Raw genomic sequence first — 109,614 nt, 5'->3', positions numbered from 1 at the left:
AGGCTCCGATTAGTCAATTACCTGGGAAAACTCTTTCGTGCCGGCGGGGACTTCAGAAGGGGCGGAAGGGGGGGGCGTGCAGCCCACCCCCCCCCACCTAGAGTCCGGAGCAAAGCGCCTCTAGGGGGAGGCTTTTCGGACCGGCTCCGGTTCGGGCGCAGGATTTTGAGAGGGGTTGACCGAGCAGAGCCGTGTCAGTTTCAAAGGCAGCTTTACAAAGAGAGGCGCGTCTCTTCTCTGCTGGAAGCGCTTGGAGGGAAGGAGGGGGGGTCTTTTTCTCATCCGATCCTCAACCCCTTCTTGCTCTGTCAGGGCTAAGGTGTGTGTGTGTGTGGGGGGGGTTCTTCCCAACCTCGCAGAAAGAGGCACTCTCCTCTTTTAGAGATCTGTCGTCTGAATGGGGAGGGGGTGTGGGGTGCTGGCATTCTGGATAGAGCGAACTCTCCGATCTCGGCGAGCAAGAATTCAGGTCCAACAGCACCTTAAAGAGAGTCAACTGACTCTGGGAAGCTCACACGTTGGAAATTTAGTTGGCCCTTGAGATGCTATTGGACCCGGACTACAGATCGACAGGGCTACCCCCGCTCGATCGTATCTCGATTGTTTTCAGTAAGCATGGGATGGTGTGCTCTGCCCCGGGGTGCATGCAGATTTTCAAGTGCAGGGAGCAGGCGCTTAAGGAGTCCACTCCTCCCCCCGCATTAAAATGTCTGTGTTTTGCAGAGCGCCTCGCCTCTCCCCCCACCCCTTCATCAAGGTGTTCTAACGAGGGAAGTCTCCATTTGCACACCCGCCGCTGGAGGGATTTCCTGGCTGCCCGCCAAGGACCTGTGCAAGCCATGAAGGACTCCTGGCCTGCTCGCCTCTCTTGAGCGCCCCCTTCTGGATGCAGTTGCAGCGCCATGGCCGCCCAGTGACCCCTGGCCTTCGCCCACTCCCAGCCGACCACCTCCGGCCACCAGCATGGAGAAGACCTACTCCCTGACCGCTCATTATGACGAGTTCCAGGAGGTCAAGTACGTGAGTAAATACAGCAGCGGCGGCACTTTGCCCAACGGTTTCAACCTGCAGCTGGGCACCCCCGGGCCCAAGAAGCAGCGGTGTGGCCTGCCCCGCTGGAGCCGGCGCGAGATCTGCCTGCTCTCCGGGCTGGTCTTTGCCGCCGGGCTTTGCGTCATTTTGGGGTGTATCCTGGTGCTGAAGTACCTGGCCATGGAGCACGACGCCTACTGCCTGGAGGGCTGCCAGGAGCGGAAAGCCTACATCAAGGCGTCCCGTTTTATCGCCAGCAATATTGATCCCACCATCGACCCCTGCAAGGACTTCTACTCCTTCGCCTGTGGCGGGTGGCTGCGGCGGCATGCCATACCCGAGGACAAGCTCATCTACGGCATTATCGCCGCCATCGGGGAGCAGAACGAGGAAAAGCTCCAGCGGCTGCTCATGCAGCCCGTGCGGCGAGGCTACCGGGCCTCGGCCGAGCGCAAAGTCAAGGATTTCTTCCGTGCGTGCCTGGACATGGCCGAAATCGACCGGCAGGGTGCTCGACCCATGTTGGAGGTCATTGAAGACTGCGGGGGGTGGGACATGGCCTTAACGGGCAGGCAGGCCCGCTGGGACTTCAACGAGCTCTTGTACAAGACACAAGGGGTCTACAGCACGGCGGTCTTCTTCTCGCTCACCGTCAACTTGGACGACAAGAACTCCTCGCGCTACGTCATCCGGGTAAGTTCCTAAGAGGACAGCAGAGGCGCCGACTCTAAGATGTCCTTTGCCTCAGAGCAAATCCTTGGGGGGGGGGGGGTTAAGCCACTGTGAAGACCAGTCACCTCACACAGGGCAACATGCAAACTGAGCACCGGTCAGCAAAGGCTGTGTATGCCGAGACCCACAGCTGTGAGGGTGGAGTATGTGAATCCTACCAGCTTCAAGTCTCCTATGAGTCTTTACTATAAGTGTTTTATTCCTCTTTCAGTCTTGGAGTGATTCCGCACACATTGGATAATGCACTTCCAATCCTCTTCATAGATCATTTGGAACAGATTTTTTTGTGTGCAGAACAAAAAATCCACCTCAAATGTTTGATAAAGTGCATTGAAAGTGCATTATCCAACGTGTGTGGAATCAGCCTTGGTCTCTGTTCCCATGATCCAGAATGCCCATGTACACACTCACATATACATAGATGCAGTGCGTTTTTTTATAAAAGAAAAAAGTGCCAGTACTTTTATAAGGTTTTATTTTATTTATTTTGTGGTTGTGCCAATTCCTATCAATTCCCCGTCAGGATTTGAGAGAGCTAGCTCCAAAACATGCCGGAAATCAACACGATGCCCTGACCTGGATAGCCCAAGTGAGCCAGATCTCATCAGATCTCAGAAGCTAAGCAGGGTCGGCCTTGGTTAGCAATTGGATGGGAGACCTCCAACGAAGACCAGGGTTGCAGAGGCAGGCAATGGCAAACCACCTCTGTTAGTCGCTTGCCATGAAAACCCCACCAGGGGTTGCCATAAGTCAGCGCTGGCTTGAAGGCACGCTCTGCCACCCTCACACTGGCTTTGTGGAGCTGTCTTTATATGGTCAGACGATCAATCCAGCAAGTTCAAGTGGACCTATTCTGATTGACAGCTGCTCTTCTCTAGCGCAGCACAGCAAGCCACCTCTGATAGTCTCTCGCCTTGAAAACCTCCACGGGGTCACCGTAAGTCAGCTATGACGTTATAGCACTTTCCAGCACCACCACCACTCAATACTGTGATGTGCACTACTATACTTTAGGTCAGTCATGCATTCTCTCTCTCTCTCTCTGCTTAGCCTACCTTACAGGGTTGTTGTGAGGAAACTGTGAAGAACTAGCAATTCAAGGGTGCCACAGTAAGTTCCTGGAAGAAAGGGTATAGAGCCACTTCCCACATCTTTGTAGGGTGCTTCTCATTGAAAGCATCTCTCATTCTTGCCTGGGTCAGTGTCAGATCAGAGATATTATCAGAGAGAGAAAGAGTCCAGTAGCACCTATGAGGCTAACAAAATTAGTGGTAGGGTGTGAGCTTTCATGAGCCACAGCTCACTTCTTCAGATACAGCTAGAGTGTGAGTCCATCTGTCCTTATATCTTGGAGAACTGAGTGATTGCAGAAGCCGAATGATAATAGCTGGTGAATGACAATAGCAGGTGTGATTGGACAGAGTGAGGTATGCAGAGGGGTAGTGAGGGTGGAGAAATCAGCATTGGTAATGAGACAGGAAGTCAATGTCTCAATTCAGTCCAGGTGGATGCATTGTCTAGAGCTTTGTTATCAGTTGAAATTCAGAGGGCTCTCTTCCTAATCTCCCTTTTGGTATAGCGGGGAAGTGCTGGACTGGGGAGATCTCCGTTCCAATCCCCTCAGCCATGAAGCGAGGACCTTCAGCCAGTCACTTTCGTTCAGCCTAACCTACCTTACAGGGTTATTGTGAAGATAAAAATGGAGGAGGAAGAGTAACATAGACTATCTTGGAGGAAAGCTGGAGTACAAATGCATTCAGTACAGATAAAATCCTTTGAAAGCGAAAGTGCAGCACAGCCCAAGAGCACCTTCCGCTGCCACAATTGTGCCGGGGCTATTTGGATTGGTCCTGGCTTGCTTTTGCCCTGGGGTAGCACAAGCCCCACTTGGTTCATGGGTCGCGTATGCAGTTTCAGAGCACTCCAGCAGGGAAGCAAATCTCCAGGGAAGGTTTTGGGCGGAGGTAACTGATCGCCGGACTTATAAAACAGGTTTTAAACACAAAGGTAGATTGAGATGCGCTATCCTGTCCTGATCCAAATTGCATCAGTATTAAGCAGACTGTGATTCTGCACATTTACGCCATGTTACTAGAAGCAGGGTATAAGTGTGTGACTTGGTGTGTGTGTCACTAGAGTGTGTCCCAGACCCTTCCCGAGGAAAGAAAGTGGCATTTCCCTCCACCACCAGTTACGGAAACTCCATTAATAAAGGAGCTTCTAACTGATTCAAGGAATTATTACGGTGGGTTGGATCCAGCCAGTTTTATCAAACCATCTCACCGATTTCTCCTCCTTACTAGAGCCCCCAACCCATGTGCCTTCTGTCGGTCCCATGGACCTCGGCGCAGCCTTCTTTGGTGGTCAAAAGGGATCCTTTCTTCTCTTTTCATCAGTGGAAATACTGGCTGGCTCCAACCAATATCTTGTATTTTACAAAGATACCCCAAAATCTTAACTTCAGGGTATAAATCTCAAGATGCTCTGAGATGGTTGATCATGGTCTTTTCTGTCTACTCAATGGGGCAGATTCTCCAGCCAGGGTGCCCGAATGACATCTTGGGGCGGCACAACGAGGGCACCAAAACACAGGAGGAGCTCAGTTTGTTCCTGGCACAGGTGGGGACGGGCAATCCCTTTCTGAGCCCGCACTGCCACGGGCTTGGATCTGTCTTGGACTAGAAGGGGGTGGGTATACCTCGCTTGGAAGAGCAAAGTACTTTGTATCCTCCCTGCTCCGAGCATTTTTTCACAGGGGCCTCTTCCCATTCAGAAATTCAGATTTTTGAACCTGTGATGAATGAATGCATCAGCAAACGGATCGATGCTTTCCAGACCTAATTAGTAACATGTATTAGCAAATGAGGTTGTGAGTCGTTGGCTGGTTTGCAGGCGGAATGAGATCTCTATACACAGAGCAGAACAATTCCCTGGCCCATTGATAGATGAGCTGATATCATACGAATCTTTTTTCAAGTCGGATCCTTCAAATATCTAGCCCCCGTCGCCAATTCTGATGGACAGTGGCTCTCCGAGGTCTCGGGCAGCGATCGTCCCCAGCCTTGCTGAGAGACATTTAATTGGCGACGGAACTTCTCCATGCGACGCAGCTGCTCTGTGATCAATTTCTCCGTCCTTTTATGCAGAAATGTTTTGTTTGCTTTTGAAGACCTGGGCGTGCTACTGAAGGCCGGTGACTTCACCATGCAGCCCTGTGACGTCCCCTCGCCAAACAACGTGCATCTCGGCAATGCACTGGTTTGAACATGGCTAGCAGGTGCTAAACGCAGCACAGGGCATTTGTTCCAAAACAGGCCAGCGAGGTCAACCTGCACCCAAGCACCCCTGCAGGGCTCAAATGCTTTGTAACAAAAGTGTCCCATCTCACATGACTCCCTTGTCCAAGGAGCCCCTCACTGCTGATCCCGGGGGGGGGGGCAGGGTCTACAGAGGTCCTTAGCAGAGGCGGGCCAGGTGCCATGCCGATCCTTGACGGACACTTCACGCGCAATTCTACTGTACCATAGACGACGTTCTCTATTATGTCCGCAAGAAAGCAAGCATTGCTTCACTGGGTCAGGCCAGTGTGGAGTAGCGGTTACAGTGTCAGACTCCAGGTTTAACTCCCGACTCGGTCACTGGGTGTCCATGCGCCAGTCACTCTCGTTCAGTCTCGCCTACCTCATAAGGCTGTTGTGAAGGCAGAACAGAGAAAGGGAGAATTCTGTGTCCTCTGCTCCTTGGAGGAAGGATGGAATAAATATGCAATAAATGGATAGGCATCGGGCTTATCCCATATTCTAGTTTCCAAAAGCAGCTGACTCAGTGCTTTCCAGGGATCACAAGCGAGGTTTGGCGGTCTTCTCCAGGTTGTCACCATTGTCTTGCGTGGCTCAGTGGTAGAGCCCCTGTTTGGCATACAGAAGGACGCAGGTTCAGTCCACATTATGTCCAGTTAAAAGGAGATAGGTGACATGAGAGACCTCTGCCTGAGATTCCACAGAGCGGCTGCCAGCCAGAGTAGACAATGCTAACTTTGATGGACAAGTGGTCTGACTTAGTAAGAGGCATCTGTAGGAACTCTTTATTTGCTTAGCAGAATCTTGGAGATCCTCCCCCACCCAGGAGAAGCCAACCAGGTTCGAGGAATAGTCAGCTGGGGTGGCAGGCAGGAACCAATCGGACGAGAAGGATATAAGGTCCGTTCACATGTATTGCTCAACATGACTTGAAGATGGCAGCTTCAGGTGGTAACTGGTTTGTGTGAGTGAGCCATCTACAAGTCAGACTTGCATATCGTGTCAATGCAACAATTTCAGGGTCGACCTACCAAAGAAATCATTATCTGCTCTTAACGGGAAAGGGTGCTTTGGTAGGAGCAAAGGCCAGACCTAGAGGCCAGAAACTGCCGGGGCGATGCCTTTTCTTGCCCACGACTCCTTGGCTCTCACGTGCTAACCTTCCCAAACAGCTTTTCCTGTTAAAAAAAAGTGCTGCCCTTTTATGTGCTCGGGTTTTACATCTAGTCTGACCCTCAGTGGACTCGTTTCAGACATATGCCCAGGAAGTGTCAAGGTCTGAGCAATCAATTTATATGCATGCATGTGTGTGAACCGGTTCAGCCCTGTTAGATCGGGGAGACAGGGAGCAAGACAGTCCCAACTTCTTGTGCGCTTGGCTCTGACTGGCAGCTGTTTTGCTTTGCATTGCTTGACCCACTTGGGAGCTGGCAGGATCCTATGTGCATTGCTTGCTGCAGGTCCCGGGTTCGAAAGCCGGTGCTCTCAGAGAAATGGATCTGGGGTGCAGGGCTGAAAAATGCCCTTTGCTGCCTGAAAAGTTGGGACGGAGGGGGGAAATGCCCGGCTTTGTAGACAGCACTAACCTAGATGGGCCAAAAATCTCTCTCAAGGCCAGTTTGTATGAATAAGGGGCTGCCCCTTGTCTGCTTCACATAATGGGTCCTAGACTTGTGGAACTCACTGCCACAAGATGTAGTGATGGGAATGGGATCTCCAGCTTTAGATGCAGAAAGACCGCCCATGATCAGATGCGGGGGTCATGGGTACTGGGGTAGTGCTGCCACAGGTGGGGTCTTGCCAGTGACCCCCACTTGCGGGTTTCCCTTTGGCTGGTTTTGGTTATAAAGAAAGCACTGGATTAGATGGACCATTTTCTGACCCAGCATTTCCTTGGGGCGCCCTACCACAGGCAGAATGGTAAAGAGTCCAGTAGCACCCTTAAGACTAACCAACTTTATCGTAGCATAAGCTTTCGAGAACTACAGCTCTCTTCATCAAATGTATGACGAAGAGAGCTGTGGTTCTCAAAAGCTTATGCTACAATAAAGTCGGTTAGTCTTAAGGGGGCTACTGGACTCTTTACCATTTTGCAACTACGGACTAGCACGGCTAACTCCTCTGGATCTACCACAGGCAGGACTCAGGGTGAGGTTTGGAAGTGGATGACAGGTTGCAAGCTGTTAGCTGGTGCTGCGTGAGAATGCAAGAACAAGTGTCCACTGTAGGGCTGCCAAACACCGATCTTCTGGAATTACAACTGGTCTCCAGACTAGCGAGATGAGTTCCCCTGGAGAAAATAGTAAAGAGTCCAGTAGCACCTTTAAGACTAACCAACTGTATTGTAGCACAAGCTTTCGAGAGCCACAGCTCTCTTTGTCAGATGCTCTTGCATGGCTAACTCCTCTGGACCTGTAGAAAATGGCTGCTTTGAAGGGTGGTAGAGTTGCCAGGCTCCAGGTGGGGCCTGGAGATCTAGAATTACAACTGATTTCCAGGCGACGGAGATCACTTTCCCTGGAGAAAATGGCAGCCTTGGTTGGTAGACTGTATAGCATTATACCCCACTGAGCTCCCTCCTCTCCGCAAAGCCTGCTTTCCCTAGGTTCCACCTCCTAAATCTCCAGGAATTTCCCAACCCAGCGTTGGCAACCCTAGAGGGTAGATTCTACCGCATCATACCCCGCTGAGGACGCACCCCTCCCCAAACCCTGCCCTCCCCAGGCTCCACCGCTAAATCTCCCGGAAGTTCCCGACCCAGAGTTGGCAACCGTAATCCACCGCGGAGAGCGTTTCCCATCAGTTGAGCGTCTCGGCGTGAGTCCCCCAAAGACGCAGCCGGCCTGCTGCGGGGAGAAATAATATAAAAATAAATAACTTTCCGGGCCGTTAACGACGCCCGCGCGAATCGATCGCTTGGCAAAGCGAGGGCGGTGGCGCGGCCGGGGACCCCCTCGCCGCCGCCGGGAACTCGGGCTCGGCCCAGGACGGAGCCCGTGCGCGGAACGCGCTGCAGCCCCGAGCATGCATGCTGCATATTGCATGCTGCACCTTGTATATTGCTGCATATTGCATGCTGCATGCGCGGCTGCTTCCCATTACGCCCGCCGTCGGCTCCCCTTGCAGCAGGCTCGGGAGGGCGGTTTGCAGCCGGCGGCGCGGGGAGGCTCGTGCGTCGGGCGCCCCCGGCTCCGGAATTAGCCCGGAGGCCGATGCGCTTGCTCGCGAGTCGGCGCTAATTGCGCTGGCGGGACGCGAGCCTGCATTTGCATGGCGAACGGCGGCGGTGCAGGCGCCGGCTTTTATCCCCGAATTAATAGGACTTAGTCGGGGAGGGAAACTTCGCCAGGCAATTTCCCTCCTGGTAATTGCGGTGTTTAGCACAAGCAGCGCGCCAGGCAATTTTCCAGCCTAGCGGTGGCTGCGCATACAGAGGAGGGGGGTGCTGGGGGGGAGACACGTGTGTAGAGAAGGAGAAACTGTGTGTGTTGGAGGAAGGGGGGGACTGTATGGCGCCTTAACCCAAGGATCGGGGACTCGGGCAGGTGCATTCATTCACACAAGTGCTGGAATGACCTAGGGTTGCCAAATCTGGGTTGGGGGAATTCCTGGAGATCTGGGGGAGAGGTTTGGGGAGGGGAGGGGAGGGACTGCAGAGGGCGATAATGCCATGCAGCTCGGCCTCCAAAGCAGCCGCTTTCTTCAGGTCAAGTCGTCTCTGTGCTCTGGAGCTCAGTTGTAATTGTGGGAGGTTTCCAGGCCTGGCCTGGAGGTTGGCAAGCATAGAGGATCTAGCAAAAGGTTTTTTTGCACTCGGGCACTGAAACTTTAGGATGTGAAGATCCTGGGGGCAGAAGTAGAGCCCCCTCACCCTTCTGCATTCCTGGGAAAGAGCTGGTTTAACCGGAGGTTCACCTCTTAGGCCATCCTTTGATATTAGTTCTGGATCGCCTGGAGACAGGGTTGGAATATCCACAAGGAAGGATATTTTCTGGAGAAGCATTAAGCACCCCACTCTTACTTTCTGGTTCTCTCCTGATAATGACCCCCACTTAGGGTTGCCAAATTCCAGACTTGGGGGGTGAGTCCTGGAGAGAGTTTGGGGAGGGGAGTGGTCTTAGCAGAGTACAGAGCCAAAGCAGTTGTTTTCTCCAGAGGAACTCACCTCTGTGGCCTGGAGACCTGTTGTAATTTCGGGAGACCGCCAGGCCTCACCAGGAAATTGGCACCCCCCTGGTTGTGCCTATTGGACCCTCACTGGTAATCCCATAGCTGCATCGGTGCCCAGCTGTCCCTGCCTTGGTTCTCCTTTTCTTTCCTCCCTCCCTCTCTGCTGTTTCCCCACTGTGCAAGTGCAAATTGTAAGCCCCTTGGGGCAGGGTCTTGGTTTTCTGGCGGGTGTTTTGTAATTGGGTGCCACTGCTGCCTGTGTGTCGCCAGGGTTAGGGCTGGTGCCTGACAGCATAGGGTGCCGTGTACTACAGGCCCTTAGAGCAGAAGTGCTAGATCAGAAGAATGGTCCAGCATCCCATTTCACACAACGGGATTTGAGTCCAGTGGTACCGTACAGGCCAACACGACTTTTAGTGTATAAGCTTTCAAGCGTCAAAGCTCCCTTCTTCCGACACCTGCTGTTCTACTGCAAATCCTACTGTTCTACTGCAGACCAACACAGCTACATAACTGAAACCGTTTCACACCGTGGCCATTGAGGGGCCCCGCCCCGCAAGGTCTCTACAAGCAACACACAGAGGCCAAGTCCTTCCTTTGTCATTGTCCTCCAGCATTGCCGTTCAGACAGTTCCTGCCTCTGAACATGGAGGTTCTATTTAATCATTGTGACTAATGGACCACTCTTCCAGTCCTGTTTTAAAGTCCCCTAAGGGAATGAATGTGGTTATATCCAGTGGCAGTGAGTTCCAAAAGGTAAGCATACATGTGAAGTACGTTTGGTTTCTCCTTGAATATATATGTTCATTAACTTCATTGGTCGCTCCAATTTCTAGTATTGCAAGAGAAGAAGCTGGCTCTATCCACTTTCTCTACCCCCTGCATAATTCTATGAACCTAATCATGTATCAGTTCTCTAAACTGAAAAGCCCCAAAGTCCTTCGCTTTTTGCCGTAGAGAACGTGCTCCAAACCCCTGATAATTTTTGGTTGCTCCTTCGTGCACCTTTCCAGATCTGCAGTATCTGTTTCGAGACAGAACTCGAACTATATCCAGTATTTCAAACGCAGCTGCCACATACATCTTTACAAGGTCATTGTGAGCTGTTGTGTGTGCTACTAAATTTTCCATTCCTAATAATCACCAGCATAACATTTGCCTTTTTACCACTGCCACGCATTCAGTCAATATTTTCATTGAAGTGTCCACCATCCACCATGACCCCAAGATCCCAATTCCTGGACTGTTACTACTTGTTCAAAGCCCATCAGCGCATGCTTAAAATTAAGATTTTTTTTCTCTCTCTCCAGTGTGTCTTACCAAACACCTACAATGAACCTCATTTGCCTCATTTTTACTCAGCTTCTAGAGATCACAATCTTCACCATCCTGAATAATCGGCCATCATCTGCAAATGTGGCCATTTCACCTCGCAACCCCATGTCCGGATTATTTATGAAGAAATTAAATATGCATATTCATAATTAAATATTAAAGCCTGTCATATAACCAGTTTCTCACCCACGAGAAAATCCATCCTTTTATCCCAAGACTGCTAAATTTACTCGGGAGCCTTCGATGACGGACTCCAAAGCTTTTTTGAAATCCGAGTATGTGATGTCTACCGAATCGCCCTTATACACATACTTGTTAACAACTCCAAACGGTCGATTAGGCAGGACTTTCCTTGACAGAAGTCCGGCGGATTCTCCCTCGGTAGCGCTTTTCCCTCTGTGCACTTGATAATTTTATCTTTAACAGTTTCCACCAGTTTACTCAAAACCAAGTTACAAGATAACTGCCCTGTGATTTCCCCGAACTCCATTGGATCAGTTTTTAAAAATCACTGCTATATTTGCTCCTCCGGAAGGGAGGTCAGTTTTAATGTCAATTGGCCTGTGTTTGTTAAGATCAGCAATTTCACACAAGTGATCTTTAAACACCTCAGTGTCGTCTGAACCTGGCCAGCATGTTGATTTTTAACTGGTCAATTAGCCATAGAACTTCACCTCTCATCATCTTTGTTTGGCTTAGTTCTTTAGACCTACCCTTCTGGAAAACTGCATTTCTAGTTTGTAACTGCCCTCGTATCTTCCACAGCGAAGGCAGATGTAAAGAATTCCTTTCTCTGCAATCTCCCAGTATTGATTTTGCATTGTTCCTGCTCCTTCGTTGGCCAAGCCCCCGCCTCTCTGGCCTGTTTCTTGCTTCTCATCAGATATTGCAAGAAGCACATGTTGTATGTCTTAATATCTTTTGCAATCTGCTCCTTATATGCTCTTTTCGCCCGTTTTGTGCCGATCCTCTTTTTTGATTCAGCCTGCCAGAAAAAGACATCTGCCTTTTAAAAGAAATCTTGTTGCCTTTAATGGCTCCCTTGACTTTGGCGTCATCTTAGATTTGGAGTACCTTTCCTCATCTGAAGTATACATTCTACTTAAGGTTCAATAATTGTGGACATAAGTAAGTAACTTCCAAGTGGAGCCTGAAGGGATTTCAGCCACTTTAATCTGCCTTTCAGCTTCCTTGTGGTTTTTGAGACGTTTCCTGAAATCAAATGGGGTTTTGTTGGACTCTTGAAGCAACCTTCCGTTCCCATTCACGCTGAACTTCATAGCACTTGGATCGCTGTTCCCAATTAATGCAATGCTTAGCTCACACACCAGGTCTTGTGTATCACTCAGAATCAAGTTCAGAGTTGCCACCCTTCTAATCGGATCTATAACTAACAATCCAAGTTACTTATGGCAGGAGTCCCCAACCTTTTAGAGCCTTTTTGAGCACGGAGTGCTAGGTGCTACCACAAAATGGCAGCTGCTGGAGGCGGAACTAGAGAGCCCATTCCCCTGGTGGGGGCAGAGGATCCCCCACTCCCACTATCTGCCCCCCGCTGCCACTTATCTGGCTGGCAGGGAGGAAGGCCTCCTGGGCACGCTCCTAGCATGGCACAATGACATCACTTCCCAGGAGTGTCATCACGCCACCCCCAAAAGCACTCCTGCGCTTTTCAAGGGACCGATTTGAGCTTCAAATGGGCTGAATCAGGACCGTTTGGGGTCCAAATCAGCCGCTGAGAAGCACGCATTTGTTCCCCACGCGTGCACAATAACGACGCTTCCCGGAAGTGATGTCATCACACAGGCACGAGGAACACACCGGAAGCAATGAGAGCAACGAGAAGGTGAGTGTTGGGTCCCATTCCCCCCTCCCCCACTCTGGAAGGGTAAGGGGATCTGGCAACTCTAGGTGGAACCAATCACAAAATGGTTGCCATAGGAGACGGAACCAGCCACAAAATATTAGGGAGTGAAGTTATGCATAACTCTAATAGTAACACTTCAACTGATTTTTCACTTCCCTGTGGTACGACTGGAGTTCCTTTCTGAACTTAAGATCTTTCTCGTGCATATAAATGTAACAAACTTTGTTCTAGTTGAGATCGAGCTGATCAGATTGGATTCTGGGCATCCGTCTGACTTTGGTAACATCTCTTTCTAGGATGTACAGCAAGAACATACCTGAGAAAAACCTGTTTGCAAATATAAAACTAAAGCAATTGTTAAGCCTGCTTGCTTTGTTTAATCAATACCTTATTGTTAGACAGTCTGTGGCAAATCCTTGTTCCATTCCCGGTGACCTTTTCCTGGACCTTTAACTTTAACTTTAATTGAATTTTTATACCGCCCATCTCCCAAAGGACTCAGGGCGGTGTACAGCCAAAATAAAACATACAAATATAAAACAGTAAGGATATAAAATATAAACATATTGGATAATTTAACTCAGAACAGGACAACTCAATTAAAACACATTTAGGCCAGCCCCGCTTGTTGGAATAATAGTGTCTTAAGGGCACGGCGAAAGGTGTGTAGGTCAGGGACCATACGTATCTCCGGGGGCAATTCATTCCAGAGGGCAGGGGCCCCGACAGAGAAGGCTCTCCCCCCGGGGGTCACCAGCCGACATTGTTTGACCGACGGCACCCTGAGGAGGCCCTCTCTGTGGGAGCATACCGGCCTGTGGGAGGTAGCAGCAAGCGGTCTCGTAGATACCAAGGCCCTAAGCCATGGAACGCTCTGAAGATGGTAACCAGCACCTTGAAGCGCACCCGGAAGACCACTGGAAGCCAGTGTAGCTCGTGCAGGAGGGGTGTTACATGGGCGCGCCGTGTCGCTCCCATAATCACCCGCGTGGCCGCATTCTGCACTAATTTCAGCCTCCGGGAGGTCCTCAAGGGGAGCCCCATGTAGAGAGCGTTACAGTAGTCCAGACGGGAGGAAACGAGGGCATGGGTGACTGTGCGCAAGGCGTCCCGATCCAGAAAGGGACGCAACTGGTGAACTAGGCGAACCTGATAAAAAGCCCCCCTGGCCATGGCCGACACATGATCTTCTAACGACAGCCGTGCATCCAGGAGGACACCCAAGTTGTGAGCCCTCTCTGTGGGGGCCAAAATCTCGCCCCCAATAATCAGCGATGGAACCAGCTGGCTATAACGGAGCACCAGAAACCACAGCCACTTGGTCTTGGAAGGGTTGAGTCTGAGCCTGCTTCTCCCCATCAAGATCCGTACGGCCTCCAGGCACCGGGACATCAGGTTAAGGACATCACGTTAATTCCCTTGCTGCGTGGTGCTCTGGGGATAAGGGACTGAGCATATAGTTTTCATGCAGCAGGTTCTGGGTTCAAGTCCGCTTAAAGGATCTCAGCAAGCAGCTGGAAAAGATGTCCTGTGCCTGAGACCCCCAAGAGCTGCTCAGAGTAGACAGTAGGGCAGGCCCATTTTCTGACTTGGTATAAGGCAGCTTTTTCTGACAGCATCTTGGAGGGTGCATGATGAGATCGCTGAAGTTTGTGACCCAAGTGGCCATAAATCCCAGGATTTATGGGAACAACCATCGAGGTTGCTCTGCCTTCTACTCCTTGTCCTCTCGCGCCCATGTCAGCATATTATACTGCTCCATTCCACCCAGCCCGGAGGGACCAGAATTGGTTTTACATGAGAGCAGGAGATCTCTTGGATTTATTAGCTATCGCAAGATTTTTTAAATGGTGCTTAAATCACTGTCGTTATGATACCCGCCTTTGGAGTGAGCAGCTCTCGTGTGCGCGAGCTGTGTGCACGTGAGCAAAGTTTGCCAGCCCAAAATTGAATCTGTAAAGGGGCTTTACCGACTTGTTGATCCCATTCTAGGTGATGAACCGTGCTTTGCATGCCCACTGTTATGTACCACCAGGGTTATGTACCAACCCAGTGTTATGTACCACCAGGGCTTTTTTTTCTGGGAAAAGAGGTGGTGGAACTCAGTGATGGACCACACAATGATGTTACTTTCGGTCAGCTGGAACAAGGGAGGAGTTTTTTAGAGTTTAAATCACCCTCGGTTAAAATAGTCACATGGCTGGTGGCCCCGCCCCCTGATCTCCAGACAGAGGGGAGTTTAGATTGCCCTCCACACCACTGCGCAGAGGGCAATCTAAACTCCCCTCTGTCTGGAGATAAGGGGGCGGGGCCACCGGCCATGTGACCACTTTCAAGAGGTGCTGGAACTCTGTTCCACTGTGTTCCTGCTGAAAAAAGCCCTGTGTACCACCAATATGTTCTTTATATGGTACGTGGGCCAAACAAAGTGAAGGGGCGGGGTACTGCTCAGTGGCAGAGCATCTGCTTGGCATGCAAGGAGGTCCCAGTGGAAAAGAGCAAGAGTCCAGTTGCACCTATAAGACTAACAAAATTAGTGGTAGGGTATGAGCTTTCATGAGCCACAGCTCACTTCTTCAGATACAGTTAGAATCTGAGTCCATCTGTCCTTATATCTTGGAGAGTGGAGTGATTACAGAAGCTCAATGATAATAGCCAGCAATTGACAAAGGCAGGCATGATTGAATAGGGTGGGATATGCAGAGGGATGGTAGGTGTGGAGAAATCCACATTGGTAATGAGACAGGAAGCCTTGGTCTTGATTCAGCCCAGGTGGATGCATTGTCTTGAGCTTCGTTATCAGTTGCAATTCAGCAGTCTCGCTTTCTAATCTCCCTTTGAAATTCCTCTGCAGGAGGTCCCAGGTTCGACCCCTGGCATCTCCGGTTAAAAGAGACTTGGCAATAGGTGATGTATTGTTGTAGAGTTTATTGTTATGCTACCTGTTTTTAACTTTTATATTGTGCTTACTGATGTGATCTGCTCTGAGCCTGTTCACAAGGAGAGCAGACTATAAATATAATTAAGTAAATAAAGTGAAAGACCTCTGCTCGAGATCTCAGGGAGCTGTGGCTGGTTCGAGTAGACAATACTGACCTTGATGGGCTGATTTGGTACAAGATCGTTTCATGTGTGTTCAAGCGGAAGAATCCACCGGAGACGCTTAGATACTGTCTGAGATTTCTCAGATGAAAAGAGGGACACTTCTGCACATGGGTGGGTGGGGCTAGAGCTGGAGACCGACAGCATAGCAACATGATCTGGCACATAGCGGTGCAGCTGAAGCAGTACGAACTCCGATGTGCTACAAGCAGAAAGCAAGAACGAAAGCCGCATGAAGAAATACCAAGTAGCCACGTTGGTCCAGAAAAAAAAATAAAATCAAAATGCATGTAATATTTTATTAAGAACCGGGGTCTTTACCAGCAGAGGAACATTTGGAACGGCTCTGATACAGTGCGTTGCGGTGACATGGAGTTAACTCCAACCCTTCTCCATGGCGGCAGCGTAACCCAGGAGATTCCAGAAGTATTGGGAGTCCGTAAATGAGGCTTGTGTTAGAGAGTTGGGCAGGCTTAGGAAGTTCTGTGGTGCAAAGCGGAGTTCGGGTCTGGTACCCTTGACATTGTAGGTGGCTCCAGGTGACATAAGCAGCAAGACAAGTCAGATATGTATGGCAGATAGATAAAAAATATGCATCACGCAGCTGCCATATAAAGGACGCTGGTCCCTTTTTACAATTAAGGAATGTCAAGTCACAGAAAGAAGTGGCTTCACCAACATCGACGGGACAGACTTCTTAAGCAGAAATCAAAGCTAAAGTGCCTCTGAGCATATGCAGAGTACTTTATCCTCACGTAAGAAGCAGGACTTACATACAGCCACTTTGTCGTGGTGGTGAGAAGTCAGGCTGAGCTTTGGCAGACTTGGGTTCGAATGGTTTTTCATCCAGGATGCTAAGTGCACGACCTCCGACCAGCCATGCTCTCAGCCTAACCTACCTCACAGGATTGTTGTGAGTATAAAATAGTGAAGAACATGGTATATCAACTTTGTGTCCTCAGACATTTAACCCCCCCCCCCGCCCCCCTTTTCCCCAATCAGGAGCCAAACTGGATTACTGCATTCTACCCTCCTCCATTTTATTCTTACAACAACCTTGTGAGGTAGGTTAGGCTGAGAGCATGTGACTGGCCCAAGTCACCCAGCAAGCTTTCATGGCAGAGCGGAATTCGAACCTGGGACTCCCAGATCCCAGTCCAACATTATAATCACCACAACACAATGGCTCTCTGGGCTTGATAAAAATGTCACAGATAGAGATACCTCCCACACTGGTTAAAGCATCCCCGTTCAGAAATTCAGCACTGACCCCACCAGGAACTACCTTCTGTCTCCTCCTTGTTAGAATGCACTCCTTGTGTTTCCACTCCATCTTTAGAAAAAAAAATCCCCCAAGGGCTTTTGTGTGTGTGTGTTTTTCCATACGTCACAAGTACTTCATTTGTGTCGAGGCATCCTTAGGGCTTTGTTTTCAACGCTAGAACTGAATCCTGACACCTCAGAGCATGCGCAGAGTTCCTTTCCCTCACCCCTACGTGACTGCAGCTTCCTCCCTTCACACACACATGTGATGTCGTGGCAGGCTTCCTGTGACAGAAGGTAGGCAAGTCTTTCCAGTATAATGGCTGAATTCTTAATCTTATTCCGGGCCAAGCTACAAGTGATGAATGACACTTGAACGGCAAGTGAACAGACTCACGTGTATTCCTCCCTTTTCACTTGCGCTCCACTTGCAATCAAGGGGAGCGCAAGTGAACAGGGAGGAATACTCGTGAGTCTGTTCACTTGCCGTTCAAGTGTCATTCGTCACTTGTAGCTTGGCCCCTAGTCCCCTACTCTTGAGTGGTCTGGTGACGGAAGTAGGCCATAGCAAACATCTAATTTACATTTAGCCTTGATGCTTGGAGGAGGAAAAAAATCAGAGGGGGAAAAAAGGGCCAGCAAACTTGTTTGAAATAATATATTTTATGCCACTTCCTTTACATGCTTCAGTAACTTATATAATTAGGTGATCAACAATTACAATTTTTTTTCAGGTGTCACCATAACCTTTCATATCAAAATACATGCGCATATGCACCACATTGGGACAGCGTTTATTTGTGATGGTAGTTCTGGACTTTAGCATTAATAAAAATTGGAACAAAAGGGCAGGGGGCTCCGTTATTTTACAATCGGGGCATTTGGAGGCTGCGTTTTTCCGGCTGAAAATAAATCCCTTTTTTGCACAGTCCAAGATGGCTTTGCTCTTTTTAAAAAATTTCTTATTACTCGTGGTCTGAATAACTTGCGACCTACAGAGTGCTGAGGGCTGTCAGCCTGCCATTTATACCGCACTTTTCTGCTATTCAAATAGAATTCAAGGAAGCTTGCAGTAAAGAATTAAAAACGACGAACAGAATAAAAGTATTATGATGCAAAGCTTTTTAAAAAATTCAGCTGACAACATCATAAAAAAGGACACAATAAGAACAGGGGAGCAATTAAAAGTTCCCCTCACTCCATGGGCTTTTTCCCCACTGGAAAATTTTGAGAAGCACTAAGGGGAAAAGGCCTATGCGATATTTCCTGTTTTGGAATAAGTGACATGCTTTTTGAGATGAGGTTTTACTCGTCCAAAATGCATAGCATAAATTTTTTGAGTAAGACAATGCACCATTAGAAAACAATTATTTTAACTGTATGTGACTGTTTCTGTCCAAATCATAAACTTTTTTTACTACAAAATTTGTTTTCTAATTAAAATATTTATTTTTATCACCTCTCAGATGGCCAAAATTAATATGTGTGTAAGCTAGCATAGAATGAGGTTTGCGACTCTCTCTCTCACACACACACACATACACACACACTAGGAATATTTACAACTTTGCTTGTAGAAAACAAAGGCTTTATTCCTCTACATTCCAAATATGCCAAATAGTTCAGACAATTCAGTTATAAAATTTGTGTCCTTAATGTTTTCAAGTAAGTCTAGGTTCGATAGGAAAGTAAGTATTGCATAAATTTCAATTTTTCCCAAAATATGTTCGTCTCTCAGAAAACCCATCCCAGTTTCTATTTCCCTGTGGTTTCAATTTTTTTGGAAATTTCACACTACGATCAGGGGACAGAAACATCAAAAAGCCCTCCTGAACGAAGTCGTTTTTTCTAGCCTCGGGAAGGCCAGGAATAGGGGGACTTGATGGGAATCTTCAGGCAGGGAGTTCCACAGGCCTCATGTTAGAAAGCTGTATACATGCCTATTTCACCTGCATTAGTGCAGGCATACGTTGTAATGAACCAATCGCCAATCTTGGGCTCGTGTGGGTAGAGGTGGTCTAGAGGTGGTCTTTTTCGTAGAAAAAGAGCGGGAGGGACTCATTAGCATAACTCATTAGCATATGCCATGCCCCTTGACATCACCAGAAGTGTGTCATTAGCATGACTGATTTGCATATGCCACACCCCCTGACATCACCTATCCTGGCTGCTTTGGGCACAATCCTGGCCCTTCAGGGCCAAAATTGGGCCCAAAATGGCAAAAAGGGGCTAAAAATGGCTGAAAAGGGGCCCAAAATGGTCAGGATCAGGCCACTGCTGAGCGGGAGAGTGATCCACCACCTGTCAGAGGCCCAATCCAGGCTGAAACGGGCCCAAAATGGCCGAGAGTCAGGGGGGAGGGGCCACCTGTCATGTGACCTCTTTGGGGAACTGCCGGAACTGCGTTCCAGCGCGTTCCCCCGTGAAATGAGCCCTGCTTATACCCAACCCTTCCTGTGAGCGGGCTCAGGGCGGCTTCCAACAATATTTCAATAAAAATACAATAAAACCACTGAATCCAGATAACATGTTAAAAAGATTCAGGATTCCTCTTGGAACTTGTTCAAAGGGATTTGAGAGGCCCTTTCCAGGCCTAAATGGTAGAAAGGCGGGATATAAACCTTCAAATTCGCTGGTGAATTTTTATCCGGTCCTTTTTCCAAGGAGCTGAAAGTGGTATCGAGGGGGCTCCTTCCCGCATTTCATCCTCACAGCACCCCTGCGAGGTAGGTGAAGCTGAGAGTGGCAGGCTCAAGTCAACAATCCCCACCAATCGTGGGAATATGGACCTCTCTCAGAATTAATCCGATGCTCACAAACAAAATTATTTTGTTTATTGACATCATTTGTACCCCCCTTTTCCCCTTATGGCACCTAAAAGAGCTCATGTTGTTCTCCTTGCTTCCATTTTATCTTCACAGCAACCCTGTGAGGTAGGTTAGGATGAGTCTGTGTGACTCACCCAAGGTCACCCAGCAAGCTTCCATGGCAGAGTGGAGATCCGAACCTGTAGCTCCCAGATTCTAGTCTGATACTAGCTACTACCACGACATCATGAGGCAGATTGGGGCAGATATATCTTGTAGGACATTGCAACAGCAATACAGACATACAGGCACAGGGTGAAAATCCATGATTAAAATAACTGAATTCTGCCCCAATCTGCCCCATGATATATATAAATGCGCGCACACACCTGTCTCTCCCAAATAAACTCACTTTTCCAGAACTCTCCTTTGAGGATCCCAGGCGAATGGCAGCTTCCCGGCTGCCTAGATCTGAGCGTCTTTTGCAGTGACAGTGAGCAAAAGCCGGTGCGCTTTTCAACGACGGTCTCAGCCGTGGTTGAAATGACATAATAGCCTTATGTCAAGATTAATTGACTCGAATTCACAGAACAGGAAAAGGGAGTCTTTTGTTCGGGCTGATAATGGACAAACATGCGCCTTCGCTGTGTTTCACCAGCTCGTTTCTCACTGCCGCTCGCCGAGTTCCCTAACCTTGAAATTGTGACTCACTTTTCCAGTCCTGGGGCAGCTGATGGAGAGTTGTGGCCACAGAGTGAGCGGTGGATCAGGAAGCCCCTGGTTCGAATCTCACTGTGCCACATACTCACTTGGTGGCCTGAGGCAAGCCATTTTCTCTGCCTCAGCCTTCTGCAATATGACAGTACTCATATTAAGCTACCTTGCAGGGTGGGTGCAAAGATGGCAAGATCATGTATTCAAAGTGCTTGGAACAGTCCAAATCCCTCCAGAAATGCTAGTCATTATAATTGGGATTTCTTTTAGCATTGGGCAAGGGCACCGAGTCTATCAGTGGCAGAACTGCTTTGCAACTCGTCTCTCTACAATAGACGCCTTGGCGTGTGTTTGTCAAGTGTAGGGAGACGCAATGTTAGCTGGGAAGGGTAGTTTAGAAAGACGGAGCCGGCAGAGATCGCTCATCAGAAGGTTTGTAAATTTCATCTTCGTCTCCGGAAGGCTTTGTCAATTTCACCTCTCTAGACTAAAACTGTGTGGGATGGCAACCAGAGGGCAGCGAGGAATGCAAATGGGCTGGAGCTGCCTTCCAGAACCGGGCTTGGAGCTGGAGAGGTTCTAATGGGCTGAAGTTTTCCTTCTGGCGTTTCACAGCCCCTTCACACAGCTCCAGTGTATCGCAAAGCCTTTGCCCTGCCACTGGCTCTGTCTTTTTAAACTACATTTCCCAGCTAACATTGCATCTCCTGAGACATGTTCTTCATGTGTTAGCTGTCTCGTGTAGACATCTGATTGATGCTTGCTAATCCTGGAGTAGGTGTCCGTGTGTGTGTGAGTGTGCAACACTCCAGCAGGTGCAAATGGCTTTCACAGGCAGAGAGCCTCAAGCCCCCAGGCCAGAAATATACACCAGTGCAACAGACCGCAGCAGGCATGTTCTTCCACACCCTTCCAGCTCCTTTTATCTGATTCCATCCACATTTTCATGCGCCTTAACCTCCACTCCATGGCCGGCCACTGCATTTCCAGAAGGCCCATCTCAGAAGCCGTCCTCCTTCCGAAGGATCCTTCCTCCCGTGGAAAGCATCTTTGCCTGAAATACGCTTGCCAACCTCCAGTTGGGGACTGGAGATCTCCCAGAATTATAACAGCTCTCCAGATGACAGAGATCAGTTCCCCTAGAGAAAATGGCTGCTTTGGAGGGTGGAATCTATATGGCATAATGCCCCACTGTGGTCTCTCCCCTCCCCTAAGCCTGCACTCCCCAACTCTGCTCCAAAATCTCCAGGAATCTCCCAACCCAGAGCTGGCAAACCTAGCCTGGATGAAGGCTGCAAACATGGCTAAGCTGCATGGCTGGATACCAGCTTCTCTGTTCACCTAACCCAAGGCCAAAGGGCTTGGCTGAACAGCAGGCAACAGAGGACTGCCAGGTCCCTATACCCTCCCAGCAGCCCGGGAGTGACATCGTTGCACCGGGTCCCCTGGGAGTGTGCGGGCCACATGTGTTTCTGGGGTGTTTATCAGTGGCAGGCAACCTCTGGAGGCTTGCTACCTACTGCTGATCGCTAGTGGATCAAAAACAAGGGGGAAAGGGGCTCTTCCAGATCCAGAAATTATCTAATAACCAATAAGATCCCAGACGTATGAAGAATTTATACAATCATGAATAGTTTTTTTATATTATTTATCTGTGAAAAGTGCTAAGTGCTATGTTTATAAATAACAATAAATATCGCATTGAAAACCACAATAAATATCATACAAAAGTTTCCTATAAATTGATCATATTATGTACAAAAATCCAACTGGTACAGAGTTGCCACAAAAGAAATCTGCTAGATAATCATAATTTCCAAGGAATGTAGTCCTTGTTGGTTTGCTCCGTTTGTATCTTTTGCAATTCCGTCTATAGGAATCTATATCACCTGAAAAAGATACAACCGGAACAAAGCAATTTATTGTTATTTATAAACACAGCATTTTGGCACTTAGCACTTTTCATAGATAAATAATATAAAAAACTATTTATTCATGACTGTATAAATTCTTCATACCTCGCCGGGGGGTTGGATTTTAGATGATCGCTGGTGGATTGGCAGGCAAGGGGGCAACTTCTGGGAGTTTGCCTACCACCGGTGGGCACCTGGGAACCATAGCGCCAAGTTAGACGGCACGAGTCTTTATTGCAGCGTGGCTTCCCTCAGAAGCGGTAGAGCCAAAAGAGAGGCAGCCCCGCAAACCAAATTGCAACTACCAAAGGGAACCACCCCTGCTGAGCTAAGAAACCATTGCCGTACTACACCTTCACAAGGATTATCTATAACAATTAGTCTACCAACAATAAATATAATAAATATTTTTAATATGTTTTTATAAATTTTTAAATATTCATTCCTAAGGTGCAACGTGCTCAAAGTGCTTTTATATTTTCCTATGCAATAAACAACATTATATTCAAAAGCATCATTCCATCATAATAGAAAAATTAAGAACATTATTAACAGTCCAATTCGGCCGTAAAGAGTCCCTCAAGTAGAGATTTCCCCTTCGTGCGTTACTTGTCACGTGGAGACGTTAAAGATAACTCCTTTATGTTGTACCAATCTACTTTATTAAATGAATCTTCATAAGATTATTATGAATCCATGGTGGGTAAAAGCCTGAGTAGTTCTGCATGTTTAAACCCATCAGCAGTGCCCCGTGGATTTGAAACGTTAAATAATGGATAATGGTCCGTTTCCTTTGTTTCCTTGTATGCAAGACCGGTTCCTCAAAATGTCCTGAGCACAGATAGTTTTTAAGAGGTCTAGTTCGAAAGGGGGAAAGCCCTGGGTACGCCATCTACTTTTTGTGCAGCTGATTTAATTTTCCCTTTAAGACAAAAACAACAGCCCGTCTCCCCTGGTAAGCCTTGGCAAACATCTGTGCTTTTCATCCCCTCTTTTGCCTTGCAGGAGTGTAGGGTTGCCAGCCTCCAGGTACAGCAATGCTGTACCTTCCAGCCTCCAGGTACAGATCATGAGAGGGAAGGCAGGAAGGGTTACATCAGAGCTTCATTCTCGTGGCCTCTTCTTACGTGTACAGGGTAATGCCGAACACCACTTCGGAGTCAGGAAGCAATTCTTCCCCAGGCCAGTCTGGCTAGAGATCCTGATGGTGTTTTGCCATCTTCTGGGCACGGAGTAAGGGCCACTGAGTGCATGTGCGGGGGGAGGTAGTTGTGAATTTCCTGCACTGTGCAGGGGGTTGGACTAGATGACCCTGCCAACCCTATGCCTCTATGATTCTATATCCCAGAATTACAACTGATCTCCAAGTAACAGAGACCCATTCCCTGGAGAAAATGGCTGCTTTGGAGGTTGGACTCTAGAGCATTATACCCTGCTGAGGCCTTCCCCTCCCCAAACCTCACCCTCCCCAAGCTCCCCCCCTCCCCCCAATCTCCAGGAATTTCCTGTCCTGGAGCTGGCAACCATAATTTGCAAGCAGCGGGATCCATTTGCCACTGGCACTTTTGTTTTCTCCAGACTGTGTACCTCAAAGCCCTGAATTGCTCTGTGTCTCTGGGGTAATTCTAGCTTAATCGAGGCTTATAATATGCACCCCCCTCTCACACACACTTTCTCTCCAAAAACTTCTACACTTTGAGCAAGATCCAAGTCATATCCTTCAGACTGCGCTTACAGGCTCATTTCCTACCTGGTGATGTCAGCTGCGGTTGTGTCGGTGACCTTGCGCTGTGAATTCAGCTTTTTACAATAGCCCTGTGAATCAAACCATCCGTTACACGCACGCAACAGCAGGGTTGTGTGACAGCCCGATGCTCAAGCAGCGGCGAGGCAGCCGGATCCTTCTCATTGGGTGACACCGGCTGGCCAACTTAAGAGCTTTCATGGTCCTGAACAATAACAGCAAAAGTTACCCACCAGATTTTAATTAAGAAACAGTCGAAGGGTTTGCCTGAAGTTTAACCAGCAATAAAAAGAAATACCATTAAATTTCTCATCGGTGGATTACACAGCGCAAGTCAATATGATCAGCGGCTGGGACTTTTCCTGCATTTGCATTCGATATGTAAACAGCAGCGGTTAGAGTTAGATTCTCCGGAAAAGTCAGTAAGGCTAGGAAAAGTGGAAGGCAGTAGGCAAAGAGGGAGACCCAAAACGAGATGGCTTGACTCAATAAAAGAAGCCACGTCCTCCTGTTTGCAGGATCTGGGCAAGTCTGTTAATGATAGGAAGTTTTGGAGGTCATTCATAGGGTCGCTATAGGTTGGTGGCGACTTGACGGTACATAAGCTCGATTAGCTTTGATCCGCGGATAAATGTTTACTGGTGGTCCCCGGCCCTAAGGAAGCCTGCCTCGCTTCAATCAGGGCCAGGGCCTTTTCAGTCCTGGCCCCAGCCTGGTGGAACACTCTGTCAATGGAGACCTGGTCCCAGCGGGACATATTATCGTTCCGCCAGGCCTGTAAGACAGAGCTGTTCCGCCAGGCGTTTGGTGGTTGAAGAGGGCGGTGCCATGTCGGCCTCCCACCTTTGGGGTGGGGGGTTCTCCCCACCATTGCACCTTAATGTATTTGGTTAATTTATTTTATTGTTGCTTATTGTATGTTGATTTTAGAATTATTGTTTTCTTGTTTTTATTGATTTTAACTGTTGTTCACTGCCCAGAGCCCCTGAGGATGGGCAGTTTATAAATCGCAATAACAACAACAACAACAACACATGGTGGTTAAAGCGATAGACTAGGATTTGGCGATTCAGGTTCAAATCCCCACTCTGCCTTGAAAGATTGCTGGGTAACCTTAGAGCAATCACACACTCTCCGCCTAAACCCCCTCACAAGGTTGTTGTGAGGATAAAATGGAGGAAGGGAGAATTTTGTAAGTTACTGTATGTCCCCATTGGGAAGACGTGGGATAAAGATAAGGTTAAGTAAATTGCTAATTAACTAAAGCAAAACAACTGGAAAAGTCATCTTCACTGAAAAGAGATTCCATACCGCCTTCTGATATCTCTTTTTCCATATAATCCTACAACAACGCTTGTGATGTTCCTCTAAGGGCTACGGCATGCAGAAGGTCGCAGGTTCAGTCCTAAGTAGAGATGGGCACGAACCGGGGGGGAAATGAACCACGTGGTTCAAGCTTCATCAAATTTCACGAACCACAAACCACGAACTTTCACGAACCTGCCACTGGTTCGTGAACTGGTTCATTTGGTTCGTGAAAACATCACATCCAGGTCAGAAAATCATCACGTCCGAGTCAGCAGATGGTCTGCAGGAAGTCCATCCCCTGTTGCCTAGGAAACTGATTGATTGGCACCAGGCTGTCTGCAGTGACGAACCAAAAAAACGAACCTAACGAACCAGCCTAAAGTTCGTGGTGGTTCGTCAGAAATGGGCTCTGATGAACCGCTGGTTCGCAAACTACAAAGCGGCCTGGTTCGTCACAAATTTTGGTTTATATTTTGGTTTGTGCCCATCTCTAGTCCTAAGCACTTCCTTCTTTAAAAGGATCAGGTAGTACTAGCTGATGTGAAAGACAGGAGAGCAGCTGCCAGCTACGGCAAAAAGGATGGAGGTTGATGGGCCGCTTGCTGGTTCAGGACAAGGCAGCTTTACGTGTGCTCACAATTCTGAACTTCTCATTGCCACAGGGTGTAACGGCCTTGGCTGTATGATACGAGATCAGAACACTGGAACCCTCCGTCACCAGTATGGAACACGCCTCTCTATGAAATAACTGGAACATTGCACACAAAATCCAAAAACATGTGCAAATTCATAGTGAGAACTATTTCCTGCCACACAAAAAGCTGCCAGTTAAAATCTGCTGGCAGGATCAGGGGCTGGATTTCATGGCTCCACAGGCCAGCTGGATCTCAAAGGCTGCTTGTTTGCAATCCGCAGATTATTTATTCATTTTCTTTATTGTCCACCTCTCTCACTAAGATCCAAGGCAGGTTACACAGTGCAAGTGAAATACAATATAATCAACAGGTAGCACATTCACCGAGCAAATACAATAACGAACAACGGTTCGGACATTTGGTGAAACAGATACAATAGGGCACAGTAGCAGAAAATTTGAAAATAAGCATCAAGTTGAGCATAGAGATGAAATCTTTCTGAAACTCATAACTAATTTACATGGCCACTTTGGTGCAGTGGTTAAGAGTGGCAGGACTCTAATCTGGAGAGCCAGGTTTGATTCTCCACTCCAGCTGGGTCAAGTCAAAGAGGAGCACATGGTTTGAGAAGCAGGTAAATGCAAGGAAACCTTGTCAGAATTCTTAACATTTAGGCCGAGACTGGAACCAATGGCAAAGGAGAGTATCTAATATCTAACTGAGAGCCAGTTTGGCGGAGTGGTGAAGAGCGGCAGGACTCTAATCTGGAGAGCCAGGTTTGATTCCCCACTTCTCTTCAGCTTGAAGCCAGCTGGGTGACCTTGGGTCAGTCACAGCTCTCTCAGAGCTCTCTCGGCCCCACCTACCTCACAGGGTGTTTGTTGGGGGGATAATAATGGCATACTTTGTTAACCACTCTCAGTGGATGTTAAGTTGTCCTGAAGGGCGGTATATACATTGAATATTGTTGTTATATGTTAAGCAATGTGGAAACTCTCTAGTGGCACATATCTGATCAGCATACAGTATCCAATAGCATAGCATACAGTCCATGTCCCTACCAAAGCATCTCTCTATTTCTTATGATACCGCCCTATAATCTGGGTAGAAAGCACTCATGAATAATGTAGTTTTGCATAGTTTGAGGAAAGCCAGAAGAGCGGGAGCTTTCCTGACCTCCTCAGGCAGGCCATTCCGTATGAGGGGGGCCACCACAGAGAAAGCACTGTGCAGGCAGCTGTTGATTTTGCCCAACTGCAGGGTGGTCTCTGCAGAAGGCCCTGTTCAGATGAGCGAAGCTGCCATGGCAGGACATAGGGTGAGAGGCAGTCGTGCAGATATGAAAGGCCAAGGCCATGAAGGGCTTTCAATGTGATAGTCATGACACTGAATTGAGGCTGGTAACTGATGGGAAGCATTAGTTTGCAGTGAGTTCTGCTAAGAGGCAAACCAAAGACGTGCATTAAGGAAATCCCTGGTGAGCACACATGCAATGTAAGAGACTTTTCATCAACTCGGAAAATCCCTTCTTCAGTTTCAAATCGTGCCACTCACATGACCTCACCAGGTGGTCTTATAATAACAATAATAATAACATTCAATTTATATACCGCACTTCAGGATGACTTAACACCCACTCAGAGCGGTTTACAAAGTGTGTTATCATTATCCTCATGACGATCACCTTGTGAGGCGGGTGGGGCTGAGAGAGCTCTGAGAGAGCTGTGACTGACCCAAGGTCACCCAGCTGGCTTCAAGCGGAGGAGCGGGGAATCAAACCCGGCTCTCCAGATTAGAGTCCTGCCATTCTTAAGTGACTGCCCCAAGGTCACCCAGCTGGCTTCAAGTGGAGGAGTGAGGAATCAAACCTGGCTCTCCAGATTAGAGTCCTGCTGCTCTTAAGTGACTGGCCCAAGGTCACCCAGCTGGCTTCAAGTGGAGGAGTGGGGAATCAAACCTGGCTCTCCAGATTAGAGTCCTGTTGCTCTTAAATGACTGGCCCAAGGTCACCCAGCTGGCTTCAAGCGGAGGAGTGGGGAATCAAACCTGGCTCTCCAGATTAGAGTCCTGCTGCTCTTAAGTGACTGGCCCAAGGTCACCCAGCTGGCTTCAAGCGGAGGAGCGGGGAATCAAACCCGGCTCTCCAGATTAGAGTCCTGCCATTCTTAAGTGACTGCCCCAAGGTCACCCAGCTGGCTTCAAGTGGAGGAGTGAGGAATCAAACCTGGCTCTCCAGATTAGAGTCCTGCTGCTCTTAAGTGACTGGCCCAAGGTCACCCAGCTGGCTTCAAGCGGAGGAGTGGGGAATCAAACCTGGCTCTCCAGATTAGAGTCCTGCTGCTCTTAAGTGACTGGCCCAAGGTCACCCAGCTGGCTGCAAGTGGAGGAGTGGGGAATCAAACCCGGCTCTCCAGATTAGAGTCCTGCCATTCTTAAGTGACTGCCCCAAGGTCACCCAGCTGGCTTCAAGTGGAGGAGTGGGGAATCAAACCCGGCTCTCCAGATTAGAGTCCTGCTGTTCTTAAGTGACTGGCCCAAGGTCACCCAGCTGGCTGCAAGTGGAGGAGTGGGGAATCAAACCCGGCTCTCCAGATTAGAGTCCTGCCATTCTTAAGTGACTGACCCAAGGTCACCCAGCTGGCTGCAAGTGGAGGAGTGGGGAATCAAACCTGGCTCTCCAGATTAGAGTCCTGACGCTCTTAAGTGACTGGCCCAAGGTCACCCAGCTGGCTTCAAGTGGAGGAGTGGGGAATCAAACCCGGCTCTCCAGATTAGAGTCCCGCTCTCTTAACCACTACACCAAACTTATGCAAGCCACAATCTTACAGTTAAACCCCGCCCTCATCCAACAACATGAAGCTTGTGGTGTCTTACTGCATTTTTCAGTATTCGGCGTCATGGCAACTTCGTAGAACTTTTGCTGCATTGTGAGTAAGCTAGAAAGACGCTGCTTTCCAGAGTAGCCAGTTGCTGCTTTTCATCAAAAGGATACAGGAAGAGACAGGCTCCAAAGACAAGCTGGAATCAGATAACGATTTCTTGGCATGCATTTGCTTTATTTATTACCTGCCGTTCAACTCAAGAAGTCCCTACGGTGGCAAACAATATAAAAATCAATTAAAAACCACACACGGAATCGGTGAAATGCATTTTAAAAACCCCCACAAAACCCTGGAGACAAATTCCAGTTGCGAAGCCGTGAAAGTCCGTTTAGCCAAAATGACAGTCTCGTGGCACTTTTAAAGACTAGCGGATTTATTGGGGCAGAAGCTTTCACGGGAGAGCTTCATCAGAGGAATGAAGTCGTGTCCTCCATGGATAGGTGCATTTATCAGGAACGTAAAGCGAAAAACGTGGGATGGGGGGGGGGCTTAAAATGTAAAATCAAAAGCCTAAGACATTATTGTGTTGAGCCCAAGAAATAGATCAAGATGGGTAGCTGTGTTAGTTTGCCTGTAGCGGTAGAAAAGCGCAAGAGTCCAGTGGTACCTATGAGATGAACAAAATTTGTGGCAGGTGTGAGCTTTCGTGAGTCACAGCTCACTTCTTCAGATACTGCTAGAACGAGCCCAAGAGAAACAGTCGTCCTGTCCAAAAGGAACGGGATCTAACCAGCGCTGGTGCGACCCATTCCCAAGTGAGCCTAAATTGACAATATAGACGCATCTGGATTAGATCTCATTCAAATTTTTCTCTTGCGTTTAGAGCTCTGAATCAACTCGATCGTGCTTTTTCAGAACAACCAATCCTCCGGTTTGCTTAATTCCTAAATTTGGGACAGATCGCTGTTCATGTGTTGTTTGCCTCGACTTCCTGTCTTTTCTCTTTCTCTGTGTCTTTCCCCCCTCCTCGGTGCCACCAGTGGGTTCATGTACGTTAACAAAACGATGCAACAAAGTGATTTTGGTGCGCTTGCATGTATAAGTGTATCAGGACCAACTCCAGGGCTCATTTTGAGGGGGAACGCACAGGGACACAGTTCCAGCAGTTCCCCAAAGAGGTCACATGTCAGGTGGCCCCGCCCACATGACTCTCTGCCATTTGGGGCCCGTTTCAGCCTGGATTGGGATCAAAACGGCCCAGATCAGGCCTCTGATGGGTGGTGGGTCACTCTGCCGCTCAGCAGTAGCCCGATCCTGACCATTTTGGGCCCCTTTTTGCCCATTTTTAACCCCTTTTTGCCATTTTGGGCCCAATTTTGGCCCTGAATGGCCAGGATTGGGTCCAAAACAGCCAGGATAGGTGATGTCAGGGGGTGTGGCATATGCAAATCACTTATACTAATGACGCACTTCTGGTGGCAAGGGGCGTGGCATATGCAAATTGGTTATGCTAATGAGTTATGCTAATGAGTTCCTCCAACTCTTTTTCTACGAAATGACCCCTGACCAACTCTATTTATGGAGGGGCTGTGGCTCAGTGGAAGAGCCTCCGCTTTGCGTGCAGAAGGTCCCAGTTTCAATCCTCGGCATATCCAGTGAAAAGGACCAAGCTGTAGGTGATATGAAAGGCCTTTCTCTGAGAGGCCGCAGAACTCCTGCCAGTCTGAATAAACAATACCAACCTTGATAGATCAACCATCTGATTCAATTTAAGGCAGCATCATGGGCATTCAAGATTATGTTTGCTTCAGGTCACACCAATGCGCAGGAGCACATTTGCACATCAGTGGTGCTTGTTGCGGTGATTTAAAGGTGGATATCAGCAACAGATACAAATGAACAGAAAGAACCAAGAGCTGCAGCGAATGATGCATACTTATTTTTATTGTTATTGTTGTTTTGTTGTTGTTGCTGTTGCTGTTGCTGTTGCTGTTGCTATTATTATTATTATTATTATTATTATCATTATTACTATTACTACTACTACTACTACTACTACTACTACATTTCTAGACCGTCCTCCCTGTCGGATAGGCTCAGGGTGGTGTAACAACATACAATTTATGACATACAGTTTAAAACAATAAAAACATTATAAATAAACATTTTAAAAAATTATTCCACGTGCAATAAAATTTCTCAAATGGCGAGTATAAATATTAAAATTCAGCATTTTAGGCGCAGGGCTTGGCTCTTACATAATGACCTGCGTCACACTTTATGAGCTCCTGCATGGGGGGTGGACGGTCTTCAGTGGTATGACCAGCAAGAGGACAGCCTAGCCCCCACCAAATGCCTGGTGGAACTTCCTCAGACAGAGAGTTCCACCAGGTCGGAGCCAGGACCGAAAAGGCCCTGGCTCTGGTAGAGGCCAGACGGACCTCCCTGGGGCCAGGGGCCATCAACAACTGCTTATTAGCTGATCGAAGCTAATTCTTCAGTTCTGGAGTTCATTTTAGAAATTCTAGTTAAACACAAATGAAGAGCAGAGAGCAGAGAGCAAAATTCTGGAACAACAGAACTGGGGAAATCTGATCATCTTGCCTTGACACAGTAAGACAAATCCTGTATGACTCGTCCATGAGGGAGGATTGTTCCCTTATTGTTTTCTAGAAGCCTGTGTGTGATGCGCGCCATCAAGTTGCCCCCAACCTATTGCGACCCTATGAATGAAAGACCTCCAAAACGTCCTATCATTAACCAACTTGTTCAGATCCTGCAAACTGGAGGACGTGGCTTCTTTTGTTAAGTCCAGCCATCTCGCTTTAGGTCTTCCTCTTTTTCCTACTGCCTTCCACTTTTCCTAGCATTATTGTCTTTTGCAGCCCTGACCTGGATAGCCCAGGAGAGCCTGATCTCATCATATCTCAGAAGCTAAGCATTGCCGGCCTTGGTTTAGTAATCGGATGGGGGACCTCCAACAAAGACCAGGGTTGCAGAGGCAGGCAATGGCAAACCACCTCTGTTAGTCTCTTGCCATGAAAATCCCACCAGAGGTCGCCCTAAACCAACTATGACTTGAGGGTAGGATTTCATTCCATTGGCTTTTCCAGAGAAACATGTCTTCTCATGATGAGACCAAATCTAGAAGCCTAAAAAAAACCTTTTAAAAAGATGGGAGAAAATCCAGGAAGCCCCAACCCCCCAACTTCTCTCAAAGGCCAGGTAGAAGAAAATGGCCTTTGTCCATTTCTGAAATATTAAAAAAGATAAAGCCAAACAAGCCTTACAGGTGAGGGAATCCTTTCAAATGGGGCCACCTTTGAAAAGGCCCTCTGGCTTCCAACATGTGGCAAGGCCCAGATGTTGTATCCAGAAGAGCAGGGACCAGTGGTGCTGTCACAGCTGGAGTCTGGGGTAGAAATCCAAGTCCTCTGTTCATAGGCTCAGCAGGGGACTCTCAAAGAAGGCTGTAGCTTGGTATTTGAAGTATACCATCTAAAAGCCCCCTTGTAAGTCCAGAATCTCAAATGACCTAACTGCATCACTTCCGGACACTTTCCCCCCCCCCACCCTTCTGTTTTGTAGTCTTCCTGTGGGCTGAGGCTATTTATTCCTACTTCATCACTTGTTTTGTAACCAGAAGACAAGAAGTGAAGCACCCACACTGTGACACTGAGAGATCTCTGTCTTTTGGTGCTGCACCTCTGAAGATGCCAGCCACAGCTGTTGGCGAAACGTCAGGAACTACAATGCCAAGACCACGGCTATACAGCCCGGAAAACCCACAACAACCATCGTTCTCCGGACGTGAAAGCCTTCGACAATATACCCACATTATGGTTGTTGATTCTGGGTTGGAGATCCAGAGGAGTTAGCCGTGTTAGTCTGCAGTAGCAAAATAGAAAAGAGTCCAGTAGCACCTTTAAGACTAACCAACTTTACTGTAGCATACGCTTTCAAGAACCACAGTTCTTTTTGTCAGATGCATCTGACAAAGAGAATTGTGGCTCTCAAAAGCTTATGCTGCAGTAAAGTTGGTTAAAGGTTCTACTGGACTCTTTTCGATTCTGGCTTGGGAAATTCCTGAAAAACTAGGGGTTGCAACGTGGAGAGGACAGAATTTAGGGAGCCCGGCAGGAATGTGACGCCATAGCGTCCAACCTCCAAAACTGCCATTTCCTCCAGAGGAACTGATCTCCGTAGTCTGGAGATCCAGTGGTAATTCTGGGAGAGTGCCAGGTTCCACCTGGAGGTTGGCAACCCTAAGGCCTGGCATAGCATAATGCAAAAAGTGGATTACGAGGACAGAAGACAATGTAGTAAAGGGATGTGCAACTTGCAACAAGTGTTCGTACATGCCCAGGGTAATGCCGATCACCCCCTTGGGGCCAGGCAGCAATTTTCCATAGGCCAGTTTGGCTACGGATCCTGGAGGTCACTGGGGCAGTTGAGGGGGTAGTTGTGAATTTCCTGCATTGTTCAGGAGGTTGGACTAGATGACCCTAGAGGTCCCTTCCAACCCTATGATTCTACAATTGCAATAGACTACAAGCCTGTTCTTTTATAAATGCAACCTTTTGTGCTGTTAAAAGAAAGAGTCCATCAGGGACCTGCCGCGGACTGTGTAATCTGGCCCACATTGTTTCGAAAGAATATAGTTCCAGCCCGCATATTAAAGAAACAAACACACACATGCAGGCACATGGGTAAATCTTCACTTCTAGTAAGGAACTCAAACGGAAATGTGTGTTTTGGGAATTTGTGTGTGCATGCGTGGGGGGAAAAAATCTGCAGCTGAACGTTTCTTAGGAATAGACAGATCCCCGCAGGGCTGCCTCCCCCTCGGCCTCCTCCGGCCCCCTTCCCCACTGCTGGAGGCCATTCAAAGAAAAGTCTCTCCCGTCAAGAAACAATCAGCTAATGGTGGTGGCCTGCTGCCACCGTTGCCAAGGAGGAATCAATCAGAGGCCCAGTCCGATGCTCTGGAATAATTGATTCATTCGGATCGCTTGGGCCACCCGTGCTTTCATCTGGCAAGTGCTGGGAAGGAGGCCCTGGGGGGTTGAAAAGGGGCCCAGAAGACGCCTCCAGAGGGAGGAGGCCGGCGGCTGCACCTTCCCAGCTGTCAGCAGGGCGGTGGTGCTTCTGTCGTGGCGCCACGAAAGCGCAGAAAACAGGGAGCAGAATACAGCCTCCTGAGAATGTGAGGGGTCATGTATCACTTGTAACCGACGCATTATGTCATTCGGACTCTTATTTTGACATGCAGAACATATTTTGAATGTTTACCATTTGTGCACAGTTTGGTGCGCGTTAGTATTACACAACTCCCTTGACAGATCCTATGTTCTTATTTTTGGTTGTCATTTAGATCTCATAAGCAAGCATCTAGTCCTTATGGATATTCAGATGAAAGAAGTGGTGCCTAGCAAGGCTGGCTTTAGCAATATGCAGGAGATGTTTGCTTGAGGTGGCAAATTCGAGGATGCGTTTGGTCCTTAAGTCAGGGAATATTCATCTAGGTTTTCTGCCACTGGCTCCAAAAGGTCTTTGGACATCTCTGGTGCAGTTATCATCATCATCATCATCATCAGGGCTTTTTTTCTGGGAAAAGAGGTGGTGGAACTCAGGACCGCACAATGACGTCACTTTGGGTCAGCTGGAACAAGGGGAGTTTTATAAAGTTTAAATCGCCCTCGGTGAAAATGGTCACATGGCCGGTGGCCCCGCCCCCTGATCTCCAGACAGAGGGGAGTTTAGATTGCCCTCAGTGCGGAGGGCAATCTCAACTCCCCTCTGTCTGGAGATCAGGGGGCGGGGCCACCGGCCATGTGACCATTTTCAAGAGGTGCCGGAACTCCGTTCCATCGCGTTCCAGCTGAAAAAAAGCCCTGGTTATTATTACATTACATTTCTAGACCGCCCTCCTCGTCAGACGGGCTCAGGGCGGTGTAACAACCAACAATTTACAATTTGCAGTGGTTGTGTGGTTACTCAGTTCCAAAGTCAAAGCCACTATTTCATACTGCCCCAAGTTAATAAGGGAGCAATCCTAAATTGGTCTACTCAAAAATAAGTCTTATGTTATTCAGTGAGGCTTTCTCCCATTAAAGTGCCCATAGGATTGCAGTATGAGCAGGTGTTCATCCATCCTGGGAGTTATAGTGAAGTGAGGATTAAAGGAAATTCTAGAAGCAAGTTAGGTTTGCTGTTGCCCTAACTCTCTGTTGAGGTTGCCATCTCCGAGTTGGAAAATTCCTGGAGATTTGGGGGGTTGGAGCCTGGGGAAGGTAGAGTTCGGGGAGGCGTGGGATTAGAGTTGCCAGCTCCAGTTGGGAAATTCCTGGAGATTGGGGGGGGGGGGCTTGGGGAAGGGAGAGACCTCATCATGGTATAATGCCATAGAGTTCACCCTCTAAAGCCACCATTTTCTCCAGGGGAACTTATCTCAGTGGCCTGGAGATCATTTATAATTCTGGGAGGTCTCCAGCTTTCACCTGGAGGATGGCAACTCTGTGTGGGAGCTCAGTGGGGTATAATGCCATAGAGTTCACCTTACAAAACAGCCAGTTTTTCCAGGGAAACTGATCTCTGTCACCCAGAGATCAGCTGTGATTCAGGGATATTTTCAGCCATAACAAGGTTGGCAAGAAGTTCCCTATTAAGCATTACAGCCTATTTAAACTTGTTCTGTCTCTGGATAGGTGTTAGAGAAAATAGCAGGAGCAAATGGCTGCTTTGGAGGGTGGGCTCTAAGGTTTCATACCTGGTGAGGACCTCCCCTCCCCAAACTCGACCCTCCCAAAGCTCCACCTCCAACTCTCCAGGAATTTCCAAACCCAGAGTTCGTAACCGCGTGCCTAAGACTGGTTTTTGCTTGCATTTTTGGTTTTCATTGTTTTGAGTCCTGCAGCATTGTTCATTGGAAGACCCTGCTGTCCGACCAAGTTGCTCTTGAAATTTTGTAATCTGCTGAGAGTCTCAGCAAAAAAGACGGGCTATAAAGGAAGTAAATAAGAATAAAAATCATGGAGAGGTGCAATTTGGAGTCAGAACTGTAATGCAGGGGAAAGATTTTTTAAAAAAACCTCTTCTCCTTTATACTTTGTGTGCCATTTCCCATGCAGATGTGACCCCTTGGGCTTCTATTTGCTGAAGCAGGGAAGGAAAAAGACACAACAGAGGTGTGCGTTGGGGAAGTGTGTGTTTTTTTTTTAAAACCCTTCCATCCAGGGGTTATTTCTTAGAAAAAGAGCTGGAGGAACTTATTAGCATAACTCATTAGCATATGCCACACCCCTTGACATCACCAGAAGTGTGCCATTAGCATGACTGATTTGCATATGCCACACCCCCGGACATCACTTATCCTGGCTGCTTTGGACCCAATCCTGGCCATTCAGGGCCGAAATTGGGCTCAAAATGGCAAAAAGGGGCCCTAAATGACCAAAAAGTGGCCATTTTGGGCCCTTTGGGGCCTGGTTTGGGGTCGAAACGGCCCAGATCGGGTCAGTGCTGGGCAGGGGAGGGTTCCCCCACCTGGCACTGATCCAATCCAGGCTGTTTCGGCCCCAATCCAGGCCGAAATGGGCCCCAAATGGCAGAAAGTCAGGTGAGCGTGGCCACCTGCCGTGACCTCTTTGGAGAACTGCTGGAACTGTGTTCCTGTGCGTCCCCCCTCGAAATAAGCCCTGCTCCCATCAAATCACAGATCTCCATGTAATATTTCCAGCACACGGAAAGACTAAAAAACTGGTGAGAGAGTTTCCAACTGTGGTATTGTTAGCTAATTTCAGATTGCCCCAAATTATACCAGAAAGATATCTTCGTAGCCTGGTTTATTTTTAAAACAGCCGCACCATTTTCATTTATTAATTTAGAAAATGTATACTCCACCTCCGGAGAACTATTCGATGCGGCTCGCAAGGTTGAAAAAAAAAATACAGTCACATCCTTTTGCGAGACCTAAAAATGATCAATATCAAAGCAGGCCATAAAACCAACCAGAAACCTCTCAGGGGCATAAAAACAGCACAAAAAATGTCCAGCTTCCTAAAACAGTGTCCATAAAAAAGCCCTTTTGCTAGAAGCAGACCATAAAAAAAGCTATGAGAGATGGGACCCTCAGTAAAAACCCAACATAAAAAGGAATGTTTTGGCCAGGCGGGGGAAGGACAGTTGGCACCAGGTGAGCCCCGTGGGAAAGGGCATTCCAGAGGTGAGGTACCACCACTAACAAAGCTCTGTTGCCACGTGCTTCACCTGTGCAGGTAGGGGAACAGACAGCTGGGCCAGGGGAAAGGTTCATAAATGGTGAGCTAGAACTGGTAATCCCTGAGCATGTACAGAGTGCCTTGCCTTATGCACTGAACAGTTGCAAACTGTGTACAAAGCCAGTTTGCCATTTGCTTTCTTGTCTCTGGATGCTATTTTAAAGTCAGCAGCTAAGGGTGGGCAAAATCCCACCCTCCATTTCCCCCATCCGGTTAATATAAAGGTCACCAAGCGATTTTTTTCTCTTATTATTAACTTGAACCCTTTGGTGGATGGAATGGACTAGTAACCTGAGAGCTAAGTGGTTGGGTTGTGAATCAGCACTCCGCTGGTTCGACTCCCACGACTGCCATGAACTCTGCAGGCCTCAGGTAAGCTGCTCCTCTCAGCCCCAGCTAACCAGCTGTATTGTGGGGATAATAATACTAACTTTGCTGCTCCAAGTGTGTCAATAATCTATCCAGAAGGGCTATATATAAGCACACTGTTACTATTATTATTAACAGTTAGCTAACTATTTAAGTAGAAAAGAGCAAGAGTCCAGGAGCACCTATAAGACTGGCACAATTTGTGGTAGGGTAGGAGCTTTCGTGGGTCACAGCTCACTTCTTCAGATACAACTATAATGCGAGTCCATCTGTCCTTATATGTTGGAGAGTGGAGTGATTTCAGATGCTGAATGACAATAGCCAGTAAATGTCAATAGCAGGCATGATTAGATATGGTGGGGTGTGCAAAGGGGTGGTAGGTGTGAATAAATCAGCATTGGTAATGAGACAGGAAACCTAGGTCTCAATTCAATCCAGGTGGATGCAATTGCAATTCAGTTGCAATTCAGACTGCTGAATTGTAATTGATAATGAAGCTCAAGACAATACATCCACCTGGATTGAACTGAGGGCTAGACTTCCTGTCTCATTACCAATGCTGAAATCACTCCACTCACCAAGATATATGGACAGATGGACACACATTCTAGCTGTATCTGAAGAAGTGAGCTGTGACTCACAAAAGCTCATGCCTTACCACAAATGTTTTTAGTCTTATAGGTGCTACTGGACTCTTGCTCTTTTCTAGTGCTACAGTGGTAGGGTATGAGCTTTCGTGAGTCACAGCTCACTTCTTTAGATACCCTCATCTGAAGAAGTGAGCTATGGATTCTGAAGAAATGAGCTTGCTCCTTTCTACTGCTACAGACAGACTAAGACATCTACCCATCTTGATCTAACTATTTAAATCAGGGATTTGGATGCAAGCTGGACTAATGGCTTCTCCGCCCAGTTGGGGTTCAGCACCCCCTTTAAAAACAAGCTGAGCTTCAGCACCGGAGAGACCCACCAACAACAACTCTGTTATAGAAAACTATATCTGGCAACACCGCATTCCTGGTACAGCTGTCCCATCTGCATCACTCACATCTCAACGGAGACGCAAGCGGCGTTTCGGTCTCCCACAATCAGCAGAGAGGAAGAGAGAGATTGGAGCGCAGGAAATGAAAAGATCTTGGAGACAAGAAGGGGGCAAAGGGCACAAAGAGAGGCGGGAAAGACTGTGATGTGATGGAAGGACCGGAGGAAGAACGGATTGTACTTAGGCCTGCGCGTGTTGCTTCCACTCCGAATCAGTAAGAAGCCCACCATCCCAGCTCCATCTTCCAGTGTTAGTACCTTAGTTAGTACCTTAGTTTCCTTGTGCAGAATAGAACCGCAACACAAAATCCTACTTTCCTCTTTGCTCTAAGTTAGCTGGCCAGCAGATTCTTCTATAAGCTATTTCTGGACCAGATTTGGCATTCAGAGAATCTCAGCGGTTATTTCTAGAAGTAAGTTTCTAGCCCTCGTGGAGGAAGGGCTAGTATGGCATCTCATTCTACACCCCCCCCCCCCATTCATCTCTGTAATTTTTCCTGCACATTGGGCTTTTCAAAAGGGGATCGTACCGTGGCAAAGATAGGACTGCTACTTTTTAATTGTTTGATCTTGTTCTTCTTACCTTTAATAGCTGCACAATAGGAAGTTCAGCAAGTGCAGCCCCTCCCCCCCCCCGGTCTCAAAGCTGAGGAAAGCTGCGCTTGGAGAATTTGTTGTGTGCTTCCCTTAAAGGCACAAAAACAATCCGGGGGGGGGGGGGAATCAACTCAGAGCATCGTTCCATGGAAAGGATGTAATGGTGCGGTGGAGTAGGATTTGGGAGACCTGAGTTCGAATCTCCAAAGGCCATGAAGCTCGCCGGGTAATCTTGGCTAGTGATATACTCTAAACCTAACCTACCTCACAGGGCAGTTGAAAGATAAAGATAAAGATAAAGATAAAGATGATGGACGGGCGGGCGGGCGGGCAGGCGGGCAGATAGATAGATAGATAGATAGATAGATAGATAGATAGATAGATAGATAGATAGATAGATAGATAGATAGATAGATAGATAGATAGATAGATAGATAGATAGATAGATAGATAGATAGCCTGCAGGGAATTCACACCTTTGCATGTAGCAGTTTGGGAGAAAGGAGAAGCAGAGAGATTTGTAAATGTAGGCAGGGGCTGACGGGTCCTTTAACATCCTGGGAAAGTTCTGGGCTGGCTGTTACTTTGGACCATTGCCAATGGCTAAGATCAAGCCGAGCTGAGCCTCAGTGGTGCCTGCGGCAATCCAGGGACCATTCGGCTGGGCTCCAGCCAGTAGCTGCAGTGATGGATGTAGGCTCACCTCTTGTCTCTTCCTGCACCGCTGCCCGCTGAGTTTGAGCCTGTGGCATGGAAGGAGGTGACGAACAAGCCTACGCTTATCATCACCACGGTCTGCATCCAAGCCAAGCAGCCTTCACAGGACTGCCAGCACCACTGGGGTTCGGCTTTCTCCTGGGCCATTTTAGCATTTCTGTCTTCCCCTGGAGGAGGCGGGCAAGTTTTCCCGCCTCACTTCATTGTCAGTGTATTGCTCTAAGCGACAGGTGAGCTCACACATGCACGGAGGGGATGCATTTGTATGCAAAAAAGCAGTACAGATTAGATGCCTCAGGGCTTTCCCCCCCCCCCGCCCCCGGCACCTCTACACAGTACTTTTCTATGGAGGTACTTTGCATACTGAGCTGCGAATCCTGGGGTGAGAAGTTAGAACCTGCTGTGAAACTGAGAGCGACGGGAATCGGCTTCTCTCCTCTACTGTCCAGAGCGTGCATCTCAATTCTGTAACTTCTGAGGGCCAAACTACAAGTGACAAATGACACAGGTTGGATACTTGTCAGCTTCCCTCAAGTTTTGATGGGAAATGTAGGCAGCTTGGCGGAATGTTGGACAAGTGACAGTTGAAAAGGCCATTGGACAGCAGTCGGAGAACCAAGCTGCATGACCAGGACGCCTACATTTCCCATCAAAACTTGAGGGAAGCTGACAAGTGTCCAACCTGTGGCATTCGTCACTTGTAGCTTGGCCCTTAGTGTTGTTGGCTTGTGTGACTCGATGGTGCCCTCTATGGTGTTACAACTATTGATGAAACCAGAGACTTGTCCACTGTGATTTTTCGGCAACCTGTTGCATCCCTTTCCCCTGCTAGCTGTGCAGCGCAGTTGGGATCCTGGTGTAGCAAGAAGGATGGAGGAGGAGGAGGTTAAAGGACCGGGGAATACCTCACAGGGTTGTTGTGAACAGGGTTCCACAAGACGCAATCTTATCCTCCATGTTATTCAACCCCTATCTAAAGGCTTTAGGCGAAATAATTCATAGCTATGGAATTGGATGTCATCACTACACAGGTCATACCCACTGCTCTATGGCTGATTCCGCACATGTTGGATAATGCACTTTCAATGTGCTTCAGCTACCGTTTGGAAGTGGATTTTTTGTTTCACACTAGAAAAATTCAGTTCCAAATGATCTCTAAAGAGGATTGGAAGTGCATTATCGTGTGCGGAATCAGCCAATATCTCGCTATCCAAATATCCCAGTGATGCAGTCAAGGTCCTGAGTTGCTGCCTGGCAGCTGAAAATAGCTGAAAGCAAACAAATGGAAACTGAACCCAGACAAGACGGAAGTGACGCTGGTTGGGAAGGAGGAGATCTTGAAGGGCATTGTGTTTCCTGCTTGCAATGGGTTCAGTTGACTCTTGCAGACTCAGTTAAGAGCCTAGTGGTTATGCAGGATCCAGAGCTACTGCAAACGCAGCTGCAAAATGCAGCTACAAAAACAGGCTCTCTCTCAATTCGGACTAGCCTGGAAGATGAACCCCTACCTTGGCCACTTGGACTCACAACATGGGAACATCAAGATTAGACCAGGGCTGTATTAACCCACGGTGAGGCCCCTAGGCTTTCAGGTATTTCAGGCCCCCTCCGGCACTTCAGTCTTTCACCCCACTACAGCTGACAGCCTGACCCTGGTACGGTAGGTAGTAGACCACAGTGCATAGCTCTGTATCTATTTTGAGGGTCTCCTGAAGAATTCTATTCACAATTTTTAAAAATATTTTTATTGCACGAGTAGAACTCTTCAGGACAGCACATTTTGGGGTATAATTGTTCAATACCGTAATATTTTGAAGTGAATAAAATTTTTATTATTTATTAAAATAATACAAAAGACTATTTGTTTCTTTTCAATAAGGAAGCAGTTAATTATCTTATTAATAGAAGTTATATAAGAGGATCAATTAATTGTAATTTATGAGGGAGTGCGCCTCAGTAAAAAAAAAACTGACGGGCCCCTAGTCCCTGTGAGGCCCCTAGGCTTTGGCCTAGTCAGCCTTATGACTAATACGACCCTGACCTAGGCTTCAGCCTAGTTGGCCTTATGAATAATACAGCCCAGACCTAGATTTCGGCCTAGTCGGCCTTATGAATAATACAGCCCTGACCTAGGCTTCGGTCTAGTCAGCCTTTTGAATAATACAGTCCGGTCCTAGGTTTCAGCCTAGTCGGCCTTATGAATAATATGGCCCTGACCTAGGCTTCGGCCTAGTCGGCCTTATGAATAATACGGCCCTGACCTAGGCTTCAGCCTAGTCGGCCTTATGAATAATACAGCCCTGACCTAGGCTTCGGTCTAGTCAGCCTTTTGAATAATACAGTCCGGTCCTAGGTTTCAGCCTAGTCGGCCTTATGAATAATACGGCCCTGACCTAGGCTTCGGCCTAGTTGGCCTTATGAATAATACAGCCCAAACCTAGATTTCGGCCTAGTCGGCCTTATGAATAATACAGCCCTGACCTAGGCTTCGGTCTAGTCAGCCTTTTGAATAATACAGTCCGGTCCTAGGTTTCGGCCTAGTCGGCCTTAAGAATAATACGGCCCTGACCTAGGCTTCGGCCTAGTCGGCCTTATGAATAATACAGCCCTGACCTAGGCTTCGGTCTAGTCAGCCTTTTAATAATACAGTCCGGTCCTAGGTTTCGGCCTAGTCGGCCTTATGAATAATACAGCCCTGACCTAGGCTTCGGTCTAGTCAGCCTTTTGAATAATACAGTCCGGTCCTAGGTTTCAGCCTAGTCGGCCTTATGAATAATACGGCCCTGACCTAGGCTTCGGCCTAGTTGGCCTTATGAATAATACAGCCCAGACCTAGATTTCGGCTTAGTCGGCCTTATGAATAATACAGCCCTGACCTAGGCTTCGGTCTAGTCAGCCTTTTGAATAATACAGTCCGGTCCTAGGTTTCGGCCTAGTCGGCCTTATGAATAATACGGCCCTGACCTAGGCTTCGGCCTAGTCGGCCTTATGAATAATACAGCCCTGACCTAGGCTTCGGTCTAGTCAGCCTTTTAATAATACAGTCCGGTCCTAGGTTTCGGCCTAGTCGGCCTTATGAATAATACGGCCCTGACCTAGGCTTCGGCCTAGTTGGCCTTATGAATAATACAGCCCGGACCTAGATTTCGGCCTAGTCGGCCATATGAATAATACAGCTCTGACCTAGGCTTCGGCCTAGTCGGCCTTATGAATATTACAGCCCTGGAGTAGATTAGGGTTGCCAGCATCCAGGTAGTGGCTGGAGATCTCCTGGAATTACAACTGGTCTCCAGGCCACAGAGAACAGTTCAGCTGGAGAAAATGGCTACTTGGGGGAGTAGATTCTACGGAATTATGCCATGCCAAGGTCCTTTCCCTCTCCAAAACCCACTTTCTCCAAGTTTCTCCAGATTTCACCCCCCAGATCTCCAGGAATTTCCCAACTTGGAGCTGGCAACCATAGATTAGACTAATGTAATGCACTCTACATTGGTCTTTCTTCCAAGTCAATTTGGAGTCTCCTGCTGGTATAGAAGCCAAAGCCCAATTCTTGTCAGGAGCTAGGAGGAACCTGCATATTTGTCCCATTTTTGTAATCACTTTACTCATCTGTTACCAGGCTATCCAGTTACCAGAGGGTACTGGATCAAATCAAGCCTGAATTCTCCCTAGAAGCTAAAATGACAAGACTAAAGCTATCATACTTTAATTACATCAGGAGACGACAAGATTCTCTGGAAAAGTCAACAATGTGAGGAAAAGTAGAAGGCAGTAGGAAAAGAGGAAGACCTAAAACGAGGTGGCTGGACTCAATAAAAGAGGCCATGTTCTTCAGTTTGTAGGATCTGAGCAAGTGTGTTAATGACAGGACATTTTGGCGGTCTTTCATTCATAGGGTCGCCATAGGTCAGAGGTGACTTGACAGCACATAACACACACACAGTTACCAGGCTCAATTCAAAGTATTGGTAAACCCCTTCATGGCCTTTCCCTCTCATATCTATGCAACCGCATCTATCCCTGTGTTCAGCCATGGCAGCTTTGCTCATCTGAACAGGGCCTTCTGCAGATACCACCCTGCAAATGGGCAAATTCGACACCTGCCTGTTCACTCATTTTCTTGTTGTGGCCCCTACCTGATGGAATCGCCTACCTGAAGAGGTCAGGTGAGCTCTCACTCTCTTGACTTTCCACAAACTATGCAAAACTGGATTATTCAGGAGGGCCTCAGGAAATTTCCTGTACAAAATTGATCAAACAGATGTCTCGGTAAAGGGACAGGGGCTGTAGACTATACTACTAGGTACTATCTTTGTGTATATGCTCCTACTGAAAGATTTTGTGTCATTTAATATGTTCATGTCAAATTACTTATGTATTATTTCTGCAATGTTTCATATCTGTATTCAGTTCTATTCTTGTTTTCAAATTTCTGCAACATTGAATTGATCGTTGAATGTTCTAACTGTTGGTTGTACTGACTTACACTGGGTAATCCACCTTGAGTCTCAATAAGACTTGAACTAAACAGTTAATTTTTTCTTTGCCTCTGCTTTCGCAGATCGATCAAGACGGATTGACGCTGTCTGAGCGAACTCTCTACCTGGGACAGGATGAGGAAAGCGAAAAGGTAAGAAGGAAACGTGTATTCATAGCTCTATATACCCAGATGTGGAATTCTCCCCTTCCAATGTCACAAATATGAAAGGGTTGGTATAGCATTGTGGGTAACCCATGAGCTACTACGATCTAGGAGGCTCCTGGTTAAAATCTCACCCTCTGCCATGGACTCACTAGATGGTGGTGGAGAGTGCCCTCAAGTCATAGCTGACTTATGGCAACCCCGGTGGGGGTTTTCATGGCAAGAGACTGAGGTGGTTCGCCATTGCTTGCCTCTGCAACCCTGGTCTTTGCTGGAGGTCTCCCATCCAAGTACTAACCAAGGCCGACTCTGCTTGGCTTCTGAGATCTGACACGAGCAGGCTATCCAGGTCAGGGTGGACTCACTAGGTACCCTTAAGGAAACCACTGTGTCGCATCCCCACACACCCACTCAGTTCTGCAAGGAGGAAAAAAATAATACTGGCCTATACTTATACGGCTGTTATGGAACACTGAAAGAGCTATATAAATGTGAAATGCTCGTACCTTTTAGGAACATACCTGATGAAGGTAGCTTGACTCTCGAAAGCTTACACCCTGGAAATCTTGCTGGTCTTTAGGATGCCACTGGACTCAAATCTTGTTGTTATAACTCTTAGGGTTTTTTATTGGATGGGTCAATACAATCAAATTAAAATACATGTACAATTCATTTAATTTCCCACAGCTATATTTCCTCACCCCTCCCCTCCCCCTTTTCCATGTTGACTTCCAACAGCACTCCAACCCCCCATTATTATTATCACATTATTTCTATACTATAGTTGTTCTTGTCTCGTTATTGGTAAAGATCTTAACTATATCTTATCTTACTTAATATCTTTAAAACCCACCATAATTGTCCCTTAATATCCCATCTCTTTTCCATATATTTTTTTAGTTTTTTCCAATCTTCCAAAAACCTTTTCGGATCTTGATCTTCCAAATTTCTTGTTAACTTGTCCATTTCATCCATGTACAACAATTTCCTTGTCCATTCTTCAATTTCAGGTATTTCTTCTTTCTTCCAGTATTGAGCTGTTGTTATAACTCTTAGGAGGGACTGGTTCTAAAAGTAACGGGGCAAAGAGGGGAATTTTGATGCAATGTTGTCCTTGCCAAGTCCAGCTTGCCCTCAGCTATGTGTGTTCTCAAGGGAGGTGGACCGCAAAGTATCTGCGTTCACATTCCTACAACCACTTGGCAAGAATCTGAGCATGAGAAAGACTGGTTATGCAGGTGCTGCCATAGGGGCTCTGCCTTCTTTCTGGGTATCTTGATAACGTCCTTCTCCCTCCGCAGATCTTGGCTGCTTACCGGGTGTTCATGGAGCGGCTGTTGAGCCTGTTGGGGGCAGAGCACGTGGAGCAGAAAGCCAGCGAGATCTTGCGGCTGGAACAGAGGTTGGCCAACGTGAGTTCCTTGGGGCAGTGGCCTCGCCATTCTTGATCACAGCCCAGTCCTTATTGCTGGTGTAAGGAAGACCTGCAAAGACTGGGAATGGGCGTGGTGTTGACCCTGCGCCAGAGGAGACCGATCATTACCATGACGACCCATGTCCTAGCAGTGGGCTTCTGGTGGAACTTCATCAGCATGAAGTTCCCCGGGCTCACAATCTAGATGTTATGCTTACTAAACATCAAGTGAGGCCTGGAGAGCTCCTGGAATGAGAACTGATCTCCAGACTGCAGTTCCCCTGGAGGAAATGGCTGTTTTGGAAGGCAGACTCTGTGGTATACCATAGAACTGAGGAGAAATGGAGGTCCTAGAATGACATCACATTCCCTAATTTCTGCCTTGCCCAGGCACCACCTCCAAATTTCCAGGAATTCCCAAGCTGGCAAACTTAACAGATGCCCATTCTGTCTGTGCACGCTTGCCACATAGCATTCTTCCTGCTCTGTAGTAAGTACTTGGAGGAAGGAGAGTAAAATATTCTTTGACATTCAGAAACATTCAGGTTTGAAGCTAGTGCATGGAAATCCTCAGATTTGCGAAATTGCTGCAAAAATTGCAGTTGAGTGGGAAATTCTGAGCACACGTGGGCGAGGGTTGCTCTAGGAACAGGGTAATAAAATTCTGTTTTTGCGAGCCTGCAGGCATATCCACAGTGTAGGCTCAGGTCTATTTTAAAAGGCATGCTGATTTCAGAACGATTCCTAGGAATCGTTTCAGGTGATTCTGGACTCTAATCTCACTGTTCTAATGCACACCAACACAGCTATCCACCTGAAACTGGCAGTCCTAGTTTAACGAGGAGGGGCTAGCAGCATCTGTCTGTCTGTTTGTCTGTCTGAACTTATAGTCTTCTCTCCCTGCAAGCGGGTTCAGAGCAGATAACAACGATAAACAATACACGTACAAGATAAAATCAGCAATAGTATCATACAAATAAAATGATCAGTCTTTCAAATTTGACATCACGGCATCTGCTAGAAGCGCTAATATTGCACAACCCCAATCTCAAATCCTGTGGGATGGGTGGGGGGGCGGGGGCTAACTGTTAAGTGGACAACAAAACCAGGAGCGGATGCAGCTCCCCACTCAGCAGGAGGCCGGTTGGATCGTTCACCCACCTGAACCTCCATAAGCTTGGTGGAACATCTCCATCTTACAGGCCCGACGGAACAATAGCAAGTCCCGCTGGGCCTGAGTCTCCAGACACAGAGAGTTCCGCCAGGCTGGTGCCAGGGCTGAAAAAGCCCTGGATCTCATTGGCACAAACAATGTAGCCGTCACCTACTAACTAATATAACACTAAAAGATACTTGACACAGTTCTATGCAAAAATACAAAATTTACTAGTACATAAAGTGAACTCTAAGTGGGCAATAAAGCAAATTCTGTTTAAACAAACATGGTAGAACGTATATCACACCCTCACCTCAACAAAAAACAAATTTGAATATGTTTATTACCATTTTCAAATCGAATTCTTATTGACCAGCGATTCTGGCGACATACGTGTGTATTCTGTACAAAGTATACTGATACTTGGATGAATTTTTGTAGAGGCTTTTCAGCCCTATTATAATTGTATTGGCTCTGTAGATATCGGGGATTGGTTTGAATGTCCCCCCCCCTTTTTTTGTTGAGGTGAGGGTGTGATATACGTTCTACCATGTTTGTTTAAACAGAATTTGCTTTATTGCCCACTTAGAGTTCACTTTATGTACTAGTAAATTTTGTATTTTTGCATAGAACTGTGTCAAGTATCTTTTAGTGTTATATTAGTTAGTAGGTGACGGCTACATTGTTTGTGTTGGTGGTTTATTCCGTTACTCTCTCTACTTGGAATTTTGCTGGATCTCATTGGGGCAATGAGAACCTCCTTGGGTACAGGGATCACCAGGAGATATTTATCTGCTGAACAGAGCACCCTCTGGGGAACATAAGGTGAGAGGTGGTCCCGCAGGTCTGTCGGTCCCAGTCCACTAAGGGCCTTAAAGGTTAAAACCTCTAGTAAGAGATCCAATCACTTCTGTAAGTTAAGTTGGCTAAGATTTTACTATGAAGCCTCTCCTGTCCTAAAGGGTGCTTTGAATTTAAGCACCAGAAGGATCCTGCAGTTAACTTCCTTGTGGCCGGGGGCCATTTTGTAGTAAAAGAGCTGCTGGAACTCATTAGCATAACTCATCAGCATAACTGATTTGCATATGCCACACCCCTTGACATCACCAGAAGTGTGTCATTAGCACAACTGATTTGCATATGCCACACCCCTTGACATCACCAGAAGTGTCATTAGCACAACTGATTTGCATATTCCACACCCCTTGACAGCACCAGAAGTGTGTCATTAGCACAACTGATTTGCATATGCCACACCCCCTGACATCATCTATCCTGGCTGTTTTGGACCCAATTCTGGCCATTCAGGGCTGAAATTGGGCCCAAAATGGCAAAAAGGGGTTGAAAATGGCAGAAAATGGCTGTTTGGGGCCCATTTGGACCCGGATTGGGACTGAAATGGCTGGGACCCGGGTCGGTGCCAGGTAGGAGAAGGTTTTCCCACCCGGCACCGACCCAATCTGGGCTGTTTCAGCCCCAATCCAGGCCGTTTAGTCCCCAATCCAGGCCACGACGGGCCTAAAATGCCAAAAATCAGGTGAGCAGGGCCACTTGACATGTGACCTCTTTGGAGAACTACCAGAACTGCGTTCCTGCACGTTCCCCCTCAAATTGACCCCTGCTTGTGGCTAGTAGTCAAATAGTCTGTACAGAAATAAGGTTGCCAACTCCACTTTGAGGTATTCCTGAAGATTTGTGAGCGATGCTGGGGACAGTGGAGTTTGAGAAGGGCAGTGGAGTCTTAGGGAATCAGATGCCCCAGAGCTTGCCCTCGGAAGCTGCCATTCCTTCCAGGAGAACTGATCTCTGGAGATCAGTTGCAATTCCAGGAAAACTCCAGGCCCCTCCTTGAGGTTGGTCGTCCCACATAGAAATGAATTCCGATTCCGACATATTTCCCAAAGCCCTGAAATTCACAAGGGTATATTGGCTTCCCCACCCAACCCTGAAAGCATTGGCCCACAGCGTTGTGGAACCAGTGGTTTCCTGGTTTGTCACCAGTGATTTCTGTAGGTCAGGGACTGATACATTTTCAACCCGAGGGCCATTTCTGGGTCTCTGCCAACTTATGAAGGCTTCAAGTTGGACACCAGCCCTGTTCTAAAGTGGATGGAGACCCAGATGTGACCTGCTGTCTCTACTGCTTAAGGCAGGTGGGCCAATGCTCCCACCAATTTTTAAGCAGTTGCTGGATGACAGGATCCCACGGTAGGGTTGCCAAGTCCCCTAACCCTCCCAGCGGAAGTGGGGACCCGGCACTTATCTCATGCTGTCTCCATGTCTGCTTTTGTGTGTATGCTTTCCATTTGTGCTCCCAACACACATGTGATGATGTCATTTCCTGGAAGTGACATCATCATGCTGGCTGTAGATGTGCTCCTGCACTTTGCGTGAAGCTAATTCTGGACCATGCGCAAAAATGTCATTTCAGGAAGTGACATCGTTGCCCCTCCGCGTCCTGGGAGCGACCACGCTGCATATGTTCCCAGGGTGACTGCTGGTGGTGGGCAACCTCTGGAGGGCTTGCCACTTCCCGCTGATCACTGGCAGATTGGTGGGCAATGGTGCAAACTGCCACCTCTGACCTAGACTCAGGCAGGGCCAAGCATCCTTAAGTCCATTTTCTCTATATCCTGCCTGCCCCCCCCCCCATCTCTTCGCAGATCACAGTTTCTGAATACGACGACCTCCGTAGGGACATCAATTCCATGTACAACAAAGTGACCTTGGGAGAACTGCAGCGCATCGTGCCAAATGTAAGTTCTGCGGGGCTTGGAAATTCTCAGTACTTCTGGGATGCAAAGTGAGACAAAGCCGGAGGTTTACTAAATCTGCCGTGGATTCGCTGTGCATGGCTGATGTGCAGACTCAGTGAGTGATAAACATGATGAGAGCCACTGTGGTGCAGTGGTTAGAGTGTCAGACTAGGACCAGGGCCGGCCTGGCAGCCGCCTCAGGGTGCTAAGGCGCCGGAGGGGCACGGGCCCAGGGGCAGGGGTGTGCGCCACGGAGCTGCCGCCACCGCCACCGGCCAGGAGCACGTGCTGGCGGCGGCAGCGTCGGGCAGCTGAGCAGGCAGCCTCCCGTTCAGTTGCTCTGCGGGCCAGGCACAGCCTGCTACAGCCTGCTACTGCCAGGGTGTCTGGCTGCGCCTGGCCTGCAGAACAACGGATCGGGAGAGTCTGAACGGACCTGAGAGTCTGTGGTTTGAAAGGCCTCTATACCATGGAAACTTGCTTGGTGGCCTTGGGCCAGTCACGCATTCTCAACTTAATGTGCTTTGCAAGACTGATGTGAGGATTAAATGGAGGAGGGGAGAATTATATTTGTCATGCTGAACCTGGAAGAAGGGCCAGGTAAAAAGGAACAGATGGGAAGTCATCCGGGGCTGACCTATGGCTGGGCCAGAGAAGGGTCTGCTTCCAGCATAGCTGAAGCTCTCAGTATTGCTTGGAGGCCTGCTCAGAAAGCCTTTATATATGCTGGCATAGCTCCGCCCACCGATCAAGAGATCAGGCTTGCCTGGGTCCTAGCTTCCACCTCACTTAGATTGGATCTGGCTTCCCAAGAAGAAGACAGTTGCTGGCTACGCAAGGAACAACAAACATCCACAACTAGGCACACGTGAGAGGTATGCATTTCAGAAGGGTGGCAGTCAGAAGGGCTCTGTGCATAACAATGAGGGTCTTCTTTCAATGTCCCCCAGCTGAAATGGAAGCGGCTCCTCGACCGAATATTCCACGACAGTTTTTCGGAAGATGAGGAAGTGGTGCTGCTGGCCACTGATTACATGCAGCGGGTGTCCGAGCTCATCCATTCCACCCCAATCAGGTCAGGACCATCAACGGGGTGGGAGTGGGGGGCAGCCATGAAGCCAGAAGCAGGAGTGGGCCTAGGCTTGCCCCAGAAGGAGAAATATCACCATCTCCTGTACTGGCGATAGATTGGTGTGGGCACACCGTGTCGAGGGCCACTGCGCCAAGGACACCAACCTTACCCATGAAGTTCATTCTCCCGTCCCCAAGTAGCAGGCTGCACTCAGCAGCCTTTTTATTATTTATTTATTTATTTATTTATTTATTTATTTATTTATTTATGCATTTGTTTGTTTGTTTGTTTGTTTGTTTGTACATTCTCTTCCTTTCTCACTGAGATGCAAGGCAGATTACACAGTGCAAGAGAGAGGTCAAGATGGGTAGCCATGTTAGTCTGTCTGCAGCAGTAGAAAAAAGTAAGAGTCCAGTAGCACCAAGAAGACTCAAAATTTGTGGTAGCGTATGAGCGTTTATGAGTTGCAGCTCACTTCTTCAGATACGGCTAGAATGTAAGTCCATCTGTCCTTATATCTTGGTAAGTGGAGTGATTTCAGATGCTGAATGACAATAGCCAGTAAATGTCAAAAGCAGGCATGATTGGATACAGTGGGGTATGCAGAGGGGTGGTAAGTGTGGAGAAATCAGCATTGGTAATGAGGCCGGAAACCTAGGTCTCAGTTCAATCCAGGTGGATGCAATTGCAATTCAGATGCAATTCAGACTGCTGAATTGCAATTGATAATGAAGCTCAAGACAATACATCTACCTGGATTGAATCAAGATCTAGGCTTCCTGTCTCATTACCAATGTTGAAATCACTCCACTCACCAAGATATATGGGCAGATGGACTCACATTCTAGCTGTATCCAAAGAAGTGAGCTGTGACTCATAAAAGCTCATTCCTTACCACAAATGTTTTTAGTCTTAAAGGTGCTACTGGACTCCTGCTCTTTTTCAGTGCTATAGTGCAAGTGAAAATACAATATAATCAACAGGACAGTCACTGAGCAAAGGGCACTGAGCAAAGGATAAAGGACAGCTCTTTGATCAATTTGAATAAGATGCTTAGAAGGGATGTCTCTTCCTTAGCATCACCAGTTCTACTGCAGTAGCACCTATAAGACTAACAAAATATCATGCCTGCCATTGTTATTTGCCAGCTATTATCATTCGGCTTCTGTAATAGCTCCACCTGGATTGAATCAAGACCTAGATTTCCTGTCTCATTACCAATGCTGAAATCACACCACTCACCACGATATAAGGACTCACATTTTAGCTGTATCTGAAAAAGTGAGCTTTGGCTCATGAAAGCTCATACCCTACCACAAATGTTGGTAGTCTTACAGGTGCTACTGGATTCTTGCTTGTTTCTACTGCTACAGACAGACTAACACAGCTACCCATCTTGATCCAGTTCTACTGATTGGCTTGAATTCTGCGAAAGAGCTCTGTGTATGCTAGACAGTCTCTGTCATGCAGCATGTTTTCTCTTCTGCTAAAGCTTCCATTTGGACAAGAGATCAATGGTTTGCAACATGCTCTTCTGCAAACAGAAATGCTAGAGGAAGAGGAAGTATGCTTCTCAGCAGAGACTATCTAGCATGCACGGAACTCCTTCGTTGGCTCCAAGCTTTCCCCTGCTGTATGCTCTCATGTCCTGATTATATATGCTGATGAAGCAAGCCATAAAGAATTCCCTAGACTGTGCCCCTTTAGTCTCTTACATAGGGCAACGTGCTTACATGCTCCTCGCTAAGCAGAGACTCCCTGGAATAGAAAAATAGCACTCTGGGGAGGAGGCCCATCTCCCTATCATGTTAACTTTCTGCATGTAGGGAATTTTTGTTTCTAGAGGGCATTCCACTGGACAAGCTTTGCACGTGCAGTTTAAAGTCAAGAAGGTAGGAAGAGCTGGCCATATAAGCAGGACCCCAGGGATAGGGAAACGGGCGATGCTGACCTCTGCACCACACCCAGTATTTATTTATTATTTATTTTATGTATTTATGTCATTTATAGTCCGCCTTTCTCACTGAGACTCAAGGCGGATTACACAGTGAGAAATTAGTACAGTCAGTATCAAGGACATTTCTGTAAACAATGCCACAGGGTAAATAAATGCAAGTTTACAAAGACATAGCGTTAGCAGGAATCCAATACAGAGTTGAAGAAATGCTGGAACAGAACATAAGCAATTCTAGGGCTGACATTAGACCACATGAAGCACAAGCAGCTCATAGGAGCACGTATTTAAGACAACAGGTAGTACGTAAGGCAACATAGTGGTGACGTCTACGGTCCTTTACTCATTAGCGAAGCATCTGAGAGCCCCTCCCTACAATACAAAAGCCTTTTCGAATAATTCGGTTTTGCATCGTTTGCGGAAAGCTAGGAGAGCAGCATTTAATCGCTCTGCTAAGCTCTCCACCTTGCACTCATCCTGCTGCAGGATCCTCCATAACTACATGCTGTGGCGCATCGCAGTGGTGCTAAGCGAGCATCTCTCGACCCCCTTCCGGGATGCCATCCATGAGCTTGCCAAAGAGATGGAGGGTGCTGAGAAGCCGCAGGAGCTGGGCAAAGTGTGCCTTAGCCAGGCCAACAAACACTTTGGCATGGCCCTGGGAGCTCTCTTCGTGGAAGAGTATTTCTCCTCGGCCAGCAAGGCCAAGGTAGGTGCCAGCGCGAGATTACGGGGGCAGGGGCGGGTGCCAGGGAAGCGAGGAGCTGACGAGGGTCACTCTGTACCAGCTGGAAGGCCCTCCAGCAAAACCAGAAGCAGGGGTCATTCTGTAGAAAAAGAGCTGCAGGAACTCATTAGCAGAACTCATTAGCATATGCCACACCCCCTGCCATTACCGGAAGTGTGTTATTAGCATAACTGATTTGCATTTGCCACGCCCCCTGACTTCACCTATCCTGGCTGTTTTGGACCTAATCCTGGCCATTCAGGGCCGAAATTGGGCCCCAAATGGCAAAAAAGGGCTGAGAATGGCTGAAAAGGGGCCCAAAATGGTCAGAACTGGGCCGCTGCTGAGTGGGAGAGTGATCCACCGCCCGTCAGAGGCCTGATCCTGGCCATTTTGGGACCAATCCTGGCTGTTTTAGGCCCAATCCTGGCCATTTTGGGCCCAAAATGGCCAAAAATCTGGTGGGTAGGGCCACCTGACATGTGACCTCTTTGGAGAACTACTGGAACTGCGTTCCTGCGCGTTCCCCCTCAAAATGAGCCCTGACTAGAAGGAACATGATCTGCTTCTGAGGTTAAGACAATAGGAGGGCTTAAAAGACAGCAACACAATCCTCTTTGATCAGTGCTGACCATGTGCTGTGGGCTAAATAAAATAAAACTATGGAAGCAGATGAAACCCTTAGCCCACAGCTCACAGCCTGAGCCCTGTGGTAGCCAGCCTGGACCGGCCCAGAATTTCTTTTTCTTTGTTTGTCAACTATTTAAATGATTTTGTAATTAAAACTCCCCCTCCTTCTTCTTTTTTTGTAATATACTTTGGGACCCTCTGGGGAGAAAAATAGTAGAGTCCAGTAGCACCTTTAAGACTAACCAGCTTTAGTGTACAATAAAGTTATTGGTTAGTCTTAAAGGTGCTACTGGACTCGTTACTATTTTGCAACTACAGACTAACACGGCTAACTCCTTTGGATCTGGGGAGAAAAGCATCCTAAAAAATGATTAAATAAATAATAAATAAAATAAAATACGATTTTCCTCTCTCGATCACCCACAGCACGGATGGCTACCACTCGTGATGCCTGCTTGGCATCACAAAAGCAAGGGAAGCCACTTTTCCATCCTTATTGGCTAATAGAAAATGAGGCTTTGCGTGAGTTGGTTGTCCTGTAAGTGCTGTGATATCCCAGGGCCCTCGGGGGTGACTTCCTATTCTCTAATCCCAAGTTGCCTTGGCAAGAACACGTTCCCCCTCGCTTCTGACATGTGCCACCTTGCAAATTCTTTTGCAAAGGAATAATAATAATAATAATAATAATAATAATAATAATAATAATAATAAGAGTGAAAATATTCAGAAAACATACCCCCCACCCCCACACACACTAGCTGAATGCAAGGCTGCTGCTAGCCTAACTTAGTTACAAAAAGCATGTACTGCAGTCTATCTAGGGGGGTCCTGGTTCGAATCTCACCTGCCATGAACTATGAGGCAACCTCAAAGCAGTCAGCCTTGTCTCTCCCATCTGTTAAAGCAGGATAATAATCCCATCTGTAAAATGGGGGTAATAATATTAGAGCAAAGTTATATATGCAAAGTGCTTTGAACGCAGAAGGTGCAACATAAATGCTAAGTAATTACTGTGTCTTTTCCTAGGACTTTAAAATAAGGTGTGTGTGGGGGTGGGGGGGTAGAAGTTCTCTAATTGAAGGTCAAATCCCCTGGAAAGAAAGGACTTCCCACATGCTATGAATCAGGAGATGGGACCATGGTCACGTTCATGAGCCGCTGCCAAAATATCAGAGAGTCCTGCGGCCTCTTAAAGACAAATTTATTGTGGCAAAAGCTTTTGTGAGTCACTGGTGTTCTGACTCACAAAAAATGTTTGCCGCAGTAAACTTGTTTGTCTTTCAGAGGCCCCAAAGACCTTGTCTACATCGTTGAGGGTAAATGCCCAAAAAACCACCTATTGAAAGGATAAATGGAGGGGGGCAAGTTTTCAAAATTAAAGATTATGAAATGATCTCCTGATCAAAAGGCCTTGAGAGGTTGTCCGTCTTTCCGCTTCATTCAAAGAGGCGTTGCGCAAGTGTATAAACTGCCTTCCTGGACTTGGATAAGATGGGTGTGTGACCACCTGGCAAGTGAGAAGGGCTTTGCATTCTTTTCTCTGGGTTACTTGGGAGAGAGGTTCACACACACAACCTTTGACTTCCGGATGCTCTCTTTGGATCAGGTGCAGCAGTTAGTAGAAGACATCAAACATATCTTGGACAGACGACTGGAAGAGCTGGACTGGATGGACGATGCCACACGGCGGGCAGCGAGAGCTAAGGTGGGGAGACCAGAGAATTCTGTGCCACAGACCAAGAATTTGGGATACCCATATGATGCCCATCTATCCTTTCGGGTTCAGAATCCTTATCCTCTTTCGTCATAGACAGCGGGCACCCTTTCAACACCACCTGCGTGGGAGATGTTTTTCCATAAGTGGGTGCTTTGTGGCTGTAATCTATTCCAGGGCCCACATGGCAGGCAACTGCCTCCCGCCACAACCCACTGCCTAGCAGATGTAAATCTGGCAGTGGGAAGAAAAATAGGGGGTGAACCTGGCATGAAAGATCATTTCCAACCTAAAAACTGGAGGCGATAAAGATGCATCATGGCGACGCTCTAGGAACCCCACAGATCTCTATGGTTTCTCCATAGATATTTGTGGGATTCCTAGAGCTACCCTGAAGTTATGAAGGGTAGCTCACTGGAAACTCTATGGTTTTTCCTGTCCCCAGCCCTTCTGCTGGTTGCAAGGCTCAGCCTACAAGTGGCAACCCCACCCCGTGGTGAGATTGCTATATAGGAAGCAGAGCGGGAAAAATGGTTTGAAGAGAAGGCTTAACTGACTGAAAAGTTCACTTATGCTTAAAAGGCATGTTGGCTGCAAATTAAGGGTCCTACAGCCATTGCGTAAGCCAGAGTAGGCAAATTTCTCAGCTTGGGGTGGGGGTGGGGAATCACATCTCCGCCTCCACCAGTTTTTGAGCTCTCTGAGTTGGATGCCCACTCTTTCTGCCTCCAGCAATGTGTCCCTCCCTCCCACTTGGCTGCTCTTAGTAGCTTGTAATGGCACTTAGCTCTCAAGCTGTTTAACAGCTTTCCCAGAGCCTGAGCCCATTAGCCAGTGACGGCTGGCCTGATGGAGGGACAGGCAGATTTCACTGGATTTTGTCAGCTGAATTAAAAATCTCTGTAGGTCACAAAATGGGTTAGAGGAAGGAAGGAACATAAGAACATAAGAACATAAGAGAAGCCATGTTGGATCAGGCCAATGGCTCATCCAGTCCAACACTCTGTGTCACACAGTGGCCAAAAAACCAGGTGTCATCAGGTGGTCTGCCAGTGGGGAAGGGACACTGGAAGGAAGGGAGGGAGGGAGGGAGGGAGGGAGGAAGGAAGGAAGCTTAAAATTGGAAGCATAGGTTGTTTCAAGGATGCCAAAAAGCACAGGGCATTTTGCAGAAGGTGAGGTTTGGGCCAAATAGGTTACATGGGATGCCAAAAAAGAAGGGATATTTTGCAGAAGGCAAAGTGTGGGTCAGATATGGTTATGCAGCACCCAAATCGAAGGGACAGACTGCAGCTGATGTGATGATAGTAAAGTCACCGGCATCCCCCAATCCTTGGGGCCCCCAACCTCTGAGAATGGTTTATACAATCAAGATTCAGAGAGTTTTGTTCCAAGGTTATAGAAAAGGGTCCAGCAGCACCTTTAAGACTAACCCACTTTACTGTAGCATAAGCTTTCGAGAACCACAGCTTTCTTCGTCAGTCTTACAGGTGCTACTGGACTCTTTTCTGTTTTGCTACTACAGATGAACACGGCTCACTCCTCTGGATCTAGTTCCAAGGTGATGCTGATCATGGAACTCCAGATGGCTATACTTGCATTCTCTTGCTACCTTTCCTGGGTCATTCACAGGTCGCTTTCTTTCGCTGTAGAATCTCAAATCCTGATCTTTCTCTTTTGAGCCTGCAAACTCGCAACCTGCCAAACTGAATTGAGCCCCTGTATTGTGACCAGCGGGGGTCATTTCGGAGAAAAAGAGCTGGAGGAACTCATCAGCATAACTCATCAGCATAATTCATTAGCATATGCCACGCCCCTTGCCATCACCAGAAGTGTGTCGTTAGCATAACTAATTTGCATATGCCACACCCCCTGACATCACCTACGCTGGCTGTTTTGGACCCAATCCTGGCCATTCAGGGCTGAAATTGGGCTCAAAATGGCAAAAGGGGGCTGAAAATGGCCAAAAAGGGGCCCAAAATGGTCAGGATCGGGCCGCTGCTGAGTGGGAGAGTGATCCACCACCCATCCGAGGCCCGATCCGTGCCATTTCGGCTCCAATCCAGGCTGAAATGGGCCCAAAATGGCCGAGAGTCAGGTGGGCGGGGCCACCTGACATGTGACCTCTTTGGGGAACTGCCGGAACTGCGTTCCTGCGCGTTCCCCCTCGAAATGAGCCCTGGTGGCCGGTGACATATTCAGCAACACCCTTCCCTCCTCCAGATTTGGCTGTCACAGGCAGGCAGCAAACAGGTGCCTTCCCCAAGCCCTTGATAGGCTACCATGCAGGGCTGCTTCGTTGCACTTGGCTCAGTGGGGCGCAAATTGCGCAGCACTGTGCTGTTGCTTGCTTGTGTATGTGTGGGGGGTGTTTTCCCAAAGGTCAGAGACCTTGCCTAGTGATTCTCCTACAACTCCTTTTAATCCAGTCCTTGAACGTATAAACACTTGGGGGGCCAGAATAAGTCTGTGGAGGGTTACCCCAGGGTTAGTGACCGAGTAAGCAGGTCTGAGGGTTGTTTTGTGGGGGGGGGCGCTCACGGGGTATCTGAGCCCTCTTCCTCTTGCAGCTCCAGCATATGATGGTGATGATCGGCTACCCGGATTTTCTGCTCAACCCAGAAGCTATCGACAAGGAATACGAGGCAAGACTCCGTGGGTCCTCCCTGTCCCCCCTTTCCCGGGATATCTCCCCAGAGATGAGCAAGGGCAAAGAGTAATTGGTGGGGCTGTCAATCAGCCGCAAAAATAATGGATTAATCAACCTGCCTATCGACTGATTAACCTGCTAATTAACGAACCAATTACATGGAAATAAAAATGGGCACACGCGACCTAGATGGCTGCCTGAGGTATTGAAGGAAGGGCGAGGAAAACTGTGATTTACAGAGAAGGAACTGCTTCACAGGGCTGGGAAGAGAGGCGGCTTTGTATGTTTTATTTCTTATTCCCTAACACAGCAAAACCAAAACAGTGTCAATAATAATAATAACAACATTCGATTTATATATTGCCCTTCAGGACAACTTAACGCCCACTCAGAGCAGTTTACAAAGTATGTCATTTTATCCCCACAACAATCACCCTGTGGGGCTGAGAGAGCTCTGAGAGAGCTGTGACTGACCTAAGGTCACCCAGCTGGCTTCAAGTAGTGGAGTGGGGAATCAAACCTGGCTCTCCAGATTAGAGTCCTGCCTCTCAAATCTACACACTTATCCTTAACTACCCAGCATCAGTGAGATGTAGTGGTTGGAGCGACAGGCTAGGATCTGGGAGAACCAGGTCTGAATCTCTGCTGTGCCATGGAAGCCTGCTGGGTGACCTTGGGCCAGTCACCTACTTTCACCCAAGCCTACCTCACCGGGTTGCTGTGAGAGTAAAATGCAGGAGGGGAGAATGTTGAGTTCCAACTGGGGAGAAAAGCAGAGTCTAACTGAAGTAAAATTAAAATAAAATTTGCTCAGAATCTTCACTCACTAATTAAAATTGGCCCATGAGTTAATCAACTAAAGCTTCTGTTGATGAATCTGCAGATAGAAACAAGCAGCCGTAATAATTCAACTCCCTCTGTAACCAGCGACTTGCATCTTTTGCTCAGGTTATCTGTAGCGACATGCCTTATGCATCCTATAGCTGGCACATCAAATGAGGTCATAAATAAGAGTCTTTGCCCTGTATGTGGCTAGTTTCTGATATAAGGTGTGTGGCCATGAAGGTTTCTCTGTAGTGGCGCGCCAACTTTCTAACTCCTCATTCTGCAGCCACATACTGAGTTTCAGGTTTTGGCACCAGAAAAAGACATTTCCATTTATGCTTTTTGTCCATTTTTATCTGCTTCTCTTTTCTGTGTTACAATGTTTGCACAGCTCTGCTCTGCTTGTGTACCATCAGTCTTTAGCAATTTCTCTAAATCATTCAATTTCTATTACTGTTTTAATGGTCCTTTTAATTATCCCGTTCTGCTTCTGGTTTGTTATTCCAAGTTGTCATCTGGCTATATTTGTTTCGATTTTGTTATCATCAATACTAGCTTTCATATATGTTTTCATTGTTGCTTTACGGCTTAATTCTGTTGCCTCGGGAGCTGAACAGCTCAGAGTAAAGCATATAAATATGTCAAATGCATGTGTATGTTTTCGCAAGGGGGTGGATATCATCTCAGATCTTCGATCCAAGCAAGTTTTCCACCCCCTCATAAGAAAGCTTCCATCTTCTTCTCTGTTTAGTTGCACGCCTAGGTAGTAAGTAACGTTTCATCGCTGTTTGATTCCAACATGTTTGCTCAGATGTTGCACAACTTCTTTACTGTCATTTGGATTCTCACATGCTAGAATCAAATAATCAAGTTAGGTCAATACGTAAGTCCATTTGCCATCTTTCTGTTCAGTGCATTGACAAAGATCGTTTCCGGAGTCTAATTTCGGTTGTTCCCTTCTGCAGTTTGAAGTCCATGAGAAAACCTACTTCAAGAACATCCTTAATAGCATCAAATTCAGCATTAAGCTTTCGGTGAAGAAAATCCGTCAGGAGGTGGACAAGTCAGCGTAAGTCTCTCGCCGTTACAACTCTGTAATCTGCCGTGATGTAGGTATTGCCCCTTACTTATTCAGAAAGCTGCTGCAGGGACCTGAGTTTGAATCTCGCACTCTTCCTGTAACTTTCCTTTGGTCTTCCCCCCACCCCTTCATTTCCTTTAACTGGGGTTTGGCGGACTCTAGTGGCTGGAAGGAGCATTGCACAAGATCAGTGGGAACATGCTCTCTCTCGAAATATTTTGAACCATCCCAGCTTTCGGCATGAGACAAGGATGTTCCAAGAAAAGCCACAATAAAGCAGGCATGGGTTCTTTTCAACTTGATAGCTTGGCAGCCAGCCACTCTGACATCAATTAAGATATGAGGTGAAGACTGATTCACACAAGAGCCCGTAAATTAACTGCCAGCTAATCAGAAGCCTCCAGGTGACTGTTGCACTACCGCTACAGTCAACTATGAAGCACTCCCTCCTGCACCAGCAGCACTCTCACCTGACTACTTATTCAACTAGCCTCTGGCTGCACGTGGATTTAGCTGGTGCAGGTCTAGGCAGGACTGTTGCCAGAAGAACTCCAGCATTGCCAGGAAGGGAATAAGTGGGTGATAACCGCAGCCATGGGGCTCCCCAAGAGACTATCAAGGGACAATCCTGCTGGGTTCTTCTGACCAGGTTGATATTCCTGTCCCTAAACTGCGTTGCTTAGACTGAACTAGACAAGGTCAGCAAGGCAGTTTTTTTAATCTCATAAAAATATAATGCGTAAAATAAAATAAAAAATACAAGAGATAAGGGAAAGCCAAATGCTCTTGATTTGCTGAATCTAGAGGGTAAAGCTACTGTGGCGTAATGGTTGGGCTGCAAATCAGCACTCTGCTGGTTCGAATCCCGCTACTTCTATGAGCTCAGCAGGTGGCTTTGTGTAAGCCACTCCTCTCATCCCCAGCTCCCCAGCTGCATTGTTGGGAATAACAACAACACTGACTTCATTTGCTGCTCTGAGTGGTAGAAGAGCAATATATAAGAGCAGTTATTATTATTATTATTATTATTAGACTTAACTAGCAGCTGCTTTGCTGATTACAGAAGTTAAGACTGCAAAGAAGTGTATCAAAGCAGGAAGCAGCAAAAAAATCTGCAGATGGAAGGATATGTGATCTCACCTGCCTTTCTCATTTGCCTAGGTAATGGAGGATAAGTTGCCCACCTCCAGGCAGGGCCTGGAGATCACCCAGAATTAAAACTGATCTCCAAATGACAGAGATCATTTCCCATGGAGACAATGGTTTCTTTGGAGGGTGGACTCTATGGCATTCCCAAACCCTCCCCAATGCGAATACCCTAGAGGAAGGCCCCCACGTGTGGGAGTGTCTTTGGTCTGAGCAAGCACACTAAAACTCCTTCCCCTAGAGAGCCAGTTTGGTGTAGTGGCTAAGAGCAGCAGGACTCTAATCTGGAGAGCCAGGTTTGATTCCTCACTCTTCCGCTTGAAGCCAGCTGGGGGACCTTGGGTCAGTCACAGCTCTCTCAGAGCTCTCTCAGCCCCACCCGCCTCACAGGGTGATTGTTGTGAGGATAATAACAACACACTTTGTAAACCACTCTGAGTGGGCGTTAAGTTGTCCTGAAGGGCAGTGTATAAATCGAATATTATTATTATTATTATTATTGGAGTGAAGAGGCAGCCCCCCCATGGACTTTCCAGACCAGAAGTTCTGAGGATCGCACAACCCAGAAGAGCCCCTTGCAGAGTCCGTCCACACAGGGGTGGTCTCCCCAGAATCTCCCCATGCGCTTAGCATGCTATTACAGCCAACACTAATAACCCCCCCTCCGCCCAACCCACAGTCCTTACTGTCCCAAGTGTGGCTGAAGGAAGGAAGTGTTCCATGTGTGGCCCTCATTTGGGGCCAGTTTTTGGGAAGGTAGTGGGGTTTGGTTCACTTCCCTGATGGCTTTATGCCAGGGTAAGGGATAAGTGCCCCCCAACCTTCTTTCCTTCTGGTTGGGCACATGGAACTTCGCTGGCGCGTTGATGGAGAACAACCAAAGGATGTGAGAAATGGGCAATACAAATGTCCAGCAGAGTCAGGAGAAATAAAAGGCCTCATCTATTTTCGGTGACATCTGTAAAGGTGATTAGATCATCATTTGGCAAGAAACCCATCCCAAGCAAGCTTTTAGAGCTGATCTTTAGATTCAAAATAGTAAGGAGTCCAGTAGCACTTTTAAGACTAACCAACTTTATTGTAGCATAAGCTTTCGAGCACCACAGCTCTCTTCATCAGATGCATCGTCTGCCATATGTCTAGGGTTTCACCCTTAAAGGTTTGGGAGCAGGCACTCAAGGCTAGAGGCTGAATGACTCAGCTAAACTACAAGAGGCGAATTACACGAGGTTGCTCACATGAAGGGAGTCGCAATGTTAGCTTGGAAGCTGAGTTTTAAAAGGCAGATTAGAAGGCTCTGTCAATTTTCCCTCTCTACAGAGCCAGCAAAGATTGCTCCTCAGAGGGTTTGTTAATTTCCTCTTTTCCTCCTAGAAGGGGAGGTGAAACTGACAGAGCCTTCAAGAGTCCAACTGGAAATGAACAAACCCTCTGAGGAGGGATCTTTGCTGGCTCTGTAGAGAGGGGAAACTGACAAAGCCTTCTGGTCTCTTTTAAAACTCTGCTTCCCAGCTAACATTGCAACTCCCCTCCCGTGAGCGTCCTCGTGTAATTCGTCTCTTGTAGTTTAGCTCTCAGATCACCAGCCCAGGGCAATATGCACCTTGGTCCCCAGAGGACACAGAACCAATGAGGTGTAGTAGTTACAGTGCGGGATCAGGACCCGTGAGACTCCGGTTCAATCCTCCCTTTGCCGTGAAGCTTGCTGAGTGACTTCGGGCCAGGCACCTACCTCACAGGGTTGTTGTGATAATAAAATAGAGAACCAGTGGGCTTCTTGGGAAGAAGATGGGAAGGAACTGCACTCAAGAGCCAGAGAAGACCCGGACCCAGTGTGACCTTTATCCTGACCCCACTTGGGAGGGCTTGCAGCAGCCTCCGGAAAGCATGATTTGGTGGGGTCCCTTGGCTGGTATCCGTGCTGATCAAGGCATTTTCCTTCCTTGCAGGTGGCTGCTGCCCCCTCAGGCGCTGAATGCTTACTACCTCCCCAACAAGAACCAAATGGGTAAGGACAAGTGCGACCTGACCTGATCCATCTCTTGTTGGGCTTGGCTGTGTAGTTGCTGGTGGTGGGGGCTCCAGAATTTGGAAATTCCCTCTTTTAGCACAACAGGCCTTCTGTTTAAGCAGCAGAGGGCGGGCAGAGATTCAGCACGTTGTGTAACCCCCCCTGTCAGTCCTTGGCAAGTAAAATCCCCAAGTTCTCCACAGCAATCACACAAGATGATTTGGTTGAAGTAACTTTTATTAGGTTCAAAGTGCTCAGACAGTAGAATTGGCAGAAGTGACGTATTGAGGGAAAGCCTGGTTAGTTATAGGTTAATGTCCTGCCCCCAGGTTAGTAGCCTGTTGAAACTCTGGCGTGAACGCCAGAGACGAAAAGTATCAGAGTTTAGACGACGATAGACAACAATAGCAAGTTGGGTATGAACTCATCCCCGTTCTCAGGGAAGACACAATTCAGACTAGCTGCTTCTGGCCTCAAGGCCGTTGGCTACAGAAGTGAAAGTGTTTAACTTCAAAGCAGAGATGACACACTGAACTTCCAAACAACAGGCATTGAAAGGGACTCAGAAGTCTCCATAGTTTCAGAGGATTAATAGGTTGCACATAACATACACGTGGCATGTACTGCAGGCAGGCATACATGACACCCCCAACCTGTTGCGCACTGCACACTATCCCGGCTAGCATAGAATCTGGTCGCCCCTGAGCTGGCCATGCTTCGGCGCTTGAGGATATTGGCAGACATGAGGCACTAAAGATGGGAAGAGATGGGGACGAAGGGAGAGTCAGTAGGACATATTACGCAGCAACCAAGCCCCGTTTGCCATCGCTGATGCCTGACAGGGAACGTCAGTCAAATTCAGCCCCCTGGCAAGTGTCTGTGCCCAATATGCAAGTTTCTAGTTTCTTTTTTTGTCTCAAAATAGTAAAGAGTCCAGTAGCTCCAACTTTATTGTAGCATAAGCTTTCGAGAGCCACAGCTCTCTTTGTCAGATGCATCTGATGAAGAGAGCTGTGTTTCTCGAAAGCTTATGCGACAATAAATTCGATTAGTCTTAAAGGTGCTATGGGACTCTTTACTCTTTTGCAACTACAGACTAACACGGCTCACTCCTCTGGATCTTTTTTGTCTCATTTATATTATTTAACGTACTGCTGAAAAAGCTTAGTTGTGCTCCTCAGCAGGAACTAGGAACCCACTTCAGGCCTTCTCTAGCATCCCATCTTTCAGCAGGTACAGCTTTCTTCAGAAGCCATAAGTCACCTCTTTAATACATGAGGACTAGCACCCTGTTGGGTTTGTTAAGAGGAATGCACACTTTCCCTCTGTGTAACTTCCCCTCATGCTATTCAGACCTAATGCAAATAAAGGGAAAGGTAGTTCCCTGTGCAAGCTTCGAGTCATTACTGACTCAGTGCTAAGACCCGGATTTTTTTTATGTAGTCTATTGGGACAGAGGACAGACAGGGCTCTGTGGCTGCAGCCCAAGCTCTGCTCACAACCGGAGTTCGATCCTGGCAGAAGCCGGGTTCAGGTAGCCGGCTCAAGGTTGGCTCAGCCTTCCATCCATACGAGGGGATAAAGTGTAGATGACTGGGGTAGGCAATGGCAAAGCACCCCGTAACAAAAAGACTGCCAAGAAAATGTCGTGATGCGACAACCCCCCATGGGTCAGTGGACTGCCTTTTCCTTTACCTAATGCAAATGCTATATGGAAAATTACATGCCTTGGTTGGCTCCTAGAATTTACTGCCGTCATCTCCGTCCCAAGGGTCCAGCTTTATGAAACCAAAGGTGTTGAATTAGGCAGTAATTCAACAGCCCTGAGGATGAACTGGGGGCACTGACTCTTGCTTCAGTAACATGCCGCAGAAGTCCGGTTGTGCCTGCTGCAGCGTCCCTTGTTTCCGAAATGAATCTGGCGTAGTGGTTAAAGCGTCGGACTAGGATTTGGGAAACCCAGGTTCGAATCCCTGCTCTGTCAAGCTCGCTGGGTGACCTTGGGCCGGTCACACTCTCGGCCTAACCTGCCTCGCAGGGTTGTTGTTTTGAGGATAAACTGGAGGAGAGGGGAATGAGATCAGCTGCTTTGGGTCCCCGTAGGGGAGAAAGACAGAGTATAGAAGAAGTAAAATAAAATAAATTGAAAATGCCTTCCAGAGCCATCTTGTATTGGCTGAGAGTCTTTATTCTTCCATGAGAGGGAGGGCAGGAAGGGTTGCATCAGTGCTTAGTTCTTGTGGCCCCTTCTTACGTGCTCAGGGTAATACCGATCGCTACCTTGGGGTCAGGAAGCGATTTTCCCCAGGCCAGTTTGGCTGGGGATCCTGACGGTGTTTTGCCAGCTTCTGGGCACGGAGCAGGGGTCACAGGGTGTGTGTGGGAGGGGAGGTAGTTGTGAATTTCCTGCACTGTGCAGGGGGTTGGTCTAGCTGACCCCATAGGTCCCTTCTAACCCTATGATTCTATGATTCATAACTTCTCTCATTTTCCAACAGTGTTCCCCGCTGGGATCCTGCAGCCCACCCTCTATGATCCAGAATTCCCACAGTAAGTGCTGTCAACCCATCATGGGGAACTGGAAGGGAAATTTGATGGATCCGAGGTTTTTAGGTGCAGCACACCTGTTCTCTCTGAGGGCATGGACAGACCTTTTGACATACTAGGAAAGTTCCCAGCAGGCCACTAGACTGGAACGCGGCCGGCAGCCAGGATCAATCCGTGCCCCACTGGCTGGAAATCTCTGGAGGGGCTGCTCGGCTCAGAGCTGGCTAGTCTCATCACTTCCCGCACAGGCACCTGCATCCAGCATCGTTGTTGCCTGCCGTGTCCAATTTCGGCTACCCCTGCAAAGGGGCTGGTCTTTCTCCTGGACCATTCTGATGGCCTGCCCCCCTCCTCCTGCCAGGTGCTACGGGGTTTGGCCTGATGTTGCCCTGTCTGGGGTGAGGAGACCACAAAAGAGCACTTCCCATGGCAGAGGCTGGGTGCGCTTTGGTCCAAAAGAGATTTGGCCTTCCTTTTCAGAATAAAGATTATGGTGGGGAGGGGGAACAATAACACGTCTCTAGCGCTGCCACCTTTCACGGCCAGCACCACCTGGCTGTATGGGGGAAGGGGTTGAGATTTAGCAAGTTATCTGTTGCTTTAAATATGTACTCCCACATACTACCTGTGCTTTATGTTGTTCAATGTAAGTCCTAGAATTGATTATGTTACTGGATCCTTGCTAATACTGTATCTTTGTAAACTATCCAAAAAGGCCTTTTTCTCAGCTAAGAGGGCAGTATAGTAGGAAAGGGGTCCCAGATGTTTCGCTAATGAGTTAGGAACCATAGATTTCACCTAGATTATGTTCTGTTTCAGCAATTCCTCAACCCCATACTGGATCCTTGCTAATACTATGTCTTTGTTAGACTTGTATTCATTTATCCGATGACATTGTTTATGGAAATGTTCTTAACATTGTATGGAAATGCCTGCCCTTGCCCTTGCCACTGATTGTACTAATCTCACACTATGAAATCCACCTTGAGTCTCAGCGAGAAAGGCGGGATATAAATAAATAAATAAAGTTTTTTTATTTATGTTTCCATTTCAGTCATGAAAGAGTTAAACCATTTGTGTAACTTAGTTAGTAAACTTATTTGCATGTAACCACTTAGGCTTCGAATAAGGATTCCCACCAAGGAAAGAGGAATCAGTCGTCTTAATGAAGTAGAATTAGAGTTTTCTATTGGGCAACCTGTTTATTGGGGGGGGGGGTGCAATTAAGTGATGCTATATACTGAAGTTTTATTGCTCTTTGCCTCACTTGCTTTCTTAGTCTCTCTCAGTTGCTTTTCTAGCAAGAGGTAGTCAGTTTAGCAATTTATTCTTTTTCTCCAATGGAACCCTATTTTTTATCCTTTAGTAAAGTATTCTTACAGAGCTACACTGGAGTCTGTATCTGTTCTCATTCATTCCAATGCACAACCTTTCATTAACTCTGCTAATTTCCAGCAGAGGGTCTGGCTGCACCCTGTTCTCACCCCCCATGATGTTTATCTCCCACCCCCAGGTCTCTGAATTATGGTGGGATAGGCACGATCATTGGACATGAACTGACCCACGGATATGACGACTGGGGTGAGTCATTCTTCCTCACATGTCGCCCCACACATCCTCATGGCATCAAGGGCTGTCAGGAAAGGGGGCCTTGGATCCTACTCCCATAAGATAGTGAAGAAATGCGGGTGCACCCCAGAGTTGCTAGGTCCCCTTACCCTTGTAGCGGGTGGCGGGGGGGGGGGAGACCCAGCACCTCCCTTGTGCCTTCTGTGTGCTTGGTTTCGTGTGCATGTGTGCTCCCAGCGCTTGTATAATGATATCAGTTCTGGAAATGGCTACTAGTAAGAGGCTTATGGGGAAGAGTACAAAAGCTACAGGTCAACAGACTCCCCTAGCAAAAGAATTTGTAACAATATTTACCAAAGTGCTCAATCGTGAAAAAGTACAAAGTGCTATGAATAAATACATTGTTGTAAATACACAATTCAAACACAGTCAATAATCATAGCACACTGAATTCATACAATTCACTACTTATATATACACATTCAAACCATGAATAAACTATAATTTTATAATTGTAATGAAGGAATTTAAGTAAGGTGGGAAAATATATATTAATGTATAGATCATGTATTAAATTGATTGAATTGGTTTGGAGGTATATATGGGTCAAATTGGTTGACTATTTTTGGTGGATAGTTGCATAATGAAAGAATAATATAATTATATAATTAAAACAGTATGAAGATAAGATATGTAGAAAAAGTAATATATAGAGTATAAGTTAAATTGGTTGACTTATATTGAATGTACTGTTTATAGAAGTATCTAAAATTATGCTAAATGAGGGATAAATTGTTTGTCCCATATTGAAGACGAGATTATAAGATAGAGTATAGAGTACCAAAATTAGCTAAATGATTATTATCAAAAGAAAATATGCCAAGAATGTATTATTTAGTTATGTATTATTTAGTTGTTAAAGTAAGTAGGAAGACAGAAGGAGCACTGTGTTATATAGATAAGCTTAGAAGAAAGTGAAAGTTTACGTTTGACAGATAGAATAAATTTAAAATGAGTAAGGGAAAAGGGACAAGGGGTTGGAAAACTGTTGGAAGTCAACAAAAGGGGGGAAAGGGAGGGGGTTAGAATTGGAAAAATTAAAGGAAACTGATTGTAATGTACAATTTAATGACATCTAATCCAATAAAAAAATTAAAAAAAAAACCATGAATAAACTACAATCGTATTCTGATACTCAGTGATTCCGCACACATTGGATAATGCACTTTCAATGCACTTTATCAATCGTTTGAGGTGGATTTTTTGTTCCGCACACAAAAAATCCGTTCCAAATGATCTATAAAGAGGATTGGAAGTGCATTATCCAACGTGTGCGGAATCACTCATTAATAGCAGCAATCGAAAGATCTAGAATTCCATCTCATAAAGAAGTCTTTGGTACATAACAAAAGCATATCACAATGTCCGTTCAATAGCTAAATAGCCCAGTCCGAATCCAAATACATTCCAAAGTGCTGAGTGCAAAAGGCTGGAGACGGTTAAAAATCTTGCGCTCATCCCATTAGTGCAAAGATGTATCTCCTCACGAGTAGCCCAACAAATCGCTAGCAGTCTTTTGTGGCATCAGCATGTCTGCTGGGAGCACATGCACCGGACGTGGTCGCGGGGTGCCTGCCGGTGGTGGCCAATCTCCGGGTGGCCCAAAACCATCCTCCGGTTGCCAGCGACCAGCAGGCAAGCAGTTAAACCACCAGGAGATTGCCCACCACCAGCGGGCACGTTGGCTCCCTAGTGCACTCTTAAGACAGGAGACAGAGGGAAGCAGGGGACAGCGTGTGAGTTTATCTGCGCAACTATTGTTATAAACAATTAAATGGCTCGAGAGAGTAACAGGTACAAATCCAGGCAAGAAATGACCTAAATAAATCTTTCCCACTCCTGCCTCATCCCCTACTCCCCTGCAAATTCATTATGTCCATAAGTTCTTGGTGTCTCACAATGTAGCAGTATCGTGGCTAGAATGCTGCAATTTGGCAGAGAAGGTCTGCGTTCAAATCCTCACACGGGTTATCATGAAGGTAAAGTGGAGGGGGCTGCTATATAGTTCTTTGGAGGAAGGGTGGGGTAAAGAAGTGCTAGACAGAGAGCTATGCTATAAGTGAAGCCAGACACATGTTTTTAAACTTGTCAGGGACGCAGTTTTACCCAAGAACTGTAGTTTTGGAAGACAGTTTCAAAGACAGATCCATGCGGGATCGCTGGGGGAGAGGAAGTTTGCAATTGTTTTCTTGCGATCTCAATGGAGACATAAACTACTAACCTGGGAACTGTAGTTTTCAAAGACAGTTTTCAAAGACAGAGCCTCTCGGGATTGCTGGGGAAGAGGAACTTTGCAGGGGAGGGGAAGAGCTGGTAGTTCATCTGTCCATTGAGATTGCAAGAAAACAATTGCAAAGTTCCTCTCCCCCAGTGATCTCATGCTGATCTGTCTTTTAAAACTACAATTCCCGGGTAAAATTAGTTCCCCAAATGTTTAAAAAAACACGTCTGGTGTCACTTGTAGCTTAGCTCAGATAGATATCCCTTTAAATCAGATACGGGACATTTTGGGGACTGGGAGGGTAAATCCTGTCACCTCAGATCTGCCCCCCCACCACCCCCGGGCTCCATGTTTGCTAGAAAAAATGGGCACTCTGCCAAACCCAGGCAGATAGTAGAATAGCAGCAACTACAACTGGGGTCCAAGATTCGAGTCCAGTAGCTACTAGATTAGAATCTTGCTCTTCTACTGCAAGACCCACCTGCATCAGTCAAGGTCCAGTAAGAATTCAAACCCCCAAGGGTAGGAATAGGCCTCTTTGGCTCCTGGGTGCCAGCAGGGGGAATAGAGCTGCCCCCTCTAAGCTGGCCCTAAGAAGAAAATGGGAGGAGAAGGGAAGCTGCAATCAGGACTCCTGGGTCCTAGCCGCAAGTCCAGTATGACTAGGAGAAGAGGTCTACCTGTGGCTACTAGCCATTCTGCCTGAATGTCCAGGGTAGCAAACCTCTGAAAAACAGTGCCAGGAGCAGGGTTGCCAACTCTGGCTTGGGAAATTCCTGGAGATTTGGAGGTGGATCCTGGGGAGGGCGGAGTTTGGGGACGGGAGGGAGCTCAGTAAGGATGAGATTTCATACAGTCTCTCCTCCAAAGCTGCCATTTTCTCCAGGGGAACTGATCCCTGTAGCCTGGAGATCGGTTGTAATTCCGAAACCCCTCTAAGCCCTGCCTGGAGGATCGTTTAGGTGGGTAGCCGTGTTGGTTTGCAGTAGAACAGCAAGATTTGAGTCCAGAGGCACCTTAGAGACCAACAAGATTTTTAGTGTATAAGCTTTCGAGAGTCAGAGCTCCTTGTGTATGAAGAAGGATGGCAGCTCAAGCTAGGAGGAAACATCGGTGGGTGGCTTGGCCTCTGTGCCATGTTTTTGGCCCTCCGGGGCAACTAGCTGGCTGTTCTATACAAATGGATGCAGGCTAGGTCGGACTAGGGGCACCTCTTAGGTTCCTACAACTGACCGCAAGGCCACTTTCCATCCCACCTTGACTGTCCTGCAGGAGGCCAATACGATCGCCATGGCAACCTGATGCACTGGTGGACCGACACCTCCTACAGCAAGTTTCTGAGGAAGGCCGAGTGCATCGTCAACCTGTACAACAACTTCACGGTCTACAACCAGGGGGTGAGCCAGGGTGGTGCAATGTGTGCACTCCGCCAGCAGGGGGAGGGCTCTTCCTCAAAGAGGCTGCCGTGGACTGGCAATAAATTGATAAAAATCCGCAGTTTCCAATTGCGTCCTCCACATTTTGAAGGTGAAATTTTGTATGGGGACTTGAAATTCGCCACTTTTATGAGATTTAAGCTCCCGGCATGTACACCCTTTAGAACTTGTCATGAAACTGCAACTGGTTTGTTTCAATACGGCACTGAATTTGAATTTCTCCGATTCTGCATACTGCGGCAGGCTCTTTGACCCATATTTGAGGCTGTTGAGAATCCTTGAAGGTCATTCAACTCAAAATTTACAGATGGACCACATTTATTCTGAGGAACACATTTATTGTAGCTCTCATCTGCTATACGCAGCTACACCCTTGAGGAAGTATTCAAAGAAGCCAGGTATTGAACTAGGTTATTAAACTGAATTCAAACAAACGAGCAAGAATTCCTTCATTCTGTCCCTTGTGCAAGAATGTGGGAATTTCTGAATTCTCTAGATGTTAGTCACCATACTATTATTCCTTTCTGGCAGGGTTCCTATGCCATTAACAATAAAGAATATTAATAATGATACATTTAAAGAAATAGGTGCTAGTTTAGATCTAAATTAAAAATGAATAAATCTCGATCTCAGTTTAGAAGACAAGGTTATTGTTTATTTATGTGCTTCATTTATACCCCGCCTTTCTCTCCAATGGGGAGCCAAAGCAGCTGACCTCATTCTTCTCTCTATTTTATCCTCACAACAACAACCCTGTGAGGGAGGTTAGGCTGAGAATGTGTCTGGCCCAAGTTCACCCAGCAAGCTTCCATGGCAGAGTGGAGATTCGAAGCCGGGTCTCTGAGATCCTACTCCAACACACTAACCATTATACAACGCTGCCTCTCTTGATAATGAAATTATGATAAGGAAGGGAGGAAAAACACAAACAGAGAAGGAAAGGGAGAGATTAAAAGCCCAGAAAGATACATATTTTCAAACAGTTGCAAGTGGGGAGAGGGGTGGAGTGGCCAAGGGGCAGCGGGTTCCAAAGAACAAGGGGCAGAGAGAGAAAGGGCAGAGATACAGAACAGTATAGGCAACTTGAGGTACAGCCAGTCAGCAAAGTAAAGCAAGGCAAAGAGAGAGAAAAGCTATTTGCAAAGAAGGCAAATAGATAAGAAGGAATCAAAGAGCAGAGAGAGTTTAAAACAAAAACGTAGGGGCCAGATAAGAAAACAGAAATCAATGAAGAAAAGAGAAATGTAGGCAATTCTGTAACAGTGAGCATCGTCAGCAGGTCATCTTGTCCTGATTTTTGAATCTACACGCCAAGAAGAGATAGACTCCTCTTGCATTTTCTCTATGGAATGGGAAGGACCCTCAGAATTTATGGAGCATCTTAAGACTAATAGCCTTACAGGTTATCTTGAGTGGGTTTCATGTATTTCAGAGGAATTAGTCTATAGCATAGATATTGTCTAAGCAAAGGGAACACACTTGACAATTCAGTTATCAACTTCAAGTATTTTTCCACAAAAAAGAATGCTTTGATTGGTCTTCATTACGTAGACATCTGGCTAAACTAGAATTTGCCGGGCCCTATCCTGCACCCATACATAGTAAAGGGGAATACCATAGTTTGGAAAGCTGACAAGGAGAAAATTGATTCATTTGAAATGTGGTGCTGGAGGAGAGTTTTGTGGATACCGTAGACAGCCAAAAAGACAAATAAGTGGTTACCAGACCAAATCAAGCCTGAATTCTCCCTAGAAGCTAAAATGACAAAACTGAGGCTATCGTACTTTGGTCACATCATGAGAAGACAAGATTCTCTGGAAAAGTCAATAATGCTAGGAAAAGTGGAAGGCAGTAGGAAGAGAGGAAGACCTAAAACAAGATGGCTTGACTCAATAAAAGTAGCCACGTCCTCCAGTTTGCAGGATCTGAGCAAGTCTGTTAATGCTAGGATGTTTTGGAGGTCTTTCCTTCATAGAGTTGCCATAGGTTGGAGGTGACTTGACAGCACATAACCCCCACACACCCAGGGCCGCCTCCTCCTGGGGGATGGACCATCCCACCCTGCCAATGTCACCTGCAGCTTCCTGGAGTGGCTACGGAATGTCACCCCAACGAGTTATAGTTTAATCCGAGCATGGAAAATTAAACTCATCTCCCGAAGACTTGGCCCTGTACTTTGGCCCGCTGAAACTCCGGCAGCCCTTGGACTACGAGCCAATGCCCGGCCTGGCACAATGCCCCTTCCTTTCCCTAGAACCTGCCAGGACGTTCTCGGTGAGCTGGGCGGCCTTCGGAGGCAGAACAAAGTCCTGCGAGTCTTGCCTGAGATGCAAAGACTGGCTGCTTGACGTGGGCTAGGAGCTAGGGATCAGAAGGGGAAAAGTGGTGTGCCAAATCAGGCCTAGGACCGATCCAGTCTGGCATTCCGTGCCCACCAATAGCCGGACCAATGCTGCTGGGATTTGCAAGCCCTGAGCCAGTAGTCGAGTTGCCAACACCATGGAGGGGAAAATGTCACTTTGATGGAGGCTTAATGTGTGAAAATGCGTAGCCAAAGTTTTCACAGCCTGGAGGTAAATAATGTTATCTGGTAAATAGCATCCCATTAAAGGGGCAGGACTTTTTTGGGCGGGCTGTTGGCAACCGCACATAGTGATGATAGCCTTCCCCACAGACAAACCCCTGCTTCTTACAGTTAGGGTTGCGAAGTCCCCTTACCCTCCAGGTGAGAGATCTGACACTCACCTTTTTAGTTGTCACTCCCTGGCTGCATGATGACATCACTTCCAGGAAGTGACATCATTGAGCAGGCCTCATGTCGCCACTCGGAGTGCTCCCACGCTCCACAGCGGGCCAATTTTGGCATGTTTGGGGCTGAATAAGGCCCATTTGGGGCCCAAACCGGCCCACTGCAGAGCGCGGGAGTATGCCACACTGCCCGGGAGCAAGCCCCGGGTGGCGCATTCCCCCGCCTTTCCCCCCGCCAGCCAGGTAAGCTGGGCAGGGGATGGAGGGTTGGAGCGGGGGATCCCCACAGTGGGTACCACTGGGCACAGGTTTTTAAAGGGCCATTGGCCACAGGGTATCCTGGGTCCCTTAACCGTAGCTCCCTCCTCTCACAGTGGCCACCATTTCCCTAGCCTTTGCTTTCACCCCCTCACTTGTCCCGCTCCCACCCCAACTGCATGGACAGAACTTTGTTGCATTCCTTCAGCCCAGATGACGGCAATGTTACTGGAGCCTCTGGGCCAAGTGGGAGGGGTCCCTGGAGGAGGTGGAGTCTCTCCCCTTCTACCTCGAAACCCATCTCCCTTCGGGGAACAGGAGATCAGCCCACTGCCTGTGCCACTTCTCCTTGTATGGGTTCCATGGGGCTTAGGAAGCAACTTTCCCCCAAATTTAAGCTAAGAAAGAAACATTTTAAAAAGCCTTTTAACAATTAGTACAATACAACTAATTTTTTAACTAAACTCATAAGTGCAACCGTACAGAAACTTTAAACCAACCATGTCTTTGCAAAAGTAAAACTGTTCAACATTTCACAAAGCGGTGAGTCCTTTTCCACTCATTCAAAGCAACCGTAGCCCAGGCTTCTGCCCTCTTCTTGGGGAATTACAGCCCTGCAAAAATAATACAACCCCGGTAACACCAACCGAACACAATACACAAACACCACCTTAAGTCATATTGATCGCATACAGAATGTGATTACCTTATTCAAGGTGATAAGAGCGTATAAATGATAATTAAGCTCCCCAGCAACCAGCCTCCTGCTCAGCAGCCTGGCTCTAGCTTCCTACTGGGCTAAACCCATTACCTCATAGGGGTTACACCTGCAGTCAGGGCAGGGCCTTAAATGGGCTTTGGCAGGTACCCAATCAAGCCGACCCCTGATGCCCTCTCCCATCCATCACTGCCCGATCTTGAAAGGATCATCACTTCCACCCCCCCCCCCTTTAATAGCAGCTGGACTCAGAACGGCTGCCAGAAAAGCTTTTCCCGGCATGGAGGGAGACGGTGAAAAAAAGTGAGGCTGCTAAATTGCTGTTTTGTCAGGGTCCTGTTAAAGCTACGGAGCCGAGATTTAAAAAAAAAACAAACAACACTAGCAATTATAACAGAATTGCAGTGTTATATGGAGGAGAAAGAAAGACCAAGATATCCACCGGCACGGCAGCACTTAGATCTAGCAAAATCTTAATTCCGAGATTCGCCAACCGTTCCTAAGTGTTCAGTGGGACGACTTCCTAAAGCGCATTTCTGACTGCTGCCCATAATTGCAGCAATTCACGAGCACCTGCCAATGAGTGTCATTGGAATGAACGGTGCTAACTTCCCAGGCAAGATGCTGAGCGTCTGGGTGCCAATCTCCCCTTTTCTGGGCTCAGAATGAGGCAGTTAAAGGCACATGGGCTTGCTCTGCATAATTTCTTCTGAGATTCAGATTGCCTGCAGATTGGCTGATGGGGTAGAAAACAAAGGCAAAGAGGCGAGGCTGGTTCCCGGCCAAAGTGGCTGCTCGGGAAAGCACAAAGAAGAGGGTTTTGCTGGAGGTTGGCTCACAGCCATCAGCAGCATGGAAGATGAGCGGCAATCCCTTATTCCCGGGCCTGCATCCCTTTTGGTTTCAAATTAGGGTTGCCAGCTGCAGGTTGGGAAATTCCTGGAGACTTTGAGGGTAAAGTCTGGGGAGGGTGGAGTTGGGGAGGGAAGGGACCTCAGCAGGGTATAATGCCATAGATTCCACCCTTCAAAGCAGCCATTTTCTCCAGGGGAATTGATCTCTGTGGCCTGGAGATCAGTTATTAGTTATAATTCCAAGAGGTCTCCAGACATCACCTGGAGGTTGCAAGTACTAAGGAGAATCATGGAAAATAATCTTAACTAGAAAACAAATTACACCGTGATTATCTAATTACACCGAGTCCTAAATCAGTCACATATAACAACAACAACAACAACAGGTCTATATACCACCCTTCAGGATGAATTAACACCCACTCAGACCAGTTTACAAAATATGCCATTATTATCCCCACAACAAAACACCTTGTGAGGAGGGTGGGGCTGAGAGAGCTCCGAGAAGCTGCAACTGACCCAAGGTCACCTAGCTAGCTTCAAGTGAAGTGGGGAATCAAACCCGGCTCTCCAGATTAAAGTCCCATGCTCTTAAACACTACACCACATTATAAACATATAATTCAATATTTGAAATATATACCATCAAAAATCATCAAACATCAAGCAAGTACCAAATGTACCATCAAAGAATCTTAACAGTCACGTAAACAGGTGGTACATCAAAAATTAATGTTATCAGCATACATTTCTTAAAGTGCACAGTGCTCTAGTACAGTATACCTTTCTTAAAGTGCACAGTGCTCTAGTACAGTATACCTTTCTTAAAGTGTACAGTGCTCTAGTACAGTATACCTTTCTTAAAGTGCACAGTGCTCTAGTACAGTATACCTTTCTTAAAGTGTACAGTGCTCTAGTACAGTATACCTTTCTTAAAGTGCACAGTGCTCTAGTACAGTATACCTTTCTTAAAGTGTACAGTGCTCTAGTACAGTATACCTTTCTTAAAGTGCACAGTGCTCTAGTACAGTATACCTTTCTTAAAGTGCACAGTGCTCTAGTACAGTATACCTTTCTTAAAGTGCACAGTGCTCTAGTACAGTATACCTTTCTTAAAGTGCACAGTGCTCTAGTACAGTATACCTTTCTTAAAGTGCACAGTGCTCTAGTACAGTATACCTTTCTTAAAGTGCACAGTGCTCTAGTACAGTATACCTTTCTTAAAGTGCACAGTGCTCTAGTACAGTATACCTTTCTTAAAGTGCACAGTGCTCTAGTACAGTATACCTTTCTTAAAGTGCACAGTGCTCTAGTACAGTATACCTTTCTTAAAGTGCACAGTGCTCTAGTACAGTATACCTTTCTTAAAGTGCACAGTGCTCTAGTACAGTATACCTTTCTTAAAGTGCACAGTGCTCTAGTACAGTATACCTTTCTTAAAGTGCACAGTGCTCCAAGTATACAGTTATTAATTGCAGGAAAGTCCAAGGTAAGTCATGCCAAAGTCTTGCTAAACGTAAGTGCTTTTGTTGTAGGAACGGCCATTGCCTTCCCCTTGGGACTCAGTTATTGTAGTTAGATAATCACGGTGTATTTGTTTTCTAGTTAGGATCACCTGGAGGTTAGCAACCCTGTTTCAAGACCAGTCTGTGCAGCAATGCAGGTTTGGGCATGGCTGATGGCAGCACTGGGACAAGAGGAGGCGCATTCCTTACTTGGAGCAGAGAGAGATCAAGATGGGTAGCCTTGTTAGTCTGTAGAAAAGAGCAAGAGTCCAGTAGCACCTAGAAGACTAACAACATTTGTGGTCGGGTTGGAGCTGAAGAAGTGAGCTGTGACTCACGAAAGCTCATACCCTACCACAAATTTTGTTAGTCTTAGAGGTGCGACTGGACTCTTGCTCTGTTCTACTGCTTCGGGGCAGAGAGGGAGGAAGGAACACAATGTAGGAGCTGGAGGAAAGCTAGTGTGGTCCAGTGATTAGAGTGTCACAGTAGGATCTTAGAGTCCCAGGTTCCAATCCCCCGTCCTCCATGGAAGCTCACTGGTGACCATGAGCCAGTCATTCTCAGTCGAACCTACCTCACAGGGTCGTTGGGAGGATAAAATGGAGGAGAGGAGAATGAAGCAAGTCCCTTTGGGTCCCCATTGGGGACGAAGATGTGGCATCCCCGAGGCAAATAAATAATTTTTAAAACCACAAAAAAGAGGTATGAATCTGGTTCACAAACCAGGAGAAGACGATTCGCTTCACGCCCTCGGGAGATGGCCTGAGGCATGCAAGAATCGGAGGTGGCATGTTGGAAAAGCGACACCTCCTCGGATCTAATCCAGTAAGGCCGTTCCTGTGTCCTCCAGGCTGTGAAAAGTGGGGCTCGCCTGCCCCGTTGATGGGCACAAAACTGACATCTTACCCTTCTTGTCGGCACACACCGAGCTTCTCTGCAAAAGACATACTGTGTTTATTTAGAGATGAGATTTGAACTGGAGACCTTCTAGCTCGCAGCTCATTCTCTTAGGCACTAACCCGAGCCATCTCAGAGTGTCAATGCACCAGAATCTTGGTTGCCTCTTTTATTTCAGGCAGGGCTCCTTTCCCTTTAGCAGTTGTAGGATAGGTGAAAATGTAGGATGCCAGTTTGGTGTAGTGGTTAAGAGCACGGGATTCTAATCTGGAGAACCGGGTTTGATTCCCCGCTCCTCCGCTTGAAGTCAGCTGGGAGACCTTGGGTCAGTCACAGCTCTCTCAGAGCTCTCTCAGCCCCACCCGCCTCACAGGGTGTTTGTTGTGGGGATAATAATGACATACTTTGTAAACCGCTCTGAGTGGGCATTAAGTTGTCCTGAAGGGTGGTATATAAATAAAATATTATTATTATTGCTCCCCTTCTTTGTCTCCAGGCTAAGGAAAGAAAACTGCCAATTGTAAAATTCTGCCAGTCACAGAAGTGTTAAAGGCCCAGAAGAAATGGAGGGGGTCTATGCCCCTTCCTGGCTAAAAGGAACAGAGAGAGAGGGAGGGAGAGGGAGGGAGAGAGAATCTACAGAATTACCTGCTGTTCTGATGTGTGCAGGGCAGTTGTCCGGTGGGCTACAAGGGACCTAAATCATGTAGCAGGACAATGTATAAAAAATAAAACTTCCCAAATATTTGGAGAAGGGGCTAGTGGTGGTAGGGACCAAAGTTGCTCGAATCCTGATTTCACTCTTCTTCCTGCAGGTGAACGGAAAGCACACACTGGGAGAGAACATTGCCGACATGGGAGGGCTGAAACTCGCCTACTACGTACGTACCTTTCCTTGACTGGCAGAGCGGTTCCCAAACCCCAGCTATGAAGCCCAGTGTGCCCACCAACTTGCAAGCCAATTAAATTGGGATGCATCCATTTGGGGGACCAAAGAAACCTTGGGCACTCAGTCAAAGCTCTCTATCCAATTCACTCCGTCCATGTAGAGAAGAAACGCCGGGCTCATGCAATTCCAACCAGTCTTGTGGTTGTTGCTTCTGTTCAACCAGGGCTTTTTTTCAGCGGGAACGCGGTGGAACGGAGTTCCGGAACCACTTGAAAATGGTCACATGGCTGGTGGCCCTGCCCCCTGATCTCCAGACAGAGGGGAGTTTAGATTGCCCTAAACTCCCCTCCATCTGGAGATCAGGGGGCAGGACCACCAGCCATGTGACCATTTTCTCCAAGGGCAACCCACTGAGTTCCACCACCTCTTTTCCCGGAAAAAAAAAGCCCTGTGTTCAACTAAGGAGTTGCAAACGACGAGAGTATTGCGAGAATAGACTATCCAAAAGAATTATCTCGTCAAAACTTACTAAGCAAAATTATATAAACCAACAGTAAAAATTATATTGGAATCATTTTTATATGAATTTTAAGGTGATATATATCAAGTCAATATCACAATGTTACTACAAGACCTTGTATAGAATTTCTGCCCTCAAGGAATTATCAACATGCATTCATTTTAGAACCATACAGACAATGTGAATGCCTCTTCCTATTTTATAGAAACCATTTACAATTCCTATGCCCTATATCATTCAAGTGCTAGTATTAAACAATTAACCCATACAAAAATAAAAGAGTTAATCGTTTTACAAAAGGCACAGTCTTAAATGTGTATCGCCATATCACAGACATGTTTTTCATTCACCAAGATGTATAGTTCTTCAAGGAATGGTGTTAAAAGCAACTAGCTACAGCAACTAGACGATCTTTCATATGACCAGATAATTCTTGCTGGAGACTTCAATGGAGTGACAAACTTGGAATTAGATAAAAAGACAATAACGGCACAAAAGAAAAGAGGACTATTACCAAAGCTCTTTTTTGAGTTGATACAACAGGAGACTCTAGAAGATGTATGGAGAAGAGAATATCCTAAAAGCAGACAGTTTACTTTTTATTCTGCAAGGCACTCTACATTATCAAGAATTGATATGATCTGGGCCTCAAAAGACTTAGCGTTATGGACTAAGGAGGTAGAAATAATGCCGATGGTAGGCTCAGATCACAATCCAATTATGTGGAAATTAGGGAAAAGGAGAAAAAGGAAAGCATGGAGAATAAATGAGGACTTGCTACAGGAAGGAGAGAATATGGAGATGCTGAGAAGAGAGACAAAGTTCTTCATACAATACAACGTGAATAAAGAAGTACCAACTGATAAAGTTTGGGATGCTTATAAGGCGGTTATAAGGGGCATACTAATGGACTTAAATGGTAGAGCAAGAAAAAAGAAAGGAGAAAAGACAAGAGATCGAGGAGAAAATAAAAGCCAAAGAAATACAGTTAAAAAAGAGACCAGGGAAAAAGAAATTATATCAGGAAATTAAAATACTTCAAGAACAGTTAACAGCAATGAGTAATAAAGAATTGGAGTGGAACCTTAAAAGACTGAATCAGAAAGCGTTTGAAGGTGCAAATAAACCTGGGAAGTATCTGGCATGGCAATTGAAGAAGAGAAGGGAAAAGAAAATAATAAATAAAATTTGTGAAGACAATAAAACGTATTTGGAACAGACTACCATTAGTAGAGCCTTTTACAAATTCTACGCTAAGCTGTACAATAAGAAAGAGGTAAATAAAGAATCAATAGCATCATATTTGGAGAAAATGAAACTTCCAGTAATCTCAGAAGTTTGGAGAAATAAATTGAACAGTGAAGTAACGGATGAGGAATTAAGTAAGGCAATACAATCTGCAAATCTAGGAAAGGCGCCAGGGCCAGATGGACTTACGGCTAAATTTTATAAGACAATGGCCAATGAACTGGCACCATTCCTAAAAGAGGTGATCAATGGAGTTTTAAGGGATCAAAGGATTCCAGATACCTGGAGTGAAGCGAATATATCATTGATCCCCAAAGAGGGCCAAGACTTGACTAATGTGAAAAACTATAGACCTATATCGTTACTTAACAACGACTATAAAATCTTTGCGAAGATACTGGCGGAGAGACTGAAGGGGTGGCTTTCGGAAGTTATCGAGGAGGAACAAGCAGGCTTTTTGCCAGACAGACAAATCAGAGACAATTTAAGGACAGTGATTAATGCTATTGAATATTATGATAAGCGTTGTGATAAAGAGGTTGGTTTCTTCTTTGTTGATGCTGAAAAGGCGTTTGACAATTTAAACTGGGACTTTATGTTTGCCACTATGGAAAAGCTACAATTGGGAGAAAGATTCATTAGAGCAATTAAGGAAATTTACAGAGACCAGACTGCAGCAATTGTGGTGAATGATGAAGCGACTAAGAAATTGACTATAAGTAAAGGAACAAGACAAGGTTGCCCGTTGTCTCCACTGTTGTTCATTTTGGTATTGGAGATCCTGATGATACAAATACGACAAGATGAAGAAATTCGAGGAATAAAAATAAAGGACTATTCATACAAGGTCAGAGCATTTGCGGATGATATAATGTTAATTGTAGAGGACCCATTGGAGAACATGCCAAAAGTGATAGATAAGATTAAGGAGTTCGGAGATTTGGCAGGTTTTTATATTAATAAAAAGAAGTCAAAGATATTATGTAAAAACATGACTAAGCAGAAACAACAATTGTTAATGGAAATAACGGATTGTGAAGTAACAAGCAAGGTGAAATATTTGGGAATCGAACTGACTGCTAAGAATATAGACTTATTTAAAAATAACTACGAAAAATTATGGACTCAGATAGAGAGAGATTTGATTAAATGGAACAGGCTGAATTTGTCATGGTTGGGAAGGATTGCAGCAGTTAAGATGAATGTGTTACCAAGAGTAATGTTTTTGCTACAGACAATACCAATCATCAGAGACTCTAAGCAATTCGAAAAATGGCAGAGGAAAATATCAGATTTTGTATGGGCAGGCAAGAAGCCTCGAGTGAAAATGAAAGTTCTACAAGACGCAAAAGAAAGAGGCGGAATGCAACTGCCCAATCTAAGACTTTACCATGACGCAATCTGCCTAGTGTGGTTGAAAGAGTGGATGACGTTAAAGAACAAGAAATTATTAGCCCTAGAGGGATACAAAAAAATATTCGGATGGCACGCATACCTATGGCATGATAAAGTAAAGGTGAACTCGATGTTCCTGCATCATTATATACGGAGAAGTTTATATACAATCTGGAAGAAGTACAGAATCTATTTACAAGAAGGAACCCCTTTGTGGGTAGTTCCATATGAGGTGATAGATCCGAGAGCTGTTGATAATGAGCAACAATGTTTAACTTATAAAGAAATAACTAGAATTGAAGCATCTAAACTCAGAATAAGGACTCAGGAGGAACTACTACCTTATTACGATTGGTTCCAGTATAGACAGATTAGAGATTTATATAACTCGGACTCTGTAAAGGGAGGTATACGAACAGAGAATTCGGAACTAGAGCAGACCCTTTTTAAAGAGGACAAGAAAAGAATATCCAAGGTATACCAAGTACTGTTGAAATGGTATACTGAGGATGAGATAGTCAAAGCACAAATGGTGAAATGGGCTATAAACTTCAACAAAGAAATAACAATGGAGGCATGGGAATACTTGTGGAAGACTACAATGAAGACAACGACATGCACTAGCATTAAAGAGAACATTTACAAAATGATCTATCGTTGGTACATGACACCAAAGAAGATTGCGCTAGGGAATTTGAACACTTCTAATAAATGCTGGAAATGCAGGAAGCACGAGGGCTCCCTCTACCATATGTGGTGGACGTGTGAGGTAGCTAGGCAGTACTGGGGGGAAATAATAAGAGAAATGAGTGAGATTTTACAATTTCAAGTAAATAAGAACCCAGAACTCCTGCTACTAAACTTGGGAATGGAGGGAATTCCAGCCCATCATAGGACGTTGATATTTTACATGACGGCAGCAGCTAGACTTTTGTACGCGCAAAAATGGAAAGTACAAGAAGTGCCAACTATTGAAGATTGGATTTACAAATTGCTGTATATGGCAGAAATGGATAAGATGACAAGAAAACTGAGAAATCTGGACTCAGGACAGTTTAACACAGACTGGGAGAAGCTGAAACAATATTTGGAGAAGAAATGGGAGGTGGGAGAAGAACTGTGGCAGTTTGAGAACTATTGAAGTACAATAAAATGTAGAGGGGGGTGACTTTACCGGGGGGGGGAGAAGAGGTAAAAGTGAATCTCTAAGCAGCTATGTTATTAGATTGATATATATAGAATAATAAATAGAATATTGATAGAAAATAACTAATCATAAGTGTTAACTATAAGGATTGACTAACTAATAATATTTTCTTTCTGATTCTGTATAATGTACCAAACTGAATATGTTCATCTGAAGTTATATATGAGTCAAATTGATTGATATAATATATAGATTTATGATTGAAGGGGAATAGAAATATTAATGTAAACAAATATAACCAAAATAGAGAGAAGAAGATAGAATGAATAACATATAGAGTATAAGTTAAACTGGCTGGTTTATATGAATGTATGGTTTACATAGTTTATGATATATAGAAATATTTGAAAATGGAATTATGAAAAAGGGGATAAATTGTTTATCCATTATGGAAAAAAGGGACTCATAGTTAGGGTACAGAGCATTAAAAATAGTTAAAGAAGTATTGCTTAGAATAAAGGGAGAATATATATTTGTTAGATAGAGGAATATATAAAGAGTAAGGGAAAAGGGATAAAGGGTTGGAAAACTGTTGGAAGTCAACAAAAAGGGGGGGGAAAGGGAGGGGGTTAGAAAGTGGGAAATGGGAAAATTGATTGTAATGTATAAACATTTGATTCTAACCCAATAAAAAATTTTTCAAAAAAAAAAAAAAAAAAGCAACTAGCTACAATGGGTACTAGTGACCATCTAACGGGTCGACCGGTTCTCCTTTGGTCCCATTTCACCGTTTTTCCCCCAAAGATCTCGCTCTGGTACCGATGTCTGATAACCCTCTCATACATTCAGTGTATCCATACAACAAAGGTCCTCAGCCTTTTGAAGGAGTGGGATAACGATGTCTTTGTTGTATAGCTACTTTGGTCTTATAGTAACATTGCGATATTGACTTGATATAGATCACCTTAAAAATCCATATAAAAATGTTTTCAATATAATTTTACTGTTGGTTTATATAATTTTGCTTAGTAAGTTTTCACGGTATAATTCTTTTGGATAGTCGGTTCAATTCAAGAAAACGTCGTGATGCGATGTCCCCCTATGGGTCAGTAATGACTCGGTGCTTGCACAGGGGACTCCCTTTACCTTTGTTCAACTAAGGGCAACAGCTCCCCTCCCTTCCCATTCCACAGTCTCCTTCCCCTGCTTGGGATGATGAAATGATGTGCCACCCTTTTATCCCGCCCTTCCTCCAAGAAGCTCAGGGCAATGTACATTGTTCTCCCTTCCTCCATTTTATCCACAGAACAGCCCTGCGGGGCTGGTTAGGTGAGTGATGGGCCCAAGAGCACCCAATGAGCTCCATGTCTGAGTGGATACCGTAATTCATCTCCAAGGCCAGGTTGACCAGATGCAACTTCTGGGCCACCCCGTGCAAGAGCAGATAGCTACAAATACAGAGTGGCACACACACACACACACACACCCATCCTCTCTTCTGCACAGCCTTGTCACCACCCCGAGTGCCCACTTCTGATGGCAATAAAGACCATCCCATGAACCCACAGGGTAGCCTTTGCACCCAACTTTGCCCACAGCAGCCCAATAGCCAAACTCAGCTTGAGCTGATGAGACCTTGGAAGCTAAGCAGGGTCCGCTCTTATTAGTGCTTGGATGGGAGGCCACCAAGGAAGACCAGAGTTGCTCTGCTGAAGAAGGCAATGACAAACCACCTCTGCTCGTCTCTTACCCTGGTCCTGGCTTTCCATGGGTCAGTTGCCACTTGACAACTATCACTATTATTATTTAGTAATTATTATTATTATTATTATCCTCCTCAGCTTGCTGAATGTGTATGTCTCTTCCAGGCCTATCAGAAATGGGTGCGGGAACACGGCCCCGAAAGCCCCCTGCAGAGGCTGAAGTATACCCACGAACAGCTTTTCTTCATTGCTTTTGCTCAGGTAATACCTTTTTATTTGAAAACCCAGCTAAGAAGGTCCTCGGCCTTGGCCAGTGGTTGGTTCTTGGTTTGCTAGAGAGTTCGCAGCAACAAGCTCAGAAAGGTGGCTTTCCTAATTCTCGGGCAAAGATCTTTGCAGCAACAAGCAAGGATAATGGTGGCATCATATCATATCATTGAGACAAAGTAGGGCTTAAGATACTAGCCTTGGATCTGGGCGGCTTGGGTTCAGGGACTCATGATATAGCCATGGGAAGCACTTCTCTTGCAGCGCCTGACACATCCTACCTGATTTCCCTGTTTAATCTCACTTTCTCCTTGCAGAATTGGTGTATTAAACGGCGCTCACAGTCCATCTACCTGCAGGTGCTGACTGACAAACATGCACCTGAACACTACAGGTAACTTGGGATGCTGGTGGAGGAGACAAAAAGGGGCAGGACTGGGCTGGAATGTGGGTGCCACATTTGGGATACTAAGCAGGGACCCTCGCATAACCAGTATAATTTCAGGAAGAGTCTACTGTGGGGGAAGAGACAAGGCTCTATGTGTGGAGGTGTTATTTATTTATTGAACCTTCTGCGCCATGACCCTTGAGGCAGTTTCCAATCTGTACAAAAACAATAAATAGTAGCATCATACATTTTTTGGGAGGGAGGAGTGTCAGAGAAACAATCAGGGAGCCTCAGAAAACCATCAACAAACCCATCAGGGAGCCACAGAAAACCATCAAGGAGCAGACATAAAATCGATCAAGAAAACAGGCACTGACGTATAATAAATCGTTAATTAAAAATCATGCTGCGGCGTCCTGTAAAAAGGAGACGCAAAACGAGGAAGAAAAGGAATCGTTCAAAAGTCTGATCTGTCAAACCTATTTGCTAGAAGGAAAAGTAGGACGGACGGACCAACTTTGGGAAGTTACCCTTTCTTTCAAACCAACTTCCAAACAATTATTGGCCTCCAGCCCAAGGAAACACAGTGTGTCTCGGCACCATGCAGCAGAATTAATTAAACCAGGCATGGTATCAGCCTGGATTTTGGACAGGTGTGCTTTTGCTAATCCCACCAGGCAGGTGTTTCATGCCTGACTTTTGAGTGAGGAAAAAGCCCGTTCCAGCTGGCCACTTAAACTCCAGGAGTTTTGGGATAACTCTGGTTTTGATGGTTGACAAATGCACTGGAGGAGGGCAGTGTACAAATTCAAGACCAGAGTCCCCTATGCGATGCCTATTGGCACGGTGGCACCTGCCAACACCTTTCCCGGTGCCCGCCATTTATTTTTAGAAAATGGGCAGGGCCAGGTGAGGTTTTGGCCCAGCAGGGCTTCTCATTGGCTACTGGAGATTTGATTGGCACTGCAGATTTTTTAAAAGTTGCAGCTGCCACCGCATTACAAGGATCAGCACCGCATGACTGAAACTGTATGCAAGAAAATATTTTAAAACAATATGTCAATTTTAAAAAGCACCCCTTTAAACAGAGCTTCTGCCTGAAATTTTGAAGAGTTACTATGAGAGTTACATGACCTCATTCCCTGCTGTTTTGTGGCTGGCTCCACCTCTTGTGGCAGCCATTTTGCATTTGGCCCCGCCTCCTCCGGCAGCCATTTTGTGGCACCCTGTGCCAGCATTCCAAAGGGAAAGGTTGGGGGGCCCTGCTTCCTATCAAAAGAGGCTGAAAAGAGAGGTGTGAACAAATAAATGAATAGTTTGCTGGAAAGTTCCTGGAAGTTGCAAATGAACCCATTTGAGGAAGCAACTCCAGGGCCCATAATAGAAGAACAAGGTGCGCTTCTGAGCGTGCACAATCATCTCACCACAGACACTGAGCACTTGCTCCCAGGCCCGGTGTTAAGATTCAAGCCAGACCTCTCCTTTAATCCTGGCAGGCCGTCTGCTGGCCCTACACTTCCCTTGCGTCTCTGTCTCTTTCTCTTTGCCCTGCAGGGTTCTTGGCAGCGTCTCACAATTTGAAGAATTCGGCCGGGTCTTCCACTGCCCCAAGAATTCACCCATGAACCCGGCTCGCAAATGCTCCGTCTGGTGAAGCGCCAACCCCTTCCCTTCCCCTCCAATCTGCACCCGGTGTGGGCCAAGGTACCTGCTGGACCCTTTGCCTTCTGCTCCTCACCCACTGGCTGGACAGAGGGGGGAACCACGCCTGCTGATCCAATCGGGTCCTGTTCTCAGGGACAGACCGACACATTGGACGGACCTGCAGAAGCTGACTGCCAATAGCTGTGGGAAGGGGAGTCTGGATCTTTTAGGAACAGGCCTCCTCTTCTGCCCCTTGTCTTGCCCAGATCAGCACACACCTGGGTTGGGTCATGTTGGGGACAGACAAAAACTGGCTATGGTGGTAGGTCAGGCCACTACCAACTAGGCCCAGCTGTTACCGTGGCGACAGGTCTGAGAGTGGAAGGCCCGTTTCTCCAGCCCGCCCTAAAGGACGGCAGCATTTGGGCTGCCACTTCCCAAGGACAAAGAGATTTGCCTGCAAAATTCAAAACCGCATTCCTGATTTCCAGACCCGCCTATCTGTCCTGGCATGTCCCTGACCACTCCTCTGCCCCTCTCAGTCTTCTTTGAAAATGGGCAAAACCTAAGGTTGCTAAACTTCAGGTGCAGCCTGGGATTCTCCTGAAACTGCTGTCCAAAATATAGTGATCAGTTCCCCTGAAGGAAATAGACACTTTGGAGGGCAGGATATGTAGCTTACCACAGAGCTTAAGAGCAACAGAAGCCCTAGAGTGACGCTATATCCCCGCTGAGTCCTCTCCCCCCCCCCAAAGTCTACTCTCCCCAGGGACCTCCCCCAAATCTCCAGGACTTTCTCAAGATGGAGTTGGCAACCCCAACCAAACCAGGATCTCTGGGAGGGAGAGAAGGGCAGACAGCCACATGCTTGCTCCGTGCTGCCTAGCCTGGCTGCCGTGCCACGGCCCGGACTCCTCCCCCTGAGCCCAGGCTGCAGCACAAGGTTACTCTAGGGGGCAAGGAAGGGCCGGCCATGCAAGGTTTCCTGACCAGTCCTGCTCCAGCCACGTATCCACATCGCCAGCACTCCTGGCCAGCAGGTGGCGGTGTCCGGGCAGTCGGGCTGAGGGGCTCTTTGTACAGATATTTGGCGCTGTATTTTTCTGCTGCTAATTATGTTGAATTAAAAGGCCAGAGCTGTTTTGTCTGCATGGGCAAACGGGGGCATTCATTAATTGATGGGGTCGCCAGACTTAAACTCGCCCACACTGAAGGTGAAGGGCAGGGAACAGCTTGCTCATTGTCGCATCCAATTCCCGGCATCTGAGAGCCACTGGGAATGAAAAATGACTTTCACCAGCTTGGACCAAAGCACAGGCTCAGGTTTGGGCAAGTTTCCAAGGGAGGAGAGTTCCAGACCTGAGGGGCAGCTGAGGAGGATGCTGGCCTTTGACAGCCTAAGCGGGTACATAGATGGGGTACATAGAAGAGAACATTCCTGGGTCACGTTTAGACATACAGGTTGGAGAGAATTTGCATGGGACGGAAAGTCACAGGACACATCGTAACCCCCCCCCAACTCCCAAGCACACAGACTATGCCCCCCTCCATTCCAGCAGCTGCCTCCCAATTTTAATATCGGTTTTGACGCAAAGAGGGAAGAAAGAATTCTGCATGCTTGTCTGGCGACTGACTGACGTTCTGGCAGTGGGACAAGATCCCATTTTAGTCATTCATCGTCAGATTGCGGCACACACTTAGCACACTGCTGCACGTCACAGAGCACCCCCGAGCACTTCTAGAGCTGCGCCCTCAGTTCTGAGAGTTAACATGTCGCCCTCTCCTGGTTGTGGATGGAACTGCCAGTCCCAGCAAGATGGCCGATGTTGTGGGAGGAGTTGTGGCTCAGCGGTAGAGTGTCTGCTTGGCACGCGGAAGGTCGCCAGTTCAATTCCTGGCGTCTCCAGATAAAACGGTGATGTGAAAGACCTCTTCTTGGGATCCTAGAGAGCTTCAGTCGGACTGAGTAGACAATGCTTAGCTTGATAGTCCTGTGGACTGATTCGGTACAAGGCAGCGTCGTGTGTTCTTGAGATGTATATTGATGCAGTCCAAAACAAGATGGGGAGGGGATGGCAGCGCATCTCCACTGTGTGGCTGGCAAGAGAAGCAAATGCTCTCCAGATCCCAGAGACAGGAGAAGGGTGGTGTATCCAAATGAGAGTCAGAGGCACCAAAAGGGCACAGCTGCCAGGAAAAGAACCAGAATTGTGGGGAAGACGTTGCCGGCAAAGTTGTGACTGGACAGGCCGCATTCCGTGTACGGCTCCAGGCAAGCAGCGAAGGCCATGAGGTGCGCCACGTACGTCTGCTCCTGCACCCCGTGAAAAAGGTGGGCCATGGGGCCCTTGGCGAAGATGGCCACGTCCTCGCCTCCATGGGTTTCTGAACTGAGGGGCACGGCAGCTTGCTGATGGTAGTTGTCACTCTCTAGCAAGAGGGAAATACAGGTGAAAGAGGATCACTGAGTCGGCGCTGCCAGCCCTATGCTCCTTGCCCCACTGCCCTGCCCCACACACTCTCGGCACAGCTGACACGCACCACTTCTGCATGACACTATCTTGCCCCTCTCTCTTCTCCACCTCTCCCTCTTCCATTCATCTCCCTCCACTCTAATCACATGACTGTTCACCTCCCCTTATGATTTTGCCATTTAATCTTTCAATCCCACCCCTGATTTGACAGCAGGTGACATCAGGAGAAGGCTACAGCCGCTACACTTTACAGTAATTGGACGTTGTGAAAGACCAGATGCTGGACTCGATGGACCAATGGTCCGATGCGGCAGGGCTCTCCTTATGACAGTACTAACTGCTTCTGATGTCGTCTCCCTAAGGAGATGTGGTGGGTCGCTCAGGATATCCGGCTTCCTTCCTAACCCTGTGCAATCAACTCTACTTTTCTCCTTTGGCTGACTGACAACCAACCACCCCATTCCAACGTCACAGGCTCCCGTTTGTGTCATCTGGACCACACGCAGGGCTTTCTTTCAGCAGGAATGCGGTGGAACGGAGTTCTGGAACCTCTTGAAAATGGTCACATGGCTGGTGGCCCCGCCCCCTGATCTCCAGACAGAGGGGAGTTGAGATTGCCCTCTAAGGGCAATCTCAACTCCCCTCTGTCTGGAGGTCAGGGGGTGGGGCCACCAGCCATGTGACCATTTTCTCCAAGGGCAACCCACTGAGTTCCACCACCTCTTTTCCCAGAAAAAAAGCCCTGACCACACGTATGCTCCTTTCTAAAGCTGAGAAATCAAGGAGTTCATAAAGTTGGTTTCTACTGAGTCAGCCCCACAGTCTACCAAAGTCAGTCTTGTCTATCCTGACTAGCAGTGGCTCTCCAGTACCTCAGGTCAATATCTTTTACATGACCGACAGCCGGAGTATTTTAACTGGAGATGCCAAGGATAGAACCTGGGGCCCAATGCATGCCAAGAAAGGGCTTCACCACTGAGCCACAGTCTCAGGAAGAACTTGCAGGCACTTTATACATCTCATTTAAAGGCGATTCTCTAAACCATGGTTGTTGTGGATTTTCCGGGTTGTATCGCCGTGGTCTTGGCATTGTAGTTCCTGACATTTCGCCAGCAGCTGTGGCTGGCATCTTCAGAGGTGTAGCACCGAAAGACAGAGATCTCTCAGTGTCAATCCATATGCACAAGAACCTCCTCGGGATACAGTGAAGATTCCCCCCACTAGCATTCCACACCCTGGGAAACTCTTACAGGATGACTCAGCCCAAACCCACCTTCCTGAGTAGATATAAATTACCTGCTAACATCTTCTCCACACATTGACACTGAGAGATCTCTGTCTTTCGGTGCTACACCTCTGAAGATGCCAGTCACAGCTGCTGGCGAAATGTCAGGAACTACAATGTCAAGACCACAGCGATACAACCCGGAAAATCCACAACATCCATCATTCTCCGGCTGTGAAAGCCTTTGACAATATATCGATTCTCTAAACCGCTTCTTAAGGAAGTTTGCAGCAACAGAATTAAGAACTCTGGCCCTCCTGGTGTGGCAGATTGTCACTGGTGAATTCTCACCTCCCACCCAATCCAGGTGCCAAATCAGACCTGGTCAATCCATCCACCAATCAGTCACTTACCACTCTCAGTAGCGCTCACATTCGGGCGACTTTGGTTGGTAATCTGGTAGCCCGGCCCATTCCCATATACAATAGAGGTGTACGTCTTACTGTCCTTTGCTAGTTTAGGGGCCAAGCCTGATGGAGGAAGAGGCAAAAAGGGATTTGAGCGGTGCCTGGCCATTGGTCTCTCCATCCCTAGTCTGACAGGCAACATCAGAGCTCAAGATTCTTTTAAGAAGAGATGCCAGCCACTGAACCTGGGACCACTCTACCATTGAGCTATAGAGCCTTCCAGAGGTGTATTTATTTATTTATTTACGTCATTTATAGTCCACTTTTCTCACTGAGACTCAAGGCGGATTACACAGTATGAGGTTAATACATGAACACACGAAACAGATTATACTGAGACAGGCCATTAGTCTATCGGGATCTTCTGTCTGCTCTTATTCATTTATTTGCTTCACTTAGACCACGCTTTTCTCCCCAGCAGGGACCCAAAGTGGCTGACATCATTCTCCTCTTTTCTATTTTATCTTCACAAGAATTCTGTAAAGAAGGATAGGTGTGTGACTGGTCTAAAGTCTCCCAGCAAGCTTCCAAGGCAGAGTGGAGAGTAGAACCCGGATCTCCTAGATCCTAGTCTACAAGCAGAATCTGCATGGGTCTATTTCGCCAGTTCAGTCCCCATATTGCAATGTTTTTTTCATGGCTGTCTGCACCAGATTTGCCGCCATGAGTAGTCACTCCCAAACACAAATGAAAAAGAGAGTTACGGTAAAACACTGACTGAACAAGTAAGAATCCCGCCGTAACTTATTAACTATAATAATTCAAAAATACGAGTTACGGACGCTGTGATGTACAAAATGAGCATAGTATGTAATCCAAAATTCTAGGCAAAAATTCACTTTTAACCAACACAACCAACGTTGGTAAAAATTACCAAGTCACATTACAAAGTGATATAGTGCAAATATGAACGTACAATCAAAGAATCATACAGAGACGTCAAATTGATCTAAACAATATAGGTTCTGAATTTCTGTGACAAGTCTAATAAAGTGTCCCAGTGTGATAATTTCCAAATGTTGATAAGAAAGAAAAAGAAATAGAGTCAGTAACATTAGGAAATTATTGCACTGGGACACTTTATTGGACTTACCAGAGAAATTCAGAATCTATATTGTTTAAATCAATTTGACGTCTCTGTACAATTCTTTGATTGTATATTGATTCATATATGCACTGTGTTATTTATAATATGACTCTGTAATTGTTGCCAATTTTGGTTATGTGGGTTAAAAGTGAATTTTTGCCTAGAATTTTGGATTCCATATTATGCTCATTTTGTACAGCAGAGTGTTTGTAACGTGTATTTTTGAATTCTTATAGTTAATAAGTTATTGCAGGAAAGAATTCTGCTGTAACTTATTAACTATATATTGTTTGGTCATGAGTAGTCATTCCAGTCACTACGTGGCTTTTCCCCGGCTTTCCTGACAGCGCTTATACCACGACTTTAAAAAAAAAATCTGCTTTGCTGTAGGTTGTTTCCCCTTGCATACTCTTTATTCCATTTTTTGGTGTTCCACCCTCTTCCCCTTCTTCTGCCCCCTTCAGCCCACTGCATTGTGATTGGCTACTCTTGACTAGCCAGCCACGCCCTCTCCCTTCCTTTCCATTCTTCTCCCCTCCCCTTTTACCTCTCTTTTTTAAAAATTTAAGTCCAGTGGAGGATCAATGAATCACTGGTTTGAAAGCAGGCAGGGGGAAGTTCCCTTTTTATTCTTTTTGCTTTGGCAATGGTGGGAATATTGTATAGGGGGCTAAAGATCTGGGGTATCAGAAACAATCAAGTTTTAGATTCTCTTTTTAGCCCATGGTGGAGAAACAGATGCTTTGGTGCAACAAAGTAGAAGGCAGGAATGGACCTTTGCCAGTGATTCTTCGCTGCTCCAATGAGAGGTGTGAATGGCCACATACAAGCCGATTCCAGGCTTTTTGGCTTGACTTCAGGGAAAGTGAGGAGCTATGTCCCTGGTGCAGAAGGGGCTTGCTGACTACTCCACAGTGGATCTCTGATTGGTAGCAGCTTCCACGTGGAGGTCTTTCACATCACCTGATCTCTTTTACTAGAATTGCCAGGAATTGAACCGGGGACCTTCTGCCAGTGAGTCACAGCCCCATTACCGTACTTTTGAGCTAAGGTTGCCAGGTCTGTCAACTGCCCAGTGGGAGGTTTGAGGCCTGGCACTTACCCACTTGGTGTCCTGTTCATATGCGTGCACAGTGCTTGCGCTCCCAGGCCTCGTGATGATGTCACTTCCAGGAAGTGACATCATTGCATAGGCTGAGGGCCACCTGGGAGCACTCCTGCACTCTGCAGGGGGCTGATTTGGGCCCAATTTGGGCCAAATTGGGCTGCTGCAGAGCGCAGGAGTGCTCCTGTGTTCTGCAGCAGCCCGATTCTGGCCAGTTTGGCTCAATTTGGGCCAAATTGGGCCAGTGGGGAACGCAGGAGCACTCCTGAATTCCACAGCATCCCAATTCAGGCTGATTTGGCCTGAATCCAGCCCAATTTGGGCCCGAATCTGCCCGAATCGGGGAGCTGCAGAGCACTCTTGCATTCCGCAGCAGCCCAATTCGGGCTGAAATGGGCCACTGCAGAGCATGCCACGCTGCCCAGGAGCTTGGGAGGCACCTTCTTCCCCACTGACCAGGTAAGCTGGAGTGGACGGAGGGCAGAGGATTCCCCGCCCCTGGTGGGGGTCTGGCAACCCTATCTTGAGCTCATAGTTCTAAAGGCTTTCATGAATGCCCGCTATAGCCCAAGATTCTTTCCCAAGGCAGTCTGCAGTTGGGGCCAACGTCACCCGTCAATGCCAGCTTCATACCAAAGATGGAGGTGCCCCTCAGGGTATAGCCCCCAAAGCTGAAGACATGGGAATGGTCGGCTGTCACCACGGTGAGGGTGTCATCTTCACTGGTCAGTTCTCCTGCTCGCCGGATGGCATGATCAAATTCCACTGCTTCGGTGAGAGCCAGCTTTGCATTGCCGTCGTGGTGCCCGTGGTCGATTTTGCCTCGTGAAAAGAAATGGCAACAGAATTAATGTTTGGCGAGTGGGATCCTCTGAAGAACACTACACCCACACCAATGCTGAATGGCAGTGAAACTCAAGGGTATTATCGATTCGGGCCTGACAAATGTCAGGACTTCTTCACCCAATGTGTTATCAACTTGTGGAACTCACTGCCTTGGGATGGAGCGACAGCCACCAGCTTAGATGGCTCCAAAACAAAGGTTAGTCAAATCAGGGGGAAATCATTTCGTCAAGGGTATTAGCTCTGATGGCTGAATGGAACCGCCATGTCAAGAAACAGTGTACCATGTAAACCCAGTGGCTGGTGAGCAACAATGGGGGAAGGGGGCTGCAGTTTATGCCTTGCTTGCGGGCTTCCCAAAAGCATTTGGTTAGCCACTATGAAAATCAGGAAACTGCGCTAGATGGATGGAGCCTGCAGGACTCTTCTTGTGTTCTAAATGTGCTTTAACTTCTGCACTGCAGTACAAAGAGCAGCCAGTTTAGGCCTGAGTTCATTGGTCTGTGCTCGTTCCTCTTGGCCACACCGCAGGTGCCATTTTGCTATGTTGTCACAGAGTGGCCCAGGGCAATCTCTCCCCAATCATTTCCACTAACCAAACACGTGTCTTGGGTATGTACACAGAAACAATGGCCCTGATTCCATACAAAGGCACTAGAGCCATGGAAAAATAGCAACGAGTCCTTTAAGACTCACCAACTTTATTGTAGCATAAGCTTTCGAGAGCCACAGCTCTCTTCGTCAGATGCATCATCAGCTTTCGAGAACCACAGTTCTCTTCATCAGATGCATCGTCCGCTTTCGAGAATCACAGCTCTCTTTGTCAGATGCATTGTCAGCTTTCGAGAACCGCAGCTCTCTTCATCAGATGCATCATCAGAGCCATGGAAAGCAGCCAGCTTTGCTGATGATGAACAACAGCCCTGCTCAGCAAAGCCAAATAGAACTCCTGGCCTTTGATGAGCATGATTGGCCACAATTATCCCAGGGTCCCTTCAAGTCAGTTTCTCCTCTGTAATTTCTTTGACCTGCTGCTTCCCCCTGAAGTAGCCTTCCCCAAATCATTCAGAAATATCCATAGCAGCTGCAGGGGAGGGCACCTGGACTTAGAAATGGGGGAGTCTGGGAATATTCCAACCCAGCAGGGACAGAACAGAAGTTTTGAACAATTCCCCAACCAAACTTATCTTCCACAAACAGGTAGAAGCCCTTGGGGTTGCGGCGGAGGACTTTGATGGCTGCTTCAGTCATCTCAGTCAGTGATGGGTCCATGATGTTATTTCGATTGAGATCGTATTTCATGGTGGAAGGTTCAAAGAGACCTGCAGGGGTGAGTAGGGGGACACCACAGTTTAAGAAGGCGGGGAAAAGAATGTGCTCAGACCCTGTTCTGTTTCTACCCCAGGGCTGCATCCAGGGCTTTTTTTCTGGGAAAAGAGGTGGTGGAACTCAGTGGGTTGCCAGCACAGGGGGCAGCTCTTGGCGGGAGGTGGTGCCCCTGGTACCACATGTGCACGCGCAAAGTGTGCACACATTCCCAGGACCAATGACGTCACTTTGGGTCAGCTGGAACAAGGGGGGAGTTTTTAAAAGTTTAAATCTCCCTTGGCGAAAATGATCACGTGGCTGGTGGCCCCGCCCCCTGATCTCCAGACAGAGGGGAGTTGAGATTGCCCTCTGCGCCACTGGAGCGGCGCAGAGGGCAATCTCAACTCCCCTCTGTCTGGAGATTAGGGGGCGGGGCCACCAGCCACGTGTCCATTTTCAAGAGGTTCCGGAACTCCGTTCCACCACGTTCCAGCTGAAAAAAAGCCCTGGCTGTATCACATGAGACGGCAGGTGGGATGGAGGTTTGGGTTGCCAGCATCCAGGTGAGCATAACAGCTAGAAAGGAAACCCTTAACCCGTAATACAAACACTCTTAAACGAAGCCTATACAAAGACTCGTTTATCAAGTGAAAGTGCCAAAGTGCTAAAGCGCTAGACAGTTTAGACACTGTATCTCATCACAGTCTTAATACATATGTCATAATACAACACTTGTAAACGCACAGCACATTACACCCCCCCCCCAACATCCAACAGGTAAGTACTTAGAAAACAGACCTGGCAGAAATGTTCTTAAAGAGTGTGTTGTTTCTTTTCACAGGTGTTCCAGTGGGCTTGGGACTGTTTGCCATTGTCCACTGGAACACCTGTGAAAAGAAACAAGAGGCACACTCTTTAAGAGCATTTCTATGAGGTCTGTTTTCTAAGGTCTTACCTGTTGAATGTTTCCTTTTGACTCCCTTGGATTTGTAAAGTACTCCCCAGGGGGGAGGGGTGTAATGCGCTGTGCGTTTACAAGTGTTGTATTACGACATGTGTATTAAGACTGTGATGAGATACAGTGTCTAAACTGTCTAGCGCTTCAGCACTTCGGCACTTTCACTTGATAAACGAGTCTTTGTATAGACTTTGTTTAGGAGTGTTTGTATTACTCCTGGTAAGGGTTTCCTTTCTTACTGTTACGCTGATTTAACCAGGAGTGCATCCTGCTTATTGCTATAGCATCTAAGTGGGGCCTGGAGATTCCTGGAATTACAACTGACCTCCAGACAGAGATCAGGTCTCCTGGGGACAGAGTTGCCAGATGGGGCCTGGAGAAATACCGGCGCCCGAGGACAGTGGGGGCAGCACTCACCTCTTGAAAAGAAGTAGCGCATGCACCAAGAGCACGTGCTCCCGCTCCCCAGAATGATGACGTTTCTACCGGAGTAGAACCACTTCCGGGGTGGGCGGCCTGGCCAGCCCCTCCTGGTCGGTGCCACAAAGGAGGCCAGGGATCTGGCCAGCCACTCCCGGGCTGTGCTACTCAGGCGCTTGGGTGAGCAGGGCGGGTGGCCTATCTTTGCAGTTCTGAATGAACAAGATGCATGCTGGAAGCACAAACAGCCATTTCTCCACGTGGAGATCAGTCGTAATACTGGGAGATCTCCGTGCCCCACCTGGGATTGGCACCCCTACAAAAACTGCTCTCTCTCTCTCTCTCTCTCTCTCCCCTCTCCTTCTTTCTCACTCTCTATCCCCCTCCCCGAGACATACACATACACTGCAGCGTCCGTAACTTTGATGATGATGTGCATGTGTTAAGGTGGGGGAGGGGATGTTTTTGTCCAGTGGTTCTCTTTAGTTAATGATGTGAATTGTGAACCAGTGGTGTAGTGGTCAGAGTGTCGGGCTAGGTTTGAATCTCTGCTCCGCCTTGGCAACCTGCTGAGTGATCTGGGGCCAGTCATACACCCCCAGCCTAACCTGGGGAGAAAAGTGGGATACAAACAAAGTGAATAAAAAATAAGTAAATATTGTCTTTGCATCCCTTTTGTTACAATAAATGAACAATCAATTTACCCATGAGACGGTTCACAGCTGGATCGTCCATAGCGGCCAACAAATCTGTTCTGTTCCAGACATACTTGCTGTTCTAGAATGAAAGCTCAAGACTGTTAGAATCATAGAATCACAGGGCTGGATGGGACCTCCAGGGTCATCTAGTCCAACCCCCTGCAAAATGCAGGAAATTCACAACTACCTCCCTTCCCCACACCCCCAGTGACCCCTGCTCCATGCCCACAAGAGGGCAAAACACCACCAGGATCCCTGGCCAAACAGGCCTGGGGGAAATTGTTTCCTGAGCTCAAACTGGCAATTGGCATTACCCTGGGCATGTAAGAAGGGGATACATCCTCAGGTGTTTCTATGCATCAGATTAGATTCAGTACCAATAAGGAGGTAAAGTGGATAGGTGGACCTCTGGATTCACTAACACAGTCCATAGGCTGTTGACTGGGATGAGGGGGGAAGGATACAAGAGTTTGGCCAACCCTCCTGCCTCATTTTGCTCTGGTGCCTTATGAAAACTCAGAAGCTAACTGGGGTGGGGGGGGAGTATATCAGATTCCCAGCATTCCAAGGGTGTGGGGCTTCCATGCCCTGAAGATCTCCTATCCCCTCCATGGCCAATAAAGCAATAATAAAATTGAAATTTCAAAAGTAATCCACGCTTTAGAAGACATACACAAATGTTAAACTTCCTCATTTATGCTAATAACAACTGAAATGTCTTAGAACACAACTGGGGTGACCATAGTGCGGAATTTCAACAATGAAATGAGATTTTATGCAGCTTCAAATTAACAATGCGAAAGCACCAGACGCTTACTGGAGAGACTTTCAACCACTTGTCAACGAGGTCCTGCCCATCTTTGCGGAGACCGCCGTCACTGGGTTTTGAAGGGTATTCAGGGTCCGGGGTGCCTGCTGGGGTCATATACCTCCTGCCACCACCTAAGATCACCTGCAGAACAGAAGGCTGTCAGAAGGACTGGGTGCTCACGACATTCAGATTTTTAAAAATATATTTAAAAGCTATCTTCTGCTGCACAAAACACTTACACCTGTGAAATTTACAGTCGTCAGTTTGTTTTGTGGTAAGGGCCATTTCCAGATGGCTTACCTGAAGCCGCTCCATGCCGCAATGTTGTGGATCGTGCCAGGGAAAATGCGAAATATCGATATTTCGCGTTTTCCCCGGCACGATCCACAACATTGCGGCATGGAGCAGCTTCAGGTAAGCCATCTGGAAATGGCCAAGGTTTTAAAAGGCACGGAAAAAAAGAAAGGGGTTCAAGTGACAGCCAAAATATACCAGAGAAAAAGGATGGATCAACTGCTATCAGTCCAAAAAAAAAATCCTTTCCGGTCAGTAACATGGTAGCCCCGTCACAAGCTGAGGAGCAAAACATACATTTCACAGAGAAAGTTAAACTTTTCCCCTAGAACAATGTCTTTGAATATAGAAAACAAACACGTCAGGGAGATAGCTGTCTTCCTGACATGCTTAACTGTCTAGGTGCAGGGAATTTTTTTTTTCTCTGTGGGGAAGCGTACTGTCATACAGGGCCCCTCCTTCAGTCTATAATGGTATTGTCCAGGCACAGGTCAAAGAAGACTAAACACGCGGCTCATCCAGTTGGGAATGAGGGGTTCGGGGGATATTTGGAAATCTCACTTTTGCCTATAGACTTTGGACATTTTACGGCTCGTCTATCGGCTATAGCATGACAAGACACACATTCTTGATCTCGAGTACATTATCCATTCAGGCTAACAGAACGCAAATGATTCGCTCAAACCTTGGGGAATTTTTCTGTTTCTATAGTGACTAATAATGAAACCTGGAGCTTTATGCAGATGATGTCTCCTCCTGAGAAAATGTGAATGAATTTTGGGCGTTCCTGATTAGAGAAAAGATAACTGAACGGGACTTGATCAAGGTTGATAACGCTATGCATGGAGTAGAGAAGATAGACAAAGACAACTTTTCCTCCATCTTCCATTAGGGTTGCCAACTAGGGTTGCCAGTCCCCTGCTGGGGGCGGGGGATCCCCCACTCCCACCCTCCACCCCCACTTATTGGTCCAGTGGGGGAAAAGGAGTAACACACCTCTTGGGATGGATTCCTGGGGGACATGGTGGCACGCTCCTGCACGCTGCAGTGGACTAATATGAGCCCCAAACAGGCCAAATCAGGCCCGTTTGTGCCAAAATCAGCCTGCTGTGAAGCACAGGAGCACTCCAGGGCCCATTGTGCTGTCCCACCAGCACTTGAGCACTCTGCAGCAGGCCAATTTCAGCCCTAAATGGGCTGAAATCGGCCAGCTACAGAACACGGCAGTGCTCCCAGGGATGGCACAAGACCTGCACAATGACGTCACTTCCTGGAAGTGATATCATCATGCAGCCTGGGAGCACACACACTTTGCATGCTTGTGAGAACATTTAAACAGGTGACTGCCAGGTCTCCTGCCTCCTGCTCAGAGGGTAAGGGGACCTGTCAACCCTATTACCAACTCCGAGTTGAGAAATTTCTGGATATTTGGGGGTGGAGCTGGGGAGGGTAAGGTTTGGGGAAAGAAGGGACCTCAACAGGGTATAATGCCATATACAGCTGTCTTCCAAAGCAACCATTTTCTCCAGGACTAGATGAGATGATGAGTGCACCTGCTCTAATGCTTGTATGCAGAGGACTCGATGCTCTATGGAGTAACACAAGGCACAAAGGCCTCTGGCCCACGTAGTTTATGATCTACATTTACATGGTGAGGAGAAGAAAGACGGACGGACGGACAGAAGGATGGAAAGAAAGAAAGAAGGAAGGAAGGAGGGAGGGAGTCAGTGCAGTTATGTAATCAGGGCAGAGGGTCCAATAGATGTGAGAATGGAAGATCTGTTTCCCAGCTCTGTTTTATGACTAATAAAGCCCCTTCATATGTTACAGTGACTGCATGTTCAATCTAGGTACTACTGCGTACACTGGATTATTGTTTGTATGGATAGTAATTCTCATTTGAGCCCACCTTGAAGACTAACAATATTTCCAGGCTTTAAGATTGGGAGAGTCAAGCTCTCTTTGTCAGTATCTCAGGAAGGGAGTGTGATTCTAGAAAGCTCATCCCCTGGAAATCTCGCTGGTCTTCGAGGTGCTACTGGATTCGAATCTTCTTGTTCTGCTACAGACCAACATGGGAAAGTAATTCTCATGTTACAGTTAACGCATGCCCAACTGAGCATGTGATACAAACCCTTTATCCGGCTACTGGTCCCCAGTAAGTGTCCATTGGCTCTTTCTTACAAACAGGTGTACACAGGATGTATGTGTGTTCTCTATAATGTGTGAACACTGCTTGGGAAAGACAACATTTTCGGGAACGAAATGGTGATGGGGTGTGTGGAGAAACTTTCTAGGTGATACAGGAGGAAGGGGCCAGTTCTGCAGTGGAATTTGATTGGAGGGAGAGTGAGTCAGTTGGTGGAGGGGAGTTGAAAGTTGACAGTTGGTGGCTGAGTTGAGAGAGGGATGGCTCGGAGGGGAGTGGTAGGTTTGAGTTAAACCCCAGTAACCAAGTATCGTGCCTGCCCTATACAACATCCAGCTAGGGCATGAGTATAGAGAAGCAGCGGGAGAGATATTAGGGGTTTGGGGTTGTTTCCCTTATGTTATATATTGTCTTCTGTTCACTGCATACTTGTCTGGGTGGAGTTATGATCTTATATAAATTTTGTTGATTAATGAAGGAATGAAGACCCTCTGTTCCACTTGGGTCTGCTAGGAGGGGAGAGAGAGAGGTCAAGGAATACAGAGGGAGGTTAGGAGGCTGTCCCACCTAACTGGAACCCCATACTGGGAGAGTGGTGGCAGCAACTACCTGGAGACAGGAAAGTGAGACAGCCCCTTCAGGTGCCTGGCTAGGTGAAAAGGGAGGGGTAGGCAGAGTGGGGTCTACCAGTGGGAGGAAAAGCCCCAATTTGCCACAGGGTGCTTAACTTTTTTCCTCCTGAAAATGACCCCCCCCCCAATTTCACAGCCCATCCTGAGACAGCTAAGAGCCCATAGGAAAGGATTACCACACAAAGGGAAAGATTTCCCTCCGTCACACTCACCGTGATGTCGACATTTTCAAGCAGCTGCTCAGCAATGTCTCTGCAGCCCTGTGAAATTGCCAGCGCAGGCATGTCGGCATCCGAATACCAGTCCCGGTTCACCACATGAGCGTAGTTCCCGGCAGGCGATGCATGCTGAACCTGTGTGGTGGTCACAATCCCCACAGACATGCCTGAAATGGAGACAGAGAAAAGTGTGGAGAAGAAACATTGTCTGTTAACAATAAATGTAGTAGTCTTTAGGGTATCATAAGATTCTTATTTTTCTGCAAACATCAGAGACCAGAACTGCTGTCAGAACATCTCAGAAGCATCCAGGTTATATACACAGAACACATCTCTTGATACTGGGACTACAACAAATAGGTTTGCCAGCTCCAGGTATGGAAATTCCTGGAGAGTTTGAAAGTGGCGCCTGGAGAGGGTGGGGTTTGGGGAGGGGAGAGACCTCAGTGGAGTATAATGCCATAGAGTCCACCTTACAAGGCAACAATTTTCTCCATGGGGAACTGATCTCTGTAGCCTGGAGATCAGTTTAAATTCTGGGGAATCTCCAGCCACTACCTGGAGATTGGCAACCCTAGCAACAAAGCAAGATGCACCCTCTGTCCCCATATTTAATCTCACAATACTATTACTATGCCTAACAACACCAGCTACACCACCTCAGGTTCATTCACTTGCTCATCTTCCAACTTGTTCATCTTCTACGCAAAAGAATAAACGGAGATAAATCTGACATTAAAAATCACAACACTAAAAAAACAAGAGGCAAGACTCTTTTCCTCCCTCTTCCATTCTGTGTTTTCTGTTCGACATTTGTAGCTCTCCACCCTTCAGCTACTGGGCCCAGTCCTAAAAGATACTGTAATGATTTCAAGAAATGGGTCATTACAGATACCTACTGAGCTTCAGACCCATGGCACTGTTCTGGGGCCTCCGAAGAATTTTCAACGGCAAGAGCTGGTTATCCACAAATTCTCTCCAAGGTAGTTCATCCCAGAAAAAGGTACATGTCTAATGCCCCCCCCCTCCACTGCCACTTTTGAAACTTACCAGCCGCGCGAGCTCTCTGTAGCACAGATGTGACCTCGTTTCCTGCCGTGGTGTTGCACTGGTTGTAGCGGGCAGCTGCGCTCAGACCGATTGTCTTATAGTTGCCCTTCACCCCACAGAGGTAGGCGGTGGCAGTGCCTGCACTGTCTGGCACTTGCCGGTCCACATTGTACGTCTGTCAAAAGCCAAGGGAACTTGGTTGGAGGTCCACATCTGGCCCACGCACACACCTTCAAGAAAGCTGCCAAAATTTAGGGCTGCAAGCCTCCAGGTGGTGGCTGGAGACCTCCCAGAATAACAACTGCTTTCCAGGCCACAGAGATCATTTCCCCTGGAGAAAATGGGTGCTTTGGAGGGTAGCCTCTGTGGCATTATCCAGCCTCTCCCCAAACCCCTCATCAGGCTCCAGCCCCAAAATCTCCAGGTATTTCCCAACCCAGAGCTGGTAACCCTATGCCAAGTGGAAGAAACAGGGATGTCCTACCAAGGGTAAGGAAAAAGGGAAAGGAACCATCTCCAGCTGCTCCAAACATGCCAAAATATGGAAGACAAACACAGTGACCACATCTGGTTGTCACTGTCACTTCCTAAATAAATAATAAATATATACATTGGCCATGTTTGCCATAGTCACATTGCTAAAAGATGGCTCGCCACAAATGTTCAGGGAGTTAAACTGTAAGCAAAAGGGAAGGAGCAAATTGAAAAGGCGTAGGAGTCCCGAGTAACCCCAAAGGCACAATTGAGCAGGAGGGCTGGTACAGCAATTATATTTAAGTTTTGGAAAAATGATTACAAACCAGGTCTGGAAAAGATGGAAGGACAACATGGAAAACAACAGAATGTAACAGCTTCACAGTGACATAATAACAACAACAGTGTGTTTATATACAATGCCCTTCTGGGCAGATTAGTGCCCCACTCAGAGTTGTGAACCAGGTCTGCATTGTTATTATCTCCACAATACAGCTGGGAAGCTCAGGCTGAGAGCAGCAGCTTACCCAAGGCCACCTGCTAAGCTCATGGTAGTAGTGGGAGTCGAACCAGCAGAGTGCAAATTCACAGCCCAACCAGTATTCTATAGCAGCTCCAGAGTATGATTGGTCTCAGTACCTTGGAAAGCGCCACATAGGGGAAAGTATCCATAGTTAAAGGTGTTTCAGGGCCCAAATGCCCCAGCATTTGTCCATTCAAGATGCGGGTGGCAGTGATGGTGGAGACACCCATGCCTGCAAGGGAGAAAGACTCAGATCAGAAAAGTAACATTGTTCAGCCCCAGTGTCTGGAACTGGCCTCTTCATTCCCTCCTCCCCTTGCACTTGCCCAGCAGCTTCCTTTCCAAGAAGACCTCACTTCCCTCCCACATGGCATACCAGAGTCATTAGGACACATGGAGTTGCCTTATATTGAATTTGACCCTTTGTCCATCGAGGTCAGTATTGTCTACTCAGACGGGCAGCTGCTCTCCAGGGTCTCAGGCTGAGGTCTTTCACATCACCTGTTACCTGGTCCTTTTAACTGGAGATGCTGGGAATTGAACCTGAGAAGTTCTGCATGCCAAGCAGATGTTCTTCCATTGAGCCACAGCCCGTCCCTTAATTATAGGCCTCATATGTACACATGAAGCTGCCTTATAGTGAATCAGACCCTTGGTCCATCAAGATCAGTATTGTCTACTCAAACTGGCAGCAGCTCTCCAGGGTCTCAGGTGGAGGTTTTTCCCATCACCTATTGCCTGATCCTTTTAACTGGAGTTGCAAAGGATTGAACCTTGCACCTTCTGCCTGCCGAGCAGACACTCTACCACTATGCCACGGCCCCTCTCCAGGCAATACCATTTGCAGAGAGTTAACAGTCGTTCCAAAGAAGGCCTCGGCAACATTGGACCTGCTCTTTTGCCTCTAGTCCAGTGAGGAGAACTGTACCATTCCAATCCCCCGTTTGAGCAGAAACCACTGCAGGTTGGAAAAAAAAGGGGGGGGAATTGTCTAAGGAAGTGAGACCTCCCCCAAGCCACTGTGGAGGCCTCCCAGTCTACCTCTCTCTGGTGCAGGAAGTGTGTCATTAAATAGGCAATGTTAATACTTGCGCTTTGTTTTGGCTTCGCTCCCAATTTTTATTTGGTTTTAATTTCCTCAATCATAATGCTATCATGTTGTGCAGGCCCCATTCTATTGACTGCATTGCCTTACGCTGTGTAATCTGCCTTGAGGTTTCAGTGAGAAAGGCAGACTACAAATAATAAAACCCCAGGCAGATTCCACAACTCTTTCCACTTTGAGGATTTATAGTAGCCTCTTCTAATTGTGCTCCGTGGGTTGTTTCGGAGACTGGAAGATGGTACTGTTTGTTTGAAAGGACCTGCCCCCCGTTTCTGGTCAAACAGGTTTGGCACAGCCTTTTTCCAAAGCGCCACAAAAACTTGTTCAAAGTTTTATATACGTTCAATAAATATAATTGATCCAATAAAGGGAATAAATAGAACTTGAAATACAAAATATTGGGTCAACAATAATAATTACTTCACTACAGAGAATATCACATTATAAAACACCACTGGATACATAAATATGCTGTAAGAATCTTAACTTGATACAACGATCCTTTTAAGATGCAACGTTACAGATCTTTGTATCAAGTTACAATTCTTACAGCGTATTTATGTATCCAGTGGTGTTTTACAGGGTTTTTTTTCTGGGAAAAGAGGTGGCGGAACTCTCAAGAGGGAAATGAGGAGGAAACACACGGGATTCTTTGAAATCATATTATTTTCAAGCACTATTGCCGAGTATTTTCAAGAGGTGCCGGAACTCCGTTCCCCCACATTCCCCCTGAAAAAAAGCCCTGGTGTTTTATAATGTGATGTTCTATTTATTGGATCAATTATATTTATTGGACATACATAGCACTTAGCACTTTTGTACTTTTGCAACATAAAATAATATTTCTAAAAATAAACAAAATAATACATTTAGAAGCAGTGGAAGTGTTTCCAACCTGGAGGCTGGCAAATCTATCTGGCATTAGCGCCATCTGTGTGCTTGCATCCCTCCCTCCAAAAACCCTGTACATTCAAGGGTCAAACCAGCAAGCCCAAACCACACGCCGATCACTCACTCACCATCTCCCAAAAAGAGGATGAGGTTCTTAGCACGGTGGTGCCGGGGATGGAGGTTCAGGGCTTCTTGAATGGCCCGGGATGCCTTCTCATTCCAGAAGGCTGGCTTTTCTTCCTCGGCTTGAGGCAGAAATGAGACACAGGTTAGGACTGACGGGTGTTGGCAATTCTTAGCACTTACACAACCAGGTTACTTGCAGGCAGATCTCCCAAAATGCTGACTGGGTTTTCTACATGCATGTGGTTCCAGGTCCAGAGTTCGAGTAACCAAACTGATGCTTGTCACAGGGATGCCGGTCTTGGGGTTGCCAGCTCCAGGTGGGGAAATTCCTGGAGACTTGGGGGGGGGTGAAGCCTGGGGAAGGAGGGTTTGTGGAAGGGAGGAACCTCAGCGGGGTATAATACCATAGAGTCCGTCCTCCAAAGCAGCCATTTTCTCCAGGGCTAACCTACCTCACAGGGTTGTTGGGAGGATAAAATGGAGGCAAGGAAATCAAAGGCACCATCTGATGATCCTTGGAAGTAGGGTGGAATAAAAATGTGCTAGACAGAAAAGAGATTGACACCTGGATTCTCCAGTGTCTCAGAAATTCTTCCTGTTTCCTTATCTGTCTAGCACACTTTTATTCCACCCTACTTCCAAGGAGCATAAGATGTTGCCCTTGATTTCCTTGACTCTATTTTATCCTCCCAACAACCTTGTGAGGTAGATTAGCCAGAGACAACGACCGGTCCAGTGTCAGCCGGCAAGTTTGATGGAAGAACAGGGGCTGGAACTTGGGTCTCCCAGATTCTAGTCCAGGCTCTAACCACGACACCACACTGGCTTTGTTCTCTAACAACCTAAATCTGGCTTTCAGGACCACAGAGTTTCATTTCCCAATTACACTGGTGCTCACATGTACCACCACTGAGAGCAAACTACTTTAGAAAAACATTCTATTCTGTCTCTCTATTTTTATAAAACGCATTTGAGGGCTGGTGCAATGGGAAGAGAGCTCTCTACCCTTTCTCAGATGGCATATTTTTCTTCTCAGAATGAACCCATCCATGCCCAAGTGAAAATATATTTTCTTCTGCCAGCGAAAAGCACCTTAACAGAAAAAAACCCTCACGATAGAAAGGGTTAAGAATCTGGGTCTTTCTCCCACTTCATCCACTGCAGAATGCAGCTTGTGTGACTGCTTTTAGAGGCAGGAATAAATATGGGTGCCAACGACATGCAACTGAGCACCACATCTCATTTGAGTCTACTCTATGGCTATGTGCAAATGTCCCATAAGAACAGAGTTGTCTTGGTTTTCTCTTACACAGAGGTGAGTTTGGTTTGCACTGAACACTGCTGACTTAGATCCAAGCTACAAGTGAGGAATGACACTTGCCTGGCAAGTGAACAGACTCACGTGTATTCCTCCCTGTTCACTTGCCGTTCACTTGCTCTCCACTTGAGCAAGTGAACAGCAAGTGAACAGGGAGGAATACACGTGAGTCTGTTCACTTGCCAGGCAAGTGTCATTCCTCACTTGTAGCTTGGCTCTCAATCATGCTTCTTGCCCTCTCCTTAGCTTTGAGTAAGCTGTCCGCCTTTTAAAAAAAAGCGTTATGCACCACTTATACTTAAGTATTAGCCTCATTTGTACTTAAGTCCACGCATTCCATTTTTTTAAAAAAAACACATTGATTTAATTTTTATAATTTGCAAAATCGTTCAGTGCGACAAGGCGGGGTAGATGGGTTTGTCTGTGTACTGGCACCAGCTAATCAATCCGATGCCCAGATGATGGTTACTGCACATTTGCACAGCTGGTTTCCTCTGGGCTCTCACCTGCAAGGAAAAACCGTGTTCACCCATGCAGATGCTCCCAGAGCGATTCAATTGCTCAAATTATGTTACAGCTGCACACGGTCTAGCAGGCCACCTTGACAGTCAGTAACATTTGAAGTTAATTTGCCAAAAAATGAAGGTCTTTCTTTTTAAACCAAATTACTTCCAGACGTGCAGATAACACAATACTTTAAAATAATACAAATTTTCCTCCTGGAAATATGTGTGTGTGTTATGTGCCATCAAGTCGCCTCCGACCTATGGTGACCCTATGAATGAAAGACCTCTAAAACATCCTATAATTAGCAGACTTGCTCAGATCATTTATACACGGACAGATCCTGCAAACTGTAAGGCATGGCTTCCTTTACTGAGTCAAGACATCTCCGGGCTGTATTGCCGTGGTCTTGGCATTGTAGTTCTTGATGTTTCGCCAGCAGCTGTGGCTGGCATCTTCAGAGGTATAGCACCAAAAGACACCTCTGAAGATGCCAGCCACAGCTGCTGGCAAAACGTCAAGAACTACAATGCCAAGACCACGGCAATACAGCCCGGAAAACCCACAACAACCATCGTTCCCCGGCCGTGAAAGCCTTCGACAATACATCAAGACATCTCATTTTAGGTCTTCCTCTTTTCCTACTGCCTTCCACTTTTCCTAGCACTATTGATTTTTCCAAAGAATCTTGTCTTCTCATGATGTGACCAAAGTACAATAATCTCAGTTTTGTCATTGTAGCTTCGAGGGAGAATTCAAGCTTGATTCGATCCAGTAACCCCTTATTTGTCTTGGAAACATCCTGCCATGCCAAAATTCGTGCCCCCTTATGCAACAAAATCCCTACCATTGCCAGCCCAGCACAACAGATGGGAGCCTCCACGAAAGGCAGCACCCTATCCCACTTACTTTACCTGGTATGACTGCCCCTGAAAGGGCTAGCCCCAGCCAGAGGCACAGCAGAGAGACCCACATGGTTGCAAAAAGACAGAGTGGCTGCTGGGCGAAAAGAAGGGGCTGCCAAGCGTTGCACCTTATAAGACAGAGCCCAGAGGGACCTTTGGACACCCAGACAGCCGTCACCCAGGATTACCACCCGTTGCATTCCTCTCTCGCCCTTACCATGTGAGATTTACAATTGCTGGCAACAGGAAGCATGTACAGCTGGCCAGGCACAATAAAGTCCCACAGCAGCATGGCTGGAATGGGAGCACCGGTCACACTTCCCGAGGGCAGACTCTATACTGGCTTCAAGCACACGGCTCTATCATCAGGCAACCTGAGCAGCTGCCAAAGCAGGGCAGACTGGCCATTAGAGCCGCCAGAGAATATCCTGGCACGTTAACGGCCTCCCTTCCTTGGGCCAGTCCACTGCAGGATAGGAGAGCCAGGCTGG

General features: G+C 47.0%; 2 protein-coding genes across 3 annotated transcripts; one reads left to right on the top strand and one right to left on the bottom strand.

The window, feature by feature from the left end:
* The first annotated feature begins 963 nt into the window (after positions 1-963).
* Positions 964-87,548, top strand: ECEL1 (endothelin converting enzyme like 1). Of its 2 annotated transcripts, none has more exons than XM_054982216.1 (17): positions 964-1,725; positions 44,305-44,373; positions 45,687-45,797; positions 49,619-49,711; positions 50,662-50,786; positions 53,224-53,446; positions 55,701-55,799; positions 58,379-58,453; positions 60,249-60,346; positions 63,460-63,518; positions 66,020-66,071; positions 67,582-67,649; positions 71,191-71,315; positions 79,153-79,218; positions 85,405-85,500; positions 85,824-85,900; positions 87,449-87,548. In XM_054982216.1, the coding sequence occupies exons 1-17, from the start codon at positions 964-966 to the stop codon at positions 87,546-87,548; spliced, it is 2,298 nt and encodes a 765-aa protein (XP_054838191.1). The 2 variants fall into 2 exon arrangements, with proteins under 2 accessions (XP_054838191.1, XP_054838190.1); XM_054982215.1 differs by having other exon boundaries at positions 60,249-60,352.
* Positions 86,049-109,222, bottom strand: LOC129331739 (intestinal-type alkaline phosphatase 1-like). The gene is made up of 11 exons (XM_054982217.1): positions 109,133-109,222; positions 106,399-106,515; positions 104,391-104,506; positions 103,278-103,452; positions 102,222-102,394; positions 98,941-99,075; positions 98,130-98,202; positions 95,927-96,061; positions 94,530-94,721; positions 91,651-91,767; positions 86,049-89,968 (listed from the first exon to the last, which is right to left on the bottom strand). The coding sequence occupies exons 1-11, from the start codon at positions 109,191-109,193 to the stop codon at positions 89,703-89,705; spliced, it is 1,560 nt and encodes a 519-aa protein (XP_054838192.1). The 5' UTR covers positions 109,194-109,222; the 3' UTR covers positions 86,049-89,702.
* Between the last annotated feature and the right edge of the window lie 392 nt (positions 109,223-109,614).

This window comes from Eublepharis macularius, chromosome 6 (genome assembly GCF_028583425.1).
Source record: "Eublepharis macularius isolate TG4126 chromosome 6, MPM_Emac_v1.0, whole genome shotgun sequence".
NCBI classification, from domain to species: Eukaryota; Metazoa; Chordata; class Lepidosauria; order Squamata; family Eublepharidae; genus Eublepharis; species Eublepharis macularius.
The sequence above is the reverse complement of the archived record's forward strand: the minus strand, read 5'-3'. Positions and strand labels throughout refer to the sequence as shown.

Coding starts and splice junctions, on each gene's coding strand:
- ECEL1 (XM_054982215.1), top strand. CDS start 964: ATGGAGAAGACCTACTCCCTGACCGCTCATTATGACGAGTTCCAGGAG. Junction 50,787..53,223: donor ATCCATTCCACCCCAATCAG/GTCAGGACCATC, acceptor ATCCTGCTGCAG/GATCCTCCATAACTACATGC. Junction 79,219..85,404: donor GGCTGAAACTCGCCTACTAC/GTACGTACCTTT, acceptor TGTCTCTTCCAG/GCCTATCAGAAATGGGTGCG.
- LOC129331739 (XM_054982217.1), bottom strand. CDS start 109,193: ATGTGGGTCTCTCTGCTGTGCCTCTGGCTGGGGCTAGCCCTTTCAGGG. Junction 106,516..109,132: donor TTCAGGGGCAGTCATACCAG/GTAAAGTAAGTG, acceptor TTCTGCCTCAAG/CCGAGGAAGAAAAGCCAGCC. Junction 99,076..102,221: donor TTGAAAATGTCGACATCACG/GTGAGTGTGACG, acceptor TCTGTTCTGCAG/GTGATCTTAGGTGGTGGCAG.